Source organism: Maylandia zebra, linkage group LG20 (genome assembly GCF_041146795.1).
Source record: "Maylandia zebra isolate NMK-2024a linkage group LG20, Mzebra_GT3a, whole genome shotgun sequence".
Lineage (NCBI taxonomy): Eukaryota > Metazoa > Chordata > Actinopteri > Cichliformes > Cichlidae > Maylandia > Maylandia zebra.
The window spans coordinates 15939439-16061304 of NC_135186.1; the positions used below are offsets into that span (position 1 = coordinate 15939439).

General features: G+C 41.7%; 1 protein-coding gene and 1 long non-coding RNA gene across 2 annotated transcripts; one reads left to right on the forward strand and one right to left on the reverse strand.

Annotated features, from left to right (window-relative positions):
- Positions 1-7364: 7364 nt before the first annotated feature.
- Positions 7365-94502, reverse strand: ntsr1 (neurotensin receptor 1 (high affinity)). The gene is made up of 4 exons (XM_076878393.1): positions 93769-94502; positions 56138-56339; positions 39000-39084; positions 7365-8439 (listed from the first exon to the last, which is right to left on the reverse strand). The coding sequence occupies exons 1-4, from the start codon at positions 94450-94452 to the stop codon at positions 8184-8186; spliced, it is 1227 nt and encodes a 408-aa protein (XP_076734508.1). The 5' UTR covers positions 94453-94502; the 3' UTR covers positions 7365-8183.
- Positions 94503-117988: 23486 nt separating this feature from the next.
- Positions 117989-118639, forward strand: LOC112434262 (uncharacterized). The gene is made up of 3 exons (XR_013094993.1): positions 117989-118143; positions 118221-118370; positions 118452-118639. It is a non-coding gene; the product is annotated as an uncharacterized LOC112434262 (long non-coding RNA).
- Positions 118640-121866: the final 3227 nt, after the last annotated feature.

A 121866-nucleotide genomic window follows, 5' to 3' on the forward strand; every position in this document is an offset into this window, starting at 1 on the left:
AGCAGTTTTGCCTCTGCCTAAATCTGCATTTGGGTCCTTTTTCATGCACTGGCCCTTGCTGGCGTAACAGAAACCCCCGAACCAGATGGTGGACATTGAAGATGAGGGGAACCATCACCCTGAAGAAGGAGTCCTGTTGGACTTGGTTAGTCTGTGGGAATTCGGAGGCAGCCGATAAGTACCAACAGTCCAAGCTGAATCGGTTCCAGCAGTAATAATAATAATAATAATAATAATGGATTGGATTTATATAGCGCTTTTCAAGGCACCCAAAGCGCTTTACAATGCCAATATTTATTCACTCTCACATTCACACACTGGTGGAGGCAAGCTACAGTGACTAAAGCAAATATTTGGGTGCGGGAGGAATTTAGAGAGGCCATGGAAAAAGCCTTTTAGACTGCCTCGAAGAGATTCTGGAGAACCATCAGGCGACGCAGAAGGGCAAAGCAGTGCTCTACCTGCACTGTGTATAATGTGTGTGGAGAGCTCACTGTAAAGACTCACCTTTCAGCACACTCACTTCACCAGATGCTGCAACTTCTTCTTCTACATTTTTATTGGCGGTTGGCAAAAAACTGAAAGGTGCATTACCGCCACCAACTGATATGGAGTGTGGTCTGGAACGTCGCTCAAAAAAAGTTTTTAAAACAGTTTCCCCTCTTTTAAAAACTGAAATAAGGCCTGATAACATTTACTTTTTTAATCAATAAGGTCCAGTTTGATTTTTATGTTATTTAGGTTTTGGATCAATTGTCTCCTCTCAACCTGATACTTCTGACAGTGCAATATGACATGTTCTATAGTTTCGTCTGTGAAGGTTCTCAGTCATCCAGGTCATCGTAGTCAAAGGAGCTTGCAAAGTAAAGCATCTGGACTTCTTTAAGTTACTTGAAGACGTTTCACCTCTCATCCGAGAAGCTTCTTCAGTTCTACGGTCAAATGGTGGAGAGTCCCAGATATAAACCTAGTGGGAGTATCCCCCCACAGAGGGACAAAAAGACCCCCTGATGATCCTCTAATCGCCTGAGCCAAGGTGTGAAACTCGGTGTGGGTCCCAATCAGCCAGAGTTTCAGGTGTGTTCATTGTGAAACCTGGCCCCACCGTCTTCCATCTTATGAATATAACCAAAATCACTTCTTGCTGTGAAGCAACAGTGCTAACCACACCAGCACCTTCTGCTCTGTTTATTTTTAATTTATTTTTTATATGTTGCTTATCTACATATACATATATTTTATACATTGAAACTGTAAAATATATATAAAATATATTAAAAAAAATTGTGAATAAAATGAAATGAAATAATGAAAATATTTTCATCAAACTCTGTAGATAAACTCTTAACAACAATAAATATAAAATTGAAGTTAGAGATAAAAAATTTAGAGATAAAAAAGAGATTTAGAGATAAAATAGATTTGTTCTAAGGAATCTATGAAATTTGTTAGCAAAATTATCTGTTAGATAATACAAATTTAGCTCCCTTAACTAGAACTAAAAATCATACAACTAAATTAGGATTTAAATGTACAACTTCCATCTATTTCAACAGAAATAGTTTTTTATTCTATTTAAAATCTGTGGGTCAGAAAAAAATAATGTAACTCTTCAATCTTATATTTTTATATCCTCCTGAAGCAGAGGAAAAATAAATCTTCCCGTTTACCTTTTTTTTGGTAATTTCCTTCCTTTTTGGAGCTAAAAGAGGCCACCCAAATGCATGAGGTATTAATGGTATGCCAGGACTTATTAGGATAGCTCAAATAAGTCAAAAGAAAAAAGAGCAAAACACAAATGTCCATTACAGAGGACATAAATAAACAGGGTGGTTCTCAGGAGAATATTACCAGGCTGTACAGCTGCTGGCAAAGTGAAACTTTCTTTATCTGTTGCTTGTCGATTTCTGCAGCAATAACAGCGTAAAATCTCACTTGTTTCTTGTCAGACCAGCATTATGGAGAGGATGTGCTCTGTAGTGAGTGTTCAGAACAGCTGAACCTCTGCTAATCATGTGTAATGATTAATTAGAGAAATAAAAGCTTAACTTTAAACAAGGGTAGACAGAGTGTGGTACTTTACTCGAATGAGGATCCAACTTTAAGACAAAGGACGAGTGTCGACCAAAGAGCTTTAAGCTGATTAAAATGAAGAAGTCAACTAAGAAGTCAGACTAGGAAAACTGGTGAGTTTAAAAATGATATAGTTTACGAAAGTATGTATTGTAATTACAAGTTTCTTCATGGTTGAACTCTGTATCTTATTCTGTTCTGGAAAATTAGTAAAGGTGTTCACTTTAGATAGTGGAGGAGCTGCAGTGTTGAGGTTCTGAAAACTGAATCAAACAGGAGGCTCAGACCAGAGGCTTCTGTAGAGTTTCATTACCTGCTTCACAGATAAACATGTGCTAATACCTCATGTTATCCCAGAAAATCCCAGACAGTTTGACAGGAAAAAGACAGACACAAACTGTAATCTGCATCTCTCCATTCTTTATTATTTCTTTTTATATAGAAACAAAAGCACATTCTGAGAGAAATGTTATACACATCTGCAGAACAGAATCATATAGTAAAAAAACAAAATACATTGTTAATTTTAACAGCAAGTTGAAAATGTACAACATTAAAAAAACCAAAAAAAACAACATATTATATGTATAAACTTAGTGATGTTTATCATTTATATTTATTTATTTAAGTACTATATGCTCACTTTTAATTTGATGGATCTACATGTTTTTGTTGTTTTTTTTTTAAACTGAGACTTGGGCAATAAAAGACTGAAATTTTAACTGTTACAAATATAAGTGGTGGATCTCACTAGCTAAATTAGCAAGAGCCAAAACATTGGGTGTGAAAAAAAAATCCCCCTAATGTAAAGATGGGAAGATCTACTCTGTGACAGAAATAGTTGTAATTGTTTTTCAGTGTAAAATGACAGAGAATAGGTTTAATCCCTCATCTGCTGTAAGTTATCTAATTAAAAGATTAAGGAAATTGTGGAATTGGTTCATAATTCCAATAATAATTCTCAAAAGTGTTTTAAACTCCACCATGCACTCTTCCAGCTAATGAATAGGGAGCCCATTTAGCTTTAAACTTTAAATAATAATAGTGCACATAAGTAATTTGCACATATATGTTGCATGCGGAAGAATGTCCAATTCAGTTCAATTCATTTTCATTTATATATATATATATATATATATATATATATATATATATATATATTTCATATTGTAAGATAACAATATTAGAAAGAAATCCCAACCACACAACTCCCTATGAGCAAGCACTTGACGACAGTGGGAAGGACAAACTCCCTCTGGCAGAAGAGACCTCCAGCAGAACCAAGCTCACATCTGTCCACCATGACTGGGGGATAAGAGGAGAGAGCAAAAAGAGATAGGACAAAAGGCAAACTTTAGGAGAGAGAGAGAGAGAGAGAAGGAACGGCCATTTCTTTTATTCAGCAAGACAATGTCAAAATATTCTGTGCATATTTCATCAGCATGGAAGCACAGTAAAAGAGTCTAGGTACTAAACTGACCTGCCTGCTCTCCACACCGGTCACCCGCTGGAAGCAGTTGACACATCAGGAAAGGACAATACAAAAAATGTCATGTTTAGTCTTTTCTGATGCACGTAGGAATCAAATTCAAAATGAGCATATGTTTTTTTGCTTTAAATAAAGCAGCCACAGTTTTAACATTTGATATCATCTAAAAAAAAAATCTCACCTTCACCATGTCACAAGATAATTGTCTGATTGGGTTTCATTATAGCTACTTGCTAAATAGACACATTCTCATAAGCTGTGTGTTTGCCAACTCTTATTCGAATGTTCACAAAAGACAAAAAATATTCTACAAAAACATAAGTAATTAAGGTTTATTGATAATGTGTTTTTTTTAGAACAAAATTCACAAAGTGCTTTACAATACAGAATAAGATACAACAATTAAAACTGTATAAATAGATCAAACTAAATGAAAGCAAAAAGCCTGAACAGGCTTAAGTTTCTTTTTAAGGGTATCAACAGTGTCCACTGATCTTTGGTCTAATGGAAGTGAGCTCCACAACTTCCACTGGATATAAGATCTACATAGCTCAAATATGTAAGTCTCTAATAGACACTGGCTGCCAATCACTTGTTGGATGGGCATTTCACGCAGTGTTCCACTTACAGTGGGGCAAAAAAGTATTTAGTCAGCCACCGATTGTGCAAGTTCCCCCACTTAAAATGATGACAGAGGTCAGTAATTTGCACCAGAGGTACACTTCAACTGTGAGAGACAGAATGTGAAAAAAAAAATCCATGAATCCACATGGTAGGATTTGTAAAGAATTTATTCGTAAATTAGGGTGGAAAATAAGTATTTGGTCACCTCAAACAAGGAAAATCTCTGGCTCTCACAGACCTGTAACGTCTTCTGTAAGAAGCTTTTCTGTCCCCCACTCGTTACCTGTATGAATGGCACCTGTTTGAACTCATAATCTGTATAAAAGACACCTGTCCACAGCCTCAAACAGTCAGACTCCAAAATCCGCCATGGCCAAGACCAAAGAGCTTTCGAAGGACACCAGGAAAAGTATTGTAGACCTGCACCAGACTGGGAAGAGTGAATCTACAATAGGCAAGCAGCTTGGTGTGAAAAAATCAACTGTGGGAGCAATCATCAGAAAATGGATGATAATCTCCCTCGATCTGGGGCTCCACGCAAGATCTCATCCCGTGGGGTCAAAATGATCATGAGAACGGTGAGCAAAGATCCCAAAACCACACGGGGGGACCTGGTGAATGACCTGCAGAGAGCTGGGACCAAAGTAACAAAGGTCACCATCAGTAACACACTACAACGGCAGGGAATCAAATCCCGCAGTGCCAGACGTGTTCCGCTGCTGAAGCCAGTGCATGTCCAGGCCCGTCTGAAGTTTGCCAGAGAGCACATGGATGATACAGCAGAGGATTGGGAGAATGTCATATGGTCAGATGAAACCAAAGTAGAACTTTTTGGTATAAACTCAACTCGTCGTGTTTGGAGGAAGAAGAATACTGAGTTGCATCCCAAGAGCACCATACCTACTGTGAAGCATGGGGGTGGAAACATCATGCTATGGGGCTGTTTTTCTGCCAAGGGGACAGGACGACTGATCCGTGTTAAGGACAGAATGAATGGGGCCATGTATCGTGAGATTTTGAGCCAAAACCTCCTTCCATCAGTGAGAACTTTGAAGATGAAACGAGGCTGGGTCTTCCAACATGACAATGATCCAAAACACACCGCCCGGGCAACAAAGGAGTGGCTCCGTAAGAAGCATTCGAAAGTCCTGGAGTGGCCTAGCCAGTCTCCAGACCTCAACCCCATAGAAAATCTGTGGCGGGAGTTGAAAGTCCGTGTTGCTCAGCGACAGCCCCAAAACATCACTGCTCTCGAGAAGATCTGCATGGAGGAATGGGCCAAAATACCAGCTACTGTGTGTGCAAACCTGGTAAAGACCTATAGTAAACGTTTGACCTCTGTTATTGCCAACAAAGGTTATGTTACAAAGTATTGAGTTGTATTTTTGTTATTGACCAAATACTTATTTTCCACCCTGATTTACGAATAAATTCTTTACAAATCCTACCATGTGGATTCATGGTTTTTTTTTTCACATTCTGTCTCTCACAGTTGAAGTGTACCTCTGGTGCAAACTACTGACCTCTGTCATCATTTTAGGTGGGGGAACTTGCACAATCGGTGGCTGACTAAATACTTTTTTGCCCCACTGTAATTTGCTGTAGCAGAGGTATTACAATTATTTCTGGACTAGGAAAAATAACAATTAGAAAACATCTATGTAAAGGTTCTTACCGTATAGTTTACAAAACAACAAGTACATGTGCATTGTATTAATTTGTAAATTTTTTGTGTATTTTTGATTTAGGGTCAATTGATTTTGGGTCAATTTCTGTTTTAGGAAATCTATTGTCTGGCTGAAGTTACAATGAGGCACATGCAAAAGAATATACAAACACAAACACATAGGAACACATTTCAAGTCGTATTACAACAAACAGCATATAACTGTCACCAATAATAATAAAAAAGGGTCAGTTTTTTAAAAGGAACAAACAAGACACAGAGGTTAAACCTTTTTGAAAACACTGACAACCTTTTTCTATATATGAAACAACACCATGTAGTTCACAAAGTTGTTGTTATGTGGAGAAAAAAAGGATTAACAACTATGAAATTGATATCCCAGAATATTCTGTGCATATTTTGCATATTTCGGCCCCAAAGTGTAGCCTTGATTTGTTTTTTTGTATTTTTGGAGGGGCGGTGATGTGAGCTGTTTTTGTTTATTTTTTCCCTCTGGGAAAAACTGCAATCATCTGGGGGTTATCACTTTATTTTTCCATCATAAGGTCAAGGTATTAGTTTGTTCAGTGCTTTGATTTATACCTAAATGTTTGGAAAACCCATGACACACCCATCAGCCACAGCTGCACTTTCTATTTAGCCAGTGCTTGTATGCTACAGGATCCTTTGATGTGTATGCTGGCAAACATAAAAGCAGGCTGCAAAAGTAAAACTCAAAAGTAAGACTTTTGCAATGAGTGATTCTACTTCTGTGATCTTCACCCTTTACCATTACTGCTTTTTTCTATTATGAATATCATTGATATCTCCAGGTAGGTTACATCAGTGCATAGAAGGTTCTGTTATAAATGAATTAAAAGCATGGGCTCTCTTGGTAGTTGCTGAAAATAACATCTTGTGCATCACATGGTTAACTGCTGCTAATTCACTGACACCACCGTATATATTAAATCAGAATAGGTGGTGTTGTATAAATTAGTGCTATAAGTTGTAAATCACTTGCACAACGTATTAACTAAGAGCGGGTGATTAAAGTGTTTCTCTGACTTTACAACATACAACAAACAAGTTTAACATAGCAGGGCTTTTTTAGTATAAGCTGGCTTGACAAAACCTAAAACTCCAGTTAGAGATGCATAATGCGTTATTACAACACTGGTTATCAGCTTTCCTTATTAAACCAGTCTTTGTGCTTCGGGATCTGTGCACGGTATTATGCAGAGTGCTCTCTGCCATTTATTTCTTCAGCATCACAGCTTCAAATTAGAGCTAAAACTTTGACCTTGATGTATTCAAACATTAGTGTGTTACCTGAGTACTGCCCCATGGCCTGAAATATCAAGATCAGGAAATCACATTAGGTTTTATTTATGGGGGGATCAAAGTGTTTTAATGTTACTGGGGTTTTTTTATGTTGCTGGGCTTTTTTTATGGTTTTTATTTTACTGTTCACCTCCTCACTGATAAGTAGCCTATAAACAGATTCCCCCCCCCCCCCCCTTTTTGTGTCCCTTTTTTGTGTAGATAAAATTCTCATTCAGCAGGTTGCAAGTATAACACTTATTCCATATCAGCAATGAGTCTGCATATCACCAGGAAAAGAATGAAAATTGAAATGAAAAAGAATTTAGCTGAAAAGCTTGTTCTGCAAAAGCCAAATCACACAAGAGAAGTAAATTTTAATGATGCAAGAGATTCTTCCTATACAGCTGTCAATACAACTTAGATTTTAGAGAAATACATGATCCTTGCACTGTTTCTAACATCAAAGCACTGTTTCTAACATCAAAGCTAGGTTTCTCCTCAGATGAATCCATCCGAAAGGAAGGTTACATCATAGCTGTTGTTGTGGTCAAAGTATTTCTACAAGGCGTTGTTTTTGAGAAAATACTTTTAGGAGTTACATAAGCTAAATGTTTAGAAAAACTGAATCAGTGAGGTACACCACCCATTAAATTCATTTCAGTGATTGGTGAAATAAAAACATATATGTACAAACATACAGTATAAATAATTTACATCAGTATCTTTTGTAAAGTCTTGCCTCCCCCCCTCTTCTTCCATCCATCGTATTTTCTTTTTTGATTTAACAATCTCATGTTAAAGGTATGAAACACAATAATCCATGAGAAAATGTGTCTGAAATTAAATCAGAGCATTTAATGAGTGAGAATTTAACCTCACATGACGATGATGGTGACCACATTCTCCAACTCAATGCCATAATTTCCTCTGGGAAAATGTAATCAAGATGTGGCAATGTATGAATTTATGACAAAGTGAAAGAAGGTGTGTTTATCTGCAGCTTAATCAGTATGCCGTCTCTTTAATGATGTTAGTGGAAAGGGTGTGGCTACTGGAGATGCTAATGGAGTGGCGGTTGAGGGGGTATGGTTGATTCCTGTTTGTGTGACGGCAGGGCATGCAGAAGTACCGCAACGTGGAGAAGAAGATCTGACGGTAGGTGGCTGATACCAGGTTGTACAAGACAGGGTTTATGGCCGAGCTGACGTAGAACAGGACATTGGTCAGCATGTAGAAATAGTGGTAGAAGTCATATAACTCACTGGAAGAAAACACAAGGGAGAAGTATAAGGAAATAGTTATATGTCCAATGTTTAAGTCTAAACATAAATATATTACTTTTAATGCTTTGCATAAAAAAGATACACAGGTGCAGTGTGACTTGTACAGCAAAGTTAGTGCATTTGAACAGCCTCCGGAGCACCACATGGTGTCGAGACTCATCCAAAACTGGAAAAAAAAAATAATCTCAACTACATGTGGTACTTGTACTGCCGAAAAACAATAAAATCAATTAAAAAAAACATGGCAGTTTCAAAATACTAACTTTATTAACTGACATTCAAAATGCAATATCGACATAAAGATAGACTAGTAATGTTGCAGTCTTCATTATTTATTTTTTGCCTGACCCGTTTGGTTCTTTAGCCTTCAGAATTGATGTCTTAAGGCCAACAAAGATACCAAACGGATTTACTTTATCAAGTGGACCACCGGGGCCTTGCCTTGATTGACCTTTGTTGTTATTATTCATTTTATTTTATTTTATTTTATTTTCAGTTGTTACAGACGGGACAGACATGGCTAGGGGATAGGAAAACAATGGGGAGGGGGGGGGGGCTCCCCTGTGTGGGTGTGTGTGGTATAGTGGGAAGAGAAGAGGAAGGCAGTCGGGGATGGCAGTCGGGGATGGGAGGAAAGGAAGGGAAGGGAAAGCAGCCCCTCCCTGGGGCCAGCTCCCCCACTGACCCCAATAGGCACCCCCACCATCTGGAACCCACCAAGGCCATCCAGACCGGGGCCCATGGCAGCAGCACCGCCAAGCTCCACAGACCCGGAGCAGCCCACCTGACCCCACCGCAGAGGAAACTGTATCCACCCCATCCCACATAGCAAGAAAGTCTGGCCCAGATCTGGTATCAAGCCGGCACTGCTGGCTGACTTCTGGCATGATAAGACGTATGTCATCCAAATATGGGCCAGGCCTGGCATAGATGGCACTGTCTATGTGATGGCATGCCATATCTGGCTCTATTGTGGTTTGGATTATGTGGTCCAGGCCCATAGAAAACAGATCTGGCCCAGATCTGGCATCAAGCTGGCACTCATGCCCAGCCAGTGGGTGGCTGTAGCTCAGGAGCTAAAGCACGTCACCTACTGATCGGAAGGTTAGTAGTTCGATCACTGGCTCCTCCAGTCTGCAAGTCAAGAGTCTGAATGTGTAACAATGTACACATAACCTCAGCGACACACCAACGAGGACCCAAGGCCCAGCTAGAGCCCCAGCATGGAGGCGGAGCACCCTGAGAACCCCAAGCCCCCACCTTACACCAGCCCTGCTGCATGCAGCCATGAGGAAAACGCCATCTAAGAGCCTCCAGAGCCCAGTTGCAGCAGATGGCCGCCCCTCCCTGAGCCTGGTTCTGCCGGAGGTTTCTTCCTGTTAAAACGGAGGTTTTCCTTCCCACTGTCGCCAAAGTGCTTGCTCATAGGGGGTCATATGATTGTTGGGTTTTTCTCTGTATCTATTATCGTCCGATCTACTGTACAATATAAAGCGCCTTGAGGTGACTGTTTGGCGCTAGTAAAGTAAAAACCATGAGGTTTATATTTATTAGGTATGTGTGTTGTTGAATGAATGCCAAATGCTATCATTTTTCTGTTGAGTAAATTTACCTTACCTACAGGTATGAAGAAAGTTACCTTACCTCACCTTACCTTACCTTACCATGTGGACTGTATTCATTTCTTTAGTGACATCATCCAATTTGCCCAACAAGCACACTAAAGGGGAGGTTGGAATTTTACATTTCAGACACTTTGATAAGTCTTCACATATCCTGCGCCAAAACATCTGAACTGGTGGACAGAACCAAAGAGCGTGGATGTAATTGTCCGTGGATGTGTATTGCCTTGACAATGTTGCAGTCTTAAATACAATCTTTAGAACCTGATTACCCGCTGATTTACTGGGAATTTTAAGTTTTTGGTCTCTTACTCTTAATATCTTTAACTTGCAGACTTCAATTCATTAATTGTACTTACAGTGAAATTGTGATTTAAACAAATGACATAACAGAAAACGAGTAGTTTTGCAGTAAACAGTGCTAACTACTTTTCCTGAAAGTAGACTTAAATTCACCTCACCCCCCGCTATGTGCCAATTGTGAGGTGGGAACCTGTGACCACCAGGACTGTTAGGAGGTGGTCAGAGGAGGCAATAGCGGAACTACAGGGCTGTTTCGAGGTGACCGACTGGGAAACACTCTGCGAGCCTCACGCCGAGGACATCAATGGGCTTACTGAGTGTATCACAGACTACATAACTTTCTGCACCGACTCCATTGTTCCAGCTCAGACTGTTCATTGTTACCCAAATAACAAGCCGTGGGTGACTAAGGACATCAAAGCCCTCCTCAACAACAAGAAGAGGGCTTTCAGAGGGGGCAACAAAGAGGAGGTGAGGAAGATCCAGGTGTTACTAAAGGACAAGATCAGAGAGGCTAAGGACAATTACAGGAGGAAGCTGGAGTGGAAACTCCAGCAGAACAGCATGAGAGAGGTGTGGAGGGGCATGAAGACCATCACTGGATTCAGGCCAACCAACAGCAGGGGAGCTGAGGGAGGTGAGAATAGAGCCAACGAGTTGAATCTGTTTTTCAATAGATTCGACACCACAGTGTCTGCTCCCACCCCCACAACCTCACCTGTAGTCAGCCTGGAATCCAGAGCCACACCACTGTGCCAGCCTCTCTCTTCACATGGCGCTGTTGCCTCCTGTGAGATTCCTGACACCCCTCCCCCACCCATCACCTTCACTCAATACCAGGTTGAGATGCAAATGAGGAGACTTCACTCAGGCAAGTCTGCTGGACCAGACGGAGTGAGTCCCCTTGTCCTCAAGACCTGTGCCCCCCAGCTGTGTGGAGTCTTTCATAAACTGTTTATGCTGAGTCGGAGTCTGCAGAGGGTCCCGGTGATGTGGAAGACATCATGCCTCGTCCCTGTACCAAAGACGCCACGTCCCAGTGGCCCCCAGGATTACAGGCCCGTGGCACTGACCTCTCACATCATGAAGACCCTGGAAAGGCTCATCCTGGACCAGCTGCGACCCATAGTAAGACCACATCTGGATCCCCTTCAGTTCGCTTATCAGCCTTGTCTCGGAACTGAGGACGCCATCATCTACCTGCTCAATCGTGTCTACACCCATCTGGACCAGCCGGCGAGCACTGTGAGGGTCATGTTTTTTGACTTTTCCAGTGCTTTCAACACCATCAGGCCGACCCTCCTGGGTGATAAGTTAGCAGCGATGCAGGTGGATGCTTCTCTGGTGTCCTGGATTGTTGATTACCTGACAGGAAGACCACAATATGTACGTCTCCCACAGTGTGTGTCTGACAAGGTAATCAGCAACACAGGGGCACCACAGGGGACTGTCCTCTCCCCCTTCCTCTTCACCCTCTACACCACAGACTTCAGCCACTGCACAGAGACCTGCCATCTTCAGAAGTTTTCTGATGACTCTGCGGTGGTTGGATGCACCAGCAGGGATGATGAGACAGAGTACCGGGCTGTGGTTGACTCCTTTGTCACGTGGTGTGAGCAGAATCATCTGCAGCTCAACGTGGCAAAGACCAAGGAACTGATCGTGGACTTCAGGAAGACCAGGAAACACTTGACCCCTGTTTCAATCCAGGGGGTCAGTGTTGACATTGTGGAGGACTATAAATACCTTGGAGTATACATTGACAATAAACTGGACTGGGCTAAAAACACCACAGCACTTTACAGGAAGGGCCAGAGTCGTCTCTATTTTTTGAGGCGACTGAGGTCCTTCAACATATGCCGGAAAATGCTGAAGATTTTCTATGAGTCTGTTGTGGCCAGTGCGATCCTCTATGCTGTTGCATGCTGGGGGAGCAGGCTGAGGGTCGCAGATGCCAACAGACTTAATAAACTGATCCGTAAGGCCAGCAATGTTGTGGGGATGGAGCTGGACTCCCTCAAGGTGGTGTCGGAGAGGCGGATGCTGTCCAAGATAAAGACAATGTTGGATAACACCTCCCACCCACTCCATGACATGTTGGTCAGTCACAGGAGCTCGTTCAGTGAGAGACTGAGATTACCGAAAAGCACCACTGAACGACACAGGAAATCATTCCTGCCTGTGGCCATCTCCCTGTACAACGCATCCACTTAACACACTGTTTGCTGCTACAACTACACATGTTTCTTTTCCAAATATTTATTTATAAGTGACTTATGTATGTATGTATGTATATATATGTATATATTGTACTATTCTTAGTTAGTGTATTGTCTGTCTTGTCTTAATGTTGGTTTAAAATGGAGCACTGTAACAAAAAATAATTTCCCCCAGGGATCAATAAAGTATTCTGATTCTGATTCTGATTCTGATTAAATAAAAACAGCTGCAAGGTGATGAACATTTATTTTAAACGTTATATTACAAAATTACAAAGATAATCATGACCATTAATATTTTGTAATGAAATGGTGTATTTTAAAGTTAACTAAGCTTCTTTAAATACAAAAATTACAAAAAATGGTGACATAGTAACGCAGGTTCTCTGAGTGGCGGGACTATATCACCGTACTACATATTTCATATGTATGTGTGGACTGATCTCGAACAGTATAACTCACATGGATTGTGTTTAAGACACACCACCTGTGGTGGCAGTGCAGTAATAGACACTTCTTTGGTAGACCAGACCTTAATAGGAATGTCTTTCTAAGCGACTTGTAGCTAGACTACATATTTCATATATAAGGGGACTTGAAAACGAGATTTACGAGATTCAGCTCATGTTACAGATTTACAGATTAAAGAAATAACACAATATATGCAAATCACTCAACAATAAATATCAAGGATTGAAAGAGGTGAGTAGAAATAAATATCAAGAAAACTGACAGCAACATTACCGAGTAAGAAAAGAGTGTATGCAAAAAGGATGTAACTATTGCAGTGTTTACAGTGTATGGAGGAGTTATACAGGGAGATGGCCACAGGCAGGAATGATTTCCTGTGCCGTTCAGTGGTGCTTTTTGGTAATCACAGTCTCTCACTGAATGTGCTATCCTGTGGCTAGCCAGCACGTCATGGAGTGGGCGGGAGGTACTATCCTACATTGTCTTTATCTTGGACAACATCCACCTCTCCGGGAAGGAGTCCACCACGATCCCCACAATATTACTGGCCTCTGTTGGCATCTGTGACCCTCAATCTGCTGCTCCAACATGCAACAGCATACAGGATAGCACTGGCCACAACAGAATAATATAAAATCCAGAGCATTGTCCAGATGTTGAAGGACCTCAGCCGCCTCAGAAAATGGAGAGGACTCTTGCCTTTCCTGTAAAGTGCAGTGATGTTTTTAACCCAGTCCAGTATACTCCAAAGAATTTATAGGTATTTATAGTTTGAGAGTCGCACACAGGCTACATTCACTACACTTAACTCCAAAACAACAACTGAAGGAATAGAAGAGGTTACACACTTGTACTGCTTATATACACTGCAAATCCAGCATGTCCAAATTAACACTGTCGGATTTGATTTCAACACTATTAAAGTGTCTATATGGGTCCACACCAGAGAGTGTTAATTTAACTCTTTTTGGAGAGTTGGTACGTTAACTCTGATTTAGTGTTAAACACCAAATCTGTCTGGAGTTGATAATTTAACACTTGGTGTTAAGAGTTTATATATTAACTCTCAAAGAGTATTTTAGTTTAACTACGTAAGAGTTATCTTCTAATTCATTCTAAAAAGTGGGAATTTTACTGTTCTGAACTTCTAGAAATTTCTTTTGGAAATAAACATTTACTAAAAAGACGCAATGGTTTTTGAAAAACATTTATTCTGAACTGTGCACCACAATTTCAAAACATTTTCTGAAAGATGTAACAGTATACATGTTCTCACTTTCATTAGAATTTTGTTTATCAAAAGGTCTGACATGGTAAATGCAAATAACAGCATTCTCATCACTTATTTCTTCAATACAATATGCATGTCCTTCATTCATCTCTTTGTGGAACTTCAACGCACTTCTGCTCTCCCCCATATTCCATCTTCACAAGCATATCCTGTGCGGAGATTGAATAAAAATTAGTTGACACTAATTAATGGCACAAATAATCCAGTAAACAATTGCAGCACAGTAAAAAAAAAAAAAAAGGAATCCTCTTTGAGCCATTACTTGTGTAAAGTATTTTCCCAAAAGACAAGGACACAGGCAACAGGTAATACTGAACTAAATGTGAAACCTCAACCTTTTTCATTTTTACCTAAACCGTGTGCACAAAACTCTGGAGGGATCTAAATGCTACCGTAGAATCCAGTCAGGACGTCTGCTACTGCTGTTTGCTCGTGTTTTTTTGTTTTTTTTTATGGGCGATCGTTTTCAGGCTTCAAGTAGCACCATTATACCAACATTTCACATTCTAGACATTGTTTTAGGTGTATTTGACCAAAAGTTTGACTGAAAATTCACATGCAAGCTTTTTTTCAAGGCTGTGGTATTTGCCCGCAAACAATACCTTTCAGCTAGCTAAAACAGAATATTATGCTATCACCGAGCAACATGGCTAATGCCTTTCACACAGCTTTGTCTCAACTCCAAAGAGCCACAGAAGTAAAAGCTCATAATAATAATTGAAACAATCTTTGAAAAAATGACTTACCAAGCAGGGCAAACAACTCAAATATGTAGAGCAAAATGTTCTGAAACGGCTTCACTTCAGCTTCGATTGGAGCCTGTGGTGCTGGGGGCGGAGTCTGTGAATTTACTCTGTTGGTGTCATAGCCCATGTAGGAGTTCAGAGTTAAGAGGTCAAGAGTTAATGTTTCCATTGTAACACCTCCAGATTTGAAATAGAAACACTCATTTTTAACACTCGATTTTAACTACTATCATTTTACACCTCGGAGTTACATTAAAAGAATGTGACTCTGCTTAGAGTAAAATTAACTCTACTTTTGCAAGGAGACTATTAACACCAAAACATTTAACACTTTTGAATTTGCTGTGTACCCATGGCAGCAATTAGTGTGTGTGTGTGTGTGTGTGTGTGTGTGTGTGTGTGTGTGTGTATAGACACTTTTTCCTCTTAATAAATAATAATATAAAAGCTACATTTTGTATTTTTCTCTGTGTAACATAAAAAAGTAGTAAGGGGTCAAATACTTTTCACAGCACTGTGTTGCACTGAACCTATAATGCTGATTTTAATCCTTGTTGGTCCACTACCAGAAACCCTTCCAACATCATTATCAGATCAACTTTTGAGGAAATTTGTAATCTAGGCTGCCCGCCAGTCTACAGATTTATTAATGATGTCAAAGCCCCTGCACGAAAAAGGGAAGAAAAACAATTTCCTACAAACGCTAGAATGTCCAAGTGGTACAAACTTAATCTTCAGTTGGCTGGAAAAAACACAGTATTTCTGATTCCTGTCTGGATGGATAGCCACAGAGAGAGTGCTACTGCAAGTGGAAATTAATCCTAAATAAAAGGAGCATTTATATTTCATATGAAAAGCTGAATATCACACTCCTTTCACAAATATTGCACTACTGTGGTGCAACAAAAAATGCATAAATTCAGACATAATTACATATTTCAGAAAAAAAAAATCAATTCAGAAAAAAAGTTTTTAATTTACAAGAACATTTTTTTTTGCGAGGGACAACAGGGACACCATTGAACACGACCTTTTTGTTAAATATGCACTCAGGTAATTCTGTATACAACGTTTATTTAAGGAAGGTTGACATGGACTATAAGTGAGTCTCTGACAGAATTTTGAATCTCTCAGGTTTATTTTACACTAGTTTCCTGAGTTTTTGTACAAAACCAAACATATTTACCAGCTTACTCAAGAAATACTTCCCTCTGCCTTCACTCACTTCTTCTTGTTGATTTACAGTCATTTACAGACAATCTGATGTTGGCTCTCTTACATTGAATGGCTTTGATGCATGCTCTTTAATAGTGTAGCCTTTAAGTGTTTGAAAAAATGTTTAACTTAAGTTTATATTTCAAATACCAAAAATATTTTAGGTTTACGTTTCTACAAAAACCATCCCTGTTTATCATTTCAAGTGTCTTAACTTTTAATGACGTATACATATATTGTATATAGCATACGCTTTAAATGCAAACATTATAACAACTTTGCTCATTCCAGAGGAGTTTAACATCATTATATACAAAAGAACCCTGCGGTGAAGGACTTTGTTAATATAAGGCAGAATGTTGACCTGCACTTTAAGTCCATAAAATTGTGTATGAAAGCAAATTGTATCAGATTCCATTAGCAATGTTGACAAATTAAATAACACAACCCTCTGACAGACAAGTTGCAACCATAGGGCAAAAGAAATGGAAAAGTCTTAATTTCTCCCCTTCTATGACTAGTATCCTTATGGTGATGTTTTCACTAATTTTGAAAAAGCATAGAAAACATTATGGAAACAAATATGATGCTCAACCAATACATAATTTTTTTTTCATTATCATTGTGCAAAAGGTTATTTTGCTAAAAAGCTGTATGCTTTTATGATTGCCTGTTCAAAGAGGCCAAGATGACATTCAAAGCTCGTTACCCAGCGTGTAAGGCTGACATCCAGCTGTGTCTTCTGTATATTCTAGTATTTCAAGTAAACACATTTTGACAGTAGATTCACTAGCTTTTGAAGACGAGCTTTCCCAGTGATACGCAACTGCAAACTGTTTCTGTTACTGTCAAGCTCTTAAAATTCTTCACACAGTCTCTGAAAAATTGATGTTTTGCTATAAATCTCATTATCCAAATATGAATGAGTGGTCCAATTTTTAGAATTCACCTAGATTAGTGGACGATGAAATGATGTTTCAGATAAAGTTTTTTGATGGGTAGAGTTCTTTGAGGCTTCGGTCGTGTTGCATAATAATGGGCTTTAAATACTCTGTCATTGGTGACTGAGTATGAGAACACAATGTTTATAAAGTTCAAGAGCAACAAAATCAAGCTCCAGAGCAAATCCTCTGGTACAAGTCACCAAATATTAAAGGTATGTTTGTGTTGACATCAGATCTATCCCATGTCCTCCCCACACACTTTTCTTGTCCAGGTAGACATAGTTAAAAAATATATTCTATTTAAAAAGCTTTCTTTAGACAAAGACCTGAAGACCAAAATAGTTCTGGCCAGATCTGAATGAGGGTGGGGGAGGTTCAATTTGTCATGTTGCAACGAGCTTAGCTTCTGTCTTGCTAGCTTGTGCTGCGCTCAGTGGATCTGCGCTCGACAGTGCAGCCTAGGCGGAGTAGTCGAACGCAGATCCACTGAGATCTCAACACAGACAGCATCGTCAGAAGAAAAGTTGATAAAAAAATTTAAAATTTTGTATTGTTCGATACATATTCATACCGAACCGAAAGCACTGTATCGAACGGTTCAATATCGATACGAGTATCGTTGCACCCCTAATGTATGTATATATATATATATATATATATATATATATATATATATATATATATATATATATATATACTTAACACCCAGCACGCCCCTGCGGGCGGTTTATCCTTCAAGCTTGGGTCCTCTACCAGAGGCCTGGGAGCTTGAGGGTCCTGCGCAGTATCTTAGCTGTTCCCAGGATTGCGCTCTTCTGGACAGAGATCTCCGATGTTGTTCCCGGGATCTGCTGGAGCCACTCGCCTAGCTTGGGAGTCACCGCACCTAGTGCTCCGATTACCACTGGGACCACTGTTACCTTCACCCTCCACATCCTCTCGAGCTCTTCTCTGAGCCCTTGGTATTTCTCCAGCTTCTCGTGTTCCTTCTTCCTGATATTGCTGTCATTCGGAACCGCTACATCGATCACTACGGCCGTCTTCTTCTGTTTGTCTACCACCACTATGTCCGGTTGGTTAGCCACCACCATTTTGTCCGTCTGTATCTGGAAGTCCCACAGGATCTTACCTCGGTCATTCTCCACCACCCTTGGGGGCATCTCCCAATTTGACCTTGGGACTTCCAGGTTATACTCGGCACAGATGTTCCTGTACACTATGCCGGCCACTTGGTTATGGCGTTCCATGTATGCCTTGCCTGCTAACATCTTGCACCCTGCTGTTATGTGCTGGATTGTCTCTGGGGCATCTTTACACAGCCTGCACCTGGGGTCTTGCCTGGTGTGATAGACCCCAGCCTCTATGGATCTTGTACTCAGAGCTTGTTCTTGTGCTGCCATGATTAGTGCCTCTGTGCTGTCTTTCAGTCCAGCTTTGTCCAGCCACTGGTAGGATTTCTGGATATCAGCCACCTCCTCTATCTGCCAGTGGTACATACCATGCAGGGCCCTGTCCTTCCATGATGGTTCCTCGTCTTCCTCCTCTTTCTTGGGTTTCTGCTGCCTGAGGTATTCACTGAGCACTCGGTCAGTTGGGGCCATCTTCCCAATGTATTCTTGGATGTTCGTTGTCTCATCCTGGACTGTGGTGCTGACACTCACCAGTCCCCGGCCCCCTTCCTTCCGCTTAGCGTATAGCCTCAGGGTGCTGGACTTGGGGTGAAACTCTCCATGCATGGTAAGGAGCTTTCTTGTCTTTATGTCAGTGGCTTCTATCTCCTCCTTTGGCCAGCCTATTACCCCAGCAGGGTACCTGATCACAGGCAGGGCGTAAGTGTTGATGGCCCGGATCTTGTTCTTACCGTTCAGCTGACTCCTCAGGACTTGCCTGACCCTCTGCAGGTACTTGGTGGTTGCAGCCTTTCTAGCGGCCTCTTCATGGTTCCCATTCGCCTGCGGGATCGATATTGAACCGTTCGATACAGTGCTTTTGGTTCGGTACGCATATGTATCAAACAATACAAAATTTGTCATTTATTTTATCAACTTTCCTTCTGACGATGCTGTCTGTGTTGAGCGCTCAGTGAATCTGCATTCGACTACTCCGCCTAGGCTGCACTGTCGAGCGCAGATCCACTGAGCGCTCAACACAGACAGCATCGTCATAAGGAAGAGCGCAGGGCAAGCTAGCGAGACAGAAGTGAAGCTCTCCTTGCAACATGGCAAATTGAACCTCCCCCACCCTCATTCAGATCTGGCATTTGGAATTATTTTGGTTTTCAAGTGACGTATGACCCTGAAGGTAAGCGCGTCATGGACTAAAGTAAAACAGTATGTTGGATGTGCCACGCAATGCTCAATTACATGGGTGGGAACTAGTGTGTTAGCGCAGTTAGCTCGTTAATGTGTTGGCCGTCTAGCCCCATGCACGAGGCGATCAGGGGTAGCTCATTAACGGAGATTTGCCGTGTTGTGGCGTTAAGGTCATTTCAACGAGATTAACGCTGACATCACTAGTGGGAACACAACAAATATGACTGCACATTTACGCCGACATCATCCTAGTGCAAAGACAAGTGGAAGCAGACAAAAACAACAAGCATGCATGCTACAAACTTTACCCGAGTCATTTAGACAGCCGTTAGCACATGATTCTCCTTATGGGGACCTGATATGTTTAATATCCTGCTGAGAATATAGCCCAGAAGAAGCGTATAGTATAGCTTTTATTTTGGAAAGAGCCATTTCTCTGTAATAAACTCTCTTGTCCAAAGATGAGGGATTCTTCAATCAGATACAGGGCTCGCAATATCGCTAGCCCGACGTCCTGGGGCTAGCGATTTTTCCAGTCGGGCTACCAAAATCTATCTCTGCCCTGCCCGTCGGGCTATTGTAGGAAGGAAAAATATATGTCAATGCTTTTGCATTCTTTCGGAAATGTAGCTGGGTAATTATGCCATTGGCATCGGTGAGCCACTGTCAATATGTGACATGTGACATATTGAAATCGCGTTTGAATTTGCGCTTGTTTTTTTGCTTTCACTTTGCAATCGCGCGAACTGTGTATAGAGAGCGACAGTACTGATTGGTGAGTGATGATAATTTGTGCACCAATTCCTCTGACATCGTCTTATTAATCGTTAGCTTACTACGCAAACATGACAAGTGAAATCTCCCGCAGCAAGCTTAAACATGTGAGAGGTTGATTGCGCAGAGAATCGCTGAGCTTATGTGAGTGCGTGTGTAAAAGCAGCAGGATATATATTTTAGTTCTGCTGAGCCAAATAAGACAGGTCAGGGTGAAGAAGTGACAGCCAAAGAAAAGCTTACCACAAAACGGAGAAGTTATGACAAATCAGACTATAAGGCAAAAAGAAAGTGCAGCTTTATGGTTTCATGGACAAAATAATTTCTGTGGCTGCGATATGATGAGCTATATAACCAGGGGTGCACATAAGTGGTCCGCAGGTGCGCATTCGCTGTCAAAATAAAAAACACGCACAAGGGTTAGGGTTAAATTTAAAAACTGTATTTTTGAGTTAAAATATATATTAATAATTTTAAGAAATGACAAATTAAAAAGGCATGAACATTTTTTTTATATCGAAAAAATATCGAACCGTGACACCAAAGTATCGAACCGAACTGTGAATTTTGTGTATCGTTGCACCCCTTATATATATATATATATATATATATATATATATATATATATATTCAAATAATTTGTGTACACAAGCAATGGACATATGCTTTCAACTGTGTAATTTAAGTGATCTAGGTAGCTCTGTTTTGGAAGTTCAGTTAATGTTAGCAATTTCTTTGGGAGTTTATATGTGCTTTGTGTCTGGGGCCCCCGTATATAAATAAAAATGTTTTTTTTTACATTAGTAATTCCTATTGTGCATAATTTTATATTGTTTTTGATAATAAATTAATTAAAGCAACAAAACAACCTGAAAAGCCGGTTGGGAGCTGAAAGACCTGGCTCTTTTTAGTGAGCCGAGCCGGCTCTTTTTAGAGAACCGGCTCTTTTGGTTCAGCTCACTAAAAAGAGCTTGAATTCCCATCACTACTCTCAATAATACCTCCCCTGGAGGCATAGCGCAGGCACACCAAACAGATCACACCACTCTAGTGTTGACACTTATTTTAACCTTCATTTTATGTTCATTTCATGTTAAACAATTTTGTGTTCTCAGTCAAAAATGGCCATTACATTAAGACTCATGATACAAACTATAAATATATATTATCATTAGTTGTTGTGTTAGATTTTTTTCTTCAACCTAAAGCCTTGTTCTTCTTCTATTTGTTATTTATGGCCTGTAAGTTTCATTGATCTGAGGTTATATGCCTTGAATTAGAATTCTAAAAAACATCATATCTGGAATATTTTGTCTCTAGGAAATAATCAGATGAAACATAATAGAAAGTTACCAAGAACATTTGATTTCAATCCATTTAAAAATGTTTATACAGTCAAATAAAGTAACACCTGTTGTCTTCCCAGTCAAAAGTGACTGGGAACATTTTATTAATGAACAAAAGAAATTATCACAAAATTACATTTGTGTCAGAGACAGCTCACGTTATCTTATGCTTGGCTCTTTTCAGGAACACCATCTGCAGGTTTATCCATATAAACCTGCGTGTTCCAGGCATAACATTCTGGTATCATGGTTGCCCATATCTTTATGTCATATTTAAACTGGTTGCTTGGCATATACTATTTGAAAGGAGAGTGCTTCCTACAAACAGAGAAATGGTCATTAACTGTGACGTTTCGACTTTGGATATATATGAGTGGCTGGCGCTCCACACACTTCTCCCAGACTTCTCTGATCACTGCCATTTGTCTTGTTGACGGCGACCTGGTCGTGTATCATGATTGTCAAAGCGAATCACCCATAACAACATGTTAAACTTCTTGAATGACATGGTGGCCTGAAAAATTGTCTGACCATACTCTACATCCCATAAACTGCTGGTAGAATCCATTCTGGATCTGTGCACACCACTCAAAATCAAAAGACTCATGTATGCTTTCACATCATTCTGGATTATTTCCTTTCAAATGTCTTTGTAAGTTTGTTTTTTCCCTTCCAGGTTGGTTACGTTTACCACTGTGGTTTTGATGGACTGTCATAAACAACTCAAAGCAGGATTTGTCATCAGTCCAGGATGCGGCATATTTTCTAGGTCCTGAGACATTTTCAGCTGAAAGCCTAACTTGATTCTCAGGTGGGGATCATTTCCAATTCTTTGATTTAATTGTGACTATTATCACTGAATTCCTCCTCATCAGTCATTTCTTGGTCTGTGCCATCTTCCGCTCCTGACACTTCCTCCTCTAATCCATCCTCACTGTGAGTTTCCTGGTCTCTGTCTTCCTCATTAGTGTGTTGATCAAATATGTAATCAAGAGCCTCACTTAGGATCTATCGACATGCCACGATGCCATCACACAGTTGTGAGCAAGGCATCAAAAAAGCATTAAACACTACAGCTAGAAAAAAAGTTCAACGCTACTGAAACAATGTAGCCACTAAATCGGCCAAATTTGACCAAAACACAACATAACATTTAAAGATTACATTTTTATTTTAAAGTATGAGTAAAGAGTTCATTTCACTTTTTTAAACATGCATTACATGACTTACCATTTGATTTAATTTCTTACAAAAAGAAATACAGTGAACAATATTGATATACATATTTTTTGATGTCATGACCACATCGTTCAGTAACAAAGACAACTGAATATGATTGGAAACCTGGAAATGAAACAGAAAGGCAAGACATATGTTTTGATTGCATGTTGGGGAGAGGGCATGGATGTGGCCAGGGGGTTATTCCCTGCAATATTCTGAGCAGACAGACACTTCATTTCCTGCAGTCTGGTGATTATTTTATACACCAGTGCACATTCATTTCTTGGCGTAGTTTTATTTATTTATGCAAAGGAAAATACAAAATTAAGCAATAATGCAATTATCTTAAATCAGTTAAGCAATAATCGTAAAGCTCTTAGGCTATATGTGTTGTTTTCAGAGGTTCATTGTCCCTTAGAGCTTCCTGCTGAATCAACACATAAGCATGATTTACTATACTCTTCTCTTTTTTTTCTTTTTGTTGCCTCACAGCATGAAGGATCTACGTTTCCTTGTGGAACTTGCATGTGCTCCCTGTCCAATCCAAAGTCATGCATATTATATTGATTAGTGATTCTAAATTGTCTACAGATGTATGTCTATAGATAGATGGATGTAGATGTAGTTGCTTTTTAGCTCAAAGTGAACCATGAGTGTTAAAAAGAAAAACTGCCATTTTTTGGGTTAGGGAACTGGGAGATCTACAGGTTAATATAGACAGGGATACAGTGTGGTCTAATCTGAGTTTGACTTCTAGGAACCTGGCGCATCAACTAATTCATTTCAAAACCATACACAGAACATATACAGTGGGGCAAAAAAGTATTTAGTCAGCCACCGATTGTGCAAGTTCCCCCACCTAAAATGATGACAGAGGTCAGTAGTTTGCACCAGAGGTACACTTCAACTGTGAGAGACAGAATGTGAAAAAAAAAACCATGAATCCACATGGTAGGATTTGTAAAGAATTTATTCGTAAATCAGGGTGGAAAATAAGTATTTGGTCAATAACAAAAATACAACTCAATACTTTGTAACATAACCTTTGTTGGCAATAACAGAGGTCAAACGTTTACTATAGGTCTTTACCAGGTTTGCACACACAGTAGCTGGTATTTTGGCCCATTCCTCCATGCAGATCTTCTCGAGAGCAGTGATGTTTTGGGGCTGTGCAACACGGACTTTCAACTCCCGCCACAGATTTTCTATGGGGTTGAGGTCTGGAGACTGGCTAGGTCACTCCAGGACTTTCGAATGCTTCTTACGGAGCCACTCCTTTGTTGCCCGGGCGGTGTGTTTTGGATCATTGTCATGTTGGAAGACCCAGCCTCGTTTCATCTTTAAAGTTCTCACTGATGGAAGGAGGTTTTGGCTCAAAATCTCACGATACATGGCCCCATTCATTCTGTCCTTAACACGGATCAGTCGTCCTGTCCCCTTGGCAGAAAAACAGCCCCATAGCATGATGTTTCCACCCCCATGCTTCACAGTAGGTATGGTGTTCTTGGGATGCAACTCAGTATTCTTCTTCCTCCAAACACGACGAGTTGAGTTTATACCAAAAAGTTCTACTTTGGTTTCATCTGACCATCTGACATTCTCCCAATCCTCTGCTGTATCATCCATGTGCTCTCTGGCAAACTTCAGACGGGCCTGGACATGCACTGGCTTCAGCAGCGGAACACGTCTGGCACTGCGGGATTTGATTCCCTGCCGTTGTAGTGTGTTACTGATGGTGACCTTTGTTACTTTGGTCCCAGCTCTCTGCAGGTCATTCACCAGGTTCCCCCGTGTGGTTCTGGGATCTTTGCTCACCGTTCTCATGATCATTTTGACCCCACGGGATGAGATCTTGCGTGGAGCCCCAGATCGAGGGAGATTATCATTGGTCTTGTATGTCTTCCATTTTCTGATGATTGCTCCCACAGTTGATTTTTTCACACCAAGCTGCTTGCCTATTGTAGATTCACTCTTCCCAGTCTGGTGCAGGTCTACAATACTTTTCCTGGTGTCCTTCGAAAGCTCTTTGGTCTTGGCCATGGCGGAGTTTGGAGTCTGACTGTTTGAGGCTGTGGACAGGTGTCTTTTATACAGATTATGAGTTCAAACAGGTGCCATTCATACAGGTAACGAGTGGGGGACAGAAAAGCTTCTTACAGAAGACGTTACAGGTCTGTGAGAGCCAGAGATTTTCCTTGTTTGAGGTGACCAAATACTTATTTTCCACCCTAATTTACGAATAAATTCTTTACAAATCCTACCATGTGGATTCATGGATTTTTTTTTTCACATTCTGTCTCTCACAGTTGAAGTGTACCTCTGGTGCAAATTACTGACCTCTGTCATCATTTTAGGTGGGGGAACTTGCACAATCGGTGGCTGACTAAATACTTTTTTGCCCCACTGTATTACATCCCTTAAGAGATTCCAGATGAAACTACAGGCTACATATCACTGTCACATATGCAATGATTCGTCACCAGGCACGTTCTTACACATTTTTTGGGACGGTCCAGTTAGATCCGACTTTTGGGTCTTGGTAAACTCTGTGCTATCGAGGTGCTGGAAGTCTTTTATATCCCCGATCCTGGTCTTTGTCTCCATAATGATACCTCTGAAATCTCCTAAAAAAAATACAATGCAAAATATTGTTCGCCGGATTCACATCCGCAAGGAAGACAATTACAAATGTCAGTCCTGACATTTGTCATCCGTATCATTAATCTTGAACATACCACAGCAAAATTAAATATTTTAGACATACTCGGGAGAAAAGAAAAATCTATTTTGTTGTTCTGAAAATAAAGCCAACATAGTAGTGCTTTAAACCCGCATCTTTTAACAGTCGCCTGGGGCAACCCTCTGCCCTGACCTCTGTAAAAACTCTCCTGAGACTCAATCACTCATTTCGAGTTATATTGAATAAAACATTTTTATAAATTCTCAGTCCATTTTGTAAATGTTTTTTTTGAGTGTCAGAAAGAAAGATAATATCCCTCACTTGTCATATCCAGTTTTAAAATACCAAGATGATAGCAAAAACACTTGGGTATCAACAGTGGCTTTTATACTGTACACAGCAAAATCTCCAGTGTTAAATTAACACTTTTGACAGTGTTATATGTTTAAAAGTAACCTAGTCAGTTTTGAAGATTAACAATGGCTAACACTGAGCAGTGCTGATTTTCTAACACTGGAATATTTCTAACATTTTGAGTTATTTTCCAGTGTTAGAAAATCAGCACTGCTCAGTGTTAGCCATTGTTAATCTTCAAAACTGACTAGGTTACTTTTAAACATATAACACTGTCAAAAGTGTTAATTTAACACTCAACAGTGTTGTATTTAACACTCAGAGGTGTGGACCCATATAGACACTCTCCAGTGTTAATTTAACACTGGAGATTTTGCTGTGTACGATTTCAGACACTAATAAAAGGAAACCGAGGTCCTACCCTGCACTAGTGCTGTCACAATATCAGAATTTTACTTTACCTGTAATCTATATATAATTATGGTCAAAACTATTCACCACTGTGCAATTTGTATTTAACCCGTTTTGCCCCACTGGCAACAATTGTTGCCAAAGTTTATCACTGTCATTTTCGACTCACAATAAAAAATCTCAAAGGTACTAATGCAACTTTTTCCACTTATATGCTAGTAGACAACTTAGACAAAGGTTTTGATTTTTAAAAAATCGTTTCCAAGTGCTTCCTATCGCATGACATCATCTGCTTCCCGCTCTTTCTGGCTGAAGACATGGCGGATGCAAATCATCCTGGAAAGAGGTAATTTTCATAAATTTCTTATGACTTTCCCCCCAAACATATTTATAATTATTTAATCATTCAAGTCTCTAGAGTAACCCTCCCCAAAAAAATTGTACCTAGGATAAATATTTTTTTGTTCATGGGCTTATTTCTGTGAGTGGCAACAAAAGTTGCCAGTGGGCACATAGCATGTCGCTAACTAAAGGAAAACACTGTCTGCAGGATTGCTCCTAATTTACTTATTTAAAATTGTAGAATGATGTACAATGGCTCATTTTAGTCCTTTTAGAATAATTCCTAGCTAAATAAATTCACAGGTATTCAAGGCCTCTGTGTATAGGATTTTTATACATTACCATACATTATTTTCTTGCTAGCTAAAATTCGCTTGCTAGCTAACATGTATGTTGTCCTTTCCTTAGGTACACCGTAGCAGAGATCCTGGCCATGCTGCAGGACTCTGAAACTGTGGCGGACATCACAGTTGTGCCTGAGTCAGAAATGCACGCACATGACACAGACTGTGACAGTGACCAATCTGATGATGAGGCCACTGGTGACCATAACCGCCTCCCATCAAGAATACTCAAAGGTGAAGGCTTTCTACCTAATTCGGACATGCAGCTGCCAAATCCCCCCGATGATGATCCTGGGTGCTCATCCTCAGTGAGTCAGACAGAGACTAGAAAGGTCAGTGGCACAAATGAAAATGTGACCAGTCAGATTGTTGGGCCCATGCTCCACAAAACTAAGAACCAAGACAGGAAATTCAAAAAAATCAAAATTGCGGCCAAAGCACCAGCACAAGCCAACAAAAAATATCAGATCCCTCGTTATGTCCCCAAAGAACATGATCCTGGCTTCACATCAGATGATCCAGTGGATATCTTCCTCACATTTTATCCCAAGTCCCTCAGAGATGTCACACTGGAAATGTCCAATCTCTACGCTGAACAAAAAGGGAAAACGCTCAACCTGACTGAGGATGAACTTCTTACATTCTACGGTATTCTGTTGATCAGTGGATACAACACAGTCCCAAGGCGGCGTCTTCTCTGGTCAGACGATTGTGATGTCAGACCTTCAAGAAGACACCCAGAGGAGATGCTGAGTATCTGGTTGAGGCAGAGAAGCTGATTGTAAGGTGGAATGACAACAGCGTGGTCACCGTGGTGTCGAACATGGAGAGGGAGTTCACCGAAACTGAGGCGAAGAGATGGAATAAACAGAAGCGGACTATGGACAAGGTCAGACAGCCCAAGTGTATCCAGGACTACAACACACACATGGGAGGAGTGGACCTGCATGACCAGTTTGTCAGCCGCTACAGAGTCAACATCCGGTCCAAGAAGTGGTGGTGGCCATGCTTCAGCTGGGCCCTGAACAGTGCCATGGTGAACAGCTGGTGCTATTACAGGTACACAAGGCTGTATGTTATTTAGTGATATCACAATCGAGTTGGTGATGTTTGACTCGAGGTCATCGCTAGTGCTCTTCGGTCGACAAGAGCAACAGTGATGATATCCAGACCAACATCACAAACTCAAGTGTGATATTGCTTTTACAGAACATTCTACATATGGGGCATGACGTAGAAAGGATGAAACGATGCACATTCATGCATCTATCATGCTTGTTTTGTCATTCATTTAGGTCCTGGAAAAGCGGGGAGAAGGATCTCCTCTCCTTCCAGAGGCTGGTAGCCCAGACCCTCCTCCTGCGCCATGGAACAAAGCCAAGTAGGCAGGGCAGAAGATCTTCAATGGCGGTGGCGATAACTGATGCCACCAGGTTTGATAATTTGAACCACTGGCCCTGCAACACTGGTAGCAGGTACAAGCGATGCAAGAACTGCGGCGGACGCACATCATTTGCGTGTGGAAAGTGTGATGTGCCACTACATGTGGAGTGCTTCAAGAAGTACCACACTGAGTAGAACATGCATGAAAGATGATGGAATGTATGGGAAGAAATATGTTATATATGTATATATGTTTTTAGAGGTTCTAAGAAAAAAATGTTTGTTGAGTTTTTGAGTATAAAAAAATTGAGAATAAAGAAATCAGTTCAAATTGTTTGATGTTTTGAATTTTATACACGGGGAACCTGAGGCTCCACCTTTTTGTTATTATTTATTACTTCTCTATTATTATTATTAGGTGACATTTGACCTAGTGACAAGCTGTGTGACTACTGGCAACAATTGTTGCCAGTCATAAAAATGCTATTTTCTTCAAAAAAAAGTACAAAATGGAAAAAATAAATACATAACATGATTCAGAGGGACTCAACTGATAAAATGATATGCCTTACAACTCTGAAAAAAATCTGGGCACAAACGGGTTAAAATATAATTAAGCTGAAATAGGGCCCCAAACTGCAATGCAGTAACACTTGTGAATAAAGGAGCTAGGTGAAGTAGAACAGTCACACCAACAAAAAGACAATAAAGAGTAATTAAATTAGGTATTAATTACTCATTATTCAGCTCAACCTAACAAAGTTACAGCAGCTTACCTGCTAACTGTGCAAGTGACTCAGTCTTACTTAACAGGTTTAATGCGAAAAGTGTGTGAAGTGATCGAAATTTCAAGAGTCTTCCTTTCCTCTATAAACTGCAATATGAGTCATGAGTATGAGTATAACTGTGGTGTCACTAAACTGATTATGATTTTATTATATTTAGGGGATAAAGTAGGCTGGAAGGATGTGGAACAGCATTTCAGGACCTTCATGACTAGATAGGCTTGTAGCTATCAGCCCTGCTGCTGGGTTAATGCCCTTCCGATCCAGCTCTTCTCATGTAATGACCTTTCTTGTGGCACCTCATCAGCATTCTTGAGACTCTTCTTGGGGGAGACTGCAAACGTGTTTGCGACTGCACATATGGATGTGCCGGATGTGAAAAAGCTGTAGGTGCTCTAGGTCTGTAGATCACATGCTAGTGACAAAGCCATTAGCAAAATCCAAAAATGGAGAAAAAAATCAGTTAAGAGGAATAATCTGTGGCCACAGCCTGAGAAATGTTATTCAAATTCATGTAAATAAATTGTTATTTAGCATATAATTCCTCTACTGTTATGTTCAGTGCCACGTGATATCACAGTGCAGAGCAACTACCTAAACTTTATTCCTAGTGTCAAATCTTCACTGCCTATGACCCTGACTCCTCTGCAAAAGGAAGACCCAAATCAGTCAAAGTTCTTATCTCCCTGGTATGACTGACAAACATGCACCCTAAAGCAGATAATCTGTAAGCTGGACACGAAATGGTGTCTCACTAATTTAGAAGATCTTCATTTTGCCTGGAAAAAGGCAAAAAGATGTTACTCTGTAAAAAAAAAAAAAAAAAAAAAAGACAAAAAAGCCCTACATAAATTCATCACAGAACAGAAACAACATTGGTGAAAGTTACAAATGATCTTCTCTCTGACAGTGGACTCTTCTTCATGTTTCTCCTGCTAAACCTCAGTGCAGCTTTTGATACTGTTGACACAGTGTTATACTTATCACCATTACAGAGATAAGAACATGCTGTTGATAAAAAAGGTACTGCATAAAACTTACATAAAACTGAGGTTGTTGTACTCAGCCCTTACAAATCTTAGAAACTGTCAATTCAATTCTGTTTTATTTATATAGTGCTAAATCACAACAGCAGTCACCTCAAGGTGCTTTATACTGTAAGGTAGAGACCCTACAATAATTCAAACATAATGTTGAACCAGATACTCTGGATGGCGTTAAGAGGGCAACACTTATAGTACTGCTTTCTTGCATGTGTGCAATGTCTCTAAAATCAGACAGATTGGGTCTCAGAGTGATGTTGACAAAACAATTCAAGCATTTTTTACTTTTAGTAACAAAGTCAGTAAGAAGGGAAACTCAACTTCAATTATATATACATTCAATTTTGTGTTTACTAGATTCTTTTTAATTAGAGATACTTGTACTTATTAGAACAGTTTTGTGACTTTGTAATATATTGTATTTTTTAATTTAGTTTAGTTAATTGCTATGTTTACTGTCTTAGAGCCACTGTGACCACATCCTTTTCTCTTGGATTAATAAAGTATTCTGAATGTGAAGGGGTTGACTATTGTATGTCATTATACACTCAACAAAAATATAAACGCAACACTTTTGTTTTTGCTCCCATTCCCCATGGGATGGACGTAGAGACCTAAAATTCATTCCAGATACACAATATAACCATCCCTCCCAAACAGTGGTCACAAATCAGTCCAAATGTGTGGTAGTGGGCACATCTGCTATATTGAGATAATCCATCCCACCTCACAGGTGTGCCACATCAGGTTACTGATCTGACATCATGAGTAGTGCACAGGTGTACCTCAGACTGCCCACAACAAAAGGCCACCCTGGAATTTGCAGTTTTTTACGCTATTGGGGGTCTGGGGACCCAGAACCGGTCAGTATCTGGTGTGACCACCATTTGCCTCATGCAGTGCAACACATCGTCGCATGGAGTCTATCAGATTGTCAATTGTGGCCTGTGGAATGTTGGTCCACTCCACTTCAATGGCTGTGCGAGGTTGTTGGATATTCGTGGGAACTGGTACACGCTGTCGTATACGCCGGTCAAGCACATCCCGAACATGCTCAATGGGTGACATGTCCGGTGAGTATGCTGGCCATGCAAGAACTGGGACATTCTCAGCTGCCATCTGCCCTGAACAATGTGAACCATGATTCATCCGTGAAGCGCACACCTCTCCAACGTGCCAGACGCCATCGAATGTGAGCATTTGCCCACACAAGTCTGTTACGGCGACGAGCTGGAGTCAGGTCAAGACCCCGATGAGGACGACGGGCATGCAGTTGAGCGTCCCTGAGATGGTTTCTGGCAGTTTGTGCAGAAATTGTTCCAGCAGCTGTCTGGGTGGCTGGTCTCAGACGATCTTGGAGGTGAACCTGCTGGATGTGGAGGTCCTGGGCTGGTGTGGTTACACGAGGTCTGCGGTTGTGAGGCCGGTTGGATGTGCTGCCATATTCTCTGAAACGCCTGTGGAGACGGCTTATGGTTGAGAAATGAACATTCAATGCATGGGCATCAGATCTGGTTGACATTCCTGCTGTCAGCATGCCAATTGCACGCTCCCTCATTGCTTGTGGCATCTGTGGCATTTTGCTGTGAGACAAAACTGCACATTCCAGGGTGGCCTTTTGTTGTGGGCAGTCTGAGGTACACCTGTGCACTACTCATGATGTCAGATCAGCATCCTGATGTGGCACACCTGTGAGGTGGGATGGATTATCTCAATATAGCAGATGTGCCCACTACCACACATTTGGACTGATTTGTGACCACTGTTTGGGAGGGATGGTTATATTGTGTATCTGGAATGAATATTAGGTCTCTACGTCCATCCCATGGGGAATGGGAGCAAAAACAAAAGTGTTGCGTTTATATTTTTGTTCAGTGTATATCAGGTCATTCTAAAAAATCCCTGAAAAGCCTTCAGTTGATCCTAAATCCAGCAGCGAGAGTACTGACAGGGACTAGAGAGAGCGCATATTTCTCCGATGTTAGCTTTTCTTCATTGGCTACTTGTTAAATCCATAATTTAAAATTCTTCTCATTACACACAAGGCCCTGAATAATTAGGCATCATCTTGAAGAGTTCATAGTAGATTACCACATGAATAGAGTACTTCTCTCTCTTACAGCAGGCTTACTTGTGGTTCCTAGAGCCCCTCTTCTATGTAATCAGCTCCCAGTCTGGATTCAGGAACAAACAGCATCTTGACTTTAAATATTAGTCTTAAAATTTTCCTTTTTGATAATTTAAAGTAAGGGCTTGATCAAGTGACTCTGAACCCTTAACTTACTTATCATGTAAGAGGCCAAGCCTTCTGGGTGCTTCCCATGATGTATGGAACTCCGTCACTCACCTCTTTTCACTCTCTCTGTGTTCATATGATATTTTGCATTTAATCATTAGTTATTATTAATAACTAATGATTATGATAAAGAGCCTGGGACAGTGGTATAATGCCAATCTCAATGATACCTGGCAACTTGAACAACTACAGCAGAATATGGCTAATGACCTCAGGCGGATTAACAACACTGCACTCCCAGGGAAACTGAAGCTCTGTTGCTTCCAGTTTGGGTTGTTACCCAGACTACCGTGGCCGTTGACAAAGGTCTCACTCAATCATGCCAATCAATTGGAGAGGCTAGTGAGCTCCTACGTTAAGAAGTGGTTCGGACTTCCCAAATGACTCAGCAGTGTTGGGATACTATCATTGCCTATCCCTAGCCTGGTAGAGGAGTTTAAATGTGCAAAAGTGAGGCTTGAGATGTCACTCATGGACTCCCGGGTCTCACCTGTTTCAGAGAACTTTGTGCATATTTTGTTAGTTTCAACTGAAGGGTAAGACCTCTGCTGTAGAAACTTCACTGCATGCCAATGTTCAAGATTTTTTCCCCATTTGCATGCAGATATTGAAGCTAATGTCTACATGGAAATGAGATGTCAGACATCAAATGAGACAGAAATCAGCTATGGCATGAAGTGGCAGACTCGACTCAGAAAAATACATGAATGATGTATTTTATTTGGAAAGTCTTCTGAACAGTTCAAGTCATATTAAAGAACCCTGTAACATAGTCAGTTTTGCATCTCTAATGAATAACTAAATGTTAAACTATCTGCTTGATGTTAACTCATAATGAGTAATTGCATTTCAGAATAAATGTAACACTGACCCCCGCATGAATGCGTCAAAAAGAGTTCGATCACATCATTATATTCTTTATTTACATATTCATGTTGTTGTTTATTATGACAAATATGTTTTTGTGGAATACAGTTTGACAGTTGAACATATTTAAATTCAGAGGTCCTAATTGAGCTGTATGTGATTTTCTGGTGTTTTTACTGAGGTTGAATACTACAAACTTATTTGTTAAAGTAAAGCTTTCTCACAGTTTCCCTGACAAAATGACAGTTATGCTACATGATCAAGATAGCTGCCAATACATTCTTTTAGACTTCATTCATATTTTTATCATCATAAAATATGTGTTACTGTATCCAAAGAGATTAATTAAGAGTTTCTTTCAGCTACAAGCAAATCAGGTTCACAGCTTAATATTTGGCCCTGTTGTATAAGGGCCATTCTGTCATGGTCCTGGGTCTATAACCCAGTGTTTTGTGTTTTTGAATTATTTATAGTTATTTATCCGGTTGTTCAGTGATGACGCGACGAATCCTACTTCCGGGCCTAAAGTAGTCTGCATTTAATATGGCTTTTGGGTTGTTAACATGTTTAATGTTTTGTATTTTCTTCTATTTGATCTCAAAAAGCTCCTAAAACAGTCAGTGATCACTGTTGACTTCCCTCGGCCTTTATTACCGCTAATCATTTATTTAAGCTCAGTTTTTAAAACCTTAGGATGTAACTACAGCCCAGCCCATGCAGCAGTATATGAATGACTAACCTCGTATTGTGGATGGATTATCTCAGTTGTTCTCCTGGCTGAAGTTTGGTCCTTTTACAGCATCCTGCCATGCGATTACATTTGTTCCTGACCACCGAGAACACTCACGTTAACTTTTATCGAGTGGAAAAAAAGTTAGCTTGTTTATATTATGCTAACATAGCTGTGTCGCTAGCGGTCACGTAGCACATCATTATATACCAGCTAGCCCAACTTCAGTAACCCTACAAACGTCACTGCTGTTTCGTTTTCTGTCTTCATTTATGCTGGAAGTGATAGTAGAGCTGTACGATTTAATTTGTTTCCAAACCGCCGCAGTCAGGACGTGTTATATTGTATTTAGATAGAAGCTAGCGAGCTAACTCCCTGCTAACTTCTAACTCCGTTAAATGTCATAAATTCCGTTTTCATGGATGCCTGGACGTCAAACTCAATTGTTACACCTGGTAGAGCAGAACGCTGATCATTTTATTAAAGATGAAAGACTTTAGACAGTTTTTCAACTCTCAGTAATGCCATAGTGATCGTTTGATATATGGACCTGCAGCGGAGTTTAGACCCAGACACGGCTAGTGACGTCAGACTGAACAACCGGATAGTTTCTAGTCTGTTGGGTTCCGTCTCTGTGTCTCCCCTGTGTTCCTTGTGTCATGTCTAGTCAACTTCAGTTTTCATGTCCGTTCTTCCCCGGTTCTCATTCTGTGTCTCATGTTTCCTGTTCTATTTTGACAGTTCCTTGTCTGGTGTGTGCAGCGTGTTCAGTTTTGCTTCTCCCCAGTCTCGTTGTGTGTGATTACTCCCAGCTGTGCTATCGTCCTGTGTCTCATTCCCCCGTTATCTCTCTGTGTATTTAAGCCCTGTGTTTCCCTCTGCCTGTTGTCACGTCGTCCCTCATGTTCCTGTGTGTCTCTCCCATGTTCCTTGTTTCCCCGAGTGGTTACTAGTTAGCTCCTGGCTCCTAGTTTTTCTGTTTATTGTTTTCCTAGCTCCCTAGTTTAGTTTCTTGTTTAGTTTACGTTTTATGTTTGCTATGCTCAGATGTTCACATCCATGTCCAATCCTGCCAGCCACACAATGCAATCTTCACAGAACAATGCGACCACACCATAGACCCAGCAGATTCTGCTCACCTCGAGAGGGAAAGGGATCTCACTCGCTGTGAGCCCAGGAGCTGGCCAATCTCATCAGTTCATACAGACTGTTTTTCTTTGAAGCTCGAAAACTTTGATTTTGTTTCTAAATCTGAAGAAGCAGAAGTTTCTGTTTCTGTTTGTGTTGAACCCAAACTGGGCCCCAAATAAACTGGACTGTGTGTTTCCCAGCTCTCAGAAGCTGTGTTTTCTTTTCCTAGGGTCACCCATTCAAAAACTGTGTATAGTGTTTTGTGCCACTCGGTCGGTACTCTGAGACTGTCTCCACTCTTAGCTGTCCCCAACTGTTCCTTGGGTGGGAACAGCTGGTGTCCAACCGTTACCTGTTCCCCAGGTGAAGGCAGCCGTGACTCAGTCTTCCTCTGCACCTGTATATGTCCCTCGGGTAGAGGCAACTTGGCCTGTTCATGAGTCTGTACTCGTTCCTAGGGTAAGGGCAGCTGGGACCCTGCCTGTCCTTGCACCCGTCCATGCTCCTTGGGTGGGGAGGGCTGGTAATTGGAAGGAAGGTAACAGGTTCTGGCTGTTGTGAGGCCAGCCCCTCACAATAACTTCAGCTGCTGCCGTTAGAGCATCCTGATCAGGCTTTGTAATTTGCTCCAACCCAGCTTCCTTTGCAGTCAGCTGGTGGCTCAGGTGAGCTGTCTCAGTTTTCTGTATCACCAACTGGGAGCTCAGATGAGTCGACCCAGCCTTCACCTGTTTCAGCTGGGAGCTCAGGTAAGCTTATCCAGCCAACTAGATACTCCACATTGCTGTTGATGCCAGTGGAGCCATTTGAACAGACTGCGTACACTGCACAGCCCCAGCCATAGCATCCTGGGCTGGCTGTGTGTCCTGCACAGCTCCACCTCACTCTGTCTCTGCCAGAGGTTTCTACACTGTCTGATTCAGGTCCTGTTTCTGATCTGCTAGAGGTTTCCACACCGTCTGGTCCTGTCCCTGTGTAAGGGGCTGCTAGCCCCGTTATGTAAGGGTATAGAAGTGCACAAGCTGCCTTGAACGACTAGGGGGTAGTGGGATCTGGGTCCGTGACCTCCCCTAGTACAGTTGACCTGGATACTTACTACTGTAAGAATGGTTTTAGCTGTTGCTAGCGCAGAAGGGGGGGGGCTCCAGGGCTCAAACCTGCGAACAACGGCTGCCCGGAGTGCACTACGCTGTCGAGCATTAACTCAGCCTAGCCCCACATACCTGTACCCAACCAGATAACCCAGGTGCCCCTATTCCAAGACAACCTGGTTTGACAGAAACATACTACAGTCACTTTTAAATCACGTGTAACCCTTTTATTTGTTCAACTGACCCTCATGAACCTACACCGTACACCAATGTTAACGGGGCCCTGAAGAACACAAGTAACAGAAAGAAAAACCCCAAAACACTCAAAAAAATAAAGAAATCCAATAAAACAAATAAAACAGGCCGTTATTCCCCAAAGTGGTGAGTTCTCACCCCCCTACCGAAAAAGGGCCCAACCATCACAATTCAGAAAACCAATGAAAGGTTAACACAGAAACTCTCTTATTTAGGATGGTTAACACAGCTTTACTTCTTTAAAGTAAAAGTCTGATCCAGTGTCAGCACCTGCAAATCTGAGGCCATGATCCTCAGCTGGAAAAGTGGGGGAACTCCACTAGATGGGAGAAAAGGATTCTTTTGAATGACACATATCTGGATAACCTAGGCAACTAGAGCAATGTTGGTACATGTTGGTATTGTGAGAGATGGAATGTACGTTATCATCTACCCATTTTCTTAACCATTTAAAATAACATTCATGTGCTTTTTGGGAGGAATCCAGAATAGAAAGGCTCAGGAGATTTAAATCTGAGAGTTTGTCTTTCTTGCTGTGAGGGGACTGTGCATACAACTATAAAGTTCTATACTAAAATACAAAAATGGAGTAGTTGTAATTGTATTAAAAATTTAAAACTTATGGGGCAGTACTTTTTAAATTCATTATTTATCTGAGAACATTAGTTACTTTTATGTCAATAATATAAATTGTAGATTATACAGAAGCAGAACAGAAGACCTTGGTTAATTCACCAAACATATATTATAAACTATTTTGATAATTATTCATTATTCATAATTATTATGCACATCATCTAAAGTGTTTTGTTTTTTGTCTTGTTTTTTTGCAACAAGCAAACATGCTCTGCAACTTGTGTTGCTCTAATGGGGCGCCAGCCACAGAAGCCGTGTGGTTACTGTGTTTCATTGAATAGGAAGTGCATTTAATTACTCTGGATGTATGATTTTTCAGCTGCCACATTTACCAGCTGGTTATCCATTATTCATATGGAACAGAAGAAAGAGACTTTTTGAGTAGGACCATTCAGCTGCTGAGATGTTGTTTGTTTGATTTGATTAATGAAACAATGCAAAGGTTAATTGTGGGGGGGGGGGGGCAAGAACGAGAGGTTGAGATTTTTAAATGAAGTCAGTCCAATTAGGATGAGATATATATAGACACTGGATAGATAGATAGATAGATAGATAGATAGATAGATAGATAGATAGATAGATAGATAGATAGCTCCGTCTTGTCAGGCATTGCTAACATCTGGTCCTATAATGACCCCATGTAGGCCAATTATGGATCTTCGGGTCAACATTATGTCAGCAGCTGTTCTCCACCGTGAACTATGTTTAAAAACAAACATCGCTCACACCTCACAGATGACAGCTTACAGTCCTGCGTAAAGATGAAAGTGACTTCGTACCACGGCAGACCCGCTGCTTTTCAGCATCTCTTTATTGACCACTTTTCACACACGGTTGCTGTACGCATACAGCCGGCTGTAGCTTTTCAGCTCACAGCCCGACACATACCAACACAACAGCATAGATGGCACAGACGTTAAGGCAGCGAGGCGTGATTGCGGGTGCTGCTCAGGTGCGTCCGCCTCCCCTGCAGCGGCGCAGCAGGCCACACCCCGCCACACACATTAAAAAGGTAAAATACATATTTAGGCAGAATTTTGCAAATATATATTTTTCACTTTCTAGCAGCATAGTGCTTTTTTTCCAATTACTTTTTGAAAGTCAGGTCAAGGCTCCAAAAGCCCAAAGGCGATATAAGGTTGGCGGCTCACAACAGTTTATGTTTGCCGGATCATTTTAGTTCGGCTGGGTGTCTTTCCTTTTGTTATATTTCTTTAAGAGTTCAAATTTATGTGTTAATTACATAAATTAAATGTAATTTTCTCTGTAGCACTTCATGGATTTTATAAGCAACAAACCTTAGTTGCTCTGTGGATTTTTTTTAAAAGCAGTTAAAAACTTTTCTGTTCAAACAAGCCTTTTGTTGATCTACATATTTTATATTCTTTACATTATTTACATTTGATCTTTTAAATTGTGTATAATTCCTATTGATTATATTGTTTATTTTAATATTTGTGTACAGCGCTTTGTGACTGTCTGTCTGTGAAAAGCACTTAATAAATAAACTTTACTTATTCACACAAAGCATAAAGGTAAAAAAAAACAATGTATACAGTGTTATCTTCATTTTAGATTTCAAAAAGTATTTTCGGCTCCCAGTGTTTTCTTTTGCGTGGAAACCGAGTCCAAGTGGCTCTTTGGGTGTTAAAGGTTGCTGACCCGTGGACTAAACCAAGTAGTGAATGTTCCCTTGCATGAAAGACTGAGAGGAATCGTTACTCACTCTGACCACTCAGTCACGTAGCAAAACATGAGACGGCGAGCGTGATAGGGCAGCCAGCAGACCACAAAGGCTATTACCACAGCTCCTGAACACAAGGAAGAGGGGAAGTGTTAGACACCAGTAACTAGGCAAACAGACACAGAAAAACAGAAAATTGATTTGTTAATGGAAAATACTCATTTGCACACTGTGCAGGATGTTGACACAAGTAATTAGGAATCAGGCTTAAACAAATGCTTTGATTGTTGATTTATACCAAGGACATCAGAACAAAGAAACCAGTGAATTTTTGATTTAAAAGATCAACAGAACAGTATTGTGACAGTGTCAATAAATTTCCTGTACACATCACTGAAATTATTTTTCAGTTGAATTTTTGAAATCAAAAACCACATGGATTGAATCCAGTATCTCCTGTCATAATTTGTTAACAACCAGATGATTTATTTTGTAATAAAAGAGAGACCTTTTTTATGGATATTGGAAATTCCCTGTACTGATTATTTATCATGTTCATGATGACGCACTATGTCAACCAGCTGGCAAATATTTCAGTTTCACTTAAAACTCAGAGTAGATAATGCTGTAGGAGTCTTTCTGATCCAAAAGGGACTCGTACACTGTCAAAAATATTCAGGTAGAATATTCATTTTTAATAACTGGACAGGATCATAAATGTTCTGCTCAAACCAACACAGAGAGACTGAGACAATAAACACTATTATCAGCACTATGTGCTTAATTTATTTGATTAATTTACCCCTTTTTCCTGCAGATCTTTGCAGCTCGACCAGTCTGTTTCTGTTTTTATGGAACCTCCGTAATTGCTATAGTAATTACTATACTACCGAAGTATAGTATTTGAGTAGCCCTTAGCTCATGCAAATGTTTAACTTATGTGGACCTTGTGGTTAAGTTTGTATAATTCAATACTTGAAAAATGTATGTAAAAGTCAGACAGAACAAAAGAACCATTAATATTAGGTATATTTAAATTAGTTGTACATCATCAGTTGCATTATATATGACTAAAATCCATGTAAGAAAATTGATGAAATAAACTCAATAAATAGCCTTCAGAGACTGAGAGAATGATACAAACATTTATTGATAAAAGTTGAGCAAGGGAATTTACATATAGAAAAAAAGTGCAATGAACCCCAAGATTACTACTTTGCTGGATTCCATCCAACAGATTACATAAATACCCTCAGAACTCATCACCACACAAGGGTATTTGATTTGGAGTAACACAGGAGGGAAGAAAGACTCCTAGTTCAGTATTCTTTGGTCACTGGATACAGCATACTGGGGACCACTGTATTTGACCATATGGAAAAACTGCTTTGACGACCTCTTAAATCTTGCAAAATGCTGTCAGTGTCAGTGTCACATAAACTCCTTTTTTCCAAAAGAGTAAAGTACCTAGAGTAGTAGTAAAGAGAGTTGACAGTTTGTCTTGCAACCGGAAGATTGCCGGTTCGAGCCCCGGCTCGGACAGTCTCGGTCGTTGTGTCTTTGGGCAAGACACTTTACCTACCGCCTACTGGTGATGGCCAGAGGGGCCGATGGTGCGATATGGCAGCCTCACTTCTGTCAGTCTGCCCCAGAGCAGCTGTGGCTACAACTGTAGCTTGCCTCCACCAGTGTGTGAATGTGAGAGTGAACGAATAGTGGAACTGTACAGCGCTTTGAGGGCCCAAAAAGCGCTATATATATGATCGGAAGGTCGGCGGTTCGAATCCACTTAACGGCTACCCTGAGGTACCCCTGAGCAAGGTACCGTCCCTACACACTGCTCCCCGGGCGCCTGCTTAGTGGGCTGCCCACTGCTTCACTGAGTGAATGGGTCAAATGCAGAGAAAAACAAGTAATTTCCCCATGGGGATCAATAAAGTATCCATTATTATTATTATTATTATAATAAATGCAATCCATTATTACCTAGATATGGCTGACGATTAAAGTTGAAAGCATAAATGTGAAACTCGCATTGGATCTCAGCTATAGCTAGGCATTATCCCCAAATAGCAGATTACTGTATACCTAACATGTAAGTTCACATCTCAGACAACCTCACCTGGACCACCAACACCACCTCCATCACCAAAAAGGCCCAGCAGCGCCTCCACTTCCTGAGATGTCTGAAGCGGGCCAACCTCTCTCCTCCCAACATCACTATGTTCTACAGAGGGACAATAGAGAGTGTTCTGACCAGCTGCATCTCCGTGTGGTTTGGAAACTGCAATGTTGATGATCTCAGCAAACTACAACGGATTGTTAAAGCAGCTACCAAGATCATTGGAACATCTCTCCCTCTGCTACAGTCATCTTTCAAATCGCTGCATCAGTAAGGCCTCAGGTATCGTGCTCGACCCGTCACACCCCTCACATGGACTCTTTTCTCTCCTCTCATCAGGCAGACGCTACCGCAGCATCGGGGCCAGATCCATCAGACTCCTGAACTCACTACCAGCCCTCCCTCCCCCCCCCCCCCCCCCCCCCCACCACACACACCCACACAATCTGTTAACTGACTTTTTTTGCACTTTGCACACCACTACCTCTGTAAGACACGCTACTCTATGTGTAGCATCCCTGGCTGAATGATGGTCTCTTATACTGATGCTTCACAGAGGTTTTATTGGAAAAGTTTTTATTGAAACATTCAGTGAAGACACCGTAAGAGCTAGGAGCAAAACAAAACCAGCAATACTAATACCATAACATCAAAGGAAACAAATTTCTCCTGCTCACATATAGCATTTACATCAAATTTACATCACTCAATTCATTATATCACCTCACTAACTTACAACTACACATAAAGGTCAAGGTCAAGGTTAACAACATAAACTCTATTAAACGACATTTTGATTGCATGTAACTTATTCCGTTAAAGGAAACATTAACAAACCTTGTGCCACTGTCAGCCAGGTACTAATTGGCAAAGTAAACGTACATATTTTTCACTTTAAGGCACACTATTTACCATATCCTAAAAGAAACGTTACTAACAGCCCTTTAGCGGTTTTGTGCCAGTTTCCTGTTTCAAAATAAAAGCACGGATTTCAAAAATAAAACCAAAGTGCCTTTCAAACAAATGTAAAAAATATTTACCAAATTTAAAGGTCATTTACACTATGGGCAATTTATGCTGCCCTATGAACAATCTTATTCACTCTGGGTTGAACTGGGTTTACAAGCTGCTACACTGGTCACTTTAAACCACACCAACTGTAAATTCTAATTGTAACTCTCAAGCGGATATTTATTTATTTTCTTCTCATTTTTATATCTATTTATTAGCTTGCTTTGCACTGATGAAACCAGAGCCTCATCATCTCATCTCTCTGTATGCTGGACTGGATATAGCAGAGATGACAATAAAGTTTACTTTAACTTTGACTTAATGAATGAATGAATGAATGATTGTCTGTGAAGGTTCTCAGTCATCCAGGTCATCGTAGTCAAAGGAGCTTGCAAAGAAAAGCGTCTGGACTTCTTTAAGTTGCTTGAAGACGTTTCACCTCTCATCCGAGAAGCTTCTTCAGTTCTAAGGTCAAATGGTGGAGAGTCCCAGATATAAACCTAGTGGGAGTGACCCCCCACAGAGGGACAAAAGGACCCCCTGATGATCCTCTAATCGCCTGAGCCAAGGTGGGAAACTGGGCGTGGGTCCCAATCAGCCAGAGTTTCGGGTGTGTTCATTGTAAAACCTGGCCCCACCTTATCATGCGAATTCCTGAGGTCAGATGGCCCAGGATGTGAGTGGGCGTTAAGGCGTCTGGGAAGGGATCTCAAAACTGGATTATAGATGGCAGAGAGTTGGTGTCGTAAACCCCCGCCTCTGTTCAAAGATGGTCGCTCACAGTGGACATAGATGGCTTCTTTCACTCCTCTTTCAAACCATCTGTCCTCTCTGTCCAAAATGTGAACATTGGCATCCTCGAAAGAGTGTCCTTTATCCTTAAGATGCAGATGGACTGCTGAGTCTTGTCCTGTGGAGGTGGCTCTTCTGTGTTGTGCCATGCGCTTGTGAAGTGGCTGTTTGGTCTCTCCAATGTAGAGGTCTGAGCATTCCTCGCTGCACTGTACAGCATACACCACATTGTTAAGTTTGTGTTTTGGCGTTTTGTCTTTCGGGTGAACCAGTTTCTGTCTGAGCGTGTTGCTGGGTCTGAAATACACTGGGATGTCATGCTTGGAGAAAACTCTCCTGAGTTTCTCTGATACGCCGGCTACATAGGGGATGACAATGTTGTTGCGTCTGTCCTCCCTCGCTGGTGTCTGATCTTCTTTTCTGTGCCTCTTTGCTGACTTTAAGAACGCCCATTTAGGATAGCCGCACGTTTTGAGTGCTTCCTTTACATGTGTGTGTTCCTTCTTTTTCCCTTCAGGCTTAGAGGGAACATGTTCTGCCCGGTGGTGTAGGGTCCTAATTACTCCAAGTTTGTGTTCCAAAGGGTGATGGGAGTCAAAGAGGAGGTACTGGTCCGTGTGTGTGGGCTTCCGGTAAACTTCGATGTTGAGTTTGCCGTTCTCTTCAATGTGCACAGCGCAGTCCAGGAATGAATGATTGTTTTTACTTTTACTGTAAAGATCAGTGAAAGTGTAAGTTTCTTGAAAAGTATAGACATGTGTGTACTTAGTGATGAAACATTAATGTAACATTAAATGTGTGAAGATTGTTATTTTGGTCTTCGGGTCAGGCCATTTTGAAGTTGTAGAGCTTGTTAGCGTTGTGTTATGGTAAGCTGTCAACAGGTTTTGGACCCATTGTGCAGGACTCAGGAAATGGGCAAAGTGAAAACACCTGGGAAGCACAGCTGAACAGCTATTCCACAGTCACCTACTCCACAGGTGAGGGCAGCCATGGCCAAGTCCTCCTCTGCACCGGAATCTGTTCCTTGAGTGGAGGCAACTGGTATCTGGCCTGTTCCTGCGCCTGTCCCTGTTTCTAGGGTGGGGACAGCTGACACTCAGCCTGTCATTGCACCCACTGGGAGGGGGTGGCTGGTGTTCGGCAAGCACCAGCACTGTATCCATTCCCATGAGGAAAATGGCCAGCACTTCACAGTAGCCTTAGCTGTGGAGTTGTGTGCAGGGGGTGTGATCTGCACAACTTTAGCCAACTCCGCCTCCACCTGTCTCAGCTGGGAGCTCAGCTGAGCAGTCTCATTGTTCTGTCTCTGCTGAGAGCTTGAGCGAGCCGACCCAGCCGCCTGCGTCATCTGCTGGGAACTCAGGCAAGCTTATCCAGCCAGATATGATCTCCACATCTCCACATCACCATCTGGTTCTGCTCCAACAGAGCTCTCCGCACCGTCTGGTTCTCATCCTGTTCCACTAGAGGTTTCTGTGCAGTCTGGTCCAGCCATGTTTCCACCAGAGGTCGTTGCGCTGTCTGGTCTGCACACCTGCCAGATCACATCCTGCGCGGAATGCATGTCCACATCCTGCTCAGCCACAGCCTGCACGTACTCCTTCTCCTCCTCGGCCATCAACCAACCACACCATCACAGGCCACCTTCCAGGCCACCTGAAGTTTTATTTGGCGCCGCCATCGTCCTCCAGATCTGTGGGCTAAGGAGCCTCACCATCAAGGACAAACCCCAGACCTGCCCTGGAGTTGCCGCCGCTTCCCATGTGATCGGCCTCCTGAATCATCTCATCGCTGCTGCTTCTTATAAGGCTTTTATATTTTTAAAATGTTTTAATGCTTTGTATCTTGTTCTATTTAATCTCAACAAGCCCCTTAAACAGTCTGTGATCACTGATGGCCTCTCAGTTTTTATTACCACTAATCATTTTAAAGTTTAGTTTAGATTGCATTTGTCCCTGACCATCGGGAACCGTTAACATTAACTTTTATCGAGTGGAAAAAAGTTAGCGTTCATCCTCCAGCTTCACTGTTTATATTATGCTAACATAGCTATGTCGCTAGTGATCACGTAGCACATTGTTATATACCAGCTAGCCAAACTTCAGTAACCCTATGAATGCCACTGCTGATTAGTTCTGTTTTCATTTATGTCGGAAGTGATAGCAGAGCTGTAAGTTTTAAATGTTTCAGAAATCCCTCAGTCTGAACATGGTATATTATATTTAGATGGAAACTAGCAAGCTAACTCCCTGCTAACTTCCAATTCCATTAAATTGAATAAAATCTGTTTTCATGGATGCCTGGATGTTAAACTTAATTATTACACCCGGTAGAGCAGCCACACTGATCATTTTATTACAGTTGAAAGAATTTAGACAGTTTTTCAACTCTCAGTGATGCTGCAGTGATTGTTTTACTTAGGGACCTGCAGCAGAGTTTGGGCCCAGACACAGCTAATGTCGTCAGACTTAAAGACCTGATAGTTATAACTTGGTATTTTAAAGATTGGTGGTTCAATTCCTGGCTCCTCCAGTCCGCATGCCAAGCATGCAAGACACTGAACCCCAAGTTACTTTCTGATACATTCATCAGAGTGTGACTGTTAGAAGGAAGGCACTAACGTATAGAAAAAGTGCTTGTGTGAATAAAGCACTTTGAGTGCTCAAGTAGACTGAAGTGCTTTATAAGAACCAGTCCATTTACTTGTGTGACACAGACTTGACATCAGGCTGAACTCATTGATTTCACCACAAAACATTTTTATTCAGATTTCATTGTTTTGGAGTAACCTGTAAGAATGAATAGTTAGTGATAGAGCAAAGTTTGTGATCTCCCTAGGTTAATTATCTATTACCTCAAAATCCCAGTGTGGCTGAATAATTGGTGGCAGTTGCTGCTGATAATGCCTACTGTTGTCATTTATGTCTGCTGGTTTCCTAGCAGCTTCTTAAAGATCCCCGCTGTCATATCCAGAATGCAACATAACGCATGTAGTTAAAGAAACCTCTCTAAACAGTGTTTATTGTTCTCTGTTATTTCCTATCACTGCATGATAGGCAGGCAGCAGAACATAGACCCCAAAGATATTCAAGTGCTGATTTTTATGTCTGTGAGTAGAGATTATTACTGGGTCAAACATACATTTACTCTTTTATATCTCTGGGTATGAGATTCTGTCTACAGCAGGTGATTGATAGTCCTTTGTTTTCCATCCTTTTGTGCCCTGTTAAGAAATACTTGTCTCACAATATCCCACAAAGTTGGCAACACTTAACATTGATATTTTTGTTGTTGATTCCTCAGTGGGTGTAATAACATCCGCTGTTTGTTGAGACAAGCCTCAACAGGGCAATTTCCTGTCTTTCCATAACCTTAAGTACATAAACAAACTGAAGAAGTAAAAACAGTGTGCATTTGTGTGTGCATGAGTTGTTGTCCCCACAACATAAACAATACCTTACCACATTAGTTATGGTTGTGTTCTAAATTAGTCTCCAGAAAATGAATTTAAATTAATGTAACGTCCTGCTATCATGCATACATGAACATGTTTATTTATGCGTGTTTGCATTACACCCATATAGTCAATCAATAAGTCAGAGGCAGATCTTTTTTCTCTGTAGTCTCTAGCACAAAGACAACGTAGTCCTCAGCATTCTGCTCATTACTATTTGTCACTGTCAATACGTCTGTTCAGCAATTCTGAAATCATGGTACCTTCCTCGGTCATGGCCTTTTTATTCATATTGCTAAGTAGAACTTAACCATAGCACTATGGTGAAGAGTAAGCTCAAATATTTGGAGCCGTACTTGTCTAATAAGGTCGTCTGCAACCTTCCACCCCCACCCCCAACTCTGGCTCACCAATCCCTGGGGCCCAATGTGTAAATTCCTAACTACCACTGTACAAATACACAAACAAAAGAAAAGTGTACTCACTCTTTTGGACAGATTTATCTGAGTGTCGATAAAATTTAGTACCCACTAAATTATCTGGAGGGGCATTTGTGAATAATTCATTGTACATTATAAATAGAGGTAGGCATGTTGGTAAACATAAAATACATTTATGATTTTATATATATATAAAAAACCCATAACCTGTGAAACAGTTCTGGTGTGTGTAAAAGTCTTTCTCATCTTATCCCTACCTTTTTGGACTTCACTTGAAAGCATGTTTCCCTTATAAATAAAAAGTTATGTTGTTTTTATAATTATATAAGGTTAATGTCATGGTCCTGGGTCGGTGACCCAGCATTTTGAGTTTATTGTTATTATTTTCTAGTTTCTTCTGCTTTTATATTAGTTCTTAGGGTTTGGTTCTGGTGTTCAGTGCTTTATTATCCCTACCTGGCTGTAGCTCAGGTGGCAGAGCAGGTCAGCCACTAATCAGAAGGTCGGTGGTTCAATCCCAGGCTGCATCCTGGCTGCATGCCAAATATCCTTGGGCAAGATACTAACCCTGTGTTTGCCTACTGGTGGTGGTCAGAGGGCCCGGTGGCGCCTGTGTCCGGCAGCCTCGCCTCTGTCAGTGCGCCCCAGGGCAGCTGTGGCTACAATGTAGCTTGCTATCGCCAGTGTGTGAATGTGTGTGTGAATGGGGTCCTATGGACTAGAAAAGCGCTATACAAATGCAGGCCATTTACCTGTGTCTTCCCCTTGTGCTCTGTTCGTTTGTGTTGTAAAACAGTCTGTGAGTTTCCCGTTTTACTTTGAAGGTTTGTGTCTCGTCGTGTCTAATTAGGTTCAGCTGTGTTCCCCTCTGGTGTGTCATTCCCTCATTTCCTTGTGTGTATTTATAGTGTGTGTGTCTGCCTGTGCTCCTCGTGGGTTCGTCTGTGTTAATCAGTGTTTCTCCGCGTCTCTCTGCCCTGCTTTCTCCGTATCATCCCGTGTCCTTAGGTTTGTTTATTAGTTTTTCCCAGTTTAGGTTTACGTTTGGTTCAGCCCTCGCTTTTGTTATGTATTATGCACTGTAAATAAACTCACTCACATCATTGCCGCTGTCTGCTACTTGGATCCTCCTTCTCATCACCACAAGACTGCTGCCCCAGCCGTGAAAGTTAACTTATGAAACTTATAAGTATTCATGAATACTTCCTCACTGTGTTTATGTACTTGTAAGCTTGAGCTGATCAACCTGTAAAGTCAAAGAATATGACCGTTAGAGCTTGTTCCGGTCAGTGATAGGTACATCCTTCCTGTCCCCTTGGTATTTTCCCAACACGTTCTCATCCCAAAGCGTAACATATTATGCCATGTGAGAAATCGTCGGTATGTTACGTTTTTGGCCACCCAACACGTCTCTATGTTACATGTTTGGAAACGTCAGGAAACATGAGAACCATTTGGAATGAATCTACATGTACATTTCGTTTTACTTTATCATCATTAATTACTTTGGAAAACACTATCTAATATGATCAAGTCTGTGGTTAAGATTAGGGTTAGGGCTGGAATACACTGCTGGAACAAATGTTACCGCCGGGAGCGTCATTCTATTGGATTCTATCCACAATCCAGCGCATATCATAGGGAAGCAGAAGGTTACCTTTCGCGTTCCTATGGGACGCCTCGGGATGTGACAAATCGTTGCTATGTTACGCGTCGGATTGAGAATGGTCTGAGTTTTATTTTATTTTATTATTATTTTTTTTACATTTTATTCTTTGTTTATGTGAATAGGTCTCTTTATTTTATTCCATCTATGCCTTTAAAATGAAGTGAGAGCTACAGCCTTCCTCATAGTGCTCTGGCCGAGCCCATTAGATTTGCAGATGTTTAGATTTGGTTCTTGTTTTCCGACAAATGATCAATTTCTGGAAAACCTCGATTTCAGGCTGGTGAATTGTTATTAACTTGAGTGAGCCATGTTTTGTTCTGCTACTGTGCTAAGTACACACACACACACACACACACACACACACACACACACACACACACACACACACACAGGCGTAGAGTGATATCTGATTAACATATGAGAGAAGGCAGTATGACCATAAAGAACTGAAAATTGCAGTAGAGTGTCACTCTATACTGAAATAGAATGAGTTGGGGGAGTATTTGCTCTGTATGGCTGTTTATCCTGCATTAAAATTAGAACAACACTTGCAAGACCCCTACAATTCTAAAAGCTTCAAAATGTAAAGCTATATATATGTATATATTTCAAAAAGCATTGTAAATTGTAGGTTGTTAGATGTTAAATACATAAATGTGAGCATTAAAAAAGCCAATTACAGCTAAACCAAACAAACCAAATTTATTTGAAGAAAAATAAGATCAAAAATTGAAATTCAAGTACTGAACAAGTCTCTGACCACCAATATTAATAATGACCCAATTCAAAGTTCTACCAAAAGCAAGCACAGATAATGTACTGGCAATGCTGGGAAGGCAACTGAAATCTTCTGGGTGATGGGTGATAAAGGCAGAAACATCAGTGACAAAACCCTGGGGGCAGATTTCATGAATCTTTACTAGATTTGTGTTTTTTGTAGTAAAAGCTTTTTTTGAATTGTCAATGATGAAACAAAGACAGGTTATGTTTTGACTGGGTTCAGAATTTGGACCTATTCAACTGTAATTATCGCACACACATATGAAGAATAATTCTAATTAAGTAAAGGACATGGAGTGGGAGTAAAAGGAAGGGAGGGACTGGTCTGTTCTCATAACCCAAGACCACATTATATGTGAGACATATTACAACTAAGATTTGCCTGTCTCTGTATGATAATGATAGCACTCTAAGTCAGAACAGTACGAGAAATCATTACAAAATGTATTTTTTCTGTATTTAATTTGCCTGACATTATCCAGCTAATTGGATTGTCACTAAAGTGCGACATTACTTTGAGTACAGCAGGACAGATCACAGCAACTACTGCTATAATTGGGAATATTAGAAAAAATGGAACCCATTTGAATACAACGTTCCCCCTTGATCCAGTTAAGTTTGAAAGTCATTCTGTGATTTGACAAATGGTTCCGAAGAATGAAAATTGAATTATTATAGAAAGACATTATATGTTTTATTACACAGTGAATTTTTCATGAAATGCCAGAGATCAGGTATCATGTGTCGTTTCATCAAACAGGGGACGAAAGATATTTTCAATGACTCTCAAATAAATGGAAATATATATTCCAGGGTTTTTTGCCAGTGTCATACGAGCCAGGTATTACAGTTTTTTACAGCCGCTAGGACACATTTCACAATACTTAGGTCACTTTTGCAAAACTCTTCACACAATTCTCCTAACTGACCTTCAGCTTGGCAAAGCAGTTCATTTCACATTCAAAATGCACTACAACTACCAAAGCACTTTATTCAGGTCTCAAATAAACTCATTCTTCCAGAACACTAGCAAAGGTTGACAGCCGACAAACACACTTTGTCACCCACAAAACAATGACCTAAAAAACACTAACAACATGTAGCATTACACAGTGTTTTCTTGTGTAAAACAAGGACACATCTCTGTTTATAATTTCAATATATGTTACTGGAATGAATCAGACATCATGCAGAATTCGTTAATATTTGTTTATGTATTTTTTTTTTTTGCACTAAGTAATCCCAAAATACAAGAATTTGTATACACACCATCCACTGATACACATACAATAGTAACTGCATTTTTAGATTTAAAATATGTTTCAATAAAATATTGCTGTTTAATTTTGCTGTCTTTTTAAGTTTTGCATTGTGTTATTGTTTTGGCCATAAGTTTAACAGTTTTGAAAACAGTATGTAAGCACATGCAAAATGTCCTGTACGTACAAAGATTTTTGGCAGTTGTTGTGTCTGAGTGAGAAAATAATTCATGAAATTTGAGAGATGTAGTCATTAAATGCATTTTGTGCCAAAACAATGATAACTGGTCCTCAGTTTAGCCCACATAGACCTCTGTTGTGCTCACTGTGTGAGGAGTTTTGCAAAAGTGACCTAAGTATTGAGAAATGTGTCCTAGCGTCTGTAAAAAACTGTAAGTGAACCAGGCCCAGTCAGTTAAACCACTGCACCCTTCCTGAGCTACGGGTAGAGGAGGTAGAGCAGGTCATCTGCCAATTGCAAAGTTGGTCGTTTGATCCCTAGCTACTCCAGTCTGCATGCCAAATATCCTTATGCAAGATACTAACCCCACGTTGCTCTCTGATGCATTCATCAGAGTATAAATATGGGTGAATGATAGAAAGTAATGACATAGAAAAAAAAGCATAGAAAAAAGTGCTTGTATGACTGAGGCAAGTTGTGTAAACTGCTCTGAGTGCTAAGACAGAGTAGAAAACTGCCATGTAAGAACCAGTTCTTTTAGAAAATGTGTGTATGAAGTAGCTGGCTATGGTAGTTGAATATGACTCCTATCAGGAAAAATGCTTCTGGAAATTCTGCTGTTTCTTTTAATGGGTGAAATCAAAATATCCTTTTTTTTTTTTTTTTTACAATTTCTCTGAGCAGTGTATGGTCTGACCTTGGGGAGAATTTCTTGGGACTGCCACTCCTGGGAAGATTAGCAACTTCCATTTGTGAATAATCTTTCTCATTGTAGAATGAGAGACTTGAAATTATTTGGAAAGAAGCTTCAAACCATTCCCAGATTGATGGGTGGCAAAGACCTGAATGCTTCAGAACAGCAAACTGCAAAAACTTCTGCTTTATATTTACAGATGATCAGTTAATCAAGTGCACCTGATTAGCAGTACCTGGTTGCTAGTTACCCTTGTAATTTCTATGGAAGCAATAAAGTCTACTTAGTTTTTCACACAGTGCTTCTTTGCTTCGGCTTGTGTGTGCCCAATTGCTGAGGATTTTATTTTTAATTATGTCCGGATGTGTAAAGCTTTAATAAAGAAAGAAGGTGTACTTTTTTTTTTTCATACAGCTGCATTTTATTGACCACAACTATTGACAACATGGTAAATAATTATCAGAAGAACAATTGTTACCACACAGAAATTACATTTTTGGACTAGAGCTGTAAAGGGTGGATTATCTCAAAATATTACAGATAGGCCACTTCAGAATCTGGACTCTAATAAAAAATTTTAACAGTTTTTCATTTTGCCTCTGGCCTCTGGCCAGGAGAAGACAGCAACATTTCTGGAAGATGCTTTTTTATCAGAGCTTAAACCTGCATTTGTGGATGGCACAGAGAGCTGTGTTCATAAACAGTGTTTTCTAGAAGTCTGACCCCATGTAATGATTTACATGCCAGAATCGTGCTGCATGAGGGCCCAACTATAACAGGCATCCAGTATTTATTTTCAGACTTGTCCCTTGCACGTAGAGATGTGACATTCATAGTTTTCTTGAGGAACATTATTCTGAAATGGATTCATAATCTGTAGGTGCGTTTTTTTTTTTTTGTAGATTGGTGAACGGCTGCCTATTTTTCTTGGAGAAACTCTGAGATGTCCTTTTTATACCTGATCGTGTTGCCAATTAACCTAATTAGGAGCAAAATCTGATTCCAGCGGTTTTTATCAAACTCAAAATATGGCAACAGTTTTTATGATTATGCTTAAACATTTGGGGGTTTTTTTGTTGTATTTTGAATAGAATATGGGTTTAAGATAACCACTGCATCCTGTTTTTATTTACATTTACATGTCCTCTCACCACTACTGTTCTCCCTCTACACTAACGACTGCATCTCCAAGAACTCGGCTGTCAAACTCCTAAAGTTTGCAGATGACACCACTGTCATTGGCCTCATTCAAGATGGTGATGAGTCTGCATACCGGCAGGAAGTTGAGCGGCTGGTACTCTGGTGCAGTCAGCACAATCTGGAGCTGAACACTCTTAAGACTGTAGAGATGACAGTGGACTTCAGGAGACATCCCTCAACTCTGCTCCCCCTCACCATATCAGACAGCCCTGTGTCAACTGTGAAGACCTTGAAGTTCCTGGGTACAACCATCTCCCAGGATCTGAAGTGGGAGACCAACATCAACTCCATCCTCAAAAAGACCCAGCAGAGGATGTACTTCCTGAGACAACTGGGGAAGTACAGTCTTCCACAGGAGCTGCTGATCCAGTTCTACACTGCGGTCATTGAGTCTGTCCTGTGCTCCTCCATCACAGTCTGGTATGGAGCAGCCACTAAACAGGATAGGAGCAGACTGCAGCGGACTGCACGGGCAGCAGAAAGGATCATCGGCATGCCCCTGCCCTCCATCCAGGATCTGTACCTCTCAAGAACCAGGAAACGGGCAGGGAAAATCATCACAGACCCCTCACACCCTGGACACAGACTTTTTGATCTGCTGCCCTCTGGCAGACGGTACAGAAGCCTGCAGACCAGGACCACCCGACACAGGAACAGTTTCTTTCCCCTCGCCATCTCCCTTCTTAACAGTTGACCTGTCACACTGCTCCCACTGCCAGACTGCAGCTGCACCTTATGTACATTTTGTAGTATTCATTCCACCTCATTCATTTCTGTATTATATGTATATAAGTTTAGATTCGTTATTTATAGTTGGTTTACACAGCTTTGTGTATGTATGTGTAATGTGTATATATAGACACGTGTGTGTGTGTGTGTGTGTGTGTGTGTGTTTGTGTGTGTGTGTGTGTGTTTTACATTGCTGTGCTTGAGAGCCACCATCTACCGGAACCAAATTCCCTGTATGTGTCTGCACATATACTTGGCCAATAAACACGATTCTGATTCTGATTTTACAGTGTCCCAACTTTTTCACAAGTTTTGTCACTGTGGGAAAAAAAGTTAAATGTAGTAATGCTGCATTGAATCAGTTAAGGCTTCTCTCAGCTGTGAATCTCAAAAGCTTTGTACACATCAGTGGAATTGCTTGTGCCAAAAGTAAAATGACTGCAGACAACAATACAAATAACCATTAGTTTTAAATATAGATATAAATTAAACTTTACTAGATTATTTGACAGGCTAGTGGTGGGTAAGTGATGCACTCCCTTAATTTTAAGTTTAACTAATCATTTTTAAATATATTTGGTTGTTCTAAGACAGTATTAAATGGAAATAATCCATTCTCTGTTTTACTTTATGATGGGGAAAGAAAAGGGGCAGTTAAGCGAAACTGAAGGCTAATGAAAATAAGTTAACAAACATTTGTAGCTTTTGTCTAACAAAAAAGTTGCTCATGCTTAGGACCAGTCTTGTGTACAGCCAAGATCACCCTGAAATAACATCATTAGATTGCATGTAGTTTGCTGTGAGACTGTCACTGTTGAAGTTTAGCATTTTGTAATGATGAAAATCGAGGAAATTTTAACAGCAGGAATCCACCGGGAAATTTTAGGTGTAGGTGTAGTCATAAAAAGATGTTGGAAGACATGTTTAAAAGGGTTGTTTCTTCGGGTCTCCGATGATGACTATTTGCAGCTCATAATTTATCCACATTTGATTAAAAGGATATGTCTAAGGATAAGCCTCCTTTGAATCATTTGCAGGGCTGGAGTGATGGGTGTGTGGATCACTGATAGACTGATGAAGCTGCTGAGTTAATGCAGGTGGATATCGATAAAGTGCACATGCTTGCGTGCATGGAAGCTTAGTGAGTTTTATGCCTCTCATAGTGGGTGATGGAGTGTACCCAAGCACAAAAGGTTGAGGACAGCTTAACAGGCTATTAATATCCTCCAAAGCTTGAAGTCTGTTAACACCAGCATCTAAAATCCAAGGCTATATCACAACATTTTGTGAACATTTCTCATTTATTTAAAAAATGGTGGTCTTCATAGTGATAACCTTGTCATATAAGTAAATCTCTATCATTTAATTTTCAAGCTGAACATTGGCTATGATAAAAGAACACCACTGCATTAAAAACCTCTGCAAATGGTGTCAAATAAATCCTGGTAATTTGTAATTCAATCTTTTTTTTTTTTTTAAATCAGGGAGTGAACCATGTGTCACGGTGGGTGAGGAGAGCCGTGTGAAAATAATAAATGAGGATCCAATCGCAGGCAGTAGTGGAGAAGTGAAGGTGGTTTATTGAACACGAAATAAATATGGACAAACAGCAAATGGAGCACGAACTAAACTAGACTGGAAACAACTAAACTACAGAGCACAAACCTGGACAAGAATGAGAACGAGCAGAGGAGCTGGACAGCAGGGAGAACACACGGGTGAGACATGGTGGATACACAGACAGACCAGCAACTACAATGACAGAGGACACGACTTAAATACACAGAGAAACACAGGGGAATTACACACAGGTGGTGGACACAGCTGGGAATAATCAACAAGACGAGACAGAGGTAAAACTGAACACACTCACATGAGACGCAGACCTTCACAATAAAACAGGAAGAAGAAACCATCACACTAAGACGCAGACTCTACACTGAGAGACAGACAGAAAATGACACATGGAACTAAACCAAACCTGCAAAAACATGACAACTCAAAATACTGGGTTAAACTGACCCAGAACCGTGACACCATGACTGGTAATTGCTTAAAGCTTTTTAAAAATTAGATTTATGAAAATGTATTTTTGCTCATTTAAATAAACTATAATAAATAAATGATATGCATTTTCAAAATGTCAGAATTTACAGAATTCTAGTGTTTTACAGAAACATCAATAACTCTCAAGAAATGAATAAAAGAGGATATAAAACATGTTTTTACCTTTTGTATTACCTAATAGATCCCTAGGATCCGCTATATACGTTTGTCTCTATACACTGAACATACTTTGTACAAATTTGATATAATTATAAGATATCACTATTTTTACTCTCACATTTACATGCTATGCTATGAATAGAGCCATGTTTTGTAGGGGCAGGGATAGCTCAGTAGGTAAAGTGGTCGCCCCATGATCGGAAGGTCGGCGGTTCGAATCCACTTAACGGCTACCCTGAGGTACCCCTGAGCAAGGTACCGTCCCTACACACTGCTCCCCGGGCGCCTGCTTAGTGGGCTGCCCACTGCTTCACTGAGTGAATGGGTCAAATGCAGAGAAAAACAAGTAATTTCCCCATGGGGATCAATAAAGTATCCATTATTATTATTATTATTATGTTTAGTTGCATGTTCAATGACAGCAGAAAATGTCTTGATGCCTCAAGTCAAAGGAGAATGACCAAACTGCTTTGAGCCGTTAGCAAAGCAACAGAAAACTAATAACCATTTGCTACAATTCAGGTATGCAAAAAAATGCACAACCTGCTAACCCTTGAACAGCAGCAGAAGACCACACCAGATCCCATTCCTGTCAGAAAAGTGTTGGAGTGTTTACTTACGGAGAACAAGAACTCCATGGCGTAGCGACTGAGCACGGTTGGACTCCACAGTGAAATTCAGCATGGTGGGATTTGCACCAATCATGCAGACACGGTTGTCTTGCTCAGCCTCACGAAACATCCGCAACAGCTGATTGGCAATGACCCCATTCAGAACAGATATGGCCACCATCGGTATGACAAAGGACAGGAATGCATTTACCTGTTCAAAAAGAGAGAAGGCTGTAAACACTGGAGATTAGTGCTGACAGAAAAACTATGTATCTGCTTCACTAAGATAAAATGTATATATGTTATTTAAAAAGCAAACAAATAGAACAAAACCCCCCAAAACAAAACAAAAACCCAGTGTCCCTCGAGGCTGATGATTGGCCCTACCGCCATAATAGGTTGGAGATTAAAGATGGCTCCCGTGTTTCTTCTGTTTGCATCTATATCTATATAATATATGTTTGGCCCATCTTTCAGTTTACTTCTTGTTTTATGTCAAGATTACCTGTATGGAAAATATAAATATCTATATATATATATATATATATATATATATATATATATATATATGGCTCTTCCAAACTCACATTTAGTCAGATTTACAGTGAGTGATGCTTCCTCGAAACGCTTAAAAACAGTTAAGAGGGTTTGGAGATAACTGCTCCAGGAAGCAGAATAAATGACCACATCATCTAATTAGGCCTCACAGTTAGGGACCCCGGCCAAAACCTTAGCCATCAGGCGCTGAAATGTCGCTGCCGCATTATGCAAACCAAAGGGCATCACGGTATACTGAAGGAAGTGATCGGGGGTAACGAATGCAGAGATCTCAGACGCTCTTGCAGTTAAAGGAACCTGCCAATATCCCTTTAATAAATCCAATTTGGTCACATAAGTAGCGGATCCCATCCGATCAACACAGTCATCCATCCTAGGTAATGGGAAAGAGTCTGCTTTAGTGGCCGCATTCACCTTTCGATAATCCGTGCAGAATCGAGGAGTATTGTCAGATTTGGGCACTAACACACATGGGGAGCTCCATGCGCTAGCACTTGGAACGGCTAAGCCATGCTCAAGGAGGTAATTGACTTCTCTCTGCATTATTTCCCTTTTTACTGGATTCACCCGGTACGCATGTTGTTTAATTGGCTTATGCCCCTCCACATCAATGTCATGACTTAAGACAGTCGTTTGACGCTGGTGATCAGAGAAAAGTTATTTTTTGTCAGAGTAATGATATCAGTTTGAGCAGTTTCAGGTAAATCGGCAACAAATGATTCAAGATCATTTAAAATTACTGCATTTTTCAGCCCACTTCCTAATGCAGCATCATCCCTCCCAGATAATCCGTCATCCGACAGTTTGTAGGCGGGGAGGATGGCAACAGCGCACACCGGGGCGCTGTTGTATTTTGCTTACGGGGATAGAACAGTTTCTTTTTTTTCTTTTTTTTGCCTGTCCCATTTGGTTCTTTAGCCATCAGAATTGTTGTCTGAAGACCAACAAGGATACCCAATGGATTTACTTTGCCAAATGGATCATCGTGGCATTGCCGTATTGGTCCATTTGATTGACCTTTGTTTTTATTGTTTATTATATTTTATTTTCAGATGTTACAGACGGGACAGACATGAGTGAGGGATAGGAAAGGGAGAAAGAAAGAGGAAGGAAAAGAAAAACAGAAGGGGAGAGGGACAGTGAGAAAGGGGGGGAGAAAAAAAAATCTCCTGGATCACCTGTTGAGAGAAGAAGAATAGAAAACAAGCAAAAAAAACCCCAAAGCAACATACTAAACACAACACCATCGCATTAATCTAGCTAAGTGTAAACAGCAGTAAATACTGAATATTCAATGTTGCTGTGCAGCACGCAGGACAGACAGCGCACAATGTGCTTTGAAGTAGCAGCCAAGAAAGGTGTAATTTAAGTCTACGAGCAGTGAACACCCGTGTGCATACCTGTGTGGATCAGCGCGCTTGTATTCAAATGGTTTCCACATGTAATGGTCTGCAAGAGGATGTAGCGAGCCATAGCCCTGTCCCCCAGGGCATGAAGCAGGCATGGAGGAGATCCAGGCCCCAGACATCCAGAGGCTCCCAGAGCACGAGAGCCCAAAGAGGACCACCGGAGGGGCATCCGTGCCACCCTCATGGGAAGGGCTGAGATTCCCCAGACGAGGCGTCACCCAGTATCCACCGAGCAGAAGCTAGAGGGGGCTGCACCGGCGTGCCCGCCGGCTCTGCCGGCAGCCAGCTGTGCCAGAGTGAATCGAGCCGCAGGCCCAGAGGCCCCCTGCACCCCGGAGGAGGCCTGACTGAGCAACAGGTGCCAGGCCCCGCCAGGCAGCCACTGGGAGTGAGCCGGTACATACCTGAGCGCCCAGCCCCGGACACCAAGAACCACCAATGCACCGACCCCTGAGGGCATCAGTCACCGGCAGGGAGTGTGGTGAGGGGAGATAGGCCTTGGAGGGCCTGGGAGTTTCCAGAGAGGTGGAGTGTAAGACCCGACCTGACATATAGACACAGACAAACAGGCACACACAGACACAAACATGCATTCCCACCCTCATGCACACATATACAAACACTCAGCACTCACCCAATGGAAGGATTGACATAAATGGACATGTACACACAATCACACTCCCCAAACATACTCTATACCCCGGGTCCAGGTACCCTCGCCCCCAGAGGGGGAAACAGAACCCAGACCCAAGAGATGTTACCCTTCCCCCCGGGGTGGAGGCAAGCAGACCGTCCCAGGCTCCGCAGCAGCAGGGAGGCCAATCGGACAGCTAACATCTCCTCCCAGCCCCCCCGCTCCAATGACTAGCAGAGAACGGGGGTGTGTGAAGACCCCATACCTCCCTCCTCCCGCTCATGTGTAGTGTTGCTGCGTGTTGTTCTAAAGTGCATTTAAAACAAGGGAGAGCATGGCCATACCACCCTGAGCAAGCCCGACCTCGTCTGATCTCGGAAGCTAAGCAGGGATGGGCTTGGTTAGTACTTGGAGGGATAGAACAGTTTCAACGTATTCACATGACAAACCCTGGTTTTTCGCCGCCGATCTGGAGTGCGAATCACATAATGGTTATTGTCGAGTTTACATTCAACACTGTAAGGACCAGCAAACTGTGTTAGTAAACTGGACCCTACCACAGGCAGTAACATCAACACCTTCTCCCCTGGTTGAAAACTTCTATCTACAGCTTTTTTGTCAAAACGAGCCTTCATTTTAGTTTGCACTTGCTTTAAGTTTTCCCCGGCTATTTTCCACGCTAGGCGAAGCCTATCTCGAAGCTGACTCACATAGTCAGGTACACTACACGGCCAGGCCAAAAGAAATTGCCCAGCACTCGGTAATAAGTTTTATTTATTCCGAGGTGCCCAGCCATGCCGACGTCATGTGCTAAGTTTAGCACCTGATCACGATGCTGAGATGGTACCACCACCTGTGTAACACCTGATGTTCCACTCTGATCAGAAGACCACCGCCTCATTAACACGCCATCCTGCAGGAAAAAACGGGGAAGGGTGCTTTCCCCAGCCGTGACAACGGCTGCAAAACAGGAACTCAAAGACTTGTCATTTTCCTGAGCGCTTACCAAAGCTTCTTTATTCACATCGCCGCTCAATGCCGGTATTAATTTTAGCACACTGCATTTATCCCCCACACTGTCTTTCTCCCGTACAGGAGGTTTTTGCTCCCCAGCCACAAACGTATCTGCGATACTAACCACATCAGCAAATTTGTGCGCTTCCGCCCGCGTAACAGCGCAAACAGGAAAAAACTGTCGCTTTTGGATCAGCAGCAACAGGTGTATCCATCACTTCAGGCGGTGGAAACACTTCCCCCCCGGCCAAATCGTTGCCCAAGATAAAGGACACACCTTTAAACAGCAACTGTCGTCTTATGGCGACCTTCACAGGTCCAGTTGTGATAGGTGAGTGTAGATATACTCTGTGAAGGGGCGCCCGAAGAACAATTCCCCACACCAACACATCCGTGTGGCAGGCGGTTTTATCCGACAGTGGCAACACATCATCTAACATAAAAGATTGATGTGCCCCGGTGTCTCGGAGAATGGTGATAGGAACCCTGTCCTTCTCTTCTCCTGCCACCGAAACGAAGCCTTGGGAAAGGAAGGGTTTAAAACGTGACTCTACCTCCATTTCTGGGTCACACCCCTGCATCTGATCAGGACCGATAGGTGGGGAAACTACTTTAATGAGCCCCACGGGTCCCTTAGACCCTCTGCGCTGCTCTTTCTTCTGCAGCGCAGGACAACTGGCGATCAGGTGACCAGACTCAAGGCAATAAAAACATTCCCGCTTTTCAGTTTCCTCCTGTCTCGCCCTTCGGGTCTGTTTAGGAGATTTTTGTCTCTTTTCCTGCCCTCCCCTCACTTCTCGTCCTGCCCCGGTTGGAAAAATGACTTTATGTGTGAGGGTGAATTCATCTGCTAAAACTGCTGCTTTTGCCAGGAACATCACCTTCTGCTCATTTAGATAAACTACCAACTGATCCGGGAGACACTTTTTAAATTCTTCTAAAAGAACCAACTCCTTCAATGCCTCAATATCCTTCACTTTGCTGGCTTGCATCCAGCGTTCAAACAAGCGATGTTTCTCACGGGCAAACTCCACAAAGGTTTGTTCAGCGGTCTTTTCACTTTTACGAAATTTCTGACGGTAAGCTTCAGGAACTAATTCATATGCGTGCAGAATTGATTTTTTTACAATATCATATTGGAGGCTGTCATTAATGGAAAGGCTAGTACATACTTCCTGAGCCTTGCCGATTAACTTACGCTGGAGTAGCAGCGCCCAAAACTCCTTAGGCCAACTCAATGCAGCTGCTATACGCTCAAAAACGTTAAAATAGGAATCAACCTCAGCCTCCCGAAACGGAGGTACTAGTTTAACATGTTTGGTGATGTCAAAACTTGGTGAAGTAACTGTGGATGTGTCAGGGCGACTCGAGACAGGTGTGGAGGCAGCGGAAGCAGGTGTCTAGACAGCGGCGGGCTTACGCAACTCCAACGCTCTGACCCGGAGGTGCATAGCTTGCACCTCAAGCTCTTTAGCGCGAACCTCTACCTCGCTAATACGGAGGGTCAAACGGAGGTCCTCCATAGACCCTACTGCCTGAGGCTCCTCAGCCGCCCCAGACCCCACCTCTGCCGCATCCGACCCCGCCTCATCCGCATCAGGCTCCACCTCAGCCGGAGACACGCCAACGGGTCCTTTGGCATCTGGCTCCGGCTCAGCCTCCGGAGCCACCTCCACGCCGCCCCTACCAGGCCGCTTTACAGCGGCCTTCGGGGAAGGGAGAATGCCCCGCTCCACCAAGCCTGCACACAAAGCATCCTTCACCTCCGGTTTACGGGCATTATAGGACACTTTACAGGGAGTGCAGAATTATTAGGCAAATGAATATTTTGTCCACATCATCCTCTTCATGCATGTTGTCTTACTCCAAGCTGTATAGGCTCGAAAGCCTACTACCAATTAAGCATATTAGGTGATGTGCATCTCTGTAATGAGAAGGGGTGTGGTCTAATGACATCAACACCCTATATCAGGTGTGCAGAATTATTAGGCAACGTCCTTTCCTTTGGCAAAATGGGTCAAAAGAAGGACTTGACGGGCTCAGAAAAGTCAAAAATAGTGAGATATCTTGCAGAGGGATGCAGCAGTCTCAAAATTGCAAAGCTTCTGAAGCGTGATCATCGAACAATCAAGCGTTTCATTCAAAATAGTCAACAGGGTCGCAAGAAGCGTGTGGAAAACCAAGGCGCAAAATAACTGCCCATGAACTGAGAAAAGTCAAGCGTGGAGCTGCCAAGATGCCACTTGCCACCAGTTTGGCCATATTTCAGAGCTGCAACATCACTGGAGTGCCCAAAAGCACAAGGTGTGCAATACTCAGAGACATGGCCAAGGTAAGAAAGGCTGAAAGACGACCACCACTGAACAAGACACACAAGCTGAAACGTCAAGACTGGGCCAAGAAATATCTCAAGACTGATTTTTCTAAGGTTTTATGGACTAATGAAATGAGAGTAAGTCTTGATGGGCCAGATGGATGGGCCCGTGGCTGGATTGGTAAAGGGCAGAGAGCTCCAGTCCGACTCAGACGCCAGCAAGGTGGAGTACTGGTTTGGGCTGGTATCATCAAAGATGAGCTTGTGGGGCCTTTTCGGGTTGAGGATGGAGTCAAGCTCAACTCCCAGTCCTACTGCCAGTTTCTGGAAGACACCTTCTTCAAGCAGTGGTACAGGAAGAAGTCTGCATCCTTCAAGAAAAACATGATTTTCATGCAGGACAATGCTCCATCACACACGTCCAAGTACTCCACAGCATGGCTGGTAAGAAATGGTATAAAAGAAGAAAAACTAATGACATGGCCTCCTTGTTCACCTGATCTGAACCCCATTGAGAACCTGTGGTCCATCATCAAATGTGAGATTTACAAGGAGGGAAAACAGTACACCTCTCTGAACAGTGTCTGGGAGGCTGTGGTTGCTGCTGCATGCAATGTTGATGGTGAACAGATCAAAACACTAACAGAATCCATGGATGGCAGGCTTTTGAGTGTCCTTGCAAAGAAAGGTGGCTATATTGGTCTAAAAACACAGAAGAAAAGAAGGCTTCCCAAAATAATGGGCAGCTCACCCCTACTTGCTCCGCACTACACACATGCCCGACCTTTTAACCAAATAGCTATTGCTACGGCTGCTCCATCTGGACCTGAGGCAAGTGCAAGGGAAGTCTGCCACACACCCCACACCGCAGCTCTTCGGTCGCCCTTTTATAGTTCAGGTCGACAGCAGGAACCAGTTACATCAGGCCGTTCCTTAGGTCCACCAATCACAGCCGGGCCCCTGCACAGGTGAATTTGCATACACATGCATACACACATTAAGAAACAGATAACCCACCAACACAGGCACTTAACAGGCCAGTACTGCTCAACCTAATGCATTAGCTCTGGCTCCTTCCCCACCAGAGAGGTGACTTTCCATGTCCCAGTTGCTAGTCTTAGGAGCTGGGGATTGTTCCGTGAGGGTCTCCGCACTTGCTTGTGGTGCCAGGGTGGGCCATGTCCCTACTTTGAGCTAGGCCTTCAAGCAGCCTCACCAGGACTGGCTCCAAGTCCGGGCCCCTGTAACCCTATGCCTATAGCCCCTGGGATCCCTGGGACACACAAAACCCTATACCACAACAAGGTAGTGATTCGCGGAGGGGGTTATGATTTTGAACTATATAAATAAAATTGAACTCAATTGAAAGACTGCACATAAACATTAATCATGGCAGCATGGGAACATGCACTAACCACAAGATCCATAGAGGCTGGGGTCTATCACAGCTGGCAAGCTCGAGAAACACCAAGGCCTGAGAGAAGAGCTCAAGGAGATATGGTAATCATTGCACTCTGGGCAGTGACCCAGAAACTGAGTGAGTGGCTCCAGCTCATCTGGGAAACGATGCCTGAGATCTCTGTCCAGAAGAGCACAGTGCCTCAAGATACTGCGTAGGACCCTGGTAGAGGACCCTCATGATAATTTTTGGTTTATTGTATGGCTAATATATCATAAGCTTCCAAAATTTATCATTGCTATGTATCATTAGTTCCATTAATTAGCATTACCCTGTTGTTCAAATACGGTCACTTCTGGTTCCAAAATAAACAAGCAAACATAAAGAACACCAAAAACAAACAAATACAAATAAAAAATGGAACATATAAAAATGCTAATGTTTTTTTGGGCTTAAAAATTCAAACACAAGAAAGTCTACAGTTTCCTATTTTTGATACAGCACAATACCTGAAAGGTGCCACTGTATATGGCAATAATAATAACAATAAAATGAATATATTTTAATAATAATAATAATGCAATAATATTTGTTATACTTTATGATGGTGGGTTGGCAGTATTTATTGACTTCTGTCAATCATATGTGCATCATTAATAAATAAAAGGGAATTGTACCAGGGGCTAAAAGTGACACGATGGTTTGTAAACTAGTGTCAGGATTTGTGTGAGCTAAATGCTATACAGAGAGCTTGTGAGTGTGAATGCGCTGCCACAAACAAGCAACATGCAACTCTAATAAAAACAGACACATGGAATATGCAAATTGCAGCACAGGCTTGAGGGCTTTAAAGACAACATGTTTTCCTGCCACTGGACAAAAATCCATGATAACCTTGTGGCATGTTGTAATTGAAGCGATCTGAGGGAGAATGGAACTCTTATTCCTCATGGGATCTGTTTTTCAGGCTTTAGACAGGAGGTCATTCTCAGTTTTTCTTTCTTTTTTTTTTCAGAGCACACCAGTTAATAGCATAAAAACTATATTAGAAGTAAATTGTGCTGGTTCGATGGATTTAGAAGGGACCACAATGAGGCATCTTTAATAGAACAGAATGGAATTGATCTTTATTGTCATTGTTGTAAAAACAATGAAATGCAGTTTGGCATCTCTCCGTGTGTGAAGTACACAATATCGTAAGTATTTACACAGACAATAACACAGACAAATTTACATTTACAAAAGAAAGATATGTCCAATTTATACATACACCTGCATACATATGGATACACCCATAAATACACACACGCACATAAATGCATATATATACAGTGGCTTGCAAAAGTATTCGGCCCCCTTGAACTTTCCCACATTTTGTCACAGCCACAAACATGAATCAATTTTATTGGAATTCCACATTAAAGACCAATACAAAGTGGAACGAAAATCATCAATGATTCCAAACATTTTTCCCAAATAAATAACTGCAAAGTGGGGTGTGCGTAATTATTCAGCCTCCTTTGGTCTGAGTGCAGTCAGTTGTCCATAGACATTGCCTGATGAGTGCTAATGACTAAATGTCAGTACAAATACAGCTGCCCTGTGACGGCCTCAGAGGTTGTCTAAGCGAATATTGGGAGCAACAACACCATGAAGTCCAAAGAACACACCAGACAGGTCAGGGATAAAGTTATTGAGAAATTTAAAGCAGGCCTAGGCTACAAAAAGATTTCCCAAGCCTTGAACATCCCATGGAGCACTGTTCAAGCAATCATTCAGAAATGGAAGGAGTATGGCACAACTGTAAACCTACCAAGACAAGGCCGTCCACCTAAACTCACAGGCCGAACAAGGAGAGCACTGATCAGAAATGCAGCCAAGAGGCCCATGGTGACTCTGGACGAGCTGCAGATGGGGGAATCGTGCACTGCACAAAGTTGGCCTTTACGGAAGAGTGGCAAGAAGAAAGCCAGCGTTGACAGAAAACCATAAGAAGTCCGTTTGCAGTTTGCACCAAGCCATGTGGGGGACACAGCAAACATGTGGAAGAAGGTGCTCTGGTCAGATGAGACCAAGATGGAACTTTTTGGCCAAAATGCAAAACGCTATGTGTGGCGGAAAACTAACACTGCACGTCACTCTGAACACACCATCCCCACTGTCAAATATGGTGGTGGCAGCATCAGGCCAGGGCAACAATGGAATGGTTTAAAACAAAACATATCCATGTGTTAGAATGGCCCAGTCAAAGTCCAGATCTAAATCCAATCAAGAATCTGTGGCAAGATCTGAAAACTGCTGTTCACAAACGCCGTCCATCTGACTGAGCTGGAGCTGTTTTGCAAAGAAGAATGGGCAAGGACTTCAGTCTCTAGATGTGCAAAGCTGGTAGAGACAGACCCTAAAAGACTGGAAGCTGTAATTGCAGCAAAGGTGGTTCTACAAAGTATTGACCCAGGGGGCTGAATAATTACGCACACTCCACTTTTCAGTTATTTATTTGTAAAAAGTGTTTGGAATCATGTCTGATTTTCGTTCCACTTCTCTCGTGTACACCACTTTGTATTGGTCTTTCACGTGGAATTCCAATAAAATTGATTCATGTTTGTGGCTGTAATGTGACAAAATGTGGAAAAGTTCAAAGGGGGCCCGAATACTTTTGCAAGCCACTGTGTGTGTGTGTATATATATGTATATATATATATATATATGTATATATATATATATATATATATATATATATATATATATATATATATATATATATATATATATATATATATATATATATATATATATATATATATATATATATAGAGGACCCGAGCTTGAAGGATAAAACCGCCCGCATGGGCGTGCTGGGTGTTTTTTTATATATATGTGTATATATATATATATATATATATATATATATGCATGCGAACATACTTACACACACATATTTCCACCTACACTCCTACATATATATACATATATATGTAGTGGGTGGAGTTGGGGGGCTGTTGCAACTATAATAAATAGTGTTATAATAAATACAGTTTGAAGAGATAGGAATTTTGGTTGCATTAAAGTATACATAGAAATACGGTTGATAAATAAGGTGTAATGTCCATGAGTGTTGGCAGTGCAGTTATCCTCCAATCAGGGTGGAGGTAGGGCATGTTTGACAGCCTATGGGTAAAAACTCCTATTGAGTCTATTTTTCTTTGACCTGATGGACCTGAAGCGTTTATCAGAGGGAGGGGGGGGTGTCCAGGGTGTGAGGGGTCTTTGATGATGATGCTGGTTTTCTGCTGAAGTCTGCCAGTATAAATGTCTTGGTTAGTGCCAATTGCCCGCTCTGCTGCCTTCACCACCTGCTGCAGTTTCCTCTTGTCCTCCGCGGTGCAGCAGTTGAACCAGAGTGTGCAGCAGTAAGTCAGAAGGCTCTGGTGGTGGAACGGAAGCAGTTTCTTGTCTCAGGCCCAGTACAGTCTTTGATGTGCTTTCCCTACCTGGTGGGAAATGTTTGTTGACCAGGTAAGGTTGGCCGAGATGTGGACTCTCGGCCGCTTTCTACCCTTTCTACCTCCTTAAAGCTTTCTACCCTTTTGTACCTTCTCCCCATCAATGTAGAGGGTGGAGTGCTTAGATCGCTTTGTTCTCTATAGTATATTATACGTATATTACACTTGTGTCACATCACTTGGAGTTATTTCTTTATTCATTAATATTTCAGTTTTCTTGCTCTAGAACACTTCAACATGTGAAATGGTGGAGCCAGTCCTTAGCTTTGGTAGACTACATTTGAAGATGAACAGGTGCTATGAAAAAAAGCTTGGATGAGATATTTGAGATGCATTATTCATATTTTTGAGATGGCTCTATGACACAGACTGGGCTCTATATACCCTGATGGCTGACGACTGAAGTGAAGTTGCTGGAAATTTTGCACAAATCAAGCCGAACAGGCTTTCCTTAAAACAAACTTTTATCAGATTAATTTTCAACTGACCTTAAGCAGATTCCAGTGGTGTGATTTCATTACAGATAAAAACCCTCACTTCACAGATGAGAAAATCTTTAGGGGTGAGGAGAAAGATTCAGAATGACACAAAGCTGATCCTTTCTATCACATTAGGTTATGTATTTTCTGCTGCAAGCACTAGTATATGCAAAATGAGCTGAACTGGAAACTACAACACAGATTATATGTGAATCACTGGATAAGACTAGGTGTAAAACATCCCTGTGGCCTGACAAAATGACAAAAGGATTATAATGCCTGTGTTTTACAGTCTAGCACAAAGACAGTTTTGGCCTCAATGACTTTCCACCTAGACAACTGTTTATTGCTTTTTGAAACTCATCCACTGGAGTTAGAGGAGTTACTCAGTGAGTCAGCTGTCGTCAGCAGGTAACTGCTATTCTTCATCCAGTAATTGGAGTTACTGAACTTTGTCTTTTGACTGTGTTTGTGCTCTTTTGTGGCTTTTGGAACATTTTTATTGCACTAGCAAAGTACATGGCCCACTGTTGCGCCACAGACAGAAATTTAGTGCTTGGGCTAGAGTTAATAACATGATTTTAGTATTAGTATGATACCTACTGCTTTGTTACTTTGTTGCCCTGCACATACATGCTTTGTTACTAGCAGGTATTTGTAGGGCATACTTTGGTCTTCACTTACGGCGTTACCCTAGACCATTTGTACTTAAATTAAATTGGGTTGAGTAACCTTGCAGTGTCTCTTAGAATGATTTTTTTAAACTTGTTTTTATTATTGATTCTGTTTTGTTGTTGACTCTGTTCTTTCTTCTCTCTTTCAATTTTCATCTTTCTCTAATGATAATATTTGTAAATTCTTTATTTTTGCTCATTCTTTATTAATTCTTTTAGTGCACATTATCTTGTAATTATAGACCAGGTCTCTCCTTACAAAACCACTTATCACTATTTTGTTTCTAGCTCACTCTGACGCTCCCGTCAAAAAGCATTATGGACAACCACTGGTTTGATTGTCCATAGAGAATATTTTAAAGAATTTTTCCATTCTCATAATGAGGCAGTGAAAGAATCCAGATCTTCTTATTTCACTAATCTCATAAATTGTAACAGAAAAAAACTAGGGTATTATTTGAGCCTATTAACAGCATTGTTTTGTCCCCACCTGAGCAGGCTGTCATACTCTGTGATGATGGCTGTAATACATTCCTTAATCAGTTCGTTAATAAGGTGATGGACTTGAGATCTAAAAGTTCTTCCCCTTATGAAGAGGGCCCTCAGCATCCTGAGTCAATTACCTTATTAGCTCCAATTCCACTAAATGACTTCACTACAATAATGGGTAAAATTAAGCCTTCGTCTTTCTCATTAGAGAACAATTTGGAAGTCTTATGGTACAAGCACTTGGCCTTCATTGCTAACCATTATTAACAGTTCAGCTGTGTTCCTTTCGTACTGTACGCATGCTGAGGTAACTCCTATACTTAAAAAAATCTTCATGCCATCTTTTTTGGTATTTATTAGTCTTTAAATTAAATTGCCATTTATCAGCAAATTATTAGAAACAGTTGTGGAAAGATCCTTATTATTTTGATTACAGATCTCTGAATGTATTTCTGCTGCAGAGGCAAACTGCACAGAAAGAGTCTGTTTGACGATATCTGTTAAGCTGTTTGCAAAAAAATGCATCTACTTGTTTAAGACACCTGCACCAAATTTGACACATTCACCATTGGAAAGGGATGTAAAAAAGGTTTAGGTGGTTCATGGGATGTTCAGTACTAAGCAATTATTTTTTTGCCATTAGCTGGAATAAACCGCAGCACAGTTTTTAATCTGTTAATTTAAGATTTAAATACTGATTTGCTGAAAGTGCTGAATGGTGTTCCAAGTTGTTCCGGCCTACATTGAACCTTGGCTTCAAGTGTGTATTTTCTTTTTGCATTGTTACTAGACCACGATAATTAAATGTTTGACATTTTGAAGTTTAAAATAAATAAATAAATAAATAAGTAGATAAATGAAATCTGTTTCTTGCTTGTTGAGCCCAACAATTTTAAATTTTAGGAAGCCAATTTTGGACTTGGTTTTTACATGCTGCATCACAGTAGACATGAGGTCCCAAATTAAATGATATTACATGACCTCCTCCTTAGCAGTTGCCAGACACTTATCATGACTGCTGCAGACAATAGTACAAATACTTCCACAGTGTAACAGGGGTCTTTCTCTGCCATCAGGCTTGTGGTTACAACAATAAGACCGACTGAGTGCCACAGAGTCGGCAACAGAAAGAAACACAAAAAATATATCAGATATTTTTGTTAATTTTTTAATAAAACAGGGAAATTTGCTTATTGCTACTAAACACACACTATATGCTAGTCTTGTGTTTGACAATAGAACTGAAACAAAGAAATGAAAAATTGTCATATGCTCTGATTCAAAGGTATTTCAGCATCTTTTGTGATTTGCCATTCAATGAAACTTGAAATAAAGCCAAACATCACCCTGTATGGCATCACTCTCACTGGAACCTATTCTGTCTTGTCTGAACATTTTGATGAAGTCAGTGAAAATATATATTGCCATCTCAATGCAAACATATATTTCTATGGAACTATCTCGGATTATTCTTCTAAAGCAACTACTGCGTTGACTGGTGGAAAAGCAATAAGATTGGAAGCCTATTAATAGAGATAATGTGAGAGATAGTGATGAAACAAAGTATCTAAAAAGAATGCTGAAAACAGAAGGTATTAAAAGCACATTCAGAGAAAAATTAGAGAGATGGAGCACAACAAAAGTGAGTGGGTGAGATTTGGTGCTGTTGAAAACCTTTTTGCAACAAATGCGATGTTGTGCATCTTTTATTTAATCAATTTGGCAAATGCATGAAGCAGTAGTTTGAAGTTCTTGTTTACTGTTACCGAAGAATGATGAAAACATCAACAGTTCCACTGAGAAATTATTTAAAATCCTCAATAAAATTACATTTTAGTGCCAACTTTGATTTTTGACCAAATAATTTTCATCCAACTGTGCTACCTTTGCTGTACACAAAATGGAGAATAAAGTCAGCATTAAAGATTAATGAGGGAAAATAATGAAAGGGTAAAAAAGAAGAAAGGGAGAGGAGGGGCTGTTTGACATCTTGCTGCAGCTGCTGTGGAGCTGCCTGTATGGTGAAAACGTGCGCTGATGTCTGACTTGTTAATTTGTGTGGATATTCGCTTAATCAATGTATGTGTCACTCCTTCCCAAAGGCATTCACTCTCCACCCACCACATACTCGCACAGAGGCACACAGCGATGCAGTGCTGTTGTTTTTCAAAGGGATAATCATGAATGAAAAATGTTAATGGTTTTAATGAACAGGCTGGCTGACTTCTGAGGTTCCCCCTGCCTCCTAGACAAGAATGACTGATTAAAGCTGATAAGGAGAACAGCAGAAGCGGTGCAGCAAAACAAACCCTTAGCCTTAGAGTGAGACCAAACTCCAGCTTTAGTGCGAAATTCTGGAAAGCCAAAAAATGGGGGCGAGCTAATGTGGATAATTGGGAGTAAAGTGCAAGAAAACTGAAATATTAGACATTTAATTATGGTGAAACCTTGTTCTGACATTTGACACATGCAGAAGAAATATTAAACCTATCTGTCTACATACACTTTTTTTTTCAACTGTATTTCTTTCTCGTGACTTTTTAATATGTTTTTATTTGTCTTCCTGTTTCAGTGCTGTTCACCGTGCCAAACCTAGTCTTACAAGATGAACTTTTACACATTTTCCATTTTGGCGTACATGAAATAAAATAAAATATATGACAAGGAGGGGCAGGTTGTAATCCAAGTCAAACTGTGGAAGTCACTATAGTCATGCTTCACTAAAATATAAGGAGGACCAATCAGCATCTGCCAAAAGCATACACATATAAATAAGTTTTGCAGAAATGAAAAAGATTACAAAAGCGGGCTCAAAGAATGAAGAGAGGCAAATGAAACTCTGTAAATCAGTTCCACATTTGGAACCTTGTGGTCAAATTTGTATAAGCGGTTCTGCTTTCTGTTAGATGACATAACTGTCTTGATTATCATGAGTAGCTCTCTTTATGGCCATGGAATGATTATTTTAGTGTCAAATGCTGCATTAGGAGCAGATGTCCATGCTCCTATATTTCTTCAGGGTTATTAAGCAAATTATCATTATATCTTCTATTGCCTTTACAAATCATTCCGTTCATGAAATTTAATTTATTTCCTGGTGTTCATCGTGCTTCTTTCTCTTTAACCCAGTAACGCCAAGTGTATCATATTTGATGAGCTTTTGTGATTTTTTTATGTCCTGAAAAACCTGAATAAATTACACAATAAATATTTAAGCAATTAACTGCACAAAAATGTTGGATGTAGCAAAAATGAACTATTTGATTTCTTCTTCTATTTTTAACTTGTCAGAGGGTTCAATAAAGACTCCAGTTTAAAAAAAAACAGAACTGAAATTTGTGGCAATTAGTTCATGTTTACAGTTAAAAAATAGTTTTTTGTCTTGAATCAGTTTTACACCAAGAAAATAACCATTTGTTTACAGTTTTGTATTTCTGCAATTTCATCGTCCCAGAAACCCAGAATCAGCTTTGTAGACCACGTCATCTCAAACACTAGCTAAGGCTCCTTGCTTACCTGAGAATTCACATCACACAAAAACGAGTCTGCATCACCAGTGGTGAACATTTTCAGGTTCCTGTATTCACCTGCTATCCAGCTCACACAACAGTCGATTCTAGTGCATATGTCTATATGTGGTGGGTCAACAAAGCAGGGGCTGCATGTCATTTTTTTGGACTATGGCTGGATGAGTCTCAGTGGTTAAGGCTCATAAGATGCTCAATTCAGTGCTTCACTCACATGTCTGGCTTCATGTTTGGACCATGGTTTTCCTTTCCCAGTCAAGGTAGTGACCTCCTACTGAACCATTTCACAAAGCTTTTTTCAAAACATGGATTTTTGCTATAGAAAATTGTAGCAAAAACTCAGTCAGCTGAGGCTCAATCAAGACTGCAAGAAGTTCTCTCTTTAAAAAGTTAGTATTTTCAAGACATCTTGCTGTTACTCAAAGGGACAAAGTGAAGTGCCAAAATACATCAGATGTGGCATTTTTTCCTTCTGCTTGATAAGTGAGCTGGTCTGCTTCCTCCAATAGCTTTCAGCAGTTTTCTCTGTTCATTGGCCACCTTATGTGACAATAAATTACATCAGTGGTTAGAGATTATTTTGGCTTTGAGGTTTTACGTTTCAAAAGTGTCAGTGTTCAAAAGTTTAAAGATGCAAAACTTCTCTTTCTCTTACAAATTCATCCCTATGAGCAAATCCATTCCAATTAAGATATTGCTGTGAATTTTAAATGCTTGTGCGACTGAGCACACAAAATAATGTGTTATCACCAGAGCAGCAGATATACTGTAGTGTGCTTAGCTCAGATTTAAATGTGTGGGTGTAAACCCATAGTGTCTGCAAATGGAAACGTGATCTGACTGCTGAACGAGTGTGAAGGGGTTCCAGCTTGTGACAAACAAGAGGACTAATGCTTTTTTAATTCACATGTAGAACAGCCAACGTTGTATGCCTCATGGAAAAAAATTTCACCTGGAATACCCATTAATATTCCATTAAAGCAGGAAATTGAAAATCAAAGGAACCTCTGCTAGATTTCACATAATAACTGCAAAGTGAGCCAGAAATGGAAACAATGGAAGCATCAGCTATTATTCTCATTTTTTTGTCTCTCGACGCCATCACCTTAGTCACAAGACCCTTTACACTATTAGGCAAATATACTGACAGGCATGTATATTTGGCTGCAAAGCTCGGGGAATTTTGCCTTAATAATGAATGATGGCCAGTGGGACAGAGAACACTCAGCCTCATTAGTTCTTAGTTCTGTTCTTAGACACGGACTAATGGTGAAGCCCTGACTTTAGCATTTTAACTATCACCATTCACCATTAATGGATTTACCCAAGAAGGCACCAACTGCAGACCATTAGAAAGAAGAAAAAGTTGATGTACTGCCACAGTGGCTTCAGATTTCTTGGGGAAAATGAGAATCAGAGTGAGCAGCAACATTTAGTAACGTTTGAAATTAAATTCAAGTATGTCCAGAAGATGAAAAATCACTGTGGTTTGTTGTCTGGACTTTTGTAGGCTTTCTTCTTCCTGAGTCTAACTCACTCGTGGTGATGATGATCCAGTTTGTGCAATCTTAGTTGCCATAATTTCTCACAAAATTGACCATTTTTAGAAACTAAGTATAATCTTTGAAATCTGTCACATGTATTTTAGCTTTTACCTTGTCTGCAGCATATTTCTATTTCTTGTCATCATCTGGTCCTTTTGCACATTGCCACAGATCAGCAGCTTATTGTATCATACTACAGCATTTTAGCTCCTTAATACTATTATACAAATATATTCAGGTTTATACATTATATTCTGTTGAATTTAGATTGTATTTAGATGTTTATTTAACAGTTTTATATTACTGAGCTATGTTTAATGTTTTGGTTTCTGTAACAAAGAAATTTCTCAAGTTTTTGGCATAAATGATCTTATCTTATTAAAATAAACACAGACACCTTGGCACAAACATCATGCAGCCAAAGCCACACAGCTGCCCCTTGATACAGCTGAGTTTTGATCACTGTTCTTAACAGCCTCTTTAGATATTGGCCCTGTGCAGCTCAGCTTTCAGCTTGGATCAGCTAGACAAAGCTCATGAGAGATGGCAGATGCTCGATTGGTGTTAACAGACTTGCTTTCATGTCTGTGAGCTGCCCCTATGGATAAAGCCGCATTAATATTTATCTCTCTGGTGAGGTTTCGCATTCGTGCTACAGCTTGATTTATCCAGCACAAATATGGTGGTCACTAAAGTCATATACCAAAAACTAATTGATATCTATTATCACACCACCATTTTAAAAAAGCTTTTAGTATTCTTTCTGGAACGTGTCATTTACTACATGGTCATAACAAATTTATGCAGAATGCAATCATGGTATGATTAGTGCATAAAAAACAGACTGAACAAAATGTCCAGTCTATCCCAGGTACTAGGTAAATAAGCTGGCAATGTCTTCAGTCATTTGATAAATAATTACAACTTAAAAAGGACAGTTTTATCAGTATGTTAGTAGCACAGGCTGAACAAAAACTGGTTTAGGAACCTCCATTTCTGCTGCGGCTGCAGATTGTACTTCAGCACCAGTAGCACAAATCATGAACACAGCCTACTTTAAGTGACTTTATTAATAATGAAATATTTATAGGTTGCAGTAGATACAGAACTTCCCTAATATGGAAAGGCTTTAGCGAAGCTACACTGAAGTGCCAGACAACCGTATAAACCAAACACACTGTAGAAAAGATGGAAAGCGCAACCATAATGTCACCCATTGTTTTCTGGTACCTGTTTGAAGAGAACATAACTAACCTGTTACTGTGTAAATGTACATTTTGTTAGAAAACAATAAAACAATTAGAGAAAAGGGATTTACAGATCAGTTCCAGAAACATAATAAAGTAATGACGATAGAGATCAAATTCAAATTCAAATTCAAATTTTATTTGTCACGTACACAGTCATACACAGTACGATATGTAGTGAAATGCTTGGACAACTGCTCGTGACCTAAAGAAAGTTTCACTGTCCTCAGTTATAATCAGATACTCGCTGTGTTTTCAACTGAACTGATAAACAAGGGATGCACTGCCAGCTAGGACTGAGAAAAAGTTGCCAATACATTTTAATGCTCCCACAAACTGTTATTGTCAACGACTGTTATATTTTGTGAAATGGTAGAAATTTTATTTTTTTCTCTACCTCTCAGGGTCTCACATGATGAATGCTGTTTACCAGAACCAAATGCTGTATGCTGTGTGCTCAGTAAACATGCACTTTATCATTCTGGTTTCTGGACCCAGTGCATTCACACAGTAATATACTGCAAGTGATAGCAGTCATTTGGTCAAAAGGACACACAGCGTGGTCAGTAATCGTTTATAACACACAATGGTAAATATACAATATCTCAATCTCAACCTCTTTTCTTTTTTTTTTAATCTTTAGTTGGAATGGGCACGCTGCATCATGGAACCAGCTGTACGTCTTACCTTTCTATCACACAAAGCTAGTTTATCCCCACAGGGTAGTGTAACAGCATAATTCAAAACCTTTGTTGCTTTCTCAATGGAAGCATGTACAGGACTGCAGTGCTGTTGAAGAACAGAAGTTAATACAACTTTCATGTCTTTAGAACTACTGCATCCATTGTGTTATGCATCTGTCGTTTTCTAAGGAAACACAATGCATATTTAAAAGTGTTATCAGTCACACTATGCCAGGGTTTTACACAGAGAATAAAGTAATCATGGAGACAATAATTATCTCTGAGCTTTTCAGTCTCTCACCCTCACAAAGACTTTTTATTGTTTACCAAAGAGTCTCTAATCGTACAAATAGAATATTTTTTCTGTAGTCAGTTAGTGGGCAGTGAGTTATGGCAAGAACACATAATGCATGGCAGTTTTGTTTGGTTCAACAACATCAAGGATGTGGGGATTTATTTACTTAAGCATTCTCGGACTCTTATTACAGACAAAAGCAAAACACATAAGTGTCACAGAGAAGATGGTCAGTTTTCAAAATAAAACACCCCAAGCAGATTAAATGCCCTGAAATGTTCCCAGTGTGATTAAAAGGTACAACCAGTCCATTTCCAGGGAAATTAGATTGGATGTTTCTATAGTCAATCACATACCTTGATGCTGGGAACATGCAGACATATAATATTAATATCTTTAATAGGATAACCGTTCATTTTGTTGTGTTTTATGTACATATAAACTTCCCTAGCAATAGGAAGTAGCAAGTAACCATTAGCAACTGGTGTAAGCTAGTTAGCAACTTAGCAACTGGTTGACTTCAAAGCCAAATAGTAGGCATTTTAATACATTTTTCAAATGCTTTTTCCTTTTTTTCAGGAAGATAAGATGACGATGAATTTCCTGAATGCTTTTGGAGTTGAATAAAAAGTGGACATTAGATTCAAATTAAGTTAAATTTTTGTGCATCTCAGTTTTGATGAACTGCAAAATTTGGCACTTGTCTTGGTGGAGGATATGATTGCTGAGTGACCTTCTGATTAGCGATGGTAATCAACAAACAAAATGCTTCAAAATGGGTTTGCTTATACTTTTAGTTTATTATTTTTGCTCTAAAACCAGTGAAATTAGATAATTTGCAAGGTGTTGGAAAATAGCTCCTGCTGATATCTATAACCCAGATGTGGTGAGTAAAGAAATCAATCTAGTTTTGAGGAGCTCAGTAGCAACATTTTGAATTTATGTGCATTTCTATCAACTTCTGCTAGTCAGTAAATCTTTGGTGAGTCAAAGCAGAGTTAATCAGGCTAATTCTCAACATGGAGGCCATTAAACCAAATGAAGTATGACAATATCAAGGTCATATTTAAAAAAGTAAAATATAAACAGCTGGATTGAGATACATTTACAAAATTTGCATTAAAGAAAGCCTGTTTTGAGAGTTTAGAAAGCTGAAGTTTTTATTGAGGAAAATTAAAGATCAGATTTAGACCTCTCTGCACTGAAACATACATCGTCTCTCTTCCACAGCATGTCTTTATCCTGTTTTTCTTCTCTCACCCCAACCGGTCGCAGCAGATGGCCCCGCCCCTCCCTTCCTGTCCGATTATTAAGTGATGACGTGACAAATCCTACTTCCGGGACTAAAGTAGTCTGCATTTAATATGGCTTTTGTGTTGTTAACATGTTTAATGCTTTGTATTTTCTTCTACTTAATCTCAAAAAGCTCCTAAAAAAGTCAGTGATCACCGTTGACCTCCCTCGGCTTTTATTACCGCTAATCATTTATTTAAGCTCAGTTTTTAAAACCTTACGATGTAACTACAGCACAGCCCATGCGGCAGTATATGAATGACTAACCTCATATTGTGGATGGATTATCTCAGTTGTTCTCCTGGCTGAAGTTTGGTCCTTTTACAGCATCCTGCCATGCGATTACATTTGTTCCTGACTACTGAGAACCCTCACGTTAACTTTTATCGAGTGGAAAAAAAGTTAGCTTGTTTATATTATGCTAATATAGCTGTGTTGCTAGCGGTCACGTAGCACATCATTATATACCAGCTAGCCCAACTTCAGTAACCCTACAAACGTCACTGCTGTTTAGTTTTCTGTCTTCATTTATGTTGGAAGTGATAAGAAAGCTGTACGTTTTAATTCGTTTCCAAAACCCCGCAGTCAGGACATGCTATATTGTATTTAGATTGAAGCTAGCAAGCTAACTCCCTGCTAACTTCTAACTCCGTTAAATGTCATAAATTCCGTTTTCATGGATGCCTGGATGTTAAACTCAGTTGTTACACCTGGTAGAGCAGAATGCTGATAATTTTATTAAAGATGAAAGACTTAAGACAGTGTTTTAACTCTCAGTAATGCCACAGTGATCATTTGATATATGGACCTGCAGCAGAGTTTAGGCCCAGACACGGCTAGTGACGTCAGACTGAACGATCGGATTAAAATGGAGTTTTTCCTTCCCACTGTCGCCAAAGTGCTTGCTCATAGGGGGTCATATGATTGCTGGGTTTTTCCTCTGTATCTATTATTGTATGATCTACTGTACAATATAAAGCGCCTTGAGGTGACTGTTGTTGTGATTTGGTGCTATATAAATAAAATTGAATTGAATTGAATAGATCAGCCTGACTTAGATTAGGTCAGGGGTGTCCAACTCCAGTCCTCAGGGGTGTCCTGTCCTGCAGGTTTTAGATGTGTCCTTGATCCAACACAGCTGATTTAAAGACTAAATGACCTCCTCAACATGTCTTGAAGTTCTCCAGAGGCCTGTTAATGAACTAATCATTTCATTCAGGTGCGTTGACCTAGGGTGATATCTAGAACCTGCAGAACACCAGCCCTCGAGGGCTGGAGTTGGACACCCCTGGATTAGGTGCTAAAAACATCTTAATTTGACACAACTGCTTCACTTTTGAATCTATAATGTACACTCGCCTTAAAAGAACTGATCTGAAGATGATGGTTATTTTGAGAATTTCTCATTTCACAAAATGTTTTGGGTTTTTTACCCCCGTTGGTAAGCCCTTCTTTACATCGGTCTCCTTTTCCTTTCTCATATCTAAAACTGGGAGCAATTGGTACAGTAACGAATATGAGAGGAATACAAAATGATAAACGAAGAGGGAAACAACATGTGACAAGAAGAAAACACAAGTAATGCAAAGTCTGTTAACTACAGCTGTTTCTTTCACTTTTGCCTATCTCCTACTGAGAAGCCAAAAAGACACAAAGAAAACGTCATCATTGGAGGCCAGCTCATGCTCTGCTTTGCACATATATTGTAAATTTTCATGAAATTTACAAAATTAAGTTTTAAAGTTTAAATTTAAGAAACTGTATGTATCACTTGACTGGGCCATCTGTTCTGTACCAATTTAATATCTGCAACTCTCTCATGGATGATCTGAGTTATGACCTTCTTCAATTCTTTTCAGTTTACTTAATCCCCTGGCATTCAAACTTGCAATTTTTTATATTCTCCCACCCCCAGCAAAAACTCTACTCTACCATGCTGGGGGAGTCTGAGGACATTAAGTCCAAAGGGACCATACTATTGACGCTGCTCCAAGGAGCTGTGGCTGCAAAATGGTTGGTGCCTGTTGTGATGGTAATGCCCAAAATCAGATGATGGACACCAGAATGAACGGAGCCATCAAGCTGAAGAACGAGTAATATCAGGCTAGGAAGCAGCTGATGAGCACATTTTACATTTTGTTTGTAAGCCTTTTTTTCTCAAAAAATCTGTTAATGGTATGGTATCCAAGTTCAACAAGCCAGTACTATTTTTTATATGAAATCCTTCAGTATTTACCAGCTAACATACATTTCTTCTTTGGCTCAGATTTGTTTAATTGCTGAGGGCATGGTCCTCAGCCGGAAAAAGGTGGAGTATCTTGGTGTCTTGTTCATAAGTGATATAAGGGAATGGGAGATTGACAGACAGATTGGTGCTGCAGACGCAGTGATGCGAATGCTGTACTGGTCCATCGTGGTGAAGAGAGAGCTGAGTGTAAAAGCAAAGCTCTTGATTTACTGGTTGATCTACGTCCCTACCCTCACCTATGGTCACGAGCTGTTGGTAGTGACCTAAAGAAGAAGATTGCGGATAAAATATGAGCTTCCTCCAAAGAGTGGCTGGCCTCTCCCTTAGAGATAGGGTGAGAGGTTCAGCCATCCAGGAGGGACTCAGAGTAGAGCCGCTGCTCCTCGACATAGAAAGGAGGCAGTTGAGGTGGTTTGGGCATCTGACAAGGATGCCTCCTGGGTGCCTCCTGGGTGAGGTGTTCCGTCATGTCCCACCGAGAGGAGGCCCTGGGGCAGACCCAGGACATGCTGGAGAGATTATATCTCTCGGCCAGAGATGGGCAGTAACGCGTTACTTGTAACACGTTACTGTAATCTGATTACTTTTTTCAAGTAACGAGTAAAGTAAGGGATTACTATTGCAAAATCGGTAATTAGATTACCGTTACTTTCCCGTAGGAACGCTGCGTTACTGCGTTACTAAAACCGTGATTTTTTTTGCGAGAATGTCTCATGACAGTGACGTAAGCAAGTGCGACGTTGGTGACAGCAGCTGTGTGCAGATCAACAATGGATAATATATCGAGTGCGGGAGAGAGTATGAGCGTGCAGCGTTTAAAGTGTGGAAGTACTGACCTTACTTTGAGTTTGATTCCATAAAAAGTGACAAAAACATTAGCGTCCATCGTGCGTGGGAAGAAAACTTCTTTTTACAGCGAAAAAAACCCCTAAACTTCCGAGCAAGCACCGAGTAGCTACGACGTGATGGGAAACTCACAGAGACACTCGCGCGGATTCTTCAACTGACCGCAGCACACCTACACCAGGGTAACCCTCCGCCTACCCTGCTCCTGCTTTACAGGTGAAAATAGAGCAAAAGGACCGCTGAGTCTTTGACTTTATTTATTTTCTGCTGTGTTTTACTTGCATCTGTTTGAAAGAGTGAGTGAAAACACAAAAAATATTTTATTTTATGTGCTGGAATGTGTAGAAAATAGGTTTAAATGTTAAACTAATTTATTCAAGTCAGAGAATGTTGCATATAATTAAATGTTTTGCTTGATGCATAAAGTTAAAAGATTAAAACTGATAAAACAAGTTAAAAAAAGAGACTTTTCCATTTGATTACATTTTGTATGATGGATTATGTAGAAAAAGTAGAATTGGGCTGAAAGAGCTATCACTTTATCACCTCTTCAGGTTGTAAATCGTGTTTTTAAAAAGTAACTAAGTAACTAAGTAACTAAGTAATTAATTACTTTTGAAAATAAGTAATCAGTAAAGTAACGGGATTACTTTTTGGGGGGAGTAATCAGTAATTAGTTACTGATTACTTTTTTCAAGTAACTTGACCAACACTGCTCTCGGCTGGCCTGTAAACAACTTGGTGTTCCCCCGGACAAGCTGGAGGAGGTGGCTGGGGAGAGGGAGGTCTGGGCTTCTCTGCTTAGGCTGCTGCCCCCGCAACCTGGCCCCAGATAAGCGGAAGAAGATGGATGGATGGATGTTTAATTGCTTTGGTAATTCAGGACTATACTATATACTATAAAATGTTACTGAATTTTCAGTCACTGTTTTACCACAGTCACTGTGGTATGGCAATCAACTTTTTGTTTCGTCTCTGTCATGTTACTGGCAATGGTTGTGACAGCGTTGCAATTCCTAACGAAGTGGTCATCGATACTGTCAAGTTTAGATCAAAGCTCTAAATGTCTTTAGTTCCATTAGCCACGCTTTCAGATCTGCGATGTTACTCAGAGCTTCCTTGTAATGTTCTGGCAGAGAAGTGTTGGTTTTTGAATTTTTTGAGTTGCAGGTGAAAATATCATAGTTTTTGATTACATGGCTTGTAGTCCAAAGCCCTTTGAACGGTCAACAACACTAGAACAGCATTACAAAAATATGAGCACATTGTATAATTCAACTGGCAATAGCTTAAAATGAGGTAGAAGTGAAGACTTTTTTAAAAGCCTAAAGAAAAAAAAAACTTGTCATCTTTTTGTCCATCCATCCATCCATTCGCTTCTGCTTATCCTTCTCAGGGTCACAGGGGGCGCTGGACCCGATCCAAGCTGTCATAGGGCGAGAGGCAGGGTTTTTGTTAGATATAAAAATCAAACTTAGATATAGAATAGGACATTTTCCAGGGGAAAGATTAGCCAACCATGGATATCTGGATCTGGTGTTGAGACAACAAGTTTTTGAGCATAACAGTATCATCTACTATAGCAGTGAGGCTTTAAAAAACAGTGCAATCACAATCCATTACCTATATAACTCATTTGACAAAACGTCAGACTCTGCTGCACTGTTTGTATATTTCTCTTGACAATTTGTGAAATAATAATAGGGCTAGGATGTCTGATACAACCAGCTTTAATCAAATATCTTATATAACTGTGATAGAGTTCAAATTATGGTTGCTTATAATCAAGTAAGTATTGAGGTTCAATAGCAGGTCCACTATTTTTCACTTTGTATATAAATTATGCTTTTCTGTTGTACAGATCTTTCTGAGTAGGGCTTGATAATATCCAGACTGGAAAGGCTACAATGAAACTGAATGTTCATTGTTCATTGAATGTTCATTAATAGAAAACCTAAATATTGATCTTTGAACACTATTATCAGTTTGCTCACATAATAGTATTCAAACTTTTGGATGGTTTTCCTTCTTTTAGAATGTAGAAGGGTTTTTATTGGCAAAAAACCTTAGAACAGGGATATTGTTTATATCTATGTTGCCTCCTCTTCAGTTCACAGTCAACTGTGTATCATAGCTTTTTCTTTTCATATTAAATGCACAATCTCACTTCTCCCCAAAAATCAGTAAAAATCTCATAAACACATATTTTATTCACAATAAAAGAGAGTGCATATTAAATGTTTAAATTTAGACATTTTGCGAAAAAAATATTGGGACAGGATTTGATGGCAGCAACATGTCTCAGAAAAGTTTGGAAGAGGACAACAAAGGGCTAGAAAAGTAAGTGATACTAAAAAAGCACTCACATAAAAAGCTTGCATCTCTGGTGGTATGGGGATGTATCAGTGCCTATGGAATTGTCATTTTACAGATCTGGAAGGGCACCGTCATTGCCAAACGTTATAATGGTTGCCTGGATGGGAGGAACATATGCTTTACCACCATCATATGCTGTATGTTGGTACAGCCATCTTCTGTTTTGAACCGTGGTTATGAAATAACACTGTCTATGAAGACCACACAAAGGTTTAAAGATTTCTCAATCCCTAACATGCACCTGGAGCTATAATTGAGGATGCAAGTGTGTCCTTTGTGTCTTTTTACATCCAATCACGTAACCATCCTGGAACTCACTGAGCTCCTGAGAGCGACCCCTTCTTTCACAAATGTGTATAAAAGCATAGGATGCATAGGTGCCTGATTTATACACCTGTTGCCATGGAAGTGATTGTAACACTTGAATTCAATGATTTGAATGTGTAAGTGAATACTTTTGTCAATGCAGTGTGTTAAAATTTGTAGCTATTTTATCTATTTTGTGAATTTCATGAAGAGAAGCAGTAAACACAATAGATCAGAATCTAGTAGACCACAATAGAAAACGGGCAGTGGCGGTGGTGGCATGCTGTTTACAACCAATTGAGAGGCCGTTTATCTGTTCTACGAGCACAGTGTTCCCATAATGGCCAGTTTGAGGCCATTATGGGAACACTGTGCTCGTAAAACTAGGAGATTGTAATAGTTCTCTGTCACTCTCAGCAGGGAATAATCCAAATATTTGTAACAATGTTGACATAGTTTAAACAAAACACTCTGCAGAGGCTACATGCCACATGTCATGTGCTGTTTTATAATTGTATGCAGACCCAATCCCTGACGTAAACAAATCTGTTTTTTGTCTGGTGTTATGTCTAACATCCTTAAAGCAGAACCCAGAGAAATACAAATATGCTTTTACACTATTTCAAATATTATAAAATTTACGATGCAAATTGAGAGATTTGCTCTCTCTCTTTTTTTTTCACAATAAATGTTCAGTACCAAATAACTTGTCATAATTTTTAATTCTTATGGGGAGGTATCTGAGAAAACAAAACAAAAACAAAAGCCCTGAGCTCCAATAGAAGAATATACTTTTAAGTCACTACACAATATGAGAAGGTAAGGCTGACTTTTTAAACTGTAGACCAAATCAAAGTACCTGGTCTTCAGAACTTGGTGGCACACAAATGTATATAATGTATATAATATAATGTCACCAAAACATTTTTTCTGTGAAGCGGTCTTTGGACTCAGTACTTTCTGTCAGCTCTGTGGTTAAAGTCATAGTCAGTGACACTATAATAATTTAGCAAATTCTCAGTTGTTGATTCATCCCAAGACTTGTTTCAAGTTAAGAGAGCTTATGCTTATAATTTGTAAGTGGTTCGAAATTACACATTTTAAACTTAACTATATATTAATGAACTCCTCAAAAATAAAACCAGTATCAGTTTTTCACATATGCAAGAAGACACATGAAGAAATCAGTCATCAACATTTTCACCTAAAAAAGTTTAATCAATAAAAGTTCCTGCATCAATGCGACCTAGCTAACTTTGAAGTTGGCAATGGGAAACAAAGTTTTTCTGCCTTATCTTTTTCGATGACATAGGTGTGTCTGTTTCTCTATTGCAATGATTTTACTTCAAGACTCTGTTGCAGTTCTTTATTCTCCATCATGCACATGGCGTGGAGCAGATACGTGCAGAGAGATGGAGAGGTGATGTAATATGAAGAGCACAACTGTTCCCTCTAAATTATTTTTTGTTAAGGAGATAAAAGAAGACAGGCAGATGGTGGTGGATTTTTACAATGATGGAGGATGGAAATGGCTGTCGTGAACATGTAATTTAAGAAAAGGGAGAAACAGAGTAACAAAAGAGTAGAGGAAGGTGCAAACAGGTGGACTTCATCTTATGCAGAAGGCAAAATCTGCAAGAGACAGAAGAAAGTGGACAAGGAGAATTGATGGTGGAATGAGGAAGTACAAGAAAGCACTCAAAGAAAGAGGTTAGCAAAGAAAAAGAAATGAGAAATGACCCATTAGGCCTCTGGAATGACCTTCTGAAAGCCCTGATATCAACCTTACTGTGGCCTATACTACCAGGAAATTAACTAATTTAATTCTACCAATTATGTCCAAGAAAAGGATTCTAATATTCAGCCAGAGTTATGTCAGAAGCTTGTTTATGTTCATATCAAAATTGCCTAATTGAGTTGCAAATTGCTAATGGACATTTAACCAAATATTAGTGAGAGTGTTTGTGTACTATGACCCTGTGTGGATTCCAACTTGTGCACCCAAATCTTGTTTTTTTTTTCAAGTTATTAAATATGTATGCTGTGCAATTCATCAATCATTAAAAATGTAAAATAACACAGCATTCATGCCTATGATGAGTGTGTGCAAACCTCTGACCACGACTGCATATCTTCTGTAGTGATTTAATACTAGCCACAAATAGGATTTGAAGTGAGTTTGATTATGCGAACATTTTACAAATAGAAATCAGTTAAATATTTCTCACATGCAGTACAGACAACGCAAGACATTGGTGATGAATCTCCATCTGATCCTGAAAATTCCTATTGTGGGAGGAAGGAATTACTAGGAAAATAATCGTCAACCCTACACAGCTTGCTTCTTCCAAGCCAAAAATAACTATAACAAGTGAGAAGCAACAAGACACACTAGTAACGCACACACACTAGTAAAACAGATCTAAAAGATCTGTCGAGAGTTGTCATAAAGTAGCCTCTGTATGGGGCTAGAAAATCAAATGTCAAATACCAGCAGGGGCTTCAAAGCAGCACAGCACTTGAGTGAATACACTCTGTTGCTTTCAATGAGGCTGGTAGAGAGGCCAAATTTTATTATGTCATTTAGATTTCAACTACCACTGCTATGAGAATGTAAACATAACCAAGGCTCTGTTTTTCTTGCAGTCCATTAAGGTCTTGACCAATTCCTGTGAAGAGGAAGACCAGGCACGAGAGGCGGGATATACTATAGTCGGAGAAGGGATGTTTAAAACACGGGTTCTTACTTCATGAAGACACACAGGACAATAGTGAGATTCAGACTTCATTCTGCAGTACAAAGGCCATTCAATCAACCAGCTGACTCTTGGGTGTTCAGCTGATCAACCATACTTTTGGTCACAAAGCAGATGCTATGTAACTTTGTAAAATCATTTTTGAGACTATGTTGTAGCCAGTGTTGGGAAGGTTACTTTTAAAATGTATTCCATTACAGAATACAGAATACATGCCCCAAAATGTATTCTGTAACGTATTCCGTTACGTTACTCAATGACAGTAACGTATTCTGAATACTTTGGATTACTTAATATATTATCATGCTTTTTACAACAACGTGAATGTACTATTGCTGTGTGATTTATTACTATTACTGAAGGTCCGCGACTCCGAACTGTAGTAAAGGGACCTCTGACTAATACGGCGGGGTCCCTGTCGGCTCGTAGCCGAAAAATAGCTTTACTTTGTTGTCTGGGTCAACTTTTATTGCGAGAGACAGAGAGAGGCGTTGAAAGACTGCTCCAACGGAACTTATTGTTTCGGAGGAAAACACGAACACGGTGTACAGTCGAGTCTTAATAGCTTACTTACAACTGGGCTCGTCAGGCACTCTTCTTGGCTGAAGTGGTTATTATTATATTTACATGCTTCCAGCTCCCGTTTTTGCTCGATGACAACTTGTAGTTTTCCACTCCCCTTTTTCTCCCTCCTCGCGCTCACAGACCCATAACGTGTATGACAGTCCATTCTCCCTGCAACACGGACTACACTGCCCATGATGCTACATTCTTTAGAGCTATGCTTGTAGCATTCTGCCTGTTAGCTTAGCACAACAACAACAACAACAACGAAAAGGCGCTCTCTCACCCAGGAAGCACACAGTCGCAGAGAGAGAGAGAGCGTCGCCCTGTAACCATGGCAACCGTAACGCTGCCGCCTGGAACAAAGGAACGTAGCTGTCAAACAAAACCCAAACAGTCCTGACCCGCGACAAAATGAAACAGGAAAGTACCGCAGTGTAATCCATTCATTTCAACAAAGTAACTGTATTCTAAATACCACCTTTTTACAGGTTTTATTCTACGTTCATCTCATTTCAGTTCAATTCAATTTTGGTTATATAGCACCAAATCACAATCTTATGGCGCTTTCTATTGCAAGGTAAAGCTGCTACAATCATAGAACGAAAGCCACAACAATCAGACCTTGAGAAAGAAAAACTCCCTTTTGATAGGACGAAACCTCTTGCACAAACAGAGGAAGGAATGACAGCCATTTGCTGTGACTGGTTGGCAGTGAGGGGAGCGAGACAGAGCAAAAGAAACACGGTGGAAGAAAGCCAGAAATTAATAATAACTAATGATTAAATGCATAGTGGTGTATAAACACATACGCCAATGAAGACGAAGCACTCAGTGCATCTTGGGAAGGCCCAGCAGCCTAGGACTATTGCAGCATAACTAACGGAGGGTTCAGGGTCACGTGATCCAAGCCAAACTATAAAATTTATCAAAAGGAAAGTTTTAAGCCAAATCTTAAAAGAAGAGAGGGTTTCTGTCTCTTGAAGCCAAAATGGGAGTTGGTAAAAGGCAATTTGGATTTGAACTCTATACAGATTAATTTTATTTAAGCAGCAACACACAGTAAATGGTTCAGCAGCGGGGAACTTGTCCACAAGTCACAAAGTTTTAGAAATGTAGATAGCCTATTTGATTTTTAGCTGAAAATAAATCGGCATTGTCCAGCGACCATTCATGACTGTTTAATTATAAATACTCTCATGTGAAATATAACACCAAACAAATACCTAACTGTGACTTTGTGTAAGAGAAAACCTGGAGTTTTTTAGGCTTGACATAGTCATTTTTTCATGTTTTTCTAAATCTGCTTTCTGAAATAGGGCCCTGGAACGTATAGAATTAAATGTTCTTTTTGTAACTAAAAAGACTAAAACCTTCAATTTGAATGATCATGAAGTGTTAAACATTTTGTTTTTGGTTTTTTTTGCATTTTTTATGCATTTGAAAGTGTTATTTCACACTCAAGATCTATTTAAAGAAACAGCATGTGTACTGAACTTTGAAAGCCCATAAAAATGTGTACAGTGGCCAGACATTACTAATGCAAGTAATATTGCGAGGCACAGTTATTGGAAAGGAAAAATAAAACTACACCCCGATTAACAATGCAGGAAAAAACACACAGTGAAAGGAACATTTCAGTCAAGCAGAAAAAAAATGTAAACATCCTTCTCCCTCCATGAATTGGTCAGGTTAAAGTCAATGTCCTGCACTAACAATGAGACCCTGAGTAACCCACTCCCTCACAGCTTGAGACCACTCAGTGCAATAGCAGTAAACATGCTCACAGGTATACCAGCCCAGGAGCAGTTCACACAGCAGTACTGCACTACAATACTGCATATAGATGAATCCCTGCTACACTGGAATGTCTTCTTTACTTTCAGGCTCCTCACGCTCTGCAACAATTAAGAAATAAAAAAAACAAAAAACAAATTCACATCCTTGCACATTTAGATTTCTCTCCCCATCTTACATTTACCTTGCATATTTTACACACATACACACACATTTTACAGTTCTTTTTCCTCTATGATGGAAGGAAACCAACTAAACATCAAGAACATTCTGGAAATCTTTTGTGGTTTCTTCCATTTACTTATATTAATGGTAAATGTCCAAATATTGTGGCTGTTATCTTTTTAAAATCCACTTTGTTCAGGTGCAGGAAGTTTAATTATACATGTTGCCACGGTGCTTTTTCACATATGAAATCTGCCAGTTCTACAGGGGGCAATAATTCTCTTGTCATCTGTATGTAACTTTGATCTAGCGGAGTACTATTAGTTTACCCAGCAAATATTTGTTTCTCGGGTAGCTTTTTCAAGTAATTGATAAAAGGTCAAATTGACTGATTGATAAAATATAATTACTCTATTGGATTCTAGCCTTGCACACCTGTTGCTTTTTTTAGTTGGCAGTCAAGGTACAGGGTAGGGGCCCTTTCATACTAGGACCCAGTATTACAAAGAACGTTCAGTATAGCCAAAACTTTGGATCCTCCCACTGTCCGTGCACACAGATCCGAAATTCTTCCAAGAATGGTGACTTTGTTTTCTGGAGAATTGACTGGTCAGTATGCACTGATATTATACCAGTTCATGTCTTATCCGCTCTGGAACAGGTCAATTCCTTCAGCATAGGTTAGACCTGAACTGCCTTTGTAGTACTAAAATGTTAACACCAAACGTAGCTAGATAAGCCCACATCCCATTTTGAAGTAAACGCCTCAAGTGTCCTTTGCTTTAGTCCATCTCCACAACACCTTACATACCCAAACTACAGCCTCACTAGATCATGACTGGTGCTTCCCCCAGTGCATTCCCTTTTTTATTTTTATTTTCTTAATTTTTAAATTGTAGAAATGATACAGAGCCTCTGTTGCTTTAAATGCTTTCATAACCAACCCAAAGTTCTTTTAGAATTAAACTTTGCTACACGGCAGAAATTGCTGTGTTTATTTTGACATGGCAAAACTGAGATGAGACAATAAATTATTTTAAACAGTCACCAGAACAGAATAGAATAGAATCTTCAGCCATTTCTGTTATAAAAAAGACAAAAAAAAGTGCATTTTAAATGGCACTGAGAGGAAGTCCTCATGTTAGAGATGTGAAAAGGCCGCATAAGAACGTTGCAATGGTGGCTGTGGAATAAAGTAAAAATAATAAAGTCTCCTTTTCATGTGTTTTGCACTTGGTTTTACTGTCTTTTTCACTCTCACTCGCTGCTTAGGTTTAGGAACTAAGAACTACTTGGTGAGGAAGTTCAGTAAAAATACATGCACCTTCACAGCAGCTACCCTTTGCACTTTCTCACTAATGCACTGCTGCTAAATGACACCTGGTGTGTCTAGAACATACCAGCATTTACTAAATGATTTGTTTTTAATGCTTTGTTGAAATTGATCCTTTAACAGTGTAAGCCATGTGGGAAAGCCATGAAGGAAAATCATTTTCCCAGTCCTGATGCAACTTGATTGGTCAGTTGGAATGACATTAATTATGATGTTGTAGGAAAAACACCATATACTGTCACGGTATGCAGAGACAGGCCGTGCGATGGTGTGTGTAATGGACCCAGGTGCGTACACAAGTGAGTAGACGGGAGTGAACTTAACAGAAAGCGAGCCTTTATTATGGCTGGAGACAAGGTGTACAAACAAAGCAAGGATAGCGTGGCTAGGCTATAACTAAACTGGGAAAACTAATACTGTGACAAACTAAGGAAACTCAGAGACTATGATGTTCGCTGCAAAGACTGACCGGGAAAACATGGCGGTGAGAACACAGACGACGCGACACGGACTGTATGAAACACAGAGACTAAATACACATGAGGGATGATCAGGGGAAGTGGCCACACATGGGAGCACAGCTGACACACATGAACCTAACGACAGGACAGGAGAGGTGAAACTAAATACACTGACATTGAATACAGACTTTCAAAGTAAAACAGGAAACATGGAGATTAGACATGACATGAACTAAACATAACCATGCAGACATGACTCATGACAGGTAAACGCACGAACCAGGGAGACTGAGTACAGTGGAAGATGACAGAAGCAACAGCATGAACTTGACAACACAAGACACACAGACATAAACACATGAAGGGCAAGGGAGGCTTAATACAAGGGTAATATAATTACAAATGAGCTGGAATAACTTAATGAACCTAAACAAACAATAAACATCAAAATAGACTAAACACAAAACACTGGGTCGCACGACCCAGGACCATGACATATTCAACACATTTGTAAGCTGTTGTTAGCTCTAGTGAGAGAACAATGCCAACAAGGACTAACATCTTAGTTAAATATTAGTATAGAAAATATTTAACATTTTTGAGAGATTTTGTTTGACAGTTTTAAGAAGCAGATCCAGGAGTCCTGCATTATTTATATTTGCCATTTAAAGTACAGTTTAACTCACTGTGCTGCAGTTTTAAGAGGACTGAACTCCTAACCCAAGCAGAGTTAGAGCCATGCTCCTCTTATTAATCACCCTTCTGGCTTCCTCCTCACTCTCTAACCACTTCATCATTCTCCTTCTCTTCAATTTTCTCATGCAAGCGCGCGCGCGCGCGCACACACACACACACACACACACACACACACACACACACACACACACACACACACACACACACGCACACCCTTTCTTTCCCTTCAGAGTATTGCACTGTTGTCCAAACAGACCGAGCGTGCGGTGACCCTCTACTGCAGCAGTGCAGCACGGTGCCTCCTGAACCGCTTACATCGAATCTATCATAGATGGACAAAAGAGAATATGTACACAAACACTCAAAATGTTATTGTAGCAATTCGACTGTGTGATACCATCTGCTGCCAGACCCCACCACCCCAACTTATATTTCTACAGAGAACTGTGTGGAAAATGTGGACTTTTTAATGCAGCCTGGCTCACTTATAGCCTGAATGAAAGCAATGCTAGATAATCTATCCTTGGCACAGTTTCAGTTAGTCATGCAGGAGTGATGAAAACAGAAAAAACAAAAAATGAGACATTGAAGGACATCAAAAGAGCAGAAAAACAGATATGGAAAAATATATTCAGCATGATGCAGAGAAGCAGGGGGCACTAACCATGATGATCGCTGATGATTACACTGGAACCAAAATCGCTTTTCTCCACAACCTCAACAAGTTTTCAGTCAATGTGAAGTATGTGGACTGTCAAGCGAAGGGAGACTGGCCTAATCACTTACACAACCTCTAAGCTTGTTGCTCTGTGGGAAGGCCTGGAGACAGTTTTGAAAAATATCTTTTCATTAGATGTGGGTGCCGCGCTCTCAGTAAAAGCTCATTGTCTTGACTTCTATCAGTCACCTACACATCCAGAGCTCAAAGGACAACTGCCATAAGGCACTTGTAGATTATTCCTAGGGTAACTACTGTCAGACACAGATCCGCCTACAATGCACATAGTCCATGGACTGAGGCACTTAAGGCTCTCTTCTCTGGCATTTCAGACAGTTGCTCGAGAAAACAGAACCATGATATTTAGCCCTAATTTGTGTCCCTGTCCATTACCATTAATTTCACAGAGTTTAAAGCTATGATTCTCAAAGTTTTGGTGGTTGAGAGCCAATTTAATGGGGACACACTGGATTGAGGGATGCATGGGTTAAATGCGACACAGTGGTGGTAATGTCATGTTTTGAGGCCAGACAGCTGGCCATCATTGATAAGTTTCACATTATGCATGTCAAATTTCACATTTGACATTGTGACATTTCACATGTAATAAGGGTCAAAATCATTAATTCAATGGTATGATTGAATTGAATTATTGAGACTGACATATAGAGCTGCAGAGTGACTCTGCAAACATGCTTACACATCATATGTAGAGTTAGAGTCTAGCTGATATTTTTACGGGCCAAGGGAGTCCGAACAGAATGTCTTAGATAATACGTAGAATCAGTAGGCTGAGAATTGTTAGATAATATTAATGCAGTAAGGTTAGGTTAGGGAGGTGTTTTTCTTTCTCTATCTTTTTCCAGAAAAGGAGCAGATGGTAGATGAGGTCAGACGTGGACGGAGTGGAGGAGAAGATCCGCAGAGGAGAAGACAGTTTCCCAGAAGAAGATAGTCATAACAATACTTGTTTTTGTTGTGGTATAAAACTGTAATGCCCGCTTACAGGCCCATTCTTTTTGTGAAGCAGACCACCGATTCACATTGAGGTCCCGCATGCTGTAACTTATAATTTCAACTGCTGTACTTCCTTAAAGAAAGAAAAATGAACAGCAACACCCTATTTGAATTATATTTATAACTGGTCTGGTCAGGGGGTTGTGTATAGGATTGTGCTTTATGTTGTTTTATGCTGTCATTTTGCTCTATTTTATAGTTCTCTAGCAATTTGGGAAGTGGCTATTTCTTTTCTTATTCCTTGGCAGTACCTGTAGTTCCTGGTGTTAAGATATTTAGTCTGCTGTGATGATGAGTTGAATTTCAAAAAGAATACTCCCTTAGTGTCCTCCTGTGCTTTTATATCATATCATATAACATGGACTGTATGAATGAATGTAAAGTGACATATTCTTCTCTTGTCACCATCAAAGAGTGCATAATGTATTACTAAGACGGCTAGTTCCCTACATGAAAGCAACCTACAGCAGTTCTGTGGGTGCTTCCCCCCTCAAAATATTCAGTTTGCCAATATTCAGTGTCAAGGTCTGATATTGTTTCTACAAGAAGCATTTCAAGAAATAGAATATCTTTGGAACCTGATCTTTTTCATTTTCACAGCTTGCCTAAGCTGTAATGGTCAAATCTCTGGTGCTCTGTGTGAAAAAATATAGCTATAACCTGCCTTTCAAGTGTCTTTATGAATGAATCTCTAATCATTCGAACTCTACCAGCTTAAAAACAAAGAAGAAAGTGAGCCAACACAGACAATGACATCTGTAGCAGCATACATGCTGTGCTTTCTTCACATGTGAAGATGATTTAGGCTTTAGTGAATTTGCTCACCAAATGTTTATTTTCAACAGATATATATAAATATAAAAAAAAATGAGGACTCGATAGTTTAAATAATTTGACTAAAAGAATTATTTGCTGATTTGCAGATCATTTGTTTTCAGTAGGAAAACACTGTTTTTGACAGACTTCGTTGACCCTACACGGTTTAATAACTAAAATGTTTTCATGAGTAGGCCACCATTTAGTTTTTTTTCTCGAAGAAACAACAACAACAACAACATGTATAGGTGGGCACAGACGATAATGGTAAAGGCGAAGTTGCGCGTAAAGCCCTGTTCTTTAAAGCGCTACAGCACACACTCCCACATGTTTAGAACGATCCCTCGCAGCCGTCTCACCTACTACTTGTGGCTCAAGTACTACTTGTACTGTAGATTTTTACTTTGTCTCGATGCGTAAAGAAACCACAGTGGGGACCGATAATTGCGATAATAAAAGCTTTCCACGACACCCACCTGCAGCACGGTCTTCACCGTGACCGGCGAGACCACAGTGGTGCATATCATCTCGCCGTTACGCATCCTTTGGCCCATGATGAAGGGCATCGGTGTCGCGAGAGCGAAGGAAGCGAGCCACATGGCGCTGATGAGTTTCTTGGTGCGGCTGCGGGACATGATGCTCTTGGCTTTGAACGGGTGGCAGATGGCCATGTAGCGCTCCACGCTCAGGCTGGCGATGTTAAGCGCGGTGGCATAAGAGCAACTGTCCCGGAGGAAGTAGTAACCCCTGCACACGGCGTCCCCGAACACCCATGGGTAATGGAACCAGATAAAGTTGTAGAGCTCAATGGGCATGGAGAGGATCAGAATGAGCAGGTCGGACACGGCGAGACTGGCCAGGTGATAGTGTACGGTGCTCTGGAGGTTCTGCAGCGTCTTTCTGGTAATCAGGGTATAAATAGTGATGGAGTTGCCCAGGGAGCCTATGGCGAACAGAGCCAAGTAAATGATAGTGACAATGACTTTTGCGTACACATTCGTATTAACTTCCAGTTCCTCCTCATTACTTGTGGGACCGACGGTGCTGTTATCAAATGGAGGCAGTGAGTTATTCGCAAAAAGTTTCTGCGCCAACGAGCCAAAGCCGATCAAGTCGCTCCCCGAGAGCGTGAAGTTTAAATCCATTCTGCTTTTCTTCATGAAGGTATGGAACGAAAAGGTACAACTGAGCAAGCCGAGTGGATATGTGCCGACGCGACTCGCTCTGGTTTAAGTCAGAGGAGACCACCCTTTATAATTTGGCACGACAGAAGGCGTGCTCGCTTATTGGTGCTGCTGCGATGACGCACGACCATTCACTTTGTCCGTTAGTTCCATCTTGTCCGTTTATGGTTCACCTTGGAAACAAACAGTGCGATGCAACAACGCATCAAGAATTAAAGGAATTTAATTTCAAGTATGGTTTCTAATATAATTTTTTTCTTCTTTGCTGTTTTTCTCTGTTATTTTATTTTGAACCCTTAACTTTCTCTCCAAGAAGCTTTTGTCCTCTTTCTTCTCTCAGTCAGCCTTACAAGTAGAAAGAAATGATGTTATGTGTAAGTCGGAGACTCCACAACAGGGTACCAGACTTTACTCTGGGCCCCAGATAATGATTATGCTCATGATCCACTCCCAGTGTGAACTCCTTTGGACAAGAAGGAGAAAATGATTCTAATGGTTATTTCACAGCAGTAGGCTCACCTCTTTTTGACATTTTTCCCACATTGTTTATCACAAAGTTGTACATCTAAATATTTTAATGTTCTTCTATGCATATCATTTCAGTTTTCCCTCACGCCTGGGTGCTCACTATTATTCATGTGTTGCTCATACATTACATAAGGCTTTAAAGCATTGTTTATGTGTTGCAAGATAATTTCTGTTGTGTGACTCTGCTGAGCATCAACAACCTGTCCATGACACCCTCCAAACTCTGATGAAACAGAACATAGCTTTCTGGTTGCTGCCCTGGGTCTCCTACAAAGCAATACAAATGTATAGAATAGAAATAGAACCAGTGGATTATTTAACAGTGGCTATTGTTTTAGTTATATGATTAAGATTTGTGGGATTCATAAAATAATATTTCTTTAAAAAGATAATTTCATAGTCATTTGTCTAAAAAAGGGGGAAAGGAAAAATCCCAACATGCAACATTCAGCATGGTGCAAAAGTCTGAGCCACTTATGATTTCTGTATATTTTGATAGGAAAACAATCATATATTTTTACAGTTGCAACAGGCTTGAAAGTCAACATTTGGTATGATCACCTTTATGCTTCAACACTCTCTTAGGCAGCTTTCCTGTAATTTCTTTAAGGAGGCTTCAGGAATAGTTCTTCAGGCTCAAGGAAATGTTGGCTGCCTTTTGTTCTGCTCTCTGTCAGGATGATCCCACACTGCTTCAATAATGTTATGTTGGTCTAGGATCTGGGAGGCCAGCTCATGATTGATGTATGCTTTTGTATCCAGACCTGCTTTTTCCGCACTGACAGTTTGTTTTGGGTCACCATTGAACTGACAATTGAAACTGTTGCCAATCAGATGCTTTCCAGATGAAATTGCATAGTCAATCAAAATCTGATGTTACGCACTATAGAAACGCACTGTGATACCATTCTCCTCACCTCATCCTTAATGATAATTTGAACCAAAAATTTCAAATTTTGTTTAATCACTTCATAAGACATGTTGCTTCTGACTTGCTACTGGCTTCTTAACAGCCATGTTTCTACTGAGACCATTTTTGATAAGGCTTCAGCAAACAGTAGGTGGATCAAATGAGGGGCTAGGGTTAGATGCATGTCTCCAGTGCTGTGTCAGGTCTTTTGCGCCTTATTTCATACTGCTTAATAACACGACTTTTAGATACTGTTCACCGCTTATCCTTTTGAGCTCCACTTGTCCAGTTTCCTCAAATTTATATGGACATACTGTACAGCATGCTTTCAGGCAAATTTTCAGGTATTAGCTCTTTGGGAATCACCTTGCTGATACTAAGGTGCCTAATGATGCAATTTAAAGTGGACATGAAAAACATGAAACATGTATAAAGGCTAATTTACGCCGTGGAGGAGAGCAAAACATGAGGGGTGGTTCAAGACTTTTTCACATTTCTGTATGTGTTTTCTTTTTCCAAATTCACCAAATTAAAGAATAATATTGATTGACTGAATATTGAACTGTTTGTGGAAAAAATATATTTTTCTTCTTCTCCTATTTTTGTAAAACACATTTTATTGGTGTGATATAAGATAACAATCCAATAGTAATAGCAGGCAAAAATACTAATAGTGCTAACTCCTTTTTATAATGTTTAGTAACAGAGTTAACTTAAACAGATTTGAATCATGTACAATTTCTAGGCAGTCACTTACCCTAGGTTTGTTTTAAAGGAAAAACAGTGTGTCAACATTAAATTGTAAGGAGAAGCTTCTTAGTTTTAATAATGAAAAGACAATTTAAGCACTTATTCAAACTTCATGACTGAATTAGTTGTTGTTAAAAATGTGGGGAATTTGAAAAGTCATTTATAAGCACTACCTGCTTTTAGGTATAGCATAAAATGTTTAGAAAGTCTTTATAATTAAAATATAAGATCTAAAATATAAGCTTTTAAAAGAAATGTCATGTCTCTGACTGTCCGCTGTTGACCCTTTTAGCAGTGCCCCTGTGACTTATATTGTAAGTATCTTATGTTGCTGTCTCTCAGTAAAATTTTGGCACAATAAAACTGGTGTGAAAGCCACCCCAATTTTTTGTCAGACATATGTATATTTTATCCACAGCTACAGTTAACAAAAAATGAAGCAAATATGTTCTGCTAGAGAGTATTGCAGGGAAACGTTTTAAAATCTGACAGTCTTCCATGGCATCCCCATTCTTAGTTCACAGGCAGAAAGGAATGAAAAAGAAAATAGAACCTTAGAGAAAACGAAAGTTAAGGTGCCATAATGGTAGCGATGTGTCGTTTGTGAATGAGCTGGTTCTAAGAGTCGATTCTTTCTAGCGAATGACAAGAGCTGACTCCAGCCAGGGAGAGCCACATCTTTAGCCTACCCTACTGAGACCTCATGCATGTAGGGATGGGATATTGTTTTGATTGCCATACCATGTGGCCAATCACATGCAAAGACAGACCATTATGTGAAAGAAGGAAGGTGGGCAGCGATTTCAGAGACAGCATGTTGGGAAAATAACAATATTTTCAACGTTACTTTCACTAAAAAGTGATGAAATGAGTAAAACATGAAAAGAAGCATCTGACTGCATTTCACTGGTATTGGAAAATGCAAAGATAAAATTACATTTATTTTTTCAACCATTTGCCATTTTGGAGGACAATAGATTTAAAACTTTTTTTCCAGGCCTTAAACTCCATGTATTTTCTACCTAACAGTTGCATATGCATAAAATTTAAGTTTTTATGAAAACACTGAAGAAAAAATTGCTTCAAAAAACACAAACCATTCATAATTGTGAAATTAGGAGAAGGCTCTGAAGAGGGAAACAAGCCAAAAGAGCACAATCTTTGAAAAGAGCCAGATCTCATCACTACATCATTGATACAGCATATTCTTACAAAAGCTACAGAAAGCTGCAAGCAAACCTAAATTTGCACATCATCTTTCAGGAGCTCCCTTTAGGGGTGACTACAGCAGAACATCTGCCTCCACCTCACTGTATCCATACCATCCTATTCTGTCAAACCAACCAGCCATCCCTCTTTATCTTTATGTCTGACAGCTCCATATTCAACATCCTTTGCCCATTATATCCACTCTCTGTCTTCTTTAGCCTTCTCAGCTTTGTCTCTTTAACTTTGTCTTATCCTCTGTTACCTTTAGCTGTGCGTCTTGTCTTTTTGTCAGTGTCACTGTTTCCAAACCATACATCATGGTAGGTCTCACTACTATCTTGCTGCTATTCCTGTGTCATAAATCACCCCTGGCACTCTCAACCTGCTGGATCATTTGTGCAACTTCATTAGGCGATGGGAATAGGTAAGAATTTAGCTATTCCGATTCCATTATAGATATTAATTAGCGATTCGATTCCTCATCAATTCTCTTATTGATTGTGATTGGGTTCCTAGTGGCTCTGTTTTCTGAGTAACTGCCATTGCTAAGCAGCAATAAAGAAATTACATTCATGCAAATTAATTGCATGCTGTGTATCAAATGTTTCTGCATGTTTGTTGAGGTATTTTCCCTATTTGTTGTGATCAATGTAGGAGTCATTGCTTAAAAAAGTAATTATTACACATATTATGCAGAACATGTTTCTTAACAGTAATCCAGTACCCTACTTAACTACTACAGGAAAAAGTAATTTATTATATTACTCATTACATTACTTTCATGTTACTCTGTAAAATAGCGGAAACACACTGTCTCATAATCACCATTCAACAAACATAAATCTGTAGCTACAACCCCGCAAACCGACACAAATCCCTAATAAGGACAAACATCTTTAAGATCTTTCTTTTAGTAGACTACAAAGCTGACCGCACAAAGCAAAGATGAAAACCAGAACACACACACACACACACACACACACACACACACACACACACACACACACACACACACACACACACAAACGATTGCCACAGAGATTCTGATTTGTAAACATGAACAGGTAGAAAGGGAGGCTTCAGCCTGACTGTTCATCTCTTTGTTACTTGTTGAAGTAAAGGGTCCAGCTGCTAGGGTTGGCATTCACCCAGCTTTCACTCTGGGTTCTTGGCTAGCTTAGTATTAGCATGCTGTGGTTGTTTCTTTACTAGATTGCCATGTATCTTGTCTTTTTGTGCGATAAATATAAATGTCCATATTCACACTCTAGACTGCGTGGCTATTTCTTCCTCTGACTGTGAACTGAAATCAGCTGATTGTAGCGCGCAGGCATACTAACCGTTCTAAGGAATGGGCTACTGGGAACTGATTTTCTACAAGAAAATTTCCATTCCTAATCTTTTTTTTTTTTTTTTTTTTTTTTTTTTTTTCTAAATGACATCAGAAACAGCAGTATGCGACATTACGTGATGGCAGAGCTTCAGTTCATCCTTTGTCATTTTTTTTTTTTTTTTTTTTTTTTTTTTTCTAAATGACATCAGAAACAGCAGTATGCGACATTACGTGATGGCAGAGCTTCAGTTCATCCTTTGTCATTTTTTTTTTTTTTTTTTTTTTTTTTTTTTTTTTTTTAATAAATAGGACAGGGGGAATGAATGAGAGAGAGAGGGGGAGAGAAAGAAAGAAAACCAAAGGGGAGAAGAGACGGTGAGAAGGGGGGGGAAGAGAGACAAAAAAAAAAAAAAAAAAAAACTCCTGGGTCACCTGTATGGAGAAAAAAAACAAACAAACAAACAAACAAAAACAAACAGAGGAGACAGCAAACAACAAAGAGCAACATAATAATAGAGAAAACAAAGCACCATACCATCACAATAAACTAGCTAGTCATAGATATCAGTATTTACTAAGTAATAAACGATATTGTGCAGCACGCAAGATAGACAGCGCACAGTGTGCTTTGAGGCAGCAGCCAAGAAAGCTTTAGTCCGCGTCTGTGAATACCCATGTGTGCATACCTGTGTGGATCAGCATGCTTGCATTCCAAAGGTTTCTCCATGTAATGATCTGCTAGGGAGTGTGGGGGGGCCACAGCCCCGTCCTCCAGGGTGTGAAGCGGGTATGGAGGAGATCAAAACTCCAGACATCCAGAGGCCCCCAGAACACAAGAGACCATGGAAGACCAACAGAGGGGCAGCCGCGCCACTGTCCCAGTAAGAGCTGAGGAGAGTCCCAGATGAGGGCTCGCCCAGCAGCCGCGGAGCAGAAGTCAGGGGGAGTTGCAGTGACGCGCCCGTGAGCTCCGCCGGCCCCCAGCTGCGCCTGAGTGACCGAGCCCTAGGCCGAGAGGCCGGGGGCACCCCACCTCCAAAGGGGCCCGAGCGAGCCCCAGGCCCCAGGCCCCAGGCCCTCCATTCCTAATCTTAAGTTTCTTCCTGCATCAGGAACTCAAGCCTTGTTCATTAAGGACAAACCTGCTGCTGAACCATGCAGCACCTCTGTATGGGTGCACTATAACATCATGATATCAAGATACTGGACATCAGACCTGGTTTTGTTCAAACCTAAAGATATGCCCCAACACCTTTTGGCAGTTCCCCTCACTATGACAGCTGTACTTTCCTAGTCATCTGGTAACTTCCATGCCACCTAGAGCCAGTCTTATCTCCTTCCTAAACTCTGCAGAACATCCTTTCTTGTTCTACTTCCACTGTTTAATCCTTGCCTCTACTGTCACTTGTTTCCCTGTCTTCATGTCAAAAGTCATCCTGTAGACTACAATTCAATGTGTGCTACATTGTCTCCTACCACCATCTTGCCTTCTTTTACCTTTTTCATATTAAACCTTTTGCATAAAATGCTGTACATTGTCATGTTATGTCCCTCTTTCTTCCTGAAATATCTCTTCACAACAGCCATTTAAATCCTTTTTTTGTTTAAATCCACTACCATCTGGCCTTCTGCATTTCTCTCCTTAATTGGAAAATGACATCATAACGAGTTGCTTTCTTAGTCCCCCACTGTTCTTGGACTTTTATTTCCCACTGAAGATAACATCATATAAATATTTGTAGTGTCTCGGTGACTGTTCAGGGGGTAGTCTCCAGAACAGTGAGAAGGGCTCCTAAAGAAGTCAGTGGCTTCCTAACTTAGCTGCTAGCATAAACCAAACATTTAGCTATCACAGAAAATGTAGTAGTTATTTAATGTTAAAGTTGTTATGGCTTCAGCTGAACTAAGGATATCAATAGTCGTCTTACTTGGAAAACCAAAATCAAACCTGGCCTATTTTAGAGCAACCCGTTCTCACTCCCAAAGCGTAACATTTTACGCTAGGTGACAAATCGTCACCATATTACGCTTTCGGCTACCCACCACGTTCCTAAATGACGACCTCGGAAAAAAGAGGAAATATGAGTCTGGACTGAATCTACACATGTTCGCTCTTTTTCTTCAAATCGCTTAGAAACACGCTATTTAACATCATTACAGTCCTGGTTAAGGTCAGGAATAAGGTTATGGTCAGGGCTAGGGATAAGGTTAGGTTTAGGGCTGGAATACAGGGCTGGAACGTCTATTACCGCGGGAGCGTCATTGCACTGGATTCCAGCCATAACCCGCCGCGTACCATAAGAACGCCGAAGGTCTCCTTTCGCGTTCCTCAGGAACGCCGCTGGACGTGACAAAACGTCGACATGTTACGCCTCGGGAGTGAGAACGCTCTGTTTAGAGAAGTGCTGGATCAAAACTAAAGGCTGTAAAACCATGTTAGGTCGAACATACAAGGTAGATGCAAGGTGTATTTTAGTGGAGCTTAATCCAAAGACAAATTTTGCAGGTAGATCCAGATGCTGCAAAAGTATTCTACCTTGACAATACCATTAAGAACTAGCAACTTGGTTATGATATAGAGGCTATTTTACACAGAATAAAATAGAACAGAACAAAATAGCCCTTAATTGTGGCTGCTCCACACCAAATGTGCATGGTATAAAAATATACAGGTGTGTCTTAAAATATTTCCTATCACCTCTGTGTGTCTTGGACACAAAATGCTTGAAAACTACTGCTTGTTAGCCTGATAGTAAATGAGATAGAAATTGTCTTAGCCTGAAACAAAGTGCGTGATCGTTAAATACCAAGCATATATGCTTCACTTAATTTTGTCAATACATGAATAAGTGTCATGGTAGCATCTACATAGAGCCATGCAAAGATTATCTGTCACACTGTTGTCAAGAGGACTAGTAAAACTCTCAGTGTCACTCAAATTGATCCATACAGAGCCTTCATTCTGTGTTGGTCATTAATAGATACAACCACAGAGCAATAATGTGACTTTTTTGAAAAAATGACTTTTTGTGAAACAGGGATATCTTCTTCACCTTCTTCTTTTTTTTTTTTTTTTTTTTTTTTTTTTTTTTTTTGCCTGTCCCGTTTGGCTCTTTTGCCATCAGAATTGTTGTCTAAAGGCAAAGAAAGATGCCCAACTGATTTACTTTGCCAAATTGACCATCCCAGCCTTGCCGTAATGGTCCATTTGATTCACCTTTTATTGTTTCTTTTATTTTCACTTACTGAATACGGGACAGACTTGACTGGGGGAAAGAAGGGGAGAAAGAAAGAGGGAAAGAGAAACAGCTGAGAAGAGGGACGGGGGAGAAGGGCAAAAGACAAAAACCAACAGAACGGGCAGAGAAGAAAAAACAATGCATATATCAATCACCTGGGTCACCTGCTGAGAAAGAAAAAAGAAAACAAGCAATAGAGAACAAGAGCAACAGAACAAACAACACCACAATGATACATGGGAATACGACAGCAAATACCAAACACTAAACACCACTGTGCAGCACACAAGACCAACAGAACACAGTGTGCCCTGAGGTAGGAGCCAAAAAGGGTGCAGTTTGTGGGTGTGATCACCCGTGTGTACACCTGTGAGCATGGACGCGCTTGTTTTTTGTTTTTTAAAAGGTTCCTTCTTGTAATAATCTGCTAGAAGGTGTGGGGGGGCCACAGCCCCGTCCTCCAGGGCATGAAGCAGGTATGGAGGAGATCAAAACTCCAGACATCCAGAGGCCCCCAGAACACAAGAGACCAAGGAAGACCAACAGAGGGGCAGCCGCGCCACTGTCCCAGAAAGAGCTGAGGAGAGTCCCAGATGAGGGCTCACTCAGCAGCCGCGGAGCAGAAGCCAGGGGGAGTTGCAGTGACGCGCCCGTGAGCTCCGCCGGCAGCCAGCCGTGCCTGAGTGACCGAGCCCCAGGGCGAGAGGCCGGGGGCACCCCACCTCCGAAGTGGCCCAAGCGAGCCCCAGGCTCCAGGCCCCGATAAGCGGCCGCCAAGGAGTGAGCCGGTGTGTACCTGGACGCCCATCCCCGGACACAGAGAACCACCAACGCACCGATGTCTGAGGGGGTCCGCCACTGGCAGGGGAAGTGGTGGTAGGGGGAGATAGGCCTCCAAACCTTGGAGGGCCTGAGATGTCCCCAGAGAGGTGACGCCTGACACCCAACCTGACATATAGACACAGACATACAGGCACACACAGATACAAACATCCATTCCCACCCTCATGCTCTCATATGCACTTACTCCACACTCAACCAACGTGGAGACAGACATAAAGAGACGCTGTACACACGATCACACTCCCCAAGCGTACTCTACAAACCGGGTCTAGGTACCCTTGCCCCTGGAGGGGGGAACTGCACCCAGACCCAGGTGGTGTTACCCTTTTCCCTGCGGTGGGGAGAGGCAGACCGCCCCGACTCCGCAGCAGCAGGAAGGCCCCACACTCCAGACCGCAGTCGGACGGCCAACTCCTCCTCCTAGCCCCCCCGCTCCAGCAGGTCGCAGAGAATGGGGGTGAGAGAAGACTCCAAACCTCCCTCCACCCGCTCATTGTAGTGTTGATGCATTTGTGTTCTAAGGTGCATTTAAAACCCAGGAGGGCATGGAGCTACCTGCCAGAGAGCAGCAGGTAAGCGCATGGTCCCTCCTGCTAGCCCTCAATGTCTACGTGTATTTAAAATTGAGAGGTGGGCAATGACGCCAGGGGTGGGGTGTACACCCTGATGGTACTTTGGATTCCGTGTATCGTGCCCACCCCCAAGATCCTATATGTATGTGTAATGAGAGTGTGAGTAATGTGAATGTCTAAGTTGTGGGATAAAATTGAGGCAGAGGCAGCCAGAAGGGGACAGGGGGGGGGGGGGGGGGGTAGCCTCCTCTGCACCCTGGTGACATACCCCTACTCCAAGGTCCTGCATGTGTGGGTGGTTGTGGTGGAGCGGGAAGAGGGAGGCAGCTGGAGATGGGGAGGGAAGGAAGGGAGGGGCAAGTGACCCCTCCCTGGGGCCAGCTCCCCCGCTGACCCCAGTAGGCACCCCCATACTCCGCGACCCGCCAGGGAAAGGGGGCCCAGGCCCATCCAGACCGGGGCCCAGTGCAGCAGCGCCTCCCGGCCCCACAGAGCCCGGGACAGTTCACCCAACCCCACCACAGAGAAAACTGCACCCACCCCATCATCCACTCATCTTCCAGACTACATAAGACAATAAACACCCAGGCTGAGATCTTCCTCCACCTCTCCTGTATCTCCCCCTCCTGCAGAGGGAGCTCCTGAGGAGAGGAAAGCTCCTGCAAGATGTGACAATCTCCCCCACCAGTTGAAGAGCCCCCCAGGTGGCTCGATGCACCGGCGGCACCCTGCTCCAGGGCTGGGCCCCCATGCACCCACCCGCCCACAACCCCGGCAACACACCAACCAGGACCCAAGCCCCCGAGGCCCGGTCCGGGTCCCAGCCCAGAGACGGAGCACCCCCAGAACCTCACGCCCATCCCGGACCCACCCAGGGGCAGCCAGGCTACCAGGTCAGTAACCCACGTCCGTCAGCACAGACCCTCCCCTAGCCCCGCTGCACGCAGCCGCGAGGAAACAGTCACCTGAGAGCCAACAGAGCCCCTAACCGGACATGACCGCTACTCCGGGTTGAGCCCCCCAAGGAAGATGCCTCCGGGGAACCCCCCGATGCCCTAAGCCTGTCCCTACCCCCACACCAATCACAACAGTGAAGGCGGGACCAAACTATGACCCCCCACCCCCACTAGGTGATGGAGCTGATCAAAGGAGCCCAGAGCAATTGATCTGATGTGGTGGCAGAGGCTGTATCAAGGCTAATGTAATCTAATAGATAATTTCTATATTGGTTAGAATTAAGATTATTTTTTATTTTTCCAGTTCATGAGGACTGTTTTCTTGGCTATGCATAGGGCAGTGAAAACCATATGGGCTATATTCTTTTCTGAAGTGACATTATCTAAGCTGCCCAACAAACACACTAAGGGGGAAGTTGGAATGTTACATTTCAGACACTTTGATAAGTCTTCACATATCTCGCGCCAAAACTTCTGAACTGGTGGACAGAACCAAAGAGCGTGGATATAATTGTCCAGTGAATTGGTTTGGCAGTGTGAGCAGTTGTTGGTAGACGTAAAGCCCATCTTGAACATCCGATGACCTGTATAGTGCACTCTATGTAATATTTTGTATTGAATTAATTGAAGACTGGGATTTCTAATTAGATGAAAGGTTTTTAAGCAAATCTGAGACCAGAAGTTTAGGTCTAAGTTAACTGATAAATCCGCTTCCCATTTTGCAATAGGAAGTGATATTGATTCATCTGTTTTAGAAAGCATTCTGTATATTTTGGATAGTAATTTGGGGGGTTTAAGAGTAAGAAATTGAACCACACTTGGTGGTGTTTGTAGTTCAACTTGACCCGGTTTAAATTTCTTTTTTACTATGGATTTAATTTGTTGATATTCTAAAAATCTTTTCTTGTTGATCCCATATTTTGTAACTAGTCCGTCAAATGAAATAAATTCTGTTCCTTCTAGTATATGTTCTAAATATTTGATTCCTTTACCACTCCAATCTGAAAAGTTTAGCATATTATTGTTTTGTAATATGTCAGGGTTGTTCCAGATAGGTGTACGTTTGCATGGGATTAATGAAGACGCCGTCAATTTTAGAAACTCCCACCATGCTGTCAGAGAAGAGCTGATGTTGATGCTTTTAAAGCATTCATGTCGTTGGATGTTTGAGCTGATAAATGGTAGGTCTGAGATCTCTAGATTATTGCAGAGTGCTTGTTCTACATCTAGCCAAGGTTCATCTAAGAGGGTATGTTTTAGCCATCCTGAGATAAACTGAAGCCTGTTGGCTAAGAAGTAGTGCTGAAAGTTAGGCAGTTCTAGTCCTCCTTTATCCTTGGTCTTTTGTAGTGTTTTTAAGCTTATACGTGGGGGTTTATTTTTCCAAAGGAATTTGGACATACATGAATCTAGAGATCTGAACCATCTTGTGGCGGTTTAGTTGGGATCATTGAGAATAAATAATTTATTTTTGGTAAGACCATCATTTTTATAGCGGCAACCCTTCCCATGAGTGATATGGGTAGACATTTCCATCTAGCCAGATCATCTTCTACCTTCTTTAAAAGTGGGATATGGTTTAATTTAGTTAGATCTGCAAGCTTGGGAGAAACATTAATACCTAAATATTTTATATTTCCCGATTGCAGTGGTGTAGAAGAGGAATTATGGAAGGAGCAATTAATCGGTAGGACTGTAGATTTTGACCAGTTAATTGAGTAATCTGATATTCTTGCAAAAGAGTTTATCAATTCAATCACCCCAGAGATATTGGTTTGTGAATTTTGGAGAAAGAGTAACACATCATCCGCATAAAGGCTGATTTTATGTTCCACGTTCTTGCATTTTATGCCCTTAATTACTGAATTCTCTCTAATTGCTGCTGCTAGTGGTTCAATAAAAATTGCAAACAGTGAAGAGGAGAGTGGGCATCCCTGCCTGGTGCCCCTCAAGAGACAGAAGCTGGAGGATGTCTGGTCATTTGTTCTAACACAAGCTGTTGGGGAATTATATAATATTTTTAACCAGTTTATGAAAGAAGATCCAAAACCAAATTTGTGTAAAGTTGCAAATAGAAATTTCCAGTTAACTCTGTCGAATGCTTTTTCTGCGTCTAAAGAGAATATTGTAGTTTCTAGGTTTTTACTGTATGAGTAGTCTATCAAATTAAGTAATCTACGTGTATTTGTTGATGAGTGCCTACCTTTTATAAAACCAGTTTGGTCTGGATGAATTAAGAGGGGGGTTATTTTCTCCAGTCTCTTTGAGAGAGCTTTGCAGATTATTTTAAGGTCTACATTTATAAGGGATATTGGATGATAGCTTGAGGGATATACAGGGTCTTTGCCTGGTTTTAGCAGGAGATTAATGTTTGCAGAATTCATATTTGATGGAAGTCTGCCCTTTTCTTTAATTTCCAGCAACGTTCTGTAGAAAACTGGTGCTAGAATCGACCAGAATTCTTTGTAGAATTCTGCAGGAAAGCCGTCTGGACCTGGAGCCTTATTATTGGGCATACTTATCAGGGCTTCCTGGAGTTCACCTGGTGTCAGTGGTGAATCCAGTGCCATTGCTTGAGTGTCCAATAATTTTGGAAGAGTTATGTTGTCCAAAAACTGATCAATTTGTTTTTTAGATGGGTTTATTTGTGTTGAATACAACGTTTTATAGAAATCCCTGAAAATGTTGTTTATTTGTATCGGTTCATATATTGTGTTCCCAGATGAATCTTGAACAGCACATATAGTTGTTTTTTCTTTATTTATTTTTAGCTCGTTTGCTAGAAATTGACCGGATTTATTACCATGTTCATAATTTTGTAGGCGTAGTCTTTGTACTAAGAATTTTGTTTTTTTATCAATTATCTCATTTAATTCTAGTTTTGTTTTGCGTATTTTGTTCAATGTTTCCTGATCTTGGTGGGACGCGTAGGCTTCTTCTAGTGATTTGATGTTTTTTTCTAATTCCTGAATATTTTTGTTTTCTTTTTTCTTTTTATGTGATGAGAAAGAAATTATTTTACCTCTCATCACAGCTTTCCCTGCTTCCCATAGAACAGAAGCTGATGTTTCGGGAGTGTCATTATAGTCCAAATATGAAGTCCACTCTTTTTAAAAATATTTAATAAAGTCTTCATCTTTAAGTAGTGATATATTAAATCTCCAGTTTTTTCTTGGCGTGGTATTATTCTTGTGCATTAGTGTTAAAGATACAGGACCATGATCGCTGACAGCTATAGGGTGAATCTCAGTGTCTGAAATGTCGTTCAGCAGTGAGCTGCTGACCAAAAAATAATCCAGACGAGAGTAGGAGTGATGGACATGTGAGAAAAAAGTATATTCCTTACTGGTGGGGTGAAGGGAGCGCCATGCATCGCAAAGACCAAAGTCGCTCATATACTGTTTGATTATATTTGTGGACTGGCCAATTACGCTGAGTTCCCGCTGTATTGAGCCTATCCATGTCTTCATTTAGTCCAAGGTTGAGGTCGCCTCCAAGAACAAGTGTGCCATCTAAGTGTTCAGAGAGTGCACTGAAAAAACCGTGAAAGAATGAGGGATCATCAACATTTGGACCATATACACTTGCAATACATAGCTTTTTATCAAGTATAGATAGTTTAATGATTAAGAATCTGCCCTCTGGATCTATAACTGTATCGAGTACTGTGAAATTAATTCTTCACCTTCTTCAACTATTCCTCACCTTATTAAAAATTTACTCACCAACTACTAGATTGTATTACTGTGACTTTGGGACCTGAAACCCAGTTTGGACCCGGAAACAGCTAATAACGTCAGACTTACACTTTTATTATTAAAATAGGTTACTTTTAATTTTATTAATTTGCACAAACAAAACTGGGGGTCAAAACAGCTCACATAGCTTAATAGTAGGGGTGCAACAACACTCGTATTGTGGCGGACCACCAGGTGGCTCCACTCACACCCAAGTTGAAGGGAAGTGTTGGGGTGGAGATTTTGGCGCTCACTTTATGTGAAGTTCTGAGAGTCAGTTAATAAAGTTGGAGTGAGACACTGAGACCTCTTCTGTCGTTATTACATACCTCCACATTGGTGACCCCTGTAGCGAACATGCTAAGGCTCGACGACGAAGCCAGCTCCGGCCTGGAAGCATCGGCTGCCGCCAGACTTTCACCTCCGCCGATGGCTGCGTTTGCTGTGGCACTTAAATTGCCGGATTTTTGGCTTCACGATCCTCCTTCATGGTTCGTGCACGTAGAAGCTCAGTTTGCTCTTCGTGGAGTTTCAGCCGACAACACTAAATACCACCATGTGGTGGCCTCACTTGACCCGCTGTCAACCCGCCGCGTGATGACTCTCCTCCGGGACCCCCCAGCCCAAGGCAAGTACGCCGCCCTCAAGGCGCTGCTGCTGCGGCGCTACTCCCTCTCTGATGCTGAGCGGGCCGAGAAACTCCTTTCCTTTGCGGGCCTGGGCGACCGCACCGCTCTCAATTCAATTCAATTCAATTCAATTTTATTTATATAGCGCCAAATCACAACATAAGTCGCCTCAAGGCGCTCTCGAGCTCATTGGAGAGCATGCTGTCCTTGCTGGCCGCGGATGACGGAGGATTTCTCTTCACCCACCTCTTTCTCCGACAGCTGCTGGCTCCAGTGCGCGCTGGCCTTGCCAACTCCCCGCTATTGGCCACGAAGGATTACCGCTCCCTTGCGGAAGAGGCGGATCGCATCCTCCTGGCTACCAGGACTTTCGGCGTCCAGGCGATTGTTCAGGACTCACCAAATCAAATCAAATCAAATCACTTTTATTGTCACATCACATGTGCAGGCACACTGGCACAGCACATGCGAGTGAAATTCTTGTGTGCGAGCCCCACAAGCAACAGAGATGTGCAAACACAACAACACAAACGAGCAAAATACAAGAATGGCCAACCTGAAACTAATAAATATATGTACAATATATAATAGTGTATGCATTTCTGGATGTGTATACTAAATATTTTCCTACGTGTGTGTGTGTGTGTGTGTGTGTGTGTGTGTGTGTGTGTGTGTGTGTATATACACATTTTTACAAATTAAATAGTAAAAAAAAATAAATAATAATAATAATAATAATAATAAAATATATAAAATATACAGAGTTGAATATGTGCAAAACAAGTGGCATTTATATACAGTGTGGAGTGCATAATGTTGAAGTTCCAGTAGTGAAGCTGAGGTGTCTATGACGTGTTCAGCAGTCTGATGGCCTGATGGAAAAAGCTGTCTCTCAGTCTGCTGGTACGGGACCGGATGCTGCAGAACCTCCTTCCTGATGGAAGCAGTCTGAACAGTTTATGGCTGGGGTGACTGGAGTCCTTGATGATCCTCCCCGCTTTCCTCAGGCAGCGCTTCCTGTAGATGTCTTGGAGGGAGGGAAGCTCACCTCCAATTATCCGTTCAGAGCACCGCACTACTCGCTGGAGAGCTTTGCAGTTGTAGGCGGTGCTGTTGCCATACCAGGTGGTGATGCATCCAGTGAGGATGCTCTCAATGGCACAGTGATAGAAGGTCCTGAGGATGCGGGGGCTCATGCCGAATCTTTTCAGTCTCCTGAGAAAGAAGAGGCGCTGCTGCGCCTTCTTCACTGTTTTGTTTGTGTGTACTGACCACGTAAGATCCTCAGCCAGATGTACTCCAAGGAACCGGAAGCTGCTCACTCTCTCCACAGCAGCGCCGTTGATGGTGATGGGGGTGTGTACTTCTCTGCACCTCCGGAAGTCCACTATCAACTCCTTTGTCTTTGCGACGTTGAGGGTGAGATGGTTGTCTTGACACCAGTGGGTCAGGGCGCTGACCTCCTCCCTGTAAGCCGTCTCATCACCGTTGGTGATAAGACCCACCACTGTAGTGTCGTCCGCAAACTTCACAATGATGTTGTGTTTTCCCCTGCCCCTTCACCGATGCTCCAGGGGCCCTCCGACTCATCCACGGTGGCCGGAATCGCTGCACGGCGGCACCGCGGAAAGGGGCTTTGTTTTTATTACCAGCGTTTTGGAGCAAAGGCACGGCGCTGTCTCCCGCCTTGCAGTTTCCAGACCCAGGGAAACGGGCATGTCAGCGCTCTGTAGCAGCCGTGACCGCTGGCAACAAGGAAAGGCTGCTTTTCTTAGAGGACTCACGCTCGGGGAGGCGTTTCCTGGTGGACTCCGGCTCACAGAAGAGCCTTCTTCCCCCGGCTGGCTCGGACAGGCTAGCTGAGGGCTGCGGGCCATTGCTAACAGCGGCTAATGGCTCTCCCATCAAAACCTTCGGTGAAAGGTTGGTGACTGTTTGTTTTTAAGACCGTGACTTTCAGTGGAACTTTGTTGTTGCTGCTAGCTCTGTGCCTATAATAGGCGCTGATTTTCTTTGTGCTCACGAACTGCTGGTTGATGTTGCTAACAGACGTTTAATTGATGCTGTGTCATTTTCCTCATTACCCTGTTTGACTCGGGGTGCTCAGCCCGTGGTGCATGCTAACTCAGTAGATTCGGGTGACGTTTTTCAGTGTTTGCTTTCTGAGTTTCCCCTTACTCACGGTCCCCACTTTCTCGAGCACGGTGACGAAGCATGGGGTGGAGCATTACATAACTACAGTAGGGCCCCCGGTGTTCGCGCGCGCCGCCTCGACCCTGCCAAACTGGCTGTCGCTCGGAAAGAATTTGCCACCATGGAGCGTCTGGGCATCGTGCAGCATTCGAACAGTGCCTGGGCTTCTCCGTTACACATGGTGCCTAAATCTGATAGTCAGTGGCGACCTTGTGGGGATTTCCGCCGTCTTAATAATGTCACAGAGAACGATCGTTATCCCATTCCCCAAATCCAAGATTTTTCCGCTCATCTTGCGGGGACCTCGGTTTTTTCGAAGATCGATTTGGTACGGGGATATCACCAGGTTCTCGTGCACGCGGAGGATGTCCCCAAAACCGCCGTAATTACACCTTTCGGCCTTTTCGAGTTTCTGCGCATGCCGTTTGGCCTGAAAGGTGCCGCCCAAACCTTCCAGCGGTTGATGGACTCGGTCTTGCGCGGGCTGCCCTTTGTTTTTGTATATCTTGATGATATACTGGTGGCCAGCAGCTCGAAGGAGCAGCACATGTTCCATCTGCGTCAGGTTTTTCAGCGTTTGGCGGAGCATGGACTGATTATTAATCCGCCTAAATGCCAGTTTGGGTTGCCCGTTCTCCATTTTCTTGGGCACCGTATTTCCGCCGAAGGCGCGGTTCCGTTGCCTGACAAATTCCGAGCTGTTTCGGAATTTCCACGTCCCACAAAGGTTAAGGCACTGCAGGAATTTTTGGGGATGGTGAATTTTTACAACCGTTTTCTCCCCAGAGCGGCACATCTGCTGAAGCCCCTTTATGGGGCGTTAAAAGGTAAGAAAGCTAATGACTCCGTTGACTGGTTTCCGGAAAGCATCCAAGCGTTTTCTGATGCTAAGTCAGCGTTAGCTAATGCTGCCCTTCTGGCCCACCCATCCCCCTCAACGGCGATTGCGTTGACCACCGATGCGTCGGACATAGCGGTGGGTGCGGTGCTGGAACAGCGAATCTCGGGTGTCTGGCAACCGCTCGCCTTTTTCAGCCGTACGCTACGTGACAGCGAATGCAATTACAGCGTTTTTGACAGGGAGCTACTGGCGCTCCACCTGGCGACTCGTCATTTCCGTTTTTTTCTCGAGGGTCGTCACTTTACCGCATACGTGGACCACAAACCCTTGACGTTTGCCATGTCCAAGGTTTCTGATCCATGGAGTGCACGCCAGCAGTGCCAGTTGGCAGCCATTTCTGAGTTTACCACGGACATTCGGCACGTGGCTGGTAAATACAATCATGTGGCTGACTGTTTGTCCCGTGCGCTGGTTTCTCCCGTCTTTCTTGGCATAGACTACTCCGCCATGGCTGCCGATCAGAGCGGTGACCCGGACATCCTCACGCCTAAATCCACCCAGACGGGCCTCATACTAGAGGACAGACCCGTGCAGGACGGTGGTCCCCTCCTCGTCTGTGACGTTTCCACCGGCCGCCCTCGCCCAGTGGTTCCCGCTTCCTGGTGTCGTCAAGTTTTTGACTCGGTACATGCTCTCTCTCATCCAGGGGTCCGGGCCTCTGTTAAACTGGTCAGCTCTAAATTTGTTTGGCCAGGCCTTCGCAAATCTGTTAAGGAATGGGCATCAGCGTGCATTCCCTGCCAGCGTGCGAAGGTTCATAAACACACCAAGGCGCCCCTGGAGCCGTTCTTCATACCCGGCAAACGTTTCGATCATGTGCATGTCGATCTGGTGGGTCCTCTGCCGCAGTCACAAGGTTTTACGCACCTTTTGACTGTTGTTGACCGGACCACCAGGTGGCCGGAGGCGGTCCCCCTGGCGTCCACTACCGCAGCAGTGGTGGCCAAGGCATTTTTGTCAACCTGGGTCTCGCGTTTCGGCCCACCCGCGGACATTACGTCAGACAGAGGCCCCCAGTTCATTTCCGAGCTTTGGTCGGCCATGGCTGATGGACTGAGGGCTAAAGTCCACCGCACAACCGCATACAACCCGCAAGCTAATGGGATGTGTGAACGGTTCCACCGGTCGCTTAAGGCTGCTTTTCGCGCCTCCTTAAAGGATGGCAATTGGGTTGACCGCCTCCCGTGGGTTTTGCTTGGGCTGCGCTCTGCGGTTAAGGAGGATCTCGGCGCTTCCCCAGCTGAGCTAGTGTTTGGTCAGCCCCTCCGCGTGCCTGGAGAATTCTTGCCCGAAAATCCTCCTCCCTGCTTTGATCCATCGGTGCTATCTCTCAACCCGCTTTTGCACTCGCTTCGGGTTCCTGGTCCGGTGGACCATTGCGTGCCTGACACCTTTGTTCCAAAGACTTTAGAGACTGCTAAGTTTGTTTTTGTCAGGCACGATGCCCACAGGACACCGCTGCGGCCGCTGTATGACGGCCCATTCAGGGTTATTGAACCGGGCCAGAAACATTTTGTTTTGGATTTTGGGGGTCGAAGGGAGACTGTGTGTGTGTTGACAGACTTAAACCTGCACATGTTCTTCTGGACAATAATGTAGTGCCGGCCCAGGCCCCTCGCTGTGGCCGCCCTCCTTCGATGGGGTTGACAGACTCTGGTTTTCCCCCCAGGACTACCCCCGGACCACCGGCGTTTGAGCCTCCTCCTGCCTTTCCTGCTCGCCTTCACCAGCCTCGTTCACAGGATGGACCTTCCTCTGCCTGTTCTCTCCCTCCCAGGTTCAGTCATTCGGGTCGTTTGCTTAGACCCAGTGTCCTGGACTGAATAGAGATCTAACTGTGTGTTCGGGGGGGGGGGGGGGGGGGGGGGTATGTGCGGCGGACCACCAGGTGGCTCCACTCACACCCAAGTTAAAGGGAAGTGTTGGGGTGGAGATTTTGGCGCTCACTATATGTGAAGTTCTGAGAGTCAGTTAATAAAGTTGGAGTGAGACACTGAGACCTCTCCTGTCGTTATTACATACCTCCACAGTATCGATATTGAACCGCTCGATACAGCGCTTTCGGTTCGGTACACATATGTATCGAACAATACAAATTTTTTTATTTATTTTATCAACTTTTCTTCTGACGATGCTGCCTGTGTTGAGAGCTCAGTAGACTACTCCGCCTAGGCTGCACTGTCGAGTGCAGATCCACTGAGCGCAGTGCAAGCTAGCAAGACAGAAGCTAAGCTCATTGCAACATAGCAACTGCCTCATTGCTACCCGAAATTGAACCTCCCCCACCCTCATTCAGATCTGGCGTTTGGAACTATCTTGGTTTTCATGTGAAACATGACCCTGATGGTAAGCGCGTCATGGACAAAAGTAAAACAGTATGTCGGATGTGTCACGCAATGCTCAATTGGTGGGAACTAGCGCGTTAGCACAGTTAGCTTGCTTGTTAACGTGTTGATGCCGTCCAGCCCCATGCACGGGGCGATCCGCGGTAACTCATTAACGGAGATTTTCCACGTTATGGCGTTAATGTCATTTTAACGAGATTAACGCTGACAGCACTAGTGGGAACACAACGAATATGACTGCACATTTACGCCGACATCATCCTAGTTCAAAGACAAGTGGAAGCAGACAAAAACAACAAGCACACATGCTACAAACTTTACCCGAGTCATTTAGACAGCCGTTAGCACATGATTCTCCTCATGGGGACCTGATATGTTTAATATGCTGCTGAGAGTGTACCCCAGAAGAAGTGTATAGCTTTTATTTTGGAAAGAGCCATTTCTCTGTAATAAACACTCTTTTTCAAAGATGAGTGATTTCTCGATCAGATAGATTTTTTTTAAATTATTAATTTGTTGTTTCAGCAACATTAAATTTAATAACTGTACTTTTGAGTTAAAATATATATTTATAATTTTAATAAATGACAAATTAAAAAGGCATGAAATATTTTTGTATCGAAAAAATATTGAACCATGACACCAAAGTATCGAACCGAACCGAACCGTGAATATTGTGTATCGTTGCACCCCTACTTAATAGTATTTCTGTTTTAATGTAAGCTTCCCCTCACTTATTGGTCACAAAATTAAGTAAATGATTAACAAAGAATTTGATTTATTTTTTTATTCTAGAATTCAATGAAAGCAACAAAAAGATAGTATTAATGTAATGAAAATGCAAAGTTAACATATTAAATCATGAATATCCCACTGTGGAGTCATACGTGGTAAAAGATTATGGCTTGCAATGGGGCATAACACAAGAATTCCTTAAACATGTTGTTGTTTGATAGTAAAAGTTGCCATCCCCTGCCCCAGTTGAATGATTATGATTTATTTGCCCCATTTGCTGTGCTGCAAAGCTGCGTGTGGGCAAAAAGACTGATGAATGCCAAGAAGAAGCTTCTGAAATTAAACTATTTATGGTGTTGTCCAGTCTTGTGGTGAGCTTAGCAATTGAAATAAGCAACGGGTTTCTCCAGAATTTAAAAAATAGATTTTAAAGTTGAGCTGTAATTATTCTAAATCTTTCCTTTCATTGAGTTTTTTTTTTTTTTTTTTTTTTTTACCAGGAGGAATGGACTGGCATTTAGACAGGATGGCAGGGCTGCAGCTAATCTGTAGCTAATGAGCTTTTCTTTGAACGTCAGTTGATGGGTTGGACATAAAAGAATAATAAAAAACAGTTTTTCACTTGAAATACAGATATATTCTTGCATACCTTAATGTGGAGGCAGTGTGGTGTGTATGCCTGCAATGTGGTGGCAGAAAAACCCCCCATTTGATTTAATGTAGGATAAAAAAAGACTCTGCGATTGTGTCATCAAAACTAAGAGATTGTACTTTCACACAAGCTGACAAATACACCTGACTCCTTTAAAGGTTGCCAAACTTTTCCTCTAAACCATAAGATAAATTCACTAATTAACATTTAAGAGTTATTTTATCAAGTTCAAGGATCTTATTCAAGTGCAGCATTTAGTGCAGGAGAGCCAGAATCTTGCCAAAAATGAATTTCGTTAAAGTATTATTGTTCAATTTGCTACTGTTTGCATACAAACATCGAGCTATTTTATCATTGGAGATTATATCTGTTATTATTCATTATGTATGCAACAGATGCACAAAATAAGCAGGTCAGAAGCTGTGAAAAACCTGGCTGGTGACCTCCAGATTTCACAGAAATGCCAGAAAGATGATACGTATGATATGCAATATGTGTAATAATAACCTTTTCATTGCAGTGTTACTGTCCATAGAGATGATGTGACACTACCACTGTCGTCATTCCCATGGTCTGCCAGCAAGTATTAATTACCAGGTAGGGGTGAAGGGTAAATTCAATGTATAGAAGATTAGAGGGAATTTACAACAACATCACACTGAAGCGATTATGATCATTACTATCATAGCTATTTTTAATATGGAAACAAAAGTGTAAAAGAGACATATGGGAAATACAAATGGTTTCTCTTAAAAACAAAAATACTCCTTATAGAATGAATTATTTAAAGCACTCTTTAAATTCCACTCTTTGCCCAAATATAGACAGTTTTGTGTATTTCATATTTAGCATGTCCAATAGAGCTGAAAGATGGTTAGTTGGTTAGTGGGTGAAGAAAAGCAAGCATCCCTTTTAAGAGGCTGGTAATGTCATGAAGTCAAAGAAATTGAGGTGGGGCATCCATTTGGAGCATCACTTGTGCAAAACACCGGAAACTGCAAGGACTATGGATGGAAATTAGCAGCTAGATCTAATACAATCCATTGATTCTCTTACTAACATTAATGTTTTTCTACATTGTCACTGACAAATAAATACAACCTCAAATCTAAAAAAGTTGGGAGGCTGTGTAAACTGCAGTTAACAGAAGGCAATGATTTGCAAATCCCACAAACACACATTTTAGTTACAGTAACATGTAGCAACCATATCAAATGTTTTGACTGAGAAATAAAATTATAAAATTACTAGCCCAACAAGTGCATCCCAACCAGTAAAGTAAAAATCTGAATTGTTTTATCCTAATAAGACAATGGGGCAAATTGTACTGACAAACTTGTCAGTATTACTGCACACAAGGATCATTTAGAGTTGCCAAATCTATACAATTTCATTTTTAATTCTAATGCTAAGGTTAAATGGAAACCTGGCGAGATCAAACACGCTGCTAAACTCTTAATAGACCACGGTGTACTTCATAGTTCACTGTCTATGATAAAGTTAACTTTGAAATGTCTTTTAGAGTAAAATTCCTGTAGGAATCATATTCATTTTCTATGTGGTAAAAGCTCCCAGTCCTAGAGGAGTGGGGCATCTGCCAGTTACGCTGCAGGTGTGGTAGAGCTAGTGGAGATGTGATTTAGTTTCTAACTGCTCAGTTGATTCGTTTTTTTTTTTTTTGCAAACACTTATAAAGTTTGCAGTCAAAGAAACCTGATGGAGTTTGTATCTACAGCTACAGATTTTACACAATAAATCAACTTTGTTATCAGAGACTGAGGAGATTTTTGACTTTGAGTTATTTGGCTTTTTATGCATAAAAAGACATTAAATAATAATTGTTTTGGGATTTTTGAGAAGCAAATGGGCCATTGTAACATCAAAAACGATCACTATGGATATAGTATATACCAAAGTTGTTACACTTTGTCTTGATCTGTCGTATAGCATTACATAATAAGATGCACTCTGTGTCATGGTCCGCGGCCCGGCGTCTGAGGTGCTGATGGGATGCCCACTCCCGTGGGCGTGGCCGCTGACTCCACACCTGCATCCCATCCCAGGCGATCACCAGGTGGACCATTTAATCCTGCCCAGCCTGCTGCTCCACGCCAGTCCGTAATCGTCCTTCAGCGGTAACGCACACCTACGGGAAAGTCCTTAGGCAATCCTATCCGTGTGAACTAGTACTAACTCTGCCTTGTATACCCAGATCACTGCTCGGCGTGTTTTGAGTCACCAGCCTGTCCACCTGCCTGTCCAGAATTTGGATCACGATCAACCCCAGCCGCCTCGCCCTTTCTGGAGCTTCTCCCCACGGACCCTCACCCCTCCCTCCGGTTCCCTTGGCCCCGCTATCATCGTAAGACGCGTACACTACCTCCCCTCGTATGCTGCCGGTTTACCCGCACCCCAATAATCCTTTTTTCTTTTTCTGTTTCAGCCTCCCACGGTCCCGCTCTCGGCGTTTCCTGCGCGATTCTTCTCCCGGTCCCTCGGTTTCTCTGGTTCCGTGCGTTTTCTCCCTTCTACTCTCCCGGGACACTCTCAGTTATAATAAAGTTTATTTTTTCTCTCGTACCGCTGTGTGTGTGTTCTGCTCCTGGGTCCAGCTTGTGTGTTGAACTTCGGTTCTTGACAGTACGGACTGGCCGGTATGGACCCAGCAGATCCACTCCGCTCCGCCATTAATAAGCAGGGCGCTATTCTCGGTCGCCACGACCAGCAGCTTCAATCGCTCCAGGACCGCTACCAAGAGCTCAGTGACACTCGGGAACAGCTGCGAACCAAGCCGCCCGATCCCGTGCCCCACGGCGTTTCGCCTCCGCCTTTGGAGCCCTTCCACGGGGAGTTAGACCTGTGTGGGGGGTTCCTTTTTCAATGCTCCCTGTTCTTCAGCCACACGCCACATGCCTTCCCCACGGATGCAGCTAAAATCTCCTATTTTGTAGGTTTATTACGGGGACGTGCTTTAACGTGGGCTGAGGCCTATTTAACATCTCACTCCATTCGTGATTGCGATTACGATGATTTCCTGGAGGAGTTCCGGGCTACGTTCTCCCCTCCGGTCTCGGAAGATGACGCCACACAGAAGTTGCTGGGGCTCCGTCAGGGGCGGCGCAGTATCGCGGAGTACCTAGTCGAGTTTCGTACCAGAGCGGTCGCCGTGGGTTGGCCCGATTCAGCTCTCCGTGGGGTTTTTTTACGGTCACTAACCGACCAGATGAAGGACCAACTAGCTTTTCACGAAGAGACTAAATCCTTCGAAGAATTGGCTTCCCTCGCCCGTAGGATCGATAGACGCCTGCGGGAGAGGGATGCCGAGCGGCGGCTTAAACCTATGGGCTCCGTATTGCGCCCCGGGATCAGTGTTTCTCCGCCCACGCCCACGGCTGCGTGTGCGCGCTCTCCGTCGCCTCCCCCGCCCGAACCCATGCAGATCGGACGCTCTCGGCTTTCTCCGGAGGAGAGGGAACGCCGATTTCGGGCTGGAGAATGCCTGTACTGTGGGAGGCCCGGTCACCGCATCGCTGTCTGCCCGGTCCGCCCAAACGACCCGGCCCACCGGTAAGTCCGGGGATACGGGTGGGCAGCACGTTAAGCACTACTAGACCCCGATTATTACTGTCCGTTACCCTCGTAACTAATAACCAGACCTTTACATGCTCCGCGCTGGTAGACTCCGGGGCGGAACAGAATCTTATGGATGAGAGACTGGCTAAGAAATTAGCTGTGTCCCTCACGCCACTCGAGCCGCCCATCCCTGCGTCCACGTTGAATAATCAAGTGTTTGCTTATATCACCCACCAAACTGCACCCGTACAGTTAGTCACATCAGGGAATCACCAGGAGCAGCTTTCCTTTTTCACTTTTCCCGCTCCTGACACCCCGCTTATCTTAGGTTACCCCTGGCTACAGAAACATAACCCTCGATTGGGCCGGAAAGAGGATCGCGAGCTGGAGTGTGTTCTGTCTGGCGAACTGTTTGGGGTCGGCCGTTCCCTCCGCCTCAACGAAACGAAATTCAACCCCGCCACCCGCACCGGACCTCTCTTCCGTGCCCCCCGAATATCACGATCTTCGGCAGGTGTTCAGTAAGGACGAGGCGCTCTCACTACCTCCTCACCGTCCTTATGACTGTGCCATTGATTTACTCCCGGGAGCTTCGCTGCCCTCTAGCAGACTGTATAACCTGTCTCGCCCCGAAAGAGAAACCATGGAGAATTACACCCAGGAGTCGCTAGCGGCAGGACGAATCAGGCCGTCGTCCTCCCCTGTCGCTGCGGGTTTTTTCTTTGTGGGAAAGAAGGACGGTACGCTTCGCCCCTGCATCGATTACCGGGGTCTTAACGACATCACCATCAAGAATAAATATCCCCTCCCACTAATTAATTCTATTTTTGACTCACTCCAGGAAGCCACAGTCTTCACCAAGCTGGATCTGCGGAACGCCTATCACCTGGTTCGAATACGTGAGGGTGATGAGTGGAAGACCGCCTTCAACACCCCACTGGGGCATTTCGAATATCTGGTGATGCCGTTTGGACTAACCAACGCCCCGGCGGTTTTTCAAGCTCTAGTCAACGACGTGTTACGGGACTTCCTAAATGTGTTTGTTTTCGTATACCTAGATGACATTCTGATCTTTTCCAAAACACCCGAAGAACATCACATCCATGTGAGAAGCGTACTACAACGGCTGCTCGAAAACAGGTTGTACGTCAAGGCGGAAAAATGTGAGTTCCACGTTTCATCCATCTCCTTCTTGGGCTACATTCTAGCAGGTGGGCAGGTGAAGACCAACCCGGTGAAAGTCAAGGCAGTGTTGGAATGGCCGGTTCCGGAGTCACGGAAGAAGCTTCAGAGCTTCCTGGGGTTTGCGAACTTTTACCGCCGCTTCATCCGGAACTACAGCCAGGTGGCAGCGCCGCTCACCCAGCTCACCTCACCCAAAGTGCCCTTCACCTGGTCCCCTGAAGCCCACGCAGCCTTCGCTAAGTTAAAACGGTTATTCACTTCCACACCCATCCTAACCCACCCAGACGCTGCTAAGCAGTTTGTTGTAGAAGTTGACGCGTCTGATGCGGGAGTGGGAGCGGTTCTCTCCCAGCGGTCTGGGCCTCTGAATAAGCTCCGGCCATGCGCCTTCTTCTCACGCCGACTCACCCCCGCAGAGAAGAATTATGACATCGGCGACAGGGAACTGCTAGCCGTTAAACTCGCTTTAGAGGAATGGCGCCACTGGCTGGAGGGGGCCGCTCAGCCCTTCCTCATCTGGACAGACCATAAGAACCTCCTGTACCTGAGAACCGCCAAGAGGTTGAATCCACGCCAAGCTCGCTGGTCCCTATTCTTCGCCCGCTTCAACTTCACGCTCTCCTATCGTCCAGGATCGCGGAACACCAAGCCCGATGCGCTCTCCCGTCAGTACTCCTCCGACAGCGAAGCGACTCCCCCCGCCACCATCCTACCCGCCACCTGCGTGGTGGGCGCCCTCACCTGGGAAATAGAGGAGACCATTCGCCGAGCTCTCCCGGGAGACCCCGATCCAGGGACCGGACCACCCGGACGGCGCTTCGTTCCTGCTGCCGCCCGTGGAGCTGTCATCCACTGGATCCACACAGCACGATTCACGTGCCACCCAGGCGTGAACAGAACGACGCACCTCCTCAAGAAACATTTTTGGTGGAAAACGCTAATAAGGGACGTGAGGGACTATGTGTCTGCCTGTGCCGTCTGCGCCCGTAATAAGTCATCCACCCAGCGCCCCGCAGGCCAGCTCCACCCGCTCACTACACCCCACCGGCCCTGGTCTCACATCTCCCTCGACTTTGTTACCGGTCTCCCTGCCTCGTCCG

What these genes read in the sequence shown, in the direction of transcription:
- ntsr1 (XM_076878393.1), bottom strand. Translation starts at nt 94,452, where the DNA reads ATGAAGAAAAGCAGAATGGATTTAAACTTCACGCTCTCGGGGAGCGAC. An exon ending in CGGTGAAGACCGTGCTGCAG is followed by an intron (nt 56,340 to 93,768) that starts GTGGGTGTCGTG and finishes CTTTTTGAACAG; the next exon opens with GTAAATGCATTCCTGTCCTT. An exon ending in CCATGGAGTTCTTGTTCTCC is followed by an intron (nt 39,085 to 56,137) that starts GTAAGTAAACAC and finishes CCTTGTGTTCAG; the next exon opens with GAGCTGTGGTAATAGCCTTT.